This window comes from Colossoma macropomum, unplaced genomic scaffold (genome assembly GCF_904425465.1).
Source record: "Colossoma macropomum unplaced genomic scaffold, Colossoma_macropomum, whole genome shotgun sequence".
Lineage (NCBI taxonomy): Eukaryota > Metazoa > Chordata > Actinopteri > Characiformes > Serrasalmidae > Colossoma > Colossoma macropomum.
Window position 1 is genome coordinate 21,420,111 of NW_023494794.1, and position 121,896 is coordinate 21,542,006.

General features: G+C 38.9%; 4 protein-coding genes across 8 annotated transcripts; all 4 read left to right on the forward strand.

Moving 5' to 3' along the window:
* Window positions 1-37,276: 37,276 nt before the first annotated feature.
* LOC118815101 lies at window positions 37,277-45,846 on the forward strand. Its single transcript, XM_036581033.1, has 6 exons — window positions 37,277-37,427; window positions 40,224-40,592; window positions 40,756-40,878; window positions 40,973-41,017; window positions 41,471-41,512; window positions 45,737-45,846. The coding sequence occupies exons 1-6, from the start codon at window positions 37,352-37,354 to the stop codon at window positions 45,844-45,846; spliced, it is 765 nt and encodes a 254-aa protein (XP_036436926.1). The 5' UTR covers window positions 37,277-37,351.
* Window positions 45,847-48,556: 2,710 nt separating this feature from the next.
* Window positions 48,557-76,483, forward strand: LOC118814792 (smoothelin-like). 3 transcript variants are annotated; one of them, XM_036580568.1, is made up of 22 exons: window positions 48,557-48,586; window positions 50,037-50,696; window positions 58,443-58,551; window positions 58,657-58,773; window positions 58,871-59,143; window positions 59,864-60,049; window positions 60,161-60,406; window positions 61,222-61,452; window positions 61,572-61,892; window positions 61,974-62,165; window positions 63,452-63,736; window positions 63,820-63,948; window positions 65,654-65,833; window positions 66,376-66,483; window positions 66,576-66,848; window positions 69,217-69,468; window positions 69,551-69,613; window positions 69,702-69,762; window positions 70,475-70,600; window positions 72,038-72,158; window positions 72,317-72,468; window positions 74,382-76,483. In XM_036580568.1, exons 1-22 carry the CDS (start codon window positions 48,572-48,574, stop codon window positions 74,506-74,508), a joined length of 4,227 nt encoding a protein of 1,408 aa, XP_036436461.1. In that variant the 5' UTR covers window positions 48,557-48,571; the 3' UTR covers window positions 74,509-76,483. The 3 variants fall into 3 exon arrangements, with proteins under 3 accessions (XP_036436461.1, XP_036436462.1, XP_036436463.1); XM_036580569.1 differs by having other exon boundaries at window positions 58,663-58,773; XM_036580570.1 differs by lacking the exons at window positions 58,657-58,773; window positions 58,871-59,143; window positions 59,864-60,049; ... (1 more) ...; window positions 61,222-61,452; window positions 61,572-61,892.
* A 3,696-nt stretch (window positions 76,484-80,179) lies between these two features.
* sebox (SEBOX homeobox) lies at window positions 80,180-84,126 on the forward strand. The gene is made up of 3 exons (XM_036581034.1): window positions 80,180-80,283; window positions 80,996-81,198; window positions 83,458-84,126. The coding sequence occupies exons 1-3, from the start codon at window positions 80,190-80,192 to the stop codon at window positions 84,124-84,126; spliced, it is 966 nt and encodes a 321-aa protein (XP_036436927.1). The 5' UTR covers window positions 80,180-80,189.
* Window positions 84,127-91,522: 7,396 nt separating this feature from the next.
* LOC118814793 (polymerase delta-interacting protein 2-like) lies at window positions 91,523-121,571 on the forward strand. Of its 3 annotated transcripts, none has more exons than XM_036580572.1 (11): window positions 91,523-91,712; window positions 96,136-96,211; window positions 97,535-97,632; window positions 99,853-99,952; window positions 100,518-100,593; window positions 100,816-100,923; window positions 101,049-101,185; window positions 102,282-102,308; window positions 102,726-102,851; window positions 104,862-104,941; window positions 120,480-121,571. In XM_036580572.1, exons 1-11 carry the CDS (start codon window positions 91,534-91,536, stop codon window positions 120,592-120,594), a joined length of 1,122 nt encoding a protein of 373 aa, XP_036436465.1. In that variant the 5' UTR covers window positions 91,523-91,533; the 3' UTR covers window positions 120,595-121,571. The 3 variants fall into 3 exon arrangements, with proteins under 3 accessions (XP_036436465.1, XP_036436466.1, XP_036436464.1); XM_036580573.1 differs by lacking the exon at window positions 120,480-121,571 and adding an exon at window positions 115,481-117,909; XM_036580571.1 differs by lacking the exon at window positions 120,480-121,571 and adding an exon at window positions 108,389-112,306.
* Window positions 121,572-121,896: the final 325 nt, after the last annotated feature.

The following is a 121,896-nucleotide window of genomic DNA, read 5'->3' on the forward strand; positions in this document are numbered from 1 at the left end:
GAGCCAATGTAGTTGAATCTCCTTAATTAAAATGTGTCAACCTGTTGACATATATTTCTGAAGTTTGAGTAAATGAATTAAAAAACGAAGTAAAAAAAACAGGCAAGTTAAACTAATTTGAATCTATTGTTTAAAAATGACCCTTTTTGTTTATCTGACAGAATAGAATTCAGAGTTCGAGTTCATTTTATGTGGTAATGCATTAACATGAATAAGTCATGTTGGTAGTACATAAATGAATCAAGTAATCACAATTTATTATTATTAACATAAGTAGAATACTCAATTTAATTATATGGAACCTGTCCAGATGATTAAATTAAGTAAGTACAAAGATTCATTTTTTGAGTGTGTAGGATCTGTATGTGAAGATTCTAAAACCTTTACAAAGTTCTTCACTCACACATCACTTTTACAAGCATGGTTCTTTAGGAAACCAAGTGTTTTTTTATGACATTTCTCAAAGAACGCTTTGAGGCACATTTATTTGTAAGCGTATGCAGAAAGCCACAGGAAGTAAAAAAAACTGCATGTGGTTGCTGAGACTTTTTAAGGGTCACTGGCTTCCGTAGACAGAAACAGATACATGATGGGATTGAAAGACTTCATGTTCTTAACTATGTGGATGCTCCTACTTTTACCCTATTTCAGCAGTAAGTGACTCTTCTCTATTTTCATCTATAAAAACTTTGAGTTCTTAATTCTTTTTAAACTGTAAAGGCCTGTTTGTGGGTTCTCACTTCAGTTTCCCAAATACAGTCCTGTGTAATAGTTTAAACTCCCCTTGTTAAATTACATGTTTTGTTGATTTTCTAAGTGAAAATAAGTTAACACATCCTCTAGATTTCTCTGCAAATTTTAGTGCACAATTTCAATTTACTTGCTAAGTTTAACATACTGGAAAAAATGAAACATAAAATATAAACTGTGCCATAAATATTGCACAGGCCACATTTGTTTTTGTTTTTTTCCCCCACTATGTTGAATTCAACAAATAAGCAATAATTGTTCATTAAAATGTGCAGGATTGTGTTCCCTGTAGAGGACGTGCTCATTTATTTTCACTTACTAAATCAACAAACTTTTTCATACAAACGTATTAGTATGTGCAATTACTAGGCTACCTCTAGTCTGAGATCCACTTCTGAATTATAACTAGCTAAGTATGATTAAGTGATTAGTGGACGCAGTGACCTCTTTAAGCTCAATTATAGTCAATGCTAAAGTTAGTTATTGATTAAATGATAATCCTGCGAGAACAGGTTTAAGACTGTTATGCCTTAATCAGCTACGGCAGAGCGTGATAACACAAGAAAGTGAAGGTGCTTCAGCATTCCCTTCCATCCCAAAAGTCAGCTCTAGTCTAATACAAACCTTTTTTATTGTAAAAAAAAGTTTGTGTCACCAGTCCCAATTTAGTCTGTTAAACCCCAGCCTTATTATTTTATATAGTTATATATTATTATTCATAACCAGGGGTGTAAAGAGTACTGAAAATTCCTACTTAAGTACAAGTACTGTTACTGTAGTGATAATTTACTCAATACAAGTAAAAGTATTAGCAAATAAAATTACTCAAGTAAGAGTAAATAAGTATTTTTTTTTGAAAAACTACTTAAGTTACTTTTTCGTATTTCTGCAGTCACAACCTGAAAATATTTCTGAGCTGACTCAAGGACATTATTAGAAATAATCTGTATAGAAAAACACTAAAGAAAAACATGATATTATATGGGAAAAAAGTTTGATTTACACTATAATGTATTTAACTAAAAATCTTTCTGATCACTTCATACAGAATCAGACATTATTACTGCATTTGACAGTAATAACAGTCAACAGCTACACAGCCTCTCACAGTTAAAGACCAAGGCAGAGAGAGAGAGAGAGACAGAGAGAGGCTAATGCTGCCTCAGGCTGAAGTAGAGTTGTGAAAGCAGATCTCAGCAGGTTTTCTTTAGTTCATGTTAAATGAATACAGATGACCATTTGGACGCGGTCTGTTCCTCGTATGTGCTGGTTCAGTTCTCCTCTATCCTTCTCCACTAAACGGGACTTCTCTGTAGTGTTTTTCCTGCCGGAGCTGCTGTTTTAAAATATAACCGCGCTTTGTTATTATTGGTTTATGAGCTGATAAGCTCATAATTTATTTTTACTCCAATGTTATTAAAAATAAAGTAGTGAAGTGAAAGTATTTCACTAAAAATGAACTCAAGTACTATGATTTAATTCTACTCAAAAAAAGTACCGTTACAGGGAAAACTGTACTCAAGTACAGTAACGAGAGTAAATGTAATTCGTTACTTACACCTCTGTTCATAACTTTTACTCTTCAATTGCAGGGGGACACAAATGCAAGAATAAACTTATCAGCAGCATCAATGTAACCACTGAGCTGCAGTCTGATGTTCTTCTGCCATGCTACTTTAAAGCGACCCTCCTCGGGTCAGACAAGACTGCAGATATAGCAGCAGTGTGGAGTCAGAGGAATATAACAGCAGATAATCTGGTGGAGATCAGTCTGCAGGGTGAAGTAGGGTTCTGGAATAACAGAGGTGGACGTATTAAGACGTTCTCCAAACTCTCAGAATCTGGAAACTTCTCCATCCTCCTCCGTAATGTACAGCAGTCTGATCTGGGTCTCTACCTCTGTGAGCTTCATGAGGGAATCAACTGCATGATTGCCTATCAGGAAATTACCTTACACAGTGAAGTATTGATATTTAATTCACTGAACATCCTGTTCTGGGTATAATGAAATAATTTCTGCATTTCTGAAACATATTCTATAGCTATGTTAAATAATATAAAATGTAATGTCATACAGTTACTGCAGAGCTTATTGCTGATGGTTCTCCAACCTGGCTCATCACAGCTGAAGTATTAGGAGGAGGAATTGTGCTTCTTTCTCTACTCATTGCCAGCGTTTGCTACAAACATGCAAAACGTGAGTCTGTTATTTTTCTCTATAAGCATCTCTCTGCAATCTTTTTTAAGATTTTAAGGAGTGGCCTAAATGATCTAAAAACACGAAGGGCTTTTTCACCAAGCTTAGGTCTCATTGAGTTTTTTGATAGGCTGTAACTCAATTTATTTAAATCATGTATTAATTAGTCATTTGTCCATGGTTCATAGAAACATCTGTCAAAAAAACAATGGTTAAACCAATTGCTAAAGGATAACTCCAGTATATATCACTGTGTTTATTAGAGATATTGAGTTATAATCACAAAATAACCAATGTAAAAAATATAAATTGAGAAAAAACTTTGTATGTATGCAATATTTTTATTCTAGGACATGCACTTGATGACTCAGTGTACACCACTGTCAGCTACACAGCACTGGATGACCATTGCAGAAACAGTAAATATCAGTTTTCTGTTCACTAATGATCAAACAAGATTGTAAATCTCCATTGCCAGCTGTGTATTATGAATGTGAATTATTAACAAAATGTTAATAATCAAAATGTCCATCATATAATGCAAATACAAATAATGACAGTAAAATGAAACTTAATTTTCCAAAAATAGAATGTGGCGTGCGCCCATCCACCTGACCCGAACCGGCAGGATGGCAAGGCCGAGCTCCGAGTGGGCATGAAGCCTAACGAGAACGGCTGGGAGAGGAACGCCGCCAGTCGGGGGGTAGCGGCACGCAAGCCCTGAGCCCCGCCTCCTCGGCTCCACCTCCGGTCCACCTCCGTTAATTGGCCTCACGTTCGATCCGGGTGGACGAGCTGCTGGGTGATGAGGAGGCGGAGCACTGAGCTCTCGTTCCCTCACGGCTCGGATGCTCAGCGTGAGTGCCTTTTAAAAAGAGCAGAGAGGGAACATAGAGAGAGAGAGGGATGAGCAGCAGCAGCAGCCCAAGAGACTGAGTGAAGAGCTGAAAAGCTCTTCTCAGAAAATTACTGAAAAGTCTGTAGCTTAAAGCAACTGAAAAGTGGCCAGCATGTGTTTTGTTTTAGTTTGTTTGCTTTGTGTTATTTGTTGTAAAAATAAACTTGAAATGACTACTGCAACCCTGAACCCTGCCTCCATTGTCCTCCTTGAGCCCTGGCTAGTGCATGGCATGCTACATATAACTACTCATTTTATGAAATCTTATGAAAGATTTGATATTTAAACATCAAAATACGCTTATGAGTACATACTTTTTGTTTATAGCTGTAAGTACAAAATGAAAGTCATTATTTATTTACCTGCAGTGGTCAAAGGCAGAGTGGTTGGGAGAGTAGGGAGAATTCTCTGTGGAGTTTTGCGTCAGTTACTGTTAGCTAATGTATAAACGCATACAGGCACACAAACTCTCACATGAACAATGAATGCTGCATCAAAGTGTACATCAGGGCTTAAACCAACAGCCCCACCTCAACTGAGACGGCCCTGGTTTGCAGATTGAGATTAGACGAAGCTGAAGTTAGCTTCTCGTTCTCATTGACCATTTCACCTTAAATGATTTTGTTTAAATTGTGTCTGTGTTGAGTGGACGCTTGCCTTGCAGTGAGGAATACTCCAGTGTTGGTTGTGTTTAAATTAATTCCACTTTCCGGTCGCTGATTGCTGTTGTCTTGTATTAGGGCAGCAGTGTTGGAAAATGTAGGTTGATGACTGCACTGCTGTCAGGAATAGCCTAGAGCCTGATGTAATGCCAATGCTAGACATTTGAGACATTTTGAAATTGTATCTATGAAGTTTGTGTGTGTGTAGAGTTTGGGGTGAGCTGGACTGCAACCTATATCTCTGGTCTGAAAACATATCCCACATCGGCCCTGGCAGTGGATGTACATTAAATACCAAAGTGTCTTAATACTTGTTCACCCTCATTGTACTGAACATTGTATAATCATTAAGTTTAACTGTTTATTACTCTTATTCTGCAGGTAGAAAGAACATGTGTGTATCAAACCTTGGCTGCACTTTTTTGATATGTGATATTCAATACACTGTTATTACATTTGCTTGTTCAGGTGGAATTCTTGGTCTTTTGGCTTTTGGTCACAAGAGGGCAGTAACACTGTTCTGTTCACTCTGCAGAGAATGACTTACAGTGAGTGTAATAGAAGAAGCAGTGAGTATTCTGTCTTATTTGGTGATGTTGATACATAACAGCTTCAGGACAAATGACTCCACTCAGATTTAATTTGTAGTCTTCTTTAGTTGCACTATGGCTTAAATTATGTCACATTACATTACAGTATTTCTAAGTGTATTGTGGTTATGGTCAGAACTTAAAGAACACTTACCAACTGCATAATTCATTATAAACAGAGCATAATTAGGCCTATTTATCTGGTTTTAGTGCAGTGCAGTGTGTGATAACCTAAATCACTGTATTCAATATATTCATTGTCTTTGATGGTGTACTTTAAATATGGCCCTGCTGGTTAATTTCTACTATTCCAGTTTATGGAGCTTGTTAAGCCACATAAAAACTAAACATTGTGATGCATATTGTGTATATGTTTGACATATCACCCACCACTAATATGAAATTTACATATAAGCTTGTTAAGGCATTGTTATAAAAGAATTACCTTTGGACCCTAAGTAACACTTACAATACATCAGCAGCTCTCAGTAAGGGCAGCACAAGCACCTGATGCTAGTTTGGCATTGTTAGTGTGGGCTTATGTCGCTTCCCACAGCTCTTGTCAGTGTGTTGGGCTCAGATGCTCCCAAGAGCCTGTGTGCATGGCCACGCCTCACACGCAAGCCAGTAGCTGGATGCTACAATATATACCTCTTTTTCTCTGTCATTCTCTGCACAGCATTGCACCTTTAATGTGCTTTCGCTCTGCCAGAATCTGGTTCTGTGTTTAAAGTTTGTTACCTTGCGTTCTTTTGTTTACATGGCTTTGGCTTTGTTAGCCTAGTTCAGGGGTTGGCAACATGCGGACAAATTTTTGGATAAAAATACAATAATCTTCATTTTCAGTAAAATAAAGCTCTGCTGATTACAGTTTTAACAATAAATGGCCTTACACACTGGAGTTAATGTAGCCTATATCTGCTAAATCACCAACCTTTAACCCTGAAGGTTGGCGCACAGACTGCTGGTCACCATAGCAACGCAGACAACATTCTCGCCTAGCTTGCAGATAACAAAAAGCAAAAAGAGAAAGATTTAAGATGAACATCGATAATTTGGAGACTAACAGACTCATTTGCCTTTATAAAACCTGATATGTTTAATCTGCAATGAGAAACTAACACTAAACACTAAAAAGTCACGGGGCTGAAGTCAGCTTCTCGTTTTAATTTTCCTGTCCCACCTTAAATGGGGCAGCAGGTACATTCTGGCACCTCAGGCACCATTTAGGGTGGAACAGGAAAATTAGAACATGAAGCTGGAGAATGAGAAGAGACATTTTACAGGAAACTATTCTACCTTTAAGGAAAAGATGCAAGAAAAGTGACTACAGCTGAACTTACGCTTAAAGCAGAGCAAAGTAAGTCTGCGTTATCATCTATGTTGTAATTTTTAGCCTATACTAGTATATTAGCCCTTACTGAGACATATTTAGAGCCAAGATGGTAAAATGGACATAAAGTGTTATGGCTACCATAACACTTTTTTTTTTTAACTTTCTTTGAATCGCACTTCTTAACATTTGGGTTTCCGACCTCTTAGCCTTAACGTCACAGTGAATTGTTTTTGCAATCAGAAAAGGTTTGATTTTGCTCTGTAGGGATGGTTAATAAGCTAGGTGATAGAATTTCATGGTCTTAGTGACAAACATTATATTTTCTCAGTTAAGTCCAATTAAATTCAGTATTAACTGAAAGCTTAAACAACTCTCCCTCGCTTTCTTCTTCATCACTAACCTCCATCAGATCTGCTCCCTCAGTCTTATCAATATACTTCCGCTTCTTTCTCTCTCTCTCTTCCTGTGTTTAGCAAAACATTATTTTATTAAACTCAGATTTGTAATACGCCAATATTACCTAAATAGTAGAAATATTCACCCTGAGCTGCTGAGTGTTTATATTGGCTGAACTGCAGCTGAATCGCGGCTGTGTTTAGTGATATAACCAGTGTGGTAGAATTAAGGTGTAACTCACAGGTAGCTGTCCCATAGACAGTTGTTAGGGGAGGGTGCTGCAGTGCATGCTGGGGATGGTAGTGCAGGGTCTGTGATATTTGATGATGTTCAGAAATTATACATATGTCTGTTTAATTATATTTTTATGTCTTTAATTAATTTTAATTAATTATATGTCTGTTTCAGGACAAATAATTCTAAATGATTCTACTAAACACCTCCAGTCAAATGACATGTTTAGTTAATTTTCTAAGTGAAAATAAGTTAAAATATCCTCTACAGAGAATTCAGCAAATAAACAGTAATACATACATACATATAAAACATAAAAAGTGGCCTGTGCCAAAGTGATGGCACATTTTATATTTTATGTTTTACTTTTTCAGTATGTTAAACTCCACAAATAAATAGAAATTGTGCACTAAAATTAGCAGAAAATTGTCACATTTCAGTGTGTTCACTGTAGAGGATGTATTCACTTATTTTCACTTAGAGAATCAACAAAACATGTCACTTCACCAGAGGTGTTCAAATGTTGGCATACAACAGCACTTTCCAAAAAATCAGTGACAAAGAGGGTTCTTTTGAGCAATGCCATAGTAAAACCAGTTTTGTTTCTCTAAAGAACCCTTCAATGGATGGTTCTTTAAATGCTGCAACATACATGGTGTGAGTCTGAACAGTCCAAAAGACAATACCTGCTAATAAATACGGTTCTTTTCAGTTACTCCTCATTAAAACCTCTTCCTGTTTAGTGTTCATGTCAGATACAGAGGTGTGAAATGAAGAGGGGTGTGAAGTGTAGCATGAGTAGCCTTCTACACTCTTAAAAATGCTGGAAGGCACAGTTCTAGTAAAAAGCTTTAATTGGTACAGAACAAGGGTTTCAAATCACCAGCCTGTGGGCCACATCCCACCAGAGGTAGCTGGTTACCCAACATAAGATATGCAAAATCAGATTAGGCTGATAATAACAATGTTTAAAGTAAAAATCGAGTGCTGCATGCAAGAGGAACAAAACGAAAACCTGATGCAGCATGAACGCTGCACACTTAGCAGGCATGACTATAGTGTAGCTCTAACTCACTTAGCAGAGTGTGTCCTGTGTGTTATATAGTTAAAATTCATTTTTTACTTTAAAAAACAGATGACCTTTTTTCTGTATTTCAGTTTTGGTGTGCATTAGATGAAACGATCTTGGTAGTTAAAATTTGCACTTAAAATAAATATGGGACACCTTTTTACCCCTGTATTTTCTTTCAACTGGCCCCCCCTTGGTGAAGACCACCTTTCTAGTGTACCTTTCTATCTCTTTTTACAGCACTTAAGTGAGCACTGAGTTAAGTATTTATTGTAATGTAATGTATTGTACTGTACTGCACTCATTAAAATGTATTACAATGTGCTGTGTTTAATTCTGTTCATTTTTGTCTAGGTATCAACATGAGCATTTGCTTCTAGCAGTATCTGAGCACACCCCTACAAATGAACCAGACCTCTTTCCCCATCCCTGTACCCCTACCAATAAACCAGCCCTGTCTCCCCATCCCTATACCCCTACCAATGAGCCAGCCCTGTCTCCCCATCCCTATACCCCTACCAACGGACCAGCCCTGTCTCCCCATACCCACACCAGCCCTGTCTCCCCATCCTCGTGCCCCTACCAATAAACCTGTCTCCCCATACCCACACCAGCCCTGTCTCCCCATCCTCGTGCCCCTACCAATAAACCTGTCTCCCCATACCCACACCAGCCCTGTCTCCCCATCCTCGTGCCCCTACCAATAAACCAGCCCTGTCTCCCCATCCTCATACCCCTACCAATGAACCAGCCCTGTCTCCCCATCCCCACACCCCTACCAATGAACCAGCCCTGTCTCCCCATCCCCACACCCCTACCAATGAACCAGCCCTGTCTCCCCATGCTCATGCCCCTACCAATGAACAAGCCCTGTCTCCCCATCCCCCTACCAATGAACCAGCCGTGTTTCCCCATACCCACACCCCTACCAATGAACCAGCCCTGTCTCCCCATCCCCACACCCCTACCAATGAACCAGCCCTGTCTCCCCATCCCCACACCCCTACCAATGAACCAGCACTGTCTCTTCATTCAGTACCTTGAGGGATTAAGATGCTAACGTTAGCTAATTTTGCAGAATAAGGCTATAGTTTAAAATAGCCAACTGGCTGTCAAGTGCTAAATTTTTAGACTGCTGTTGCCACTGTGGTGGTGGGGCCCAATATTATATATCTTCATGGGGCCCAAAATCCCTGGCAGCACCCCTGAGTGTTGTTAATAGGAAAGGTGATGTAACATAGTGGTAAACGTGCTCCTGTCCCAACTTTTTTGGAACGTGTTGTAGGTATCAAATTTTGAATGAGCGTGTAATCATGGGCGACCAGGCAACCAGGGTCCTTTCTGTGTGGAGTTTGCATGTTCTCCCTGTGTCTGCGTGGGTTTCCTCCGGGTACTCCAGTCTCCTCCCACGGTCCAAAGACATGCAGTCAGGCCAATTGGACATGCTAAATTGCCCCTAGGTGTGAATGTGTGTGTGATTGTGTATGTCTGTCTGTCTGCCCTGCGATGGACTGGCGACCTGTCCAGGGTCTATCCTGCCTTCCGCCCAATGACAGCTGGGATAGGCTCCAGCACCCCACCGCGACCCAGAAGGATTAGGTGATGTATGTATGTATGTGTAAACATGTAGACCAAACGATTGTTGTCGGCCCCATCGACAGCACTGAGCTATTTACATTCCATATCCAAAGGATGCAGCTTTGTCACTAGAGTTCATTAAGAGGTCAGTGTCCTACATAGGCTGTTTAAACAAGAGTTGGATTGACCTTTTTCAGTTGGATTAGACATAAACTTGAGAAATCAAAATTGTAAATTGTCCATAAGCTTGAAAAAAATTAGAGCACTACTTTTTTGTTTGCAGTCTCCTGGGAAACAAGGGACCAAACGGCAGAAGGATGAAAGCATCATGAGATACATGCAAAGTTGCTGAAGTTCCACAATGAACTAACTGTCAAAATCAATAGGCAATTTTGTTGAGCACTGATCAGTAAAGTAAGCAAACCTCATGTGAGCACTAACCTGTAACCTTTGTCTAGGTATTTATTCTGGTGGTATGTTTCTGTTTCCTTTAGAATGACAGCAATGAAACCACAAGAGAGAGCATCCTGAAAGTGCTTTGCACATACATGAATGAAGACCACAGCAAACTCATCAAAAAGAACGTGGTTTGTACACCTGATCTTTTTAGAGGATTTCATCAATGTTTAACTGTTTCATTTTGCACTGCTTACAAATAATGTTTAGCATTTAAGTGGAGATTTTCATTTTTTGCCAGTACACAGTGTACAAATGAAATTGTGTCCACACTCATTATTTTTTATGTTATTAAACATGTCATGTCAAAGTCAGTGACACTGACTTGGTAGTGTGTGTGGTGCTGGTGCAAATGTATGATGGGTTTTTACAAACGTCAGTGTCACTGCTAGGTTGAGAGTGGGCCACCACCCAAAAATATCCAGCTAAGAGCAGCTCTGTGGCCAGAACCTGACCATTGAAGAAAGGCTAGAGGTGGTCCTGGTAATCTACCGCCCTGGAGATTAGGGTTTCAACACACTTTGCTCTAATATTCAGATGTCCCTGGAAGCATTCATTGCCTAGGTCAGGTGTGTTAGACTAGGGTGGGAGCTAAACTTCATAAGAAGTTGGATCACCAGGACAAGGGTTGGGCATCCCTGCTCTAAACCTTTATCAATAGTTAGAATAGGTAGAATGACCACAGGACTAGGATGATGAATACAAATCTTGCATGGGGAAAATAAAGATGAGCAGTAATCTATATGTGCACACCACAGTAGAATACACATAATTTAATTATGCAGAACCTATTGACATGATTAAATTAAGTATGTACAAAGATTCATTTTTTGAGTGTGTAGGACCTTTATGTGAAGGTTCTAAAAACCTTTAGAAGGTTCTTCTCATTCACACATCTCATTTACATACACATGTCCTCAGTTACCAACCTATCTTAAGAAGGAACTTCTTCCACTTAGGCAGTTTTCACAAAGATTGTGACAATGTGTTCTTATTTGAGATTTGTTCTTAGGTAAAAACAGAATCTACACACACTTGGGAGCACAAAGGTCTGAAGAGTTCTGCGGCTTAAGAACACATCATGAATCTGACCTAGACTTTTTCTTAGGATCTCTCTCAAGAACAAATGTAAGAAAAAACATAGGAAGATATTGATGAATGAGGTCCATGGTTCTTTAGGAAACCATAAGTGTTTTTTTTATGACATTGCTCAAAGAACGCTTTCAGGCACATTTATTTGTAAGCGTATGCAGAAAGCCACAGGAAGTACTGCATGTGGTTGCTGTGACTTTTTAGGGTCACTGGCTTCCGTAGACAGAAACAGATACATGATGGGCTTGTTCTTAACTATGTGGATGCTCCTACTTTTACCCTATTTCAGCAGTAAGTGACTCTTCTCTATATTCACCTATAAATGCTTTGTGTTCTTAATTCTTGTAGACGCCTGTTTGTGGGTCCTCACTTCAGTTTCTCACATATGGTCTTAGGCAATAGTTTGAACTCCCCTAGTTAAATTATGTTTTGTTGATTTTCTCGGTGAAAATAAGTTAACACATCCCCTACAGGGAAAAAACTTAAACATGGCATTTATCTGAAAATTTTAGTGCACAATTTTGATTTATTTGCTAAGTTTAATATACTGGAAAATTGAACCAATAAACATTCATTGAAATGTGCAGGATTGTGTTCCCTGTAGAGGATGTGTTAACTTATTTTCACTTAGAAAATCAACAAAAGATACCACTTGGGGTACCAAAACTTTTGTATACAAATCTATTAGTATGTGCAATTGGTAGGCTACCTCTAGACTGAGATGTACTACTTAAACATAACTAGCTAAAAATGATTAAGTGATTAGTGGAGACGGGGCCCTCTTTCTGCCATAATAGAATCATTTACAGTGGTTTCTTAATCAATAGAACATGAGAGGGAACGTGTTATCGGGAGATAACATCACGCAAGCTGATTGATTGACAAGCATTCTACTCGTGCTGTTATTTTGCCATAACATCATGTTTTTTTCACAAACAGTGTATCACTCTGCTGAGACGGCGTTGCTAAGCAACGACTTTGACAGCTGTAGGAGACGCTAAAGCCATTTGAATGTTTTTACTTCTTACTTTGCCACAAACAGAAAAAGGATACTTGTAAGATCACATTTGACCGACAACCGATTTGGTCAGACTCTGAAGATGAGACTACACTAAATCCCCAAACTGTCGGTTGGTCTGTGTGGAGCTGGAGAACGAACTGCCGGCTGAGCGGTGTTCGTTACTCTGACGTAGCAACAAGCTGCTTGTTAAGGAACTATAACTTGGCAGAAGGAACTGCTAACATTAAAACATATTAAATGCCACATTCATTGCCCAATTTATTAATTTCTTAATGTATTTATTTAACTGTTGTATAAAAGCAATAGAACACTCGAGGTTGTGTGTTATCGCGAATAACATCACGGCTGTGATGATCTACAGAACTCGCCTTCGGCTCGACCGATCACAGCCGTGAAGTTAACAGTGACACCAGTCACTGTTAAATAATGACTGTGAAATTACATTTTATTACAAGCTACAATTTCATTACTTTCACCATAATTTACTGAACCATATTACAGTAAATAACAGTAAAATAGAAACTGTATACTGTGGAGTCACTGCAGGAGTACTGTGATGTAACTGTATTTTGTTGTACACTTACAGTTATAAGCTGCAATTCAAATACAGTAATCTCCTTCGTTTTAAGATGAGTTTATTTCACAATAAAATGATGACTACAGTATTTTACTGTTAAAAATTTGTGTTAAGTATTGTGAAGTCCTGGCAATAATTGAATGTGACATGTTATTCTACACACAGTACTGTGTAAAAGCTGTAGGCACCTAAAAATATATTTTAAAATATATTTATAATCGAAAAGCTACTTATGAGATTTGTTTGTTTCACTATTTTCAAACTTCCTTCCACAGCAGCCCAATATTATTTGTAGTTATCATCTAATACTAGGTTTATATAATCAGTCCTTTATTAAATTAAATCAGGCATGCTGGATTTGAACAAATCTGTGATTTTTTCAAGGAGAACTACCAGAGCAGCATTAATATTGGCTGATCCTGTAAGTTTCAGTATCGGTATTCGCATCAGAAAAGAAAAAGTGATATTGTGAAAAATGAAACCATTAAAGTGCCACCAGTCTCAATTTAATCTGTTAAACCCCAGGCTTATTATTCTATTATTGTTCATAACTTTTACTCTTCAATTGCAGTGGGAAGTAAATGCAAGAATGAACTTATCAGCAGCATCAACATAACCACTGAGCTGCAGTCTGATGTTCTGCTGCCATGTAACTTTGAAGCGACCCTCCTTGGATCAAACAAGACTGCAGATATAGCAGCAGTGTGGAGTCAGAGGACTATAACAACAGATAATCTAGTGGAGATCAGTCTGCAGGGTGAAGTAGGGTTCTGGAATAACAGAGGTGGACGTATTAAGCCGTTCCCCAAACTCTCAGAATCTGGAAACTTCTCCATCCTCCTCCGTAATGTACAGCAGTCTGATCTGGGTCTCTACCTCTGTGAGCTTCATGAGGGAATCAACTGCAGGATCGCCTATCAGGAAATTACCTTACGCAGTGAAGTATTTGATATTTTATTAACTGAACATCATGTTCTGGGTATAATGACTATGCAGTTCTGCAATTTTGAAACATATTCTACAGCTATGTTAAATAATCTAAAATGTAATGTCATACAGTTACTGCAGAGCTTATTGCTGATGGTTCTCCAACCTGGCTCATCACAGCTGGAGCAATAGGAGGAGGAATTGTGCTTCTTTCTCTACTCATTGCCAGCGTTTGCTACGTACATGCAAAGCGTGAGTCTGTTTTTTTTCTCTACAAGCATATCCATGCAATTTTTGTTAAGATTTTAAGGAGTGGCCTTCACCAGATATAAAACACCAAGCACTTTGTCACCAAGCTTAGTTCACATTGAGTTATTTCATAAGCTGTAACTTATTTAATTTATATTGTGTACCAATAAGTACTTCGTCCATGATTCATAAATGCATTTGTCAAAAACCGTGGTTAAACCAATTGCTGAAAGATTAGTTCAACATTTAACACTCTGGTTTTATTAGTTTGTTGGGGTTGTTAAAATAAGCCTAACTCAAGCCAATCAGAAACATTTGTAAAGGAAATGTGATAGAAAGTTATTATATACTGGCATATCAAAATTGGCTACACTGGCAGTCATAATAAGTTGCTCAAAAACACATAATGTCCGGTAACAGAGGTTTTTCAGTTTTTGACATAATTTGAAAATGTCTGTTGGCCTTTACACTGTGTGAATGTCATGATGAATGGACCAAAAGAAACTGCCCAAAATTACTTGAAAAAAAGTCTGGTCCCATTGACTTACATTATAGAAGAGGTAGTACAATACAGGTGAACACAGATGAGCAATCAAATATCTGCCACAGTTCTAAGAAAATAATGTCATACATTAAACCACTATGTACTGTATCATGTCTTGTAAATTTAACAATTCTTAAAGCGTACCTGTGTTCACTGGTATGTGGGCATGGACTGATTACACCAGAAAGCATTTTGACGCAATTGCTTTAACTGTCTAAACAACATACACAGAACTTCCAATTGCAGACAGAATGAGTAGAATAACAATTACCTGAGTAAAGAAACAGTTAGACAGGTGTTTACCAAAAAAGTCATACTCGATTATATGTATACACTCATTGGTCACTTCATTATGTACAGCTACCCTGTATCAATGCTCATTTTTCATTTAATCAGGTCCATTTATTGTACTTTACAGTTCTGCAAATGCACTCTCTGTTGCTGTGTTGAGGACCCCCCGCCCACCCTTAAAAAACTCATCAAATCAGCACGATTCGTGTGAATGGCCTTTCATATTCAAAGTGGTGAATTTTGCCGAAAGTTGACAAATTTTCATGTATGATATAAATATACACACCCAGGAGAAAACATTTAAAAAAGTTACAAAACTGTTCTTTCCCGTTGGTTACTACAGTCAGTCAATAATCAATCACGAGGGAGGGAAACAAATACATACTCCTGGTGACGTTTTGTTAAAGTTTGAAATGCTGACGTCAATCAAAGACAGACATATTCATTTCAGGCAATTACGATCACACTGGTAGAAAAAAAAAAATTACAAAAACAAACTAACATGCTGCAGAAAGAAATGTAAATAAAGCTGTTTCCATACCTGAGAAATGCTGGTGATAGATGTGGGACACGTGGAGATCATTACAAGAAGAGTAGACATTTGGTTAAGCCTTAAAGCGGCGACATGAACAGAAGAGAGAACAAAGATTTCACAAATATTAGTCTGATACAGGATTTTAAGTCACTCATTATCTAGCTACCAAATCATAGCTCAGATAAAATAATAACTTACTGTAATTCCAGCACCAGTCAATCCCTCCTTTTTGTTTTTATTCTCTAAACTCATGTGAGCGAAGCATCAAACCTGCTATGTGGTGTGTGAAGCCATTATCCTGCTAGCCTGCAAGCTAACAACCCCACACATCAGTCTCTTCCTCAGATTTGAGCCTTTACTCGTCGCTGGTCTTCCAGCAGAGCTATTAACCTAGCCTGCTAACGTTAGCTAAGCTCGCACAAACAGACCAGTTAGCCAGTTAGCTGGCTAGCTAGTTAGCTACCAACTCTAATAAGTGTACATGCCAGCTTATTAGAAATGGTATATAAATTCGACCTCGTTCCAAATTCAAAATGGTACGAAAAAATTATTATTTCGTGAAAGCAAACATTCACCTAAAAAAGGTAACGTAAGAGCACTGTATTCCGTACAGTATTTCGGCACTTTTCGCGTTTTAGTAGTTATTGCGGAAATACCCGAAGTCATACACGATTTAATGATTGGTTGGACTCTGCAAAATCTGCCTAGCAACTAATATGCATTTTGATTGGTCACATTTGGACCAATACTTTTAAAGAAATAAGAAAAAAACGTCATCTGTGTCAACGGTTTGTACCGTCAGTATTCCGTACACCAGCTTCCACAGAGGGAGCGGTTTTCCGTTCAGTGTTTTCCCTGCATTTTATTTGAAGTTTTATGAAATCTAATTGCATAAAAATAGACATTAACTGATTATACTGATTATAAAAGTGAATTATTATGAACAATATGTGCAGTGAATGAGGCTACCATGGAAAAAAGCCCAGTAAAATGAGTCAGTGCTGTGAAGCTGCGCAGCTGAAAGGAGTCTGCTATGGTAAATTAGCTGACGGTGTAAACTTAGATTAACAGCTCAGTACTAAACATTCTGTGTTTCATGGTGAATATCCATGGTTTAATGTTCGTTTTAGTGTTAAATACGATGTTTAAACGTGCTAAAAATGCATTTTAACTGGCCGTGAAAGTTTCCCCACCCCACTCATATTCGCATCCCTGGGTTTCCCCACCCGCCATGTTCGTGTGGCGCTGGGGGGTCGGTCACTATTTGCATAGATTTGATGTCCAAACCCAGCTTAGATGGTCTTGCCAACCGATTTGATGGAAAAAAGGATATATGATAATGTCTCAGATGTATCTTTCACAAATGTCAAGAAAGTATTTCTTATTACACAGACAGAAATATTTGCAAGTGTACGGAACACTTTAGTGTACGGAATACCGTGCTCTTACGTTAACCTAGCTGACTCGCTAGCCTAGCTTGCTACCACAGCAGATAATGGAGAGCTGACTGACTGTTAGCAAGTGATGCTCTTTTTATTTTAACATATGAAGAGTTTAACTCTAAAAATCATAGGATTAGGTTTGAGTAAATGTCTGACTGAATAACTGTTGGTACGTCAAATAAACCACGCATTTACTTACCAGACGCGTTTTGAAGCCTTTGGAAGTTTCCAGAAGCTGCTCTAAGCACGCGCTTCCCGCCTCTGCGGTAGAGCGTTGGTGACCTCAATACGGGTAGAATCTGCCTTAGTAAGAGCGGAATCTGCCTCAAAACGGATGGAATCTTCCTCAGTACAGGTGGAATCTAGAGGTGGCACGACTAGTCATTTTTACTAGTGGGAAACTAATGACAGAAAAACAAAAGTAAACGAAAAAATGTCCAGTGTATCTATCTTATTTCCAACCAAAACCACCTGAACACAAATCAAGTCGTGCTTAATACTTACTAAGTCGTAAGTAGAAACTTCCGTGGAGGACTTGAAGGCAGCATTAGCCGAGTCTGCCGCACAGCAGCCGAGCTCGGGCCGACTCTTCATGTTAGCTGGGTTATTAGCCCGTTAGCATGTTAGCTAACACCCAGTCTAGTATAGGAAAATATACTAAGTTCAGCTACAGAGAGTGTACAATATAAACCCAACAGAGTCTGCTAATGGCTGTTTTTGTTAATTTTTGCAGCAAAGAATATTTCTATGTAATTTTGCACGCTGGGTTTGAAATACTCAGTTACGTAGCTCCGTGTTTATAGAGAATTAGCTGGACGCTACTGGGTCAGTTCAGACCCGCCCAGGTACTAGAACTCATATAAAGACGTTACATCAACTTAAAATTGTCAGTTGTTGCAGCCTGTCTGCTATGAGACAGCCATGAACTCAGCACAAGTTGCTGAGCCAGTTAAATCATCCAAAAATACAGTGAGCTGGATTTTTTACGCTGATAAACACACGTGTATATATATATATATATATATATATATATATATATATATATATATATATATATATATATAGTTTTTTTATGTGTATGTTATTGTACATGAATTGTTTGTAGCAGGAGGGAACTTAATAACTTAATTTCTACATTCCCAGTGGATTTGTTCGATAACTCCATTCCTTCCTTAGTTCTGTATCTACAGGCATGAATGAATCCACACTGGCAGATTTAACTAACCAAATTCGAATAAATTACAGTCATGTCCACTCAGTGTGCTGCGTTCATGCTGCACCAGGTTTTTACTGGAATGGTTACTCTTGCATGCAGTGTTCTGTATTTGCCTTTAACACTGCAAGTATCAGCCTTATCTGATTTCGTGTTGGTTTTGTTGGTTAACCTAGTGTCGAACTGTGAGTCAACATGACACTTAAGTCCTTATCTCTGGTGTAAATAAGCCTCTTTCCTCTGTGAAAAAAATGATTAAAATGTAATTATTAAGAAAGCACAAATGATTAACATTATTGAAAACTCTCCATATAATTTCACAGGGATTCATGTCAGTAGATTGGTTAGGCCATGGGGTCATCTTACGTTGAATTGTAAATGAATCTTGTCCCCTTTCTAGGCCCATAAGATAAAATGTGCTAGTGCATCAATCCATTCTTGTTTCTTATATCAAATTTCTGACTTATTATCTCATAATTATGAAACTTTCCCATAATTCTGACTTAGTATCTCATAATAATTACTTGCTATCTCATAATAATGAGAAAACATTCTCATAACTATGTGAAATGATTTACTAAACCATAATTATGAGAAACTTCTCTTTATTGTGAGACACTAAGTCATCATTATGAGATACTATGAGATAGTAAGTTGTAGTTATGACTAAGTAAGTTATTGTTATGAGATAGTAGACTATTATTATGAGATATTAAGTCAAAATTATAGGAAACACTGTTTGAAGCTTTTCAGAGGTGTTAAACAGCACACAGTCAATATTCAGGATCAGCTTTGGTAAATCAGAATAAGTGCTTCATTATAATAAACTCCTTACAGTCTTATATGCTTTGAGATGGAGACTCCTACAAAAGGGACTGTGGGTAATGGTGGGCCTGACTATCCAGGGCTGTGCCTGGATGGGGGCCCCTCGCAAATAAATTGATTTTGGTTTTTAATTTTGCTACTTTGATACTTTCTGGTATTATTGAAATAAATACTAACTCCCATCACATGTTCTGCTTATCTACGTGTTGTGTTTCTTATCTGCTTATCCACCTGCTTCCTGCCACTTTTCACTACCTCAAAAGCAAACACACTGTTAGTTCCAGACTCAGTTTATTACACACTGTTATTACACACTGTTAGTTCCAGAAGTCACTGAGGGAGAAAAAGGTGGCACCTTTTTCTGGTGCAAATGGTTGATTGGATGTCGGAACACCTAAGAGCTAAATGCTTTGGTGAGCTCACCTTGTCTGATTCATAAAGCATGAAGCAAAGTGTTTAGCTATTAGATGTTCCAATCAACCATTGTTGGGCAGTTTCAGTGAAAATGACAGTAAATACACTTAAATATTTTTTGTTTTGTTTTTCTCTTTTGAATTTCCCTGTAATTGAACAGAGACCATGTTGAAGTGTAATAATTTTTGAAGTACAGCGAGACTGATGATTCAACACTGCATAAAAATGGTAACTTGGCAAGTTAAATTAAATCTACATCTAGTTAACATATACAATATTTCTCATTTTGAGATTGTAATCTTATTTTAAGATCATTTTTACATTTTAGTAAATTATCTCACTATGCTGGCATTTTATTTTACTCGACAAAATTATGTAAAGCAAGTAAAAATGCCTACAAATAAGTGAAAATCTTAAAATAAGCTTGCAACAATCTGAACTATTAGATATATTAGATATAACTATAATTTCACTTGCCTAGATACCATTTTTTGCAGGGAAAGCACAACTTAACTTATTGATTATTAGTTATTTACCCTTAAATGCATCCCATCCAGACTCATAAAGATATACAACATAATAAACACATTTTTCTTCTTTTCTTGATTTTTTTGGGAGGAGGCCTGGGCACACTGCTGTGCCAGAGGCCCAAAATTTGGTGCTACAGTCCTGCCTATAAATGCATATACAATGACACAAAAGCAGAAAAGAGCAGTGACAACCACTTTCATCTTATTATAAGTGCTAAAGTGCCATTGCACCTGTTTAATAAATCACAACAGACTTTTTTTTACATGAAAATGGAGTTTGCAATTGTGCAAAATGTTAGTAAATCTGCCTATATGTATGTACATTTGAAGTGGATTTATGCTCTGGAAGTGTATTCAATAACAAAAACGAACATGTCTGAATACTCGTGTTCCCTCAGTGTATTTAGTGAGTTTAAATGTAAGTTTAAAATGTAAACATTTACACCATAATAAAGTCTGCAAGTCTGAACATGCAGGTTCTTTTTAATGCAGATTAATCAGTAGGCAGATGACCTTAGTCTAGGCCACTAAGTAATGCTGACTCTCCTTTCTCCTCCATCCAGGATATAAAGTTGATAACCCAGCAGATGACGCTATCAGTCAACCAAAACCAAGCGACTGTGTGAGAGAAGAGGAAACTCAGAGTAAGTATGAAATGAACTGAAGATGATAAGCATGCTGTATGAGCTTGTGGAAGTATCGGTTAGAATGACAGTGTTTGTCCTGATATTCCAGTATACGCTACTGTCAAGAAAGGAAGGAGAGTTTAACACCGAGGGACTTGACATGTTCTACATTGTGGGGATGGTATTTTTGCTTGCATATGCTCCAAAATGAAAGATTTTGAAGTCTGCTGTACTTTGCTAACTGTTAACTGCTAACATTGTGCTAGCTTTAAAACATTTGTAACATATTTAATGTGTTCTAAATTTTTAGTAGACATAAATGAACTTTATTCACACCTTTGCTCCTTCATTCGTGTACACTTTGGCTGAGATTGTAATGTTTTCACTGATTATTAGCCACTTATAACTCTATTCCTACTTTGCAGATGGCAAAACTCAACTCTACAATAGTGAATTACACAACAAACCACTCTTGATAACTTTGTTGACAGTGTCATGGACAGAGGCAAAGGTAGAATAATGTTTACATAAAGAATTTCACAGATTTTTCAAAAAACAAAATTAGTTGTTGAAATGTATACAAAGTCATTCAGAGTGGTTCGATGTGAAATAGTTAATTTTAGACAAACTTACTGACCTTTACAGTGATGGTCATAGGAACGAGGAGTCACAATGTCCTCAACACAAATATAGCCATTTTATTTACTATCCAAAATGACCAGTGAAATCAGGGCAAATCAGAAAGATTTCTTGAAAGTCACTTGAAAGACACTACTGTAGAGCTGTGTTGGTGTGAGAGCTTCGCTACCGGTGTATGGTTTATTGGTGTTTTGCTGTTTGTCATTGAGATTTTTGTAAATCTAGCTCAAGCCGTTACTCTTTCATTGAAGTATACTGTAAACACTCAGCTACCGTGGCTGCCCAGACAATAGCTCTTGTACATAAACTCTCATTGGGGAAGAGGGGGTTATTTTTTTTCTTGTGTTTTTCTCTTGGTTTGCTTTAGTTAGGAAGTTAGGTTAGAAATTGTATTTGATTTTCTTTTCTTTGTTTGGTAAGTTATATTTTTCTAAACTTAAGTTAGCTGTGTTTTTGTTTGTTATTTTACCCTTCTCTCCCCTACCATTTCATAAATGTCTAAAGCCTTGAACTCTTGAAAATAAAGCCAAATTGTTATTGTCGCAAACATTGGTTGTCTGTGTGACTTGGGGAACCGGGAGGTCTCTTTATTTTAATGTTGCGGCCCGACCTAGACCGGGTCGTAACATAAACTGGGGGCTCGTCCTGCTCGTCCTTTCGTTTTGGCTGCTCCTGTGGCCGGTTTTCTTTTGTGTGTGGGGGTATGTTGTGGTGATGGCTTTTGAACTTGAAAAGTTTGTTTTGGCTCCTTCTGTGCGCGCTTTTGACCTGTGCCGTAAGGATGACTTACTGCAATTGGCTGGATTTTATAATGTTACTGTACCACGTTCGGCCCGTAAAGGTGTGATAAGGGAAGCGGTGTATCAGAAGCTGGTTGATGAGGGGGTTCTGCCTGCGTTACCGGAGTCAGTTGAACCAGGTGTTGCCTCTGTAGAGGAGGATGTGTTGGTGGAAGTGAGAACGACTTCTCCAACATCTCCATCTGCTTCTGGCATAGATCCTAGCGGTATGGCTCGTACTGCTTTACGGTCTACTTCTACTGCTTTTACTCCCGCTCGCGACGTTGATCCTAACTCGGATCCTGTCGAGAAGCTTCGGCTGACTATACGTCTGGAGGAGTTGAAGTTAGCTGTTAAGCGTCAAGAGCATGAGACGGAATTGCTCCGTTGCCTTCAACCACGCCTGCTTCTGCCCCTAGTATTGCTCCCGGTGTGGAGGACACCTCTGTTCCCGCCCCCGCTGTCACCCCTGGGTTCGACGTGAGTAAGTACATTAGTCTTGTTCCTCCATTTAGAGAAACGGAAGTTGACTCGTACTTCGCAGCCTTTGAGTGGCCGAAAGAGGTCTGGGCTTTACTTTTACAGTGTAAGCTGGTAGGTCGGGAAACGGATCATTTAATTGCTACATGCCCCGCGTTAGAAGCAAAGCCTCCCCACTCTCAGTCGAAGTCCTCTGTAAAAGCGCCTAAAACTGTTGGTTTTATTGGTGCTTCAAAGTCAAATGTCCTGTCGACCGACGAGAGTGCACCAGACTCAGTTTACGAACCTTTTATTCTAGATGGTTTGGTCTCGCTTATGGGTGAGGAAAAAGATCAGATTCCACTTAAAATACTAAGGGATACGGGAGCTGCCCAGTCTTTTATTTTAGAATCTGTTTTACCATTTTCTGTCGCAACTGCATGTGGATCTGATGTGCTAATTCAAGGGATTGAGTTAGGCGTGTGTAGAGTTCCGCTGCACTCAGTTCATCCTCAGTCTAGTTTGGTGTCAGGTATTGTGAGAGTTGGAATTCGGTCCCAGTTTCCAATGACAGGGATTCACTTCATCTTAGGGAATGATTTAGCCGGTGGAAAAGTTGTTCCTTTACCTGAGGTTGTAGATGAACCTGAAGTTTCTCCTTTAACTGATGAGGTTAAAATCTTTCATTTTTGAGTTCTTTTAAAGCTGAATCAGGGGTGCCAACTGCATGTGAGATTCTACCGTCTGAGGTTTTGTCTGAAGGTGATAGTGAGTCAGTGTCCACATTAAAATTTGGAAAGGACATTTTAATAGAGACGCAGAGTAACGATTCTTCTCTCTCTAACTGTAGAGCTACAGCAGTGACTGAACAGGAAATGTCTGAGCATGAAGTAACATACTTTTACCGGAATGGTGTACTGATGCGAAAATGGACTCCTAAGCATTTAAAGCAACTTGAGTGGAGTGCGACCTATCAACTCGTTGTTCCTACCCCCTATAGAAAACAAATCCTTAGTCTTGCCCATGATCACGTATCTTCTGGCCATTTGGGTGTGCGGAAAACGTATAATCGGATTATGCGTCATTTCTTTTGGCCAGGCCTAAAAGCTGATGTGGTTCAGTACTGTCGTTCTTGTCACGTGTGTCAGGTAACTGGTAAACCTAACCAGGTTATTCCATCTGCCCCACTCCACCCAATTCCAGTATTAGGAGCTCCCTTTGAACATCTCATCATTGACTGCGTAGGACCATTGCCCAAGACCAAGTCAGGAAACATGTATCTGCTCACATTAATGTGTACCGCTACTCGCTATCCTGAAGCCATTCCGCTGCGCAATTTAAAGGCTAAAGGCATAGTGAAAGCACTGATTAAATTCTTCTCTACTTTTGGGTTACCCAAACACATTCAGACAGATCAGGGATCAAATTTTACATCATGTTTGTTTACTCAAGTCATGAAATCGCTAGCAGTAAAACACCATATGTCCAGTGCTTATCACCCCGAATCTCAGGGTGCACTAGAAAGGTTCCATCAAACACTTAAATCTATGCTTCGTACCTACTGTCTGGATTCAGGAAAAGAATGGGATGAGGGAATTCCTTTCTTGTTATTTGCGATTAGAGAAACAGTGCAAGAATCTCTTGGTTTCAGTCCTTCACAGTTAATATTTGGTCATACTGTGCGTGGCCCATTAAAATTGCTTCAAGAGAAATTGATTTCAGATGACAGTGGGAGCACCAACGTGTTAGATTATGTTAGTAATTTCCGTGAACGCTTGTTCCAAGCATGTGAAGTGGCAAAAGCCACACTAGCCTCTGCTCAGTCCCAAATGAAAAAACGCTATGACAAAAAGTCAGTGCAGCGCGAATTCAAAAGCGGTGATCAGGTATTGGTGCTGTTGCCTATTCCTGGTTCAGCTCTGTGTGCTAAATTCTCAGGTCCATATTTCGTGGAACACAAGTTGAGTGAAACTGATTATGTAATTCGTACTCCAGATCGCCAGAGAAAAAGTCGTTACCCCTCTTTGTTTTCTGATGTCCCTACTCAGACTGATGTACTGTCATGACCTTGACGTTCAGGGGCATTCCCCTATTAAACAACATGCATATCGGGTTAACCCTATGAAACGTCAACTCATGAAAAAGGAGAATGGTTTGGCGACACCGAGTGGCAGCCCTTGGAGTTCTCCTTGCTTACTGGTACCCAAACCTGATGGTACCAGTAGGTTTTGTACAGACTATAGGAAAGTTAATTCCATTACTAAACCTGACTCGTTTCCCTTGCCTAGAATGGAGGACTGTATTGATAGAGTTGGTGCTGCCAAGTTTGTAACAAAATTAGATTTACTCAAGGGATATTGGCAAGTTCCTTTAACCCCTTCTGCTGCTGAAATCTCTGCTTTTGTTACCCCAGATCACTTTCCACAATACTCAGTAATGCCATTCGGGTTACGAAACGCACCGGCCACCTTCCAGAGACTTATGTGGAAAGTCTTAGCTAACGTGAACAATTGTGAAGCCTATCTGGATGATGTAGTAGTCTATTCACAGACCTGGGATGAGCACATGACTACTCAGAAACGTCTTTGATCGTTTTAAGAATGCCTCACTTACCCTCAACCTTGCTAAGTGTGAGTTTGGAAAAGCTCAAGTGTCTTATTTAGGGAAACACGTTGGCCAAGGGGAAGTGCACCCTCTAGAGGCTAAGATTCAAACCATAATGGATTTTCCTGTGCCTGCCACCAAACGTGAGCTCAGACGTTTTTTAGGAATGGCTGGTTATTATCGTGGGTTTTGTAAAAACTTTGCTAGTGTTGTTGCACCCTTGACAAATCTGCTTAAAAAGGACAGGATGATGAGGTGGACTGAGGAATATAACCATGGTTTTAACTCTGTAAAAGCTCTTTTGTGTAGCACTCCTGTTTTAGTGGCTCCTGACTTCTCCAAGCCTTTCAAGCTGAAAGTTGATGCCAGTTCTTCTGGAGCTGGGGCTGTACTCCTACAAGAAGACTCTGGAGGGGTGGAGCATCCTGTTTGTTATTTTTCCATGAAGTTCAACAAACATCAGGTTGCATACAGTACCATAGAGAAAGAAGCATTAGCTCTCCTGTTGGCCTGGCAGCATTTTGAAGTGTATTTGGGGTCTAGCAATTTGCCTGTGGTGGTCTATACTGACCATAACCCTTTGGTTTTTTTTATATCGAATGCGTAATGCCAACCAGAGGTTAATGAGATGGTTTTTAATGATTCAAGATTTTAATCTTGAGATCCAGCATAAGAAAGGCGGGGGGGGGTGGGGTGTTTTTGCTTCTGGCGTGGCTTCTGTTGCGTTCCCGGTTCCCTGCAGTCACTTGAACAACACTACTGTAGAGCTGTGTTGGTGTGAGAGCTTCGCTACCGGTGTATGGTTTATTGGTGTTTTGCTGTTTGTCGTTGAGATTTTTGTAAATCTAGCTCAAGCCGTTACTCTTTCATTGAAGTATACTGTAAACACTCAGCTACCGTGGCTGCCCAGACAATAGCTCTTGTACATAAACTCTCATTGGGGAAGAGGGGGTTATTTTTTTTCTTGTGTTTTTCTCTTGGTTTGCTTTAGTTAGGAAGTTAGGTTAGAAATTGTATTTGATTTTCTTTTGTTTGTTAGGTAGGTTATATTTTTACTTAAGTTAGCTGTGTTTTTGTTTGTTATTTTACCCTTCTCTCCCCTACCATTTCATAAATGTCTAAAGCCTTGAACTCTTGAAAATAAAGCCAAATTGTTATTGTCGCAAACACTGGTTGTCTGTGTGACTTGGGGAACCGGGAGGGCACGGAGGTCTCTTTATTTTTATGTTGCGGCCCGACCTCGACCGGGTCGTAACATGGAGACTAATTTGCTTTCTTGTATCTCTCTGGCATGAATTTTAGGCCAACACTATCATAAAACATTGCATCAAAAACAATGTATTGTAGTGACCCGCTACTGGCTAGTGTTGGCTTCAAGAGGCTCGGGAGGCATGGCCATGCAAGCGTCCACACACAGAGGCTCATTGTAGGCCTGCACCGTCCTAAAAAGAGACTTTAATATTGTTTACATGTTGTTGTTTGCTAGTGTAAAGATGTGTTATCTGTGGTTATGATTGTGTTGGGGGGTGCGGGTTTGTTTTGGGGGTTGGTCACTGTGAGGGTGAAGCCTGTGGCTGGTGGTGTCCTCCCTGTGGGTTTGTACTTCTGTATGTGCCTTTCTGCCCTGGTGCTTAACTCTTACAGGTCAACAATGTTGTATACAACATCAAAGGATGTCATACATAAAAGTATAAATCTTGGGAAAGCTGCATGCTGGAGACTCTTTTTGTATCCCTTTTAGAAGCTTTGTAATCCAGCCTTGAACTGCGCTGTCTTTTTGGAGACTTTGTAAAATAAATCCATAAAGATAAATCCAACACTGAATGTCTTCTGTGATTATATATCCATTTCTTCAGGTTGAAAAGAGTTATTATTGTTATTAGCATGGCTGTTAGTTGTCTACTGATGCCTTGGGTGGAGTCTGCTGACCAATCAGAGGCTGTGTTGCTGACTTGTCGACCAATCAGAGTTAGTATCCCTGACGTCTATTGATGTTGCATATGACATTGTTGACCTGTAAACATTAATAAAGAGCACTTCTCATGATGGAATCATTGCCTCCTCCATGTCTTACTCTACACTGGCGCCACCATACTCATAACCATTTAGTGTACTAACATTCTGTGATGTAGGCATTAAACTCTTCAGACGCCTGGTTCCTATCACCACCACTGTGAACAATTCTGACTTGGTAAGTTTAACTCTAAAACTGTGAATTGCATATTAAATCACTCTGAATGACTTTGTTTACTTCTTAACCATTTAATTCTGCAGAAATGTTGAAAAATCAGTGGAATTCCCCTTTAAGTGAAAGCTTATGAGCACTGTTTTAGTTTTATTTTGCAGGTGGACAGAAAGTCACCCGTGGGCATACCTGTGGTTTGTAGCACTTTTATGATTTGTGATGTGTGGGACACTTATTACGTTTGCTTGTTGAGACTTTTTCTTGGTTCTTTGTCTTTTGGTCACAAGAGGGCAGTAACACTGTTCTGTTCACTCTGCAGAGACGGATGTAAATAAAAGTACAGTGAGTGTGATTGAGGAAGCAGAGAGTAGCCTGGTGTGTCTTTTGATGTTGACACATTACAGTTTAAGGACAAATGATTAAATTCCTGTATGATTCTGTAATTATCTACCATTAATCATAGTATTAAACAGACATAATTACTGCTAAACAGTGTATATCTGTTACATTGCACGTATACTTTATGGAACTTTACTGTACAGTGCTGTGTGGAAGCAGTTGATTTCCTCTATGTTTGCAGGTTTGTCACACTAAATGGTTTCAGATCCCCATACAAAATGTTCCATAAGAGAAGGAGAACATAGGTAAACACAAAACACAGTTTTTTAATGATCATGTCATTTATTGAAGGAAAAAATCCTATATCACCCATTTGAAAAAGTAAGTGCCCCCCACTTCGACTTAATAACTGGTTGTACCACTTTTAGCAACAGCAACTGCAACCCAACACTTTCACTGGTGATCAGTCTTACACATTGCTGTGGAGGAATTGTGGCCGAGCTTTCTTTGCACATTTGCTTTAGGTCAGTTACTTTTAAGGGGCTTTTATATATGTGTGTGTGTGTGTATATATATATATATATATGTATATATATATATACACAACCCCATTTCCAAAAAAGTTGGGACAGGGGCAGCAAAAGGCTGAGAAATGTTATAACATTTCTCAATGTATAACAGCAAAGAACTTTTGCTTTTCATCATCTACAGTACATAATAACATTAAAAGATTCAGAGAATCTGGAGAAATCTCTGTATGCAAGGGACAAGGCCAAAACCAGTTTTTACTGGTAATGATCTTTGGGCCCTCAGGCAGCAGTGCATTAAAAATAGACATGATTCTGTAGAGGAAATCACTGCATGGGCTCAGAAACACTTCTGAAAAACACTGTCTGTAAACACAGTTCGTAGCTGCATCCACAAATGCAAGTTAAAACTCTAAAACGCAAAAAAGAAACCAAATATAAACAGGATCCAGAAATGTTGCTGCCTTCTCTGGGCCTGGGCTCATTTACAATGGACTGAGGTGAAGTGGAAAAGTGTACAGTGCAGTGCAGGAGGTAGTGGAAGTGGAGACAGGAATATGAGTGATATGATAACGACATTAGATCTCACCAAACCTTGTTATACAGTATCACATTACAAATCCAAAGTTATGTAGCAGTGTACGATCATTGTGGTCTGCAACTACATATCCAAAGGAACATTTCAGAGCCACATTTCAGAGCACGGAAACACACTTTCCAGGCATCCTGAATAACACGCCTTGTAATAATACAGAATGACTCAGCAGTGACGGCCACTGCCGGAAAAGAAAATCATCTAGGCAAACTTGTCAAAAACTTTTCTCTCAAAGTCCACCAATCCATGAATGAATCCAAGTGATAGCATAACAAGAGCAGGCATGGAAAGCAGAAGAGTGTTTTTTAGCTACACTCACAGTTAGCCATGTTTTCTCTTCAACCTCTCTGGATTGAAGGAGCAGTTTTTGTCCTTTTCAGACTGAATGATGTTGAAATCCTCTGGCTGGTGTGTCCCAAATGTTTAATCTCTAATTTCTGCTCTAATGGCTGGTACCAAATCTAACCTTTATTACATTTTCGACTTGACCCATTATATTGCCTTGCTATTATGAGTGGCTACAACAACTGATGAGGAACAATGGCTAACTGCGTAGCAACGTCCATAACATAAACAACATTTACTAAATGCCTGGACGTATGTACATTTATTATGTTTTATTGGCTGCTCTCAGCATGGGGCCAGCGTGATCGGGCCCCACAGCTGGTTATTGAAAGCGTGTTGAACATGCGAAGAGTGTTTTTATCTGCTCACTTGGTTAGACGAACGCTGACAGCCGGCCCCACGCTCACCAAACAAGGACTGATAGGAGAAGTTGGCTACTGGTATTTCCACAACAGATACAGGAAGATCATTGGAATGTATCGGACAGCCCTACCACTGTCATATGTAATAAACGCGCAACAATGTTTGTCACGAAGAATATATATATATGTCGTGCACTGCTCCACAGCGACATCTGTTCCAACAGGAATATCTTTCTCATCTCTTCTGGAATTTCTTTTGATGTCAGCATAGATCAAAGCACTTCACCTTGCTATTAAGGTTTTATTTAAGTGATGTTTAGATTTAACAGAGCTGGGAGTAATCAAGCCTCTGTGTGTCTATTATAATTGATCCAAGTTATCAACTAAATTTGGTTAATTGGTTGGGGGGAAATTACTTTTTGACAGATGGTGGTAGAAAACCTTTTCCTTCTGTAAATGAATTGAATATTTGAAAACTATGTTTATGCCTCATGTTAAATTTTGTTTAAAGTCGTAAAGTGTTATAAACATGTGGAAACAATAAAAAAATCACTGAACCCAACAAATAAATAAAAATTGTGCTTTAAAATTTGTAGATAAATGCCATAGTTTGTTCCCAGTAGAAGATGTGTTACTTATTTTCACCTTGATAATCAACAAAATGTGTAATTTGTCCTGGGGTGCTCAAGCTTTTGCATACGACTGTACAGGCTAGCAGTTGCATAGGCATTAGCATGTCAAAATTAACCAAAACAAGTTCAAAATGTACTGATGTGTGTAGAGGTGCACAATATATTGTCAACATTATTTGCCAATAAATAGAAAACCTTTTATTATCAATCTGATACTAGAATTACAGCCCATAAATACAATCAGTATATTATGTTAATTCTTGCTCGCTCACATTGAAGCATGTTTAGTCATTAGTGCTGGGCATTTGCGTTTACAAGCATTTTGCTTGTAAACTCATACAAATGTACAGCATAGTGGATAACATTACAGCATTAAACATGGGGTAAGTTTTCAAACCCCGCCTTGAGCACGACTATACTATAATGAGAACAACACAACAAGAGTCTTTGGGCAAGACTCCCAATGTTCCATTCACCCACTCTTTTGAATGGCTCTAGATAATTCATTTTTGGTTAATGTATCAGCCGTTATAAGCAATCAAGAAATGGGCCTCTTAAATACTTCTCTTAAACGCCCTTGCAGTACATGTCCATTTTAAATTGTGTACCTAAAAACACACACAAATGGTCCAAACAATGAGCAATTTCCAAGTATGACCATAGCATAAATATAAACCTTATGCATAAACACAGGAAAAGATTTTGATTCCCAACTAATGACTGTAGCGCTATCATTCCTGTTGAAACAATACATAGTATCTCCACAATGGTAACTTGCATTACTTTCATAACTTTAAATGGAAGCTAATGTAACAAGATTTTATTGCAAGCAATTTGGGACCATTTCTGTTGGTCTGTCCATCATGAAATTTTGATATTAGGTGAAGAACAGCTGGCATTCTCAAATCCATCAAAAATGGAGATACATGGTTTTGTTCCAACATATTTATTTTACTGCATTCATTACTAAGTGGAAACTGGTTTCCAACCTCCACTTGGGAAAAATCATTTAGAAGATACTGAAATGTGGAAAGTCAGAGTTTCTTTAGAGTTCCAGCTTCTCAGAGTTGATGTTCTGAGATGTCATTTCAACATGGCGGCACCCAGAGAACAAGAGATAACAGCATGTTTTAAGTTGTTTAAACTGACTTTTAAGTGTCTATTTGTGTATAAGATGATATTTGTTTATGATATCGCTAAACATTGCTTGGATACATGGATAATTGTAATGTTAAGCCGTTCTGTGCAACAACTACATGCTTTCATGAGTTTTTTTTTGGAGCTATTTTAGTGATGAATGCAGTTGTGTGCAAAGGTTTGGGCACCCCTTACCAAATTACATATTCTGTTCATTTTAAAGGGAAAAAAGGTAAACACAACTTCTGCAGCAAACTATTTCAAAAAATAACATTTTTCTACAAATATTAATGAAGAGTAACTTTATATTTGATGAGCATAAAAACAGAAAAAAATATATTTTATTGTGGTATGTGCAAAAGTTTGGTTACCCTCACTTAACTCATTAGGCCTTAATTGACTCATTAGGACCAGTTAGGCAGGTCAAGATTTGTTATTAAGTATGGTCAGCTGATGACAATGCCAGAGCATATTCTCAGAGAGTACTCCTCATATGCTGGCCAGAAAACCAGATCAAAGCCCTCAAAATCCCAGGAAGGTTTGGAGAACGAAAGGAGCAGCATTTGATGAAAAGAACACCTTGCCAAGTGTTAAGCATGGAGGTGGATATATTATGCTTTGGTGTTGTGTGGCAGCCACTGGCACAGGAAACATTGCATAGGAGGATGATAGAATGGATTCCACTAAATATCAGCAAATTCTGGAAGCAAAAGTCAGTCAAGAAACTGAAACTGAAAAGAGTCTGGCTTCTACAACAGGACAATGATCCAAAACATACCTCAAAATCCACCATTACTTCAAGAAATTCAAGAAGCGAGAATACAAGGCAGACTGAAAATTCATACGTCCATCCATCCATCCATCCATCCATCCATCATCTAAACCACTTATCCTTCTGGGTCGCGGTGGGGTGCTGGAGCCTATCCCAGCTGTCATTGGGCGGAAAGCAGGATACATCCTGGACAGGTCGCCAGTCCATCACAGGGCAGACAGACAGACATACACATTCACACCTAGGGGCAATTTAGCGAGTCCAGTTAGCTTAACTGCATGTTTTTGGACTGTGGGAGGAAACCCACACAGACACGGGGAGAACATGCAAACTCCACACAGAAATGACCCTGGTCGTCTGTCCAGGAATCGAACCCAGGCCGTTTTCGCTGTGAGGCAACAGCGCTACCCACTGCGCTACCGTGATGCCCACTGAAGATTCCTAAAACAATAATAAAATAGACTCCTAGCTGGCTACCAAAACCATTTACAAGCTGTGATATCTGCCCAAAGGGGTGTCACTAAGTAGTGTTTCCAAGCATTTTCATATGCCACATTACTATTTAATTTTTTTCTTTTTTTAATAGTTAAGTTAATTGAAGACAAAGAAAATGTATGAACATTTGCAGAAAATCTTGTTTTTTCAAAATAGCGTGCTGCAGAGATTGTGTTTACTTCTTTTCATTTTAAAAATCAACAAAATATTGTAGCATTCACCACTATTAGAAGTGAAACAGCTTTCAAACAAGTTGTGGTGCTTTATTCTCCAGCTGATGTTGGCCACAGCCATGCTGTACATAAGCATTTTCTTTTTATTAACAGTTCACTTTTCTGCTCACACACACAAATCTCCCTGGGGCAGACCTAGCCCCCCCCTCCAGAATAAGAGTCCTTGGCAGAATAACCTTGTGAATATATGCTGAAGAACAAAAAACCAAAACCCATCATGCAACAGCATTTCTTGAACACGTTACACTATGTAATTTGGTCAGGGGTGCCAAAACGTTTGCATACGGTATGCCACAGCCTACATCCACTTTTAAAATAAATGAAGCACTAACTAAACAACTCTTTAATTCTATTGTAAATGCTTTTCAAGAGGTTTTATTCACACACAGCAGCAAAATAAGTGCTAGATTACTATTTTTTTCCAAACTTGAACAGCTGAAGTTGTGAGATTCCGAGTTGAAAAAATTTCCAGTTCCTAGTTAACATGAATGCATTATGCATTGGATTTTTTTTTTTGGTCAAATTTACAAAGACTGCATTCAAGGGCCCATATTACAGAAAACCGAATTTTCCTTTTTTCCTTTCTTAAATAAATGTCTTTGATGTACTACGTAAACACTGTTAAAGTTTGTTCACTGCTTAGTCCATACATTCTATAATTCATGGAAACTAGGCTGCATAACTAGCCCGTTTCAACTGCACTGTTTCTGTGATGTCACAAATACCAATACCTTTAACATATATGTGCATATTCAGCCGACAGCAATTTAGCTCCACCCATTTGCCCTGAAGTTATAAGGAGTGTGAAGCTCTGAATGCTTTTTAAATGAGACACAATACAGGGCAGCCAATCAGAACAGAGCTCATTCACATAAATCAGTTCCGAAGACACAATTCTAGAATTCTGTTTAACTCTAGAGGAAAAGCAGAGGTTGGACAATGGTCATGAAAAAAGAATTATGAACCACATAAAAACACTTAAGCATGATAAATGGACCCTGAGGGTCAACACTAGAATAATAAAAGCAGGCTCTAGGCCCTTTAAATATTACCTTGCCATGTAAGAAGATTACAGAACAACATTAAAAGTTCTGAACTGAAATGAAAGTAAGAAGTAAATATTTGTAATGAGTTTCTAAATGAACCCCTTATATACTTTCCTGTGGGGGCATCGCTAGGCCAGTTTTGGGGGGCTTTAGTTAGCCATAAGCCACATCAGACCTGGGGGAGGGGCTCTGGTTTTACTCGCTCTGCAAAGTAACATCAGTCAGCAACCACTGAAGCTGAACACAGGATTTTGGCTAAAAGCTCACTAAAATGACTTCCTTGTTTCTATATTTCTCTTCAGTATTTGGAAACAATTAGTTTTTGTCATATATAGTTGTTTACAGTAAGTTAGTGTCAGTGAAAAGGTAATATTATGCTGATCATAATTCCATTTTACAACCCCATTTCCCAAAAAGTTGGGACGCTGTGAAAAATGTAAATAAAAACAAAATGCAATAATGTGCAAATCATTTAAACCCTGTATTTCATTGAAAATGCTTCAAAGACAATATAGCAATTGTTGAAACTGAGAAATTTTATTGTTTTTTAAAAATATATGCCCATTTTGAATTTGATGGCAATAACACGTTCCAAAAAAGTTGGAAAAACCACCTGGTGGTCTCAGAGAGGCTTTCAGAAGTAAAGAAGGTTCATCACTCTGTGAAAGACTGTTCAATCAAATAGTGCAGCAATTCAAGAATAATGTTTCTCAACATAAAATAGCTTTTCATCATCTACAGTACATAATATCATTAAAAGATTCAGAGAATCTGGAGAAATCTCTGTATGCAAGGGACAAGGCCAAAAAACAGTATTTGCTGGCTGTGATCTTCGGGCCCTCAGATGGCACTGCATTAAAAACAGACATGATTCTGTAGTGGAAATAACTGCATGGACTTCTGAAAAACACTGTCTGTGAAAACAGTTTGTCGCTGCATCCACAAATGCAAGTTAATACTCTTAAATGCAAAGAAGAAAAGATATATAAGCAGGATCCAGAAATGCTGCCACCTTCTCTGGGCCTGAGCTCATTTAAAATAGACTGCAGGGAAGTGGAGATGTGTCCTGTGGTCCGATGAATCAAAATTTTAATTTGTTTTTGGAATTCATGGACACTGTGTCTTCTGGACTAAAGACCACTCAGCTTGTTATCAGTACATGTGTCACAGTTTCCTCCTTGCTCCAGAGTGTGTCTGTTTTTTTCCCCTCTGTTGTAGCCATGTACCTTTTTTCTTGTGCCATGTGTCTTTTTCTTGTGCCATGTACTTTTGTTGTTTTGTTCTGTATCTCCTCCCTGGTCCTGCCCCCTTGGTATCTGCTCCACCTGCCTGTAGCTCCACCCCCTCATTAGCCCCAGCTGTTTCTTGTTTCCCCTCAGAGTATTTATACCCCTTTGTTTGTTCAGTCTCTTTGTCTTGCATTGTGGATGTTACTCTGTTGTTTGTTTTCTTTTATCTTGTTGGCAGGTTTTGTTTCATTATGGACTTGTCTTTTCCTGCACCCTAGCACGTCTGTGTGGCCCAGCCTGCACCCAAGGACGTTGCCACTGGGTTCTCTGACCTACCTGTAGCCTCCATATTTCCAGACCTGCCTGTGGCCTCTGTGCCTCCTGATCTGTGTACCCATGTGTGTCAGGTTCCTGCTCCATGCCATGTTTCAGTGTCAGCTTCCAGAGTTCCTGTGCTCCGGGCGCCCCCTGTTGCTGCTCCTGTGCTCTGGGTGCCTTCTGTTTTTGTTTCTGTACCCTGGCCGCTCTTTCAGTTCCCTGCCTGGCCACCCTTGCAGTTTCCTGCCCAGCCTGAGAACTTGCAGTCTGTTTTCCCCTGTGTCTGTCCAGTTATTTACCCCAGGTTTTGTTTCAGTTCCTGTTTCTGTTAGAGTACCTGTGTCTGTTGGTGTTTGTTTTTGTGCCCATTTCTGTATTTGTGCCTGTCCCTGTTCCTGTTAATATCCTTGTCCCAGTCCCTGTTACTGTTGTGGTCTCTGTCCCTGTTTGTAGTTCAATCTCTTGTCCAGTCCCCTGCACAGTTTATATGGTCCCGGACTGTCCTGTCCCTTGTCTAGTTTCCTGTTTATGTTCCTACATGTTTTCCCGGTCCGTCCTCCTACCTGGCTCCCACATTGGATGGCTTTTGTTATTTATGCTTCGAGAGCTGCGCGTTAGGAGGGGGGGTTCTGTAACAGTTTTATTCTGTATCTCCTCCCTGGTCCTGCTCCACCTGCCTGTAGCTCCACCCCCTCATTAGTCCCAGGTGTTTCTTGTTTCCTCTCAGAATATTTATACCCCTGTGTTTGTTCAGTCTCCTTGTCTTGCATTGTGGATGTTACTGTTTTCTTTTATCTTGTTGGTCAGTTTTGTTTCATTATGGACTTTCTGGATTCTGGAATAAAAGCAACCCACACTTGCATCCCACCTCCTCACCTCCATCATTACAGCACAGTTCAAAAGCCAGTATTCATGATGGTATGGTATTAATGCACATGGTATGGGTGACTGGCACATCTGTGAAGGCATTACTTAATGCTAAATGATATACATGTTTTGGAAACATATGCTGCCATGCAGACAACGTCTTTTTCAGGGAAGGCCTTGATTATTTCAGCAAGACAATGTCAAACCACATTCTGCACGTATTACAGCAGCATTGCTCCGTATTAAAAGAGTGCGGATGCTAAACTGGCCTGCCTGCAGTCCAGACCTGTCACCCACTGAAACATTTGGAGGATTATAAAATGAAAAATACGATAAAGGAGACCCCAAATTGTTTAGCAGATGAAATCGTCTATCAAACACACACAGTCATCTAAACCGAAATTAAGAGGTGGCAGCTACCTCAAAGGCCAGTCCGATGATTTAAACCAGTTAAAAAATTAAAATGATTGATCTCTCATTATTTTCATGAGTTCTTATAAATCTGAATTTAATAAATTGTGTAATAAATGATAAAGAAGAAAGCGTGGAAGAGCTTTCAGTTACAATTAATACTGAATAATATATTTTGGACTTTGCAGCTTATCTAGAGAGAGGAGAGAGCATTGCTTGACTTCAGTACAGTGCTTGATCTGTGCTGGCTGTAAGTGTATGAATGTAGTGTTTAAGCCATATTAGCTCTGTGATTAATGTAAGCTACAAAAAGACATCTACTGTGTGCTAATTGGACCAAATAGCACTACATTTTCTGGCTGTTACTACTCTAAACGTTCATAATGAACAGACATTTTGAGGCCATTAAAAAATTCTCCTGGGGGACCATGCCCCCAGACCCCCCTAGTATATACCTGGCCCCCCTATCCATAAGACTGTAGTGACACCCCTGCTTTCCTTTACTGCATCTTCTTTCTTTTCTTCTTTGTAAGCACATGACCACATTATGCCAACTTTCCACTTGGTGTTAGTCATATATTCCCCACCCACAACAAATCTAAATATGATGAGGGCGTCCAGCTCTCGCTCCGCACAGACAATAAATAAAATGCATTTTAAACAGCAAAGGTTCATTCATGTACTTTATTATTGTGCAGTTCAGTAAACTCGAAAGACACAAGACTCTGCAAAGTTGAGTGTGCAAAACGAGAAAAACACACGTTCACATGCACATCATTAGAAAAGCACACATGCAGATAAAACTTTCAGGAAGTGGTTCGTGTAGTTGTGGTTTCATTTGGTGGTGGTAAAGACCTGCGCTCAGGTCCACCTGAGCGTTCTGTGAACTGCACAGTGAACGATCTTTAATTTCACAGTCTGAAACATGAAGAAAATGATATTTTACAGCATTGAGTGTTGGACTTTGTGGCTCTCTGTGTGGCAAGTTTTATGCATAAGTGGTAAGTTGTTGTTTTAATTTCGATTGATGTGTTTTGGAAGTGTTATTTTTTAATTCATTGATAAATTACAGTTGATAATGTAACAAATGTAAGTTATTTTATTCTACACACTTCAAAAAGATGGTTCCAAAAGCAATGGTTGTATTTAAAACCAACAGTTCTATATTGAACTGTTTGCATGCCTAAAAGATTCTTTGCGAAGTGAAATCGTTCGTCAGACTGATGGAGAATGTGTTTTATATGGTTCTATATGGAACCTTTTTTTTTTTTTAACAAATGGTTCTGTATAGCACCAAAAAGCATTGACAAGCTTGACATCATAACAATAGCAAAACCCTTTTTGCTGCTATATAGACCTATTTTCAAAAAGGTTCTATATAGAACCATATACAACACATTCTTCATCAGTCTGAAGAACCATTTTACCATGCCAAGAACCATTTAAGCATGCAAATGATTCTATAGAACGCAAGGTTCACATTGCCTTTACTAAAGAACCTGAGAACCATCTTTTTTTTTAAGTGTATAGAAGCTAGAAATTCTATCTAAATTCATTTCTTGGTAGTTATTGTAGCATTTTGATCTCAGATCTGAGTAAAAACTCCAGATTGTACATTTGCCATCCTCACATGGTCGCATAACTGTTAGAATAATGTTTGTTTAACTTTAGCTGACCAAACTCAATCTCGCTAACTTTGGGTTTATATGAAGCAAAAAAAAGGGGTTAGGCTAAAACTAGCATTAGCTTGCTAGGTGAAGAGCCAAATAGTTCAAGAATTTGAAGAAGCTTCATTTTATAGTGAGAGTGTGACAGTGTGAACAAGCAAGAGTGATAGAAATAACATTACTGACAACTCTTTATATTCTTTGTTTTTTTATTTCCCTTTTTGCAGTAGTTTTACTGCAGTGAAAATAAAAGGTCTTGGTTTGGTTTCAGTACAGATAAAGTTAAAAGCTTAATAATACTAATTATAATAACTTTTTTACTGAGCACGGTTCATACAAGTAGCAGCTCAACAAGCTTTACAGTGAAATAGTAAGTTTAAAAGTTAGTCAGATAACCAAAGATTGAAATGAGTGAAACTTTTTTTGTTAGGATCAGTGCTGCTGTATTCTGTAGTCGTAGGTGATGTATTGTTCCCTTTGGCCCACTAAAGGAGGCAGAACAGCACAGCTTTACAGTAACTACATGTGCATGAAGCACACAGCATACTCATGAACAGTACTGTATCACTGCAAGTGCATAATCATAATTCATAATTCATTAATAAGTAAAGAGTGTGTAATGTAATGAACTGATGCTTCATATATACTCATATATATACATGCATACATTTCATATATATATATATATATATATATATATATATATATATGTACATACATATACATGTTTACTTTCAATTTGTAGTTTTTTGTATGTGATGATAGCAGATTCTGGAACTAACAGGGTTTTTCATGAGCTCGATATGTGAGTCATTAAGAAACTAAAATGTTTAACAAATGTATTCTGAACTATACAATGCTCTGACTTCATATTGACTATTTTCAAATTTGACAATTCAACAGATTTATTTTCATGATTTTACAAAGAAATAAGCGAATAATAAAGAAATAATACATGATCACTTTATGCAATATTTAAATGTTTATTTTATTATGACAAAACTGAAAACTGACATAATGATTCTTGGTACTGAATGGCAGCAATTTTAAAACATATATATATATATATATATATATATATATATATATATATATATATATATATATATATATATATATATATTATACATGGCTAATTTAAACATATACATTTTTTTATTAGCCTTGTCTTGACATTCAGAGGAAATGGAAATGTATAACTGTGTATCATCAGCTAAAAAAATAGTGGTGCTAAAGTGGAACCTTGTCAATATAGTGGTTCGTTTCATTTATGTTATTGTTCAGCATGTTCTGAATCTTGTGCCCAGGTTCATGTGATGTGTAGGAATATATGACGTGATTACTCTTGTTTTGAATGCCTTTTGAACAAAGCTTTAATGAACACATTGTATTTTTTCCCTAAAAAGAACGAATGATAATTTTTGTTTACACTAAGCATCACTGGGTTTTTAATCCATTACATCATAAACTCATTACTCATTAATCAGTGCATGTATTCAGTGTTTGAAAATGAATAGGTAACTGTAATGCAGTGTTACTGTATTGTTCATAAATATGCAACGAATATGTGACACTTCATCTACATATGATTCCTGTAAAGCATTACTCATTGCTCTGGGATGCAAAAAGGCCTAGCCATATTTCTCAGTAGAATGATAGAATGTAGCCTTAGCAACATTATTTAAATGAAGGCTAAAATAGAGATCACAGTCTAAAATTACACAAGTAATTTTGTGTTTTAAAAAGGCCTGATTTCTCACAAATCAGTTTTGCTAGCATTTAGTACCAAGTATCAGTATCTTGGATTTGTGTCATAATTTATTAGCTTTGACTTATCTTGGGTTTCAGAGGGAATTGAAATGTATGATGATTGTAGAAAAGTAGTGGCCCTAAAATGGCACCATGTGGAACTCCAAAGGAAACGCTAGCATTTTTAGATGAATAGTTCCCCAATGCATGAAAAACTGCTTGTTTTTCAAATATGATAAATATGTGCCAGAGAGATCTACCCAGTTTTAAGTAAATTGATCAGTATAGTGTGATTTACTGTATTGAATGCTGCACTTAAATCCAGTTGTCTATCACATTCCATTGACTGAAAACACTTCTTTGATTACTGTTCCACCACAGGCGAAAGTAAATGCAAAAACAAAATTTTAAGCAGCATCAGCGTAACCACTGAGCTGCAGTCTGATGTTCTGCTGCCGTGTAACTTTGAAGCGACCCTACTCGGATCAAACAAGACTGCAGATATAGCAGCAGTGTGGAGTCAGAGGAATATAACAGCAGATAATCTAGTGGAGATCAGTCTGCAGGGTGAAGTACAGTTCTGGAATAACAGAGGTGGACGTATTAAACCGTTCCCCAAACTCTCAGAATCTGGAAACTTCTCCATCCTCCTCCGTAATGTACAGCAGTCTGATCTGGGTCTCTACCGCTGTGAGCTGCATGAGGGAATCAACTGCATGATCGCTTATCAGGAAATTGTCTTGCACACAGGTGAATGAAATATTTGTGCATATTTCATCAGTTTTCTAGGAACATTATGTTCTGCATATAGTGAGTGTAACTTGATGTATAAAGTGTGTATACATTTCTGCATGATTTGCATTCCTTTTCTTCTAACTGTCATTTGTCCATTATTTGTCACGGTTTTTTTCAGTACAAGAGTCACATGACAACAGCGCTTGGCCGCAGAACTGGCCCTTCATAGCAGGAGGAGGAGGAGCTGTCATTCTCATTCTGCTTGTGGTTTCTCTGTATTGCACACAGCGGACATGCAAAAGTGAGTGATACCTTAGGTGTGAGACAACAGTATGTGATTCATTTTAAAATGAAGAAGCTTGCTTTACCATATGCCACGTTTTTCTCTTTTACAGACAGATCAAATGAGTCAATATATGCAAACACCGGGTATAAACAGAGTAAGAGTTTTATTTAATATTTTTTTATCCATTCTCACCAGCAGCAAAACATTTTAATCATTTGACCATTTAGATAAAAGCAGCAATAAAAATCAAACAATTAATAGTAGCTGTCGATCTGTATCTGTTGATCTGTTGTGAAAAACCTGAAAGTGAATTTTTAGGCCTAAATTTTCCACATCAACACTGAAGTCAACTTCAACATCAAAAATGTTTGCTTTCCTGTAATCTTCCATCAAAATAGCATTACTTTTCCTTACTTCTAAAACATCTTCTGAGTTTTGATTGCATCGCAGTGTACCAGCAGGCCTTATGATTTCTGATTGGCATTGACTCTAACAGCCATAACAGAAAACAATATTCAAAATATTCAGCATTTAAGGTTTTCACTGTTTATGGCTGCCACATTCTTGTGCTTGGTTACAGAAGTAATGACCTATTTTCCTTGCACAGGGAAAGCCATAGAGCTCAATGAAGGCCAAAGCAGCAGAAAGCGTGAGTATCGTTACTAGAAAGGTTTTATTATTCATTATTATTCATTAATAAGTAATGAGTGTGTAATTGCTCCATGTGTACTTTAAATGTATGAAATAATATTTATTCAAAAAATAAACAATATTTGTTTACAATACTAAACACAAAGCACACTCATTTAAGAAAGTAACGTATGTTAATGCTTAATATACACGAATCAGCCCTAACATTAACACTCCGTCCGTTTTTTTCAGCTCCACTTACTATATAGGTGCACTTTGTAGTTCTACAGTTACAGACTGTAGTCCATCTGTTTCTCTGCATACTTTATTAGCCCCCTTTTACCCTGTTCTTCAATGGTCAGGACCCCCATGGACCCTCACAGAGCAGGTACTATTTGGGTGGTGGATCACTGACGTGGTGGTGGTGTGTTATTGTGTGTTGCACTGGTCTGAGTGGATCAGACACAGCAGTGCTGCTGGAGTTTCTAAACAACTCAGTGTCACAGCTGGACTGAGAATAGTCCACCAACCAAAACTATCCAGCCAAGAGTATCCTGTGGGCAGTGTTCTGTCACCACTGATGAAGGACTAGAGGATGACCAACACAAACTGTGCAGCAACAGATGAGCTACGGTCTCTTTTACGGACTCTTTTTCTAGTTTACAGCTATAAGGTGAACCAACAAGGAGTGGACAGTGAGTGGACACAGTGTTTTAAAAATTCAGCACCACCACCACGTCACTGTCATTGCTGTGCTGAGAATGATCCACCACCCAAATAAAACCTGCTCTGTGGTAGTCCTGTGAAGGTCCTGACCACTGAAGAACAGGGTAAAAGGGGGCTAACAAAGTATGCAGAGAAACAGATGGACTACAGTCTGTAATTGTAGAACTACATAGTGCTCCTATAGAGTAAGTGGAGCTGATAAAATGGACAATGAGCGTAGAAACAAGGAGGCGGTTTTAATGTTATGGCTGATCAGCATGTTGTTAGCAGACATTGCTATAGCATAGAGTCTGCTTGTGCTTAAAATGTAACATTAAAATGGCTGTGATTTCCATATGACAAATTATTTTTTTGTATGTGATATGAAATTCTGGAGGTAACAGGGTTTTTTAAGCTCCTGTTTAGTTTAGTTAGCGCAATGTATTAAGACAGCTTAAACTAAACAGAATGTTTAACGATCGTATTGTGAACTATGGCCATGATGTCACATTGCCTACATTAGTTCATGACAATTTGATGGATTTATTTTGATGATTTTACCAAAAAGAAGACCTAATAAGTGTATTTTTTTATTATTAATAGTGATGATCTTATATGAGCTACATACACCAAATCTGTACATAAAGCTTTATCATTTTAAAAACCTTTTTCGGCAAATAGTGTCCCTGTAAGAGCTCGATGAATGTTCTCTTATAGTATTATAAGAGAACTAGGACTGTTTGAATAGCGAATATAATTGTTTCTATTTCTCATATGCATAATGCACCTTACATATCCAAAATGATCATCTCATGCAATATTGATTAACATTTTATGACACTTATACACAGCTTCATGTGATACTAGTATGAAATGTTATTAATTTGCACTGTTTTTGTATCATGAATGCATCATATTTTTTCCCTGAAAAGGAGGAAAGCACATTTTAATGAATTTATGATCATTAAATTAATTTAGTCATAAACATATAAAGTTTAACTTATGCTCCACTGAGTGAGGTTTTAATTAATGGGAGGTTGTCAGGTTAAAGCCTGAAACTGAAATGTTAGGCCTGAATCTTTTATGAAATCAACATTTTTGTCCTTTAAGAAATTTATGACAAAATGCTTATTTTCCCATAATCTTGCATCAGAATGGAATGATTTGTCTTCACCTATAAAACATCTTCTATGATTTTTAATTCACATTGGCTTTCAAAGCCACAATGGAAAACAATTAAAAAAAATATTCAATATTTAAAGTTTTCATTGTTTATGGCTGCCACATGCTCATGTTTTGTACCAACAGAGGAATAATGTTCTGTTTTCCTTGCACAGGGAATGTCATAGAGCTCAATGAAAGGAAAAGCAGCAGAAAACATGAGTACCATTACTGACAAGGTTCAATTATTCTTAATAATAACATTAATAAGAGAAATCTTTATTGATAACATTTTTCATATTAGTTACACAATCTCAAAGTCCTTTACACTGGACTATAAGTAAACATTGGAACGATAAAATACCATAGTCTGAATGAAATAATACTACAATTGTAAACAAAGAAGAAAATGTACCCAGATTTACCCCCAGTGTAGACGAACAGCCAACACATATTTGTAGTCCTTTGCTTCTTTAGTTTAGAACTGGAGCTATGAGGCTCACATTACTAACAAATACTAGAAGTCAATAGTCACCCAAATAGACCCAAGAGTTTTTTGTAAAAATGCATGACTGAAACACCACTTTCAATCTGCTCAAACCACATGTAGGTCTTCATTAAGGTCACACAGACTTGCTGATGTGGTTTAGAGCACATCATGATGATCAAAACTTCGGCAGTACAAGCAGCCATTTCAGACAACACTAGTGCTGGTTTTCTAGCTCACAGCAAAACATACTGTGTCCTAAACAACATTGATAAGTATGCATGACCTTAATGAAGACCTGGATGTGGTTTGAGCGGATTGAGAGTCATGTTTTGGTGATGTCTGTTTACAGAAATTATTTGGGCTATTTGGGTGACTACTGAGTTCCAGTGTCTGTTAGCCTTTCTGCGACCAGGTCTTAACTAAAAAAGCAAAATTTAGCCTCCAAACAAATTTCAACCAATCAACTATGTCTAAGAGGAAAATTGTGCTAAATTGATTTTTTTGCCAAAGCATTTCTTTAATCTGGATTTAAAAACACCTATTGAGCTTACGTTCCTAATGGTCTCTGGAAACCTGTTCCAAAGATTAGGAACAAGATGTAAGAGAAATGATCTTCCACCAACTGAGCTGTAAGTGATCCCAGGAATTTGCAGCAAGCCTGCCTGAGCTGAGTGAAATTGTCTGGATGGGCTAGAATACTTCTACAGATTAATAAGATATGCTGGAGCTAGGCTATCATATTAAAGGCTATAAATATTGTAAAGAAGAGCTTGTAGTCAGTGCAGTACTTAAAAGAAAGTCAATTATAGACTAAATTAGACTGGAATAATGTAGTCAAACATTCTTTTACTGGTGAACACTTTGGCTGCTGCATTCTGAACTAGTTGGAGCCTGTTTAGAAAGACAGCAATGGCAACCAGTCAGTGACATGTTACAGTAAACCAATCTAGAGGTTTAATTTCTCAGCATCTTACAGTGTTAGCATGTGTCTAGTTGTGAATATGTTTCTCAAGTGATAAAAAGTGATCTACAGTTGTAGAGATGTTACCTATATGAGTAATACCAAGGTCTTTGACTTTGGTTACACTGAAAAAAGTGATCACAAATGATGTGTCCTAGGGCACTAAAACAGAGCCTTGTGGGACACCATATGTTCGTAACTGCTGTCTTCTATGTTCAGAAACTCTGTATTTTCACTATGAAATTGGAAGCAGTCTGCCAAAGAAGACCTAAAGTAGGCGAGACCTGTCAAAACCAAACATGTTTGTGTATATGCGTTAAAAATATTAGGGATGATTGTATGTAAAATTGCATTCAAATCCAGCAGAGCTAGAAAAGACATATTTCCGCAATCATATAGCATGCTCAGGAAATTGCACAGCTGTTGGTTGTAAGCACTGGGCTATGGAGCAGTGACTCTACAGGCATAGAGAACCATGGAATACCTTTTGGATGAGTTGAAAATGTAGCTCCCCTTAAATTGAACTGGAGAAAAAAACATGAAATCTTACTAGTGAGAACAGAAGTCTTGCCTGGTAAAATATACTTTCTACTAGTCAAAGCTAGATGTTGGAATTACATTTTTCACATGTCACATTTCAGGTTTTGCTCTTATTTATGCTATTTGTACGTGTTAAAATTGAATTTATTATATAAAAATATAATATATATTAAATATATTAATATATTAAAAGATAAAATGGCTTTCCACAATTAATCGCTGATGAAAATTATACCATGGTGTGCCTGTTTATATAACATGACAGTGCTATCCTCTAGTGGCCATCCAAAACTCCTTGATATGCTGTTACATTAGTTCTCTCAACAAATAACTCTCAACCATTTTATTTTAAAATGTTATGTGTATTTTCTTTCTCTTCATCGCAGCACCTGCATCTAAAACCAAGGCTAATGTGAAGAATCCTGAGAATCGCAGTAACCTCTATGCCAACCGTTGTATGGGAGCTGGTGATATTTACGTTAATGAACTGTGCTGACTGCTGACTTGTAGATTGTTCATAGTTGTAGATATATTCACAGTTTAATATATAGTACTCTGAATTTCCTTGCACTGATCCTGATGCATTAGATGCCACTATGTAGGTTATTTTGTCATTTGTAGATGAGAATATTTTTGTACTTTTTCAATAAAAAAAAAATGTGTTCTGTTTTTCAGTCTACATAAATGCTCCAGTCTCATTCAATCACCAGCCATTATTACAAAGTTATTAAGGGTATTTATAAAGAAGGATTTTCAAACCAGATAATGTCTCTAAACTGCCAGTCTCAATGGTAATGGTTTTATCTTTAAAGTACTCCCTCACTCACTCAATCATGTTTAGCAGGCTGAAACTTTCCTACAGGGGGCGCAATTAGCAGTCAAATAACTTCTGAAGTAATTTATTATCACCTCTTCTAGGTTTCTTAAGCAATAGAGCTCAAGAAGGAGTGTGTTATCGCAAATAACATCACGGTTGTGATTTGGTTGCAGGCATGAGCTGAAGGTAAGTACCATCACAGCCATGATGGTTTTATACCACAGTTTTGAAAATAAATAAAAAAGGTAAAGCAATAAATCTCTGAACACTGTACCAAATATACTTTAACACTTGCAGTTCCTTTCACCAAAAAAAGTAATACCCCCTTGCATTACAGATAGAGCCAAAATCTGTCACACTATCAGGTTCAGCTCAGCTTTTTCAATATTTATCAGATTAATCTGAATCCTGTTTTATTCCAGTCTCTGTAAAGTATTTCATAGCCCATCTTGTTTGCTGAATTGTATTCTGTTAGTTTCTTGTTTATTCCAGTGTGTTTAGTTTTTCCACCATCACAGGTACTGACCAAAAAGTAATTACAGGTAAAAATTGCTTTTAGAAATTCTAAATTAAAAATATCCTCCAACATGTGTGGTGGTATTTACACCTTTACAGAACACATGTAATCTTTGAACTCACCTGGAACGTTTTACTGCTGTACACTTGTTTAAATGTTATGGTAGCATTTCTTTATATGCTTTCCACATTCCAGCTAGTACAACAAAAATACTGTCTATTAAGCAAAGAGTTAATTTGAATAAAAAGATAACCCCATTACTAATCCAGGTTTATTTCATACAAAGTCTTATTATTTAGTAACTACAGCTACTTCAATGCAAACTAATGGAGATATTCTTAGGTAATAGAAGTGTGTAATAAAACTTGGCTTGTTAACAGGTTAACCTAATCCCAATTTTATCCATCCATCCATCCATCATCTAAACCGCTTATCCTTCTGGGTCGCGGTGGGGTGCTGGAGCCTATCCCAGCTGTCGTTGGGCGGAAGGCAGGATACACCCTGGACAGGTCGCCAGTCCATCGCAGGGCAGACAGACATACACATTCACACCTAGGGGCAAATTTAGCATGTCCAATTGGCCTGACTGCATGTTTTTGGACTGTGGGAGGAAACCGGAGTACCCGGAGGAAACCCACGCAGACACGGGGAGAACATGCAAACTCCACACAGAAATGACCCTGGTCACCCGGCCGGGAATCGAACCCAGGCCCTTCTTGCTGTGAGGCGACAGCGCTACCCACTGCGCCACCGTGCCGCCCATCCCAATTTCATGCTAAAATAAATTAGTGAATGGAGTAAAAGGCTCGTTCTCATTTGAGACTTTAACCCAACCATTTAGGGTGTACCAGATCTTTAGCTAATGCTTAATGCTGGCTAAAACTTAAAATGAAGTCCTATTAAGCACAGTTGGGGATTTTCTGATTTAAGCACACCTGATTCAACTTTTCATTTTATCCCCAGATTTGATTGGTGTGCTAGAGCAGGAAATCACCAAATTGTGCTGTCCCCACCCCGATCTTAGCGTAGGCTCTTCAAATCAAGTCAAGAGGCTTTTATTGTCATTCCATCTATGTACAAGTAGACAGTGGAGTGAAATTACGCTCCTCCAAGGAACAACGTGCAACATGAAACAAAATAGACAGTACAAAGTGCAACGTGCAGACGTAAGTGTGCAAAAAAAAATAGACTAGAAATACAATAAATGTAAAAATAAAACAGACATTAGACACAGTAAACAGACAGGACAGTACAGCACCGACACAGCACTCATTTCTGAGCAAGAGGTAGGGTTGTGGAATAGGATGCAAAGATTATTTAACATGCTGTGATCTGTGAGTAAACGCAGTCAGATAACATACGTGAGCACAGCAGTTACTGAGGTAGGATATACCTCGCACACTCAGTGCGTAGGATGGCCCTTTATCACTCAGTGCAATGAAAGATGGATTTCTGTTAACTGATGTAACAGAATGGACCAGCTAAACCAACATCTGACCAGTACTAAACCAGCATAAACCAGTTTTTCAGCAGGGCAGTGTTTTGAGCTGTACAATGACGCTGCATTCGCAGAACTATTAAAAGATGCAATGGTGGTCAACATGTCTCAGAGGAAGCATGTGCTGGCCTTTGAACATGATGAAATTGAGGAGAAAATTGGGCAAAAAAGCACCAGTCTTATGGCCACCTAGCTGTAGAGTAAGAGACTTCATTCTTCTGGTATGTACAGTATGTTAGCCATCCTCTAGCCCTGCAGAAACCCCAGCAATGCCAGTGAGCATGATACGCTTGTACCAGCACCAAACACATTACCCGGCCACTACCTTGTCAGTGTCACTGCTGTGCTGAGAAGCAGTCCTGTGATCAGAAACTGACCAATGACAACAAATGAGCTACTCTAAGGTAGGTGGAGCTCATAAAATGGCCAGTGAGTGGAAGACAGGTGCATCTAATAAAGTGGAAAGTTAGAGTTTAATACTATGTTTAGTTGATGTTGTCTGACAGCGTAGTTGCATAAGAGCTTTGATTTCCCTTTCTGTCTCTCTTCCTCATACTAGTAAGTCTCATGCATGCTTACAAAAAATTTAAGATATGTATATTGATATATTGACGATATATATATATATTCTGTTTTTAAAATATATATATATCACTGTTGTTGGAACAAAACCTCTCCAAATTGGTAACTTTACAGGAGAAGGAAAAAACCTTCTTTACTTTCAATGTAAGTCAATGGAACCAGACTTTTTTCGAAGTCATTTTGGGTCATTTCTTTTGGTCCATTCATCATGAAATACACAAACAATGTAAAGGGCAACAGGCATTTTCAAATTATGTCAAAAACTGAAAAACGACAAAAATGGAAACAAGAGGTTTTCGCCCGACAGCAGAGATATTTACATATACATAAGTAGATACCTTAATATTATTCTTGCATAAGGAAGGTCAAAAGGAAATAAATGAAAGACTTTCCAAGACTGGAGTTCATGAAAACTATCACAAGATTCAAAGAAAATGGGACTCTTTACAGCGGTGCTAGACCAGGTAGACCACTAAAACTGTCCCCATCAGATAAACAGCACCTAAAGCTTTCGTAGAGGAGAAAATCAAGCTCCACTCTTCCTTCAGATGTGGAGTAAAGTTTTGGAATAATGAGTCCAAATTCCTATTTGGGATTACGTAAAATGGAAAGCAACTTCTAAGAAGAAAAAACATCCCTGCAGATTCTTTGAAAAACTGAAAGCAAATCTCCTGAAAAGAAGCTGTAATAAAGGCAAAGAGTGGACATAGCAAATAAACACAGTGACCCAGTGGAAAATTTACATTGTAGTTAGCTGTTGAGGAGTATTGTGTAATTTTCTGTTGATGCTTTTTCTCTCCGATGCTGAAAAATGTCTTGTAGTTAACGGCTGTTTCTCCTGAAAATGGAAAATTAAAGGGTGGTTGTGGAAGGGTGGTCTTTGACTTTTTCCCTTCATAGTAATCACTGATAGGTCTGAATTTCATGTGCACCTGTTCTGAGTTGTCCATCATAAACGGTGTCTGGAACGTTCAGTCCATTGAAAAGAACATCCCTAACGCTTGACCTATTCACTCTGATCTCACACTGTGCTTAGTTTCTTGACATAATGAGATTTTAATCTGTCTCTCAGTGCCCTTCTAATGTCTATCCCCCCAAAGGAGCGTTAAGACTAGCAGCAGCCTGCCAGACAGCACATACACTCTAAAATTAGCCCACTTGCAGGGAACCAAGTCATCTTCTCCCTGTTTACCCTTCCATCTCTCACACTCTCCCTCTTCCCCCTCCTTCCCCTGTCACCTGACATGGTCACATTGCCCTGTGGGTCTGGAGGGGGTCGAGGAGGCAAAGGAAGAGCCTGGTCTGAGTATTCAGAGCTCATTTACCCGCTGGCGGGACAACAAACAACACAACAAGCCCCACACCTACACTTCCCACCTGGGCTTGGGCGTGATGGAGCTGGGCCCAGCAACAGCAGCAGGAGGATCGGGTGAGGATGGCCACGCCCTCCTGGCTCGCTTCGAGCGAGCGCTGCGGCTGGTCGTACGTGATCTCCACGTTGATGTTGCTGCTTTCAAGCGGGTCGTTGAGCAGCGTCTGGACGAAGCCTGCAAAGATGCGGAACCCCTGGCCAACACGGTTGCCAAGCTCCAGGAAGAGAACCAGCAGCTGAAGGAGAGGCTAGAGGCTCTTGCACGACTGGTGGAAACCCTGCCTGGCACACAGATCCCAGCAAGTTTCCAAAAGAGCCTTGATGATCTCCAGCCTCTCCAAACCAGCCAAGTCCAAGCCCAAGCCCAAGGCCAAACCCAGAGCCAGGGGGGTCAAAGCTGCTTCCCAGGAACAGCATCCCCCATAGAAGAAGGTGCGATGGATGACCAGAACAGCACCTACTCGGCCTCTGGATCTGTGTGTGTGGATTCGGTATCTACCTCCTCCAGGAGCTCCACTTCTGCATCCACTGTTATCATGGATACCAGTTATCAGGCCAGTGTAAGTTGTTCTTCGTTCGTGCAGTATGTGCTATAATAGATCAGTGTTGATCAGTCAGGCCCATTTGCAGTACAGAACTTTGAAATGATGTTTGAAATGATATGGAAAAAATTTTCTGTTCTGAAAAATGTTACGGAGAACATCCTTAAAGTCACCAACAGCACAACCGTGATCATTTATCAGGCTTCATTCAGAGCTGTGTTACCATTATAGGTGGCATATAGATCTATAGATCTACCACTGTCCTCTGCATGCAAACATCATGCGGTCAGGAGTGTGGCCACGGATAGGCCTGGGCCTTCCCAGATTGTTCCCAGGCATACCTAATCAAATGGGGAAATAATATTGATTCGGCTGCGTTTTTTAAAACAATGAAATTTGCTTTCAGTGAGTGCTTAGCTACCCACCATTGCCTCAAGTCTTTTTATCAGCACAGCAGTGTTTGTATTTGATTTGTCAGTTATGGTCAAAAGATGTACCTGGACATCTATAGAAGTGAGGTCCCATCTCCGATAGAGTCAAGCACGACATTTTCTATGCATTTTTAAGCCTAGAACAAAATTAAAAGCATCTTTGTCGTAAATGGTCAGCGGCTTTGGTACTTTAATGCTCTTTTACTACAAAAGCTAAAACGGGCTGTCAAAATGTTAATATTAATATCTATATACATATATGCATTGAGTCATAAAAAGATAAAGGTTTTAAGTTTGTGTGTTGTTTTTTCTTGACATGTCCACTGTCTGATCTTAATGCTGTTATGTTTACATCAAGCGTATATGTGCTTTATAGTCAAGGGTGCTGCACTGTTCCTTGTGAATCCAGTATTTTGGTAGATGGATACACAGTCTTGCTATTTTTTTGTATCTGCATAGTGTGTAAGCATTGAAAGAGGTAGGTAGGATGATGACTGCACTGCTGTTTACAATACGCTGTAGCCTGATGTTGACATTATGGGACATGGCGCACTTGGAAGCATCTACCAAGTTGGCCTTCATACTTTTCCACAGGCCTACCTAAAAATGTATTCCTGCATTCGCCACTGCATATTCTGAGTAGTTTCACAGGCCTGCTATCTACAGCTTGCAAACACACAGGGATAATATATATCTTGCACAAATCTCAGTATATAACTGTATCTACAGTGTCAGTGTATTCTGCTGTGGAGAAGTTCCTCATTTGCTTTATGACAGGTAACTGTGCAGATGATCCTATTGGTCCTTGTGGTGTTTTATTCTGGACTAACAGAGCATTTACATCATCATTTACCAGGTCCTGAGCTTTTTAATCCCACTGTCTGCTCACTCGTAAATGTTTGGAACCCTGGTCAAATTACATATAATAGAAGTCCTCTACAGAGTGCACTTCTGCACAGTTACTGTTCATTTACTGAATTTAACATATTGGGAAAAATAAAGAATAACATGTGGCCTGTGCAAAAGCTATGGCACATATTTAAATTTGCTCCATGTAGAGGATGTGTTAACTTATTTTTACATGACAATGCCCTCGTTCACAAGGTATGAGGGGTAACTGAGTGGTTTGATGAGTATGAAAATGAGGTAAATCATATGTAATGAGCTTTGCAGTAAGCAGATCTCAACCCAGTTGAACGCCTATAGGAGAATTAGGACTGATGCGCTCTCCACCCCCATCATCAAAACAATCAAGGGAATATCTTATAATAATAATGGTCTTCCATCCCTGCAGTACAGTTCTGAGTTCTATAAAATCAAAATCTAATCATTCCTATATGACCATTTTCAAACCTCTCTTTACCACTTACAATTAAACTGGCTATTTTTGTTGCTGTGACTTTAAGACTGATATATATATATAAATGAGCTCTGTTCTGATTGGCTGATCTGTGTTGTGCATCACCAAAATCAGTCCAGGCTGAAACACTTTTCATAACTTCAGCATTAATGGGCGGTGCTTTTTATAGAGACCTCTAGGGGGCACTAGAAGCTTCGTTCTTCCCTCTGCTGCTGAACCACAAGACTTCGTTAGCTTGTGCTTTAAATGCTAAACTAATGAAAATGTATGTGATTTCAATGGGCCTATGTAGCTTAGGTTTACTTAGAAAACTAAAAGTTAAAAGAGCAGAATGAACCAGCATAAACCGTCATGTAATTCATGCTAATCTGTGCTGTTTTTCCACTTTTGGCATTAATTTAAATAAAATGTGCCCAACTTGGTTCCCAGCATCCTGACAGGGTTTTAAGGGTTAACTCATCTTTAACATGGTGTGGCTTCACAGTGGAATGTGCTGTGAAACATACACTCGTGCTCCTCTCACTCGCCAGATGTCATGTAGTGATCAGTCTTACAGATCTTGCTCTCTCTTTCTTTAGCTGCCCCTAAAATGCCTCATGTATTTTTAGAAGGGCTGATTGATGTCCTGTTCCTCCAAGATTTAGCTCTGGATGGTGTCCTTCTCCTTTCATGCTCCTAAGAGTGGGCGACATGGTAAAAATATCACACAGTACTATCACAGACGGAAATTATGGAAAGTCTGTTATACTCTATATGGCCAAAAGTATGAGAACACCTGACCATCACACATAATGAGATTGTTGGACATCCCTTTCCAAAACCATGGAGTTGGTTCCCTTCTGCACTACAACGGTCTCTGCTCTTCTGTGATGACTTTCCGAAAGATTATGAAGTGTTTCTGTGGGAATTTGTGCCAATTCAGTTAATTGTGAGGTCACGCTCCGATGCTGGATGAAAAGGCCTGGCTCCCAATCGATATTCCAGTTCATCTTAAAGGTGTTCAGTGGGGTTGGGGTCAGAGCTCTGTGCAGGCCACTGGAGTTCCTCCACACCAAACTCATCAAACCATGTCGTGATTGACCTCACTTTGTGCAGGGGCCAGAGTAATGCTAGAACAGGAAAGGACCTTCTCCGAACTGTTGCAACAAAGTTGGAAGCGAAATTACCTAAAATGTCTTTGTGTGCTGTAGCATTAACATTACCCTTTCCTGGAAGTAAGGTGCCCAAATCCTGAAAAATGGCCCCAGCCCATTTTCCCCCCTCCACCAAACTCTACTGTCGGCACTACGCATTCTGGCAGGCAGCATTCTCCTGAGATTCACCAAGCCCAGGTCCATCAGTCAGACTGCTAGGTAGTAAAGGGTGATTCATCACTCCAGAGAACACATTTCCACTGCTCCAGAGTCCAGTAGAGGCATAAGTTACACCACTCTAGCCAACAGTAATCTTGACTTGTGTGCAGCTGTTCAGCCATGGAAACCCATTTTATTAAGCTCCTTAAGAACAGTTCTTGTGCTGATGTTGCTTCCAAAGGCAGTTTATAAGTCTGTGCTTCAGCACTGGATGGCCCCACTCCATGAATTTGTGTGGTCTACCATTTCATGGCTGGGTTGTTGCGGCTGGGTGCTTCCATTTATTAGCACTTACAGTTGACTGGGGCAGATCTAGCAGGGCAGAAATTTCAGGAACTGACTTGTGGCAGAGGTGGCATCCTATTACAGTACGATGTTTAGTCACTAAGCTCTTCAGTATGGCTCATTCTACTGCCACTGTTTGTCTATAGAGATTGCACGACTAAGTGCTTGATTTTATACATCTGTTAGCAAAAGGTGTGGCTGAAACACCTGAACTCAATAATTAAGAGGGCTGTCCACATACTTTTGGCCATATAGTGTATACCAACACCACCTACTCAAACTCAGACTAGTACTGCCAAGGCAACTTTTTTTTTTACAAAGCTTGCTAGTAGGTTGCCAGTCTTTTTATGTTAATTCATTGAACAGCGGTGTCAGCTGTTTAGCAATAGGCATATTTTGGCTTCTTAAAAGCCTCATAATTCAGACGATCTGGTGTAATTTGGTGAAAGAATATCCATAGAGCGAAATGTACTATTTTTTAGTTTACCACAGGAAGCAGAGTTTTCTAATATGGGCATGACAACAACTGCAGAACTACACAATAACACTTAAAATAGATTTAAGTATGCTTTTTCCAAAAAGGATATACATAATTTTTGGAAATACATATATATAATGTTTACACTAAACATACCTTCATGCATATTAAATGACAACATGAGTGTATTTAAATGGTAATCAAGCTATGGATGAATATATATTCAATGCATTTTGTTGTCACTTTGTGTATTTTCTTTAGTTTAAGTATGTAATTTGTAGACGTAACTGTTATTATACTTGGAATATATTGTAAATATACTGCTGGATGTACTGATAAACTTCAGTGATACTTATTGAGTTATACTATGACAAAAAATGCACTTAAATGCATTTTAAATTATATTTTAATATCAATAAACAAATAAGTTCAACAAATAAAACATGTACTTGAGTGTATTTAAGTATAGACTTAAATATGTTATGTTGGAATAACTAAAAATAAACTTATATGTACTTTAATTATAGGTAGGTAACTTTTAAATACAATCTACAAGTGCTCTTCTGTTCTAAATCAGAACAACTTATGTTGCAATAAAGTTAACTTAAGAAATAGTTAAGACTCAAATTGAATTGAACTACACTTGAAAAATATTTGAAAGTTATATTCATAATTGAATGCTGGTTATTTTGGGTAATCTTGCAACTAAAATGCAACCAAAATGTACTTAAGCATAATTTAAATGTCAGCACCTTGTAATACAGTTCATAAATACACTTAAGCTGAAGATTAAAATAAATATGCTGATATTTAATTATGATTTATGAATAGTTGTATTTCCTTACAGCATACTAAAGTACAATTTGAAGTGTATAATTTATTTATTTGTTTTTAATTTTAAAAATTACTTTTGAAAAATACAGGACATATACATATTTCCATAAAAAACATTAAATAAAAATGTACTAGTATTCTCTATGTACTTCAAGTATAATTTTGATTTATTGAAGTTTGCTGCTTTTGGGTAAAGGGGAAAACTGAGCAGTTAGCAATCAACCTACAGACACCAGCACACACACTTAGTGTCACTCCAGGCTGGGACTTAAGACGACGTAGAGGGGTTTCAGTGGCTTTCTTTAGAACTTATGAGGGGGAGTTCCTTTGAGCGTCTCACACTCACACAAGTTTCCGTTTGGGTTGCTGTATTCTATCTCTCTTTCCTCATCGGGGGCGCCACCAGCTGTTCCCGGCTCTACACACCCACACACACATGCACACACACACACACACACACACACACACACACACACACACAGAACAAGACTCAAGAGTTCTGATATGAGCCCACAAGTTTCCAGAAGAATGTATGTATATAAAAAAATAACATAATGGGTACAAATAATATTTCTAAAACAGCCTTGGTCGTTATAGGTCAAAATATAACAGAGCCAGAAAACATCTCATGATTCTATAAATATCAAGAATATAAAATTACATGACATTCATATAAATAGGCATGTACATATATTTACACTTGACAGCAAAATCCTATTAAGAGAATGTTACCGAAATGTACATGGTCGAAAATAGACCTACTCCAATGGAGCCAATGGAAATCTGATGTTTAAAACGCCCATTTCATGGAAACTGAATGTTGCTTATTTGATTGAACTAAAAGAATTTGATGTAGCATTTAAACAATACTAGTTTCAAAAATGTGTCATTCAATCTTTGGTCCTTAGAGTCCATATATGGAAACTAAGCAGCCAGTTTTTAATTCATTGTTTCTGTGATGTTACAAAAAACAGCATATTTCTATATATACACCTGTTCAGCCTACAGCCAGGCCTGGATCACCCAAGGGGCCCGAGCCACTAGGGGGCCCCCCAAGCAATTATGAGAAAATCCAAATAGCTGTTTTGACTTGCGGTGGGTACTTTACTAGCGGCACAATGTAAAAAAAAGGAACTAATGTGTCATTGTGATATGGCCAGTCATGATCCTGACACTCTCCACGCTTGCCTCAATGTTCATTTCATTTTCTCCTCCAATCACTGCTTAGCAACCGTTCAGCTATCCACCAAAACTTCAGTCAAATTTTCAGGTTTTTTTTAGCAGTGAGCTAGCATTAGTTGAATGTATTTTGAATCTGAAGCTCCATAAATTTCATAAAATGTGCCTGGGGGGATCTGTGAAAGTGAGACCTGATACTTTGGCAGAGTAGAGGATGACCATTTCCACAGACAACTATAAAATGTCAACCTCATAAGCTAAAGAGAAAAGTTGCATCATCTTTGTCACCAGTGAACTGTGATTAGAGGTAAGATATAAGAGGAAAAAGGAATTTCCTGCTCACTTTTGGCAGTATGCTTTAGCCAGGATGCTGGTTTTGTTTTTTTAAGTTTACTGGTTGATTTCAATTTGTCATCTTCTTTGGAGTAAATGCCGTGCTTGTCAAGAGCAGATTCTTTTTAGTAAAGTATTGCATTGGTTGTTAGGTTTATGTTGAGCTGTGCTCTCGTTATGTGTGCACAACCTGTTGTTATTGCTATTGTTTTGTCTCTTTACTTTATTGTGGTCACATGCTCAACACCATGCTTAGTGTGTTGCCATCATGGTGTTGCATAGGCCTTGTGTATCCTGCTGTGATCATAAAAATATCACTGATCACCCAAAAAAGTAGCCAAGTAGGGGCCCAACAAATTTTAGTGCCCAGGGGCCTTTAACTTGATGATCCGGGTCTGCCTACAGCAGTTTAGCTCTGTCCATTCACACTGATGTTATGAGATAGATCACGCCACTGACAGTAATGCTTTCTGTTTAGCTCATTCTCTCTTCTCTTTTCTCTTGTGTAGCGTGGTCAGATATTTGAATTTGGGTGTAGCATAGAGAAAATGTGTGCAAAAACCATAACCAAATGTTATGCGAAAACTGTTGTTTAAGTTTAAGCTAGTGACCTGCTGCCATCAAGACTGTTTCTGTTCCATGGCTGGAATAGCCACTAGGGGGAGAAAGAGGAGAAAGAGGAGTGAAATGATATGCCCAGGTATGACCTTTTACAAGTTTAAAGAGCTTCAAATATAATATTAAATATTATAAAATATAAAAAATTTTTTTCCTGGAACCATACGTCCAAGCTAAGAACCATTTAGCTACCAATCTGGGAGGGTGAACTGCCAATAATGCAACAAAATTGGAGCTGAACCTGGAGAAAAATGCCAACTCTCAGTTCTGTTCTTAGTATGCTGCCATCGTGGTGTTGCATTGGTCTTGTTTAACCTGATATCATAAAACAGCCACTGACCACCCAAAAAAGGTAGCCAGGTAGGGGCCACCAAGCATTCGTGCCCAGTGGCCTTTAATTTGATCATCCCACCCACGTACACTCCTGGCCATGGATGGCTGTAGCATCACTGGGGACTAAATTTATGACAAGGCCAACACTTAGATGGTCGCGCCACTTAGGATCCCAAGAACCATTTCATTTTAAGTGTAGTTATGTTATAACTTAAGTTTGGGGGGCGGAGCATGCCTGAAACCCCTCCTTGTTCCAGTCTTACATCCTACGAATTCACATCCTCACCTTACGTTCCACTGACAAAGGGTTCGCAATCCCCACCACCACCCCATCTCCTCCTAGTTCCTCAGTCTGTATTAGTCCTACTTTAGCTATGAGGGGGGTCTGGCCTTCTAGCTACAGACAGAAGCTGCCCAGAACTCCAGCCTAAGTTCTCAGAGTTCTCTCTCCTCCCTCAGTCAGTCTTCCCTCATGCTACCACCATGTGTGCATCCAGACCTGCAGTCTCTCCTTAGAGCAGATGCATGAAAGCCAACATAATCTCTTTCTGTTTCCTATAGCTGATAAGCAGAAAGGAAGAGGAGCAGGAGGAGGTGGAGGTGGAAGAAGAAGAGAAGCAAGACCCTTTAACTTCAGCTGGGCTGGAGAATAAACCTGAAAAAGAGCAAGGTGACTGTGTGTGTTTGTGCAGTTTGAGTCAGAGTTAGCTCCACTTCATAAAGCATAGCTTAAAATGACTGTAATGTTCTTTTGTCCAATTAAATTCCTTTCAAGAATCAGAGGAAGTGGTGCCACTGGTCAGGAGCGAGCTTGCAGACTCTCTAACCATGACACCCCCTCAACAACTACCTCTTAACACAGTGCCTAGACCTGAGTCACCTGTAGGAAGCGGTGGGCGAAACTCTCTCTTTCAATTTAACCTCATTCTCTCTCTTAGCCTTTTACACTATTCAGCTGCTGACTCTGTATTTTCCTGACCTCTCTGAAGAATATTCAGGATACTCTGGATATTCTGGATACTCTTCAGTGTCAACATCGGTAGGCATGACTCCCAGACAGCGCCCTGTGACTGCAATGAGCAGAGCGAGAGATCTAGCTGTTCATATGAGATCCAAATCACACACGACTACCAGTGATAATCGTGCCCAGACTACTCTGACCAGCCAAAGCCTTGCACAGTCTTCCACAACGCTGATGTTCAACCAGTCAGCTTCAGATATGCCTACAAGGAATACAGTCATAGAATCTGCCCTGGCAACTGGTGAGTTACCTTCAGATGTCCATTGCTGCCATGTAAGTACTGGACAGTGATATATACTATGTGTCCAGAAGGTTGTAGATATCTGTTTATCCAACATTTCTCCTGAAATCAGGGGTATTAATAGAAAGTTTGTCCTCCTTTGCTGCAGTACCGCCCTCTACTTTTCTGGGAAAGCTTTGCATTAGATGTTAAAGCATTGCTGTGAGGATTTGATTGCATTCGGCCACAATAGCATTAGTGAGGTCAGGTACTGATGTTGGATGGTTAGTTGTGGATCACTCCAACTCATTCCAGAGGTACTGAACGGAGCTCCATCACTCCAGAGTTTTACTGCCCAATGCTTTGGGAGCTTTATACTGCTTAAGGTCACGCTTGGCATTGAGCATGGTGACCTCAGGCTTCTTTTGGCAACTCCTTTATATGAAGATTGTACAAGATGTTTTTGCAACTGAACACATGTCTCAGCAAAGGGGGCATCTGATTATGTTTGGAGATGTAGGGTTGGTTTAAACCTAGTCCTGGACTGCACATCATTCTGAACGGAGATTCTGCAAGAAACAAACCAAATGGAAAATCTAGTCCAGGACTAAGTTTAATCTCTGTCCAGGAAACAGACTCAAAGTGTACAGGCTAATTCCTGAATGTCGAACAACAGGCATAACATACTGCTGAAGTGCCTCAGCTCTAAAAACCTGTTATCTGCTTCTCCTTCATCTTTAGAGAGCCAGGAAATGAAGTCATCAACCAGCAGCCAAACTATGTCCACTGTTTCAGTAGCAGGGCCCCAAACATCTCAAGGTCCATTAAGCCCCAGGTCTCTGAAGACTTGGAGGACACAAACCAACCTGAGCTCTACTCTTAACAAGACCATACCACCACCAGTTCAGTTTAGCCAATCAGCTACAGGTATCTCTTCACCAGAGCTAACCACCAAATCCCATCTTGTAACTGAGTGAAGTGAATTTGGAGATTCTGGAGATTCTGTAGATCTTATGTTGTTTCTCTCTTTTAAACCAGAGAAGTCTTTGGAAGGGCTGGAAGTAAAGTCAGAGAAAAACAGCCAGCAGACACCAGATGCTACCTTGGCAACAACAGTGCAACCGTTTGGTGATATGACTGATCCCATAGGCCAAAGGTACTCAAGAACATCAATGAACCTGAGCTCTACAACGAACATGATGCAACAGCAAACAGAGATTGATCAATCAACATCTGAGAACCTCACACCAAAGGCAGTTACAGGAATGTCTACCTTTGTTAATGGTAAGTGTAGCAGGTACCCCCCCCCCCTTCTCCTTTTTCTACACATCCAATCATATTGACATTCACAACTTAAATATCCAGTTCCCACACTTTACTAAGTTGTGGCCACAAGTTAATTATCTCTTTTCCAAACTTTATCAAATTGTGGCCATGACTTAATTATCGTGTTCCCACAACTTGCTGGGTTGTAGCCACACATTAATTATCTTTTTTTCCTTTGTACTACTATGTCACATACATAACTTAAAGAAAGGAAAGAAGACAATTAAGTTGTTTCCACAACTTATCAAGGTGTGGGAAAGAGATAATTAAGTTGTGGTAACAACTTAATTAGCTTGTTTCCACAACTTACTAAGTTGTAGCTGCACATTATCTCATTCCCTTGCCCTGCTAAGTTATGATCATGACATAATATGCCATTATTGGTAAGAAACAAGAAAATACGTTGTGGCCACAAATTAATTATCTCATTTCTTTATTTCTTCTTTCAACTTTATTAAGTTGTGGCCATGACTTAATTATCTTGTTCCCACACTTTACTAATTTTTGGCCACAAATTAATTGTCTTGTTCCCATGCCTTTCTAAGATGTGGCTATGGCTTAACTATCTTGTTCCCACACCTACTAAGTTGTGGCCACAACTTAATTATTTCCTTCCCATGTCTTACTAAGTTGTGGCCAGGCATTGGGATCATTTTCTCACACCAAGTAAGTAAATGCCACACATTTTTTTATATGTCCTCTTCATCTTTCATCTCTTCTTTTTCCCAAATGCTATCCTTTCATCTCATCCTGCTAACCTTGCTTCAAATCAGAAAACACCCTGGAGTCCCACGAAAAAAAGTCTAAGGTCAGCTTTCTGGAAAATGGCCCTGCAATGAGTCTTAAATCTGCACAAGCAACCAATCAAAGCGCTCTGAAACAGTCAGTATCATTCAGCGAGGCACCATCAGATACATCTGCAAGTGATCATCATGTCACCCCTTTCACTATTAAACAGCCTGACAGTGCCACAACCAAATTATCAGATTCTTCCTTTAAAACCGGTGAGTGCTTTTCCTTTTTTCCCTTTTCTCTTTCTGGTGAAGATTAAAGTTCTCTGTCTGTTAATGTTCAAGAGATTCTGAAACCTCTGCTACATTTGTCCCTCCTCTGTTTCTCCCAGAACGCGTACTGTCATCACAAGTAATCAGGCCGACAGTCAACGTTCAGTCAGACTTGATAACCATGACAATACCACAGCAACCGGTCAGCACTATGACTGTACCAATGAGCCCCAAATCTCTGAGATCCACCAACCAAAGCCCTACTCCATTTAAATCAACATCTAGAGTCTCACCTGTGGTTATGAGACAGCCAACAACTTTTGGCCAAACAGCTTCTGAATCCAGTGGATCTGTAAGCAGCCACCATGTTGCTCCCTTCTCTGTGACTTCTCAGGTGGCTGCCTCTTCTACAAGAACTTTTGGGCCCTCCTTTAGAGATGGTGAATAAAAAACCTTTCTTTGTTTTTCCTTTATCAACACTCATTTGTCATTTGTTGCTGAAATATTTCTGTATCTTCTAGATCATTCTCGAGCAGCCAGATCAATCGCTCAACAGGAAGATTCAGTTGCTGTAACTCCACCACAACAACAACCTCTAAGCACTATGACTGTTCCTATGAGCCCCAATTCGCTGAGATCAACCAACCAAAGCCCGACTCCATTCAAATCAGCATCAACACCAAGACCAGCTGTCGGGTCACAACTTAGATCTGGTAAGTGATGTAAAAGAGTTACTCCTGGCTTGGTTGTTTAAATGTATTTCATACTAATGCAGCTGTATCTCTTCAGTCCAAATGGTGGACGCCCACCATTATGAACTGGCAGGTTCTCAAGTTAATGACTCATCTTCAAATCTGCCTCCATCAAATTTAAATGTTAACATGAGCGCAAATTCTCAGACTAAACCAACCAGTGTCATCCCAGCTTAGCTTCTGTCCACCAACCTGAAGCCCACACTATCTATTACTTCTAATTTCAACCCCGCTCAGCCTGGTTCCACCTGCCTGAATCCTACCAAATCCCCTACAACCACAAAGAAAGTACTGTTTAGCCAATTAGCTGCACCTTCACCAACGCCTGTCACTCCTAAGCCTGGTGAGTTGACATAACATGTTCTCCCTAGGAACTAATCCTACAATGCTCATCATCATCATCTTAGCCGCTGTGTCGGTGCTGGAGCCTATCCCAGCGCTCACTGGGTGAAAGGCAGGAAACCCTGGACAGGTCATCAGTCCGTTACAAATTCACACTTACACCCAGGGACCGTTCAGCATCTCTAATTAGCCTGACTGCATGTCTTTGGACACAGACACAAGGAGAACATACAAACTCCACACAGAAAGGACCCTGGTCACCCAGCCGGGGAATCGAACCCAGGCCCTTCTTGCTGTGAGGCGACCACACCGCCCAACTTTAAAACTGCATTATACAAATACTATCAGTAACTGATTACATATCTTACTTATAACCAGTTATTTGTTCTTGCATGGGGTAACACCTTTGAAACCATGAGAAAACAATGTCTTCTATAGGCTAACAGATGCATAAATCAGATGATGATTATGCATATTCAATAGATTTTACATTAGCTGTAACTGAGAAATAACTGTTTTATTTACCTTTTTATCCTGAATCCAATATGCAGCCTAACTCACATACTAGTGTACGACATAGTAGGTTTAAAATAGTAAAGGCACTACTGGTGGTTTGCTAATTTCACATGCTAGTTAGTAAAGTATATGAGACGCAGCCAGAGAATGACATGCCCCCACAAGCCCCCCAATCAACCCAACACGCTGCCTACGCATGTGCGAGTAGGGTGACCATATATTGGTTTTCAGAATGAGGACACTGAGGGCAGGAGATGTATGTTAGACATTTTAGGTTATTTAACATTCCCAGCCAGTTGCTTTTTTGCCAAAGAGAGTGAGAGAGAGAAGGAGGTGTCTACAAATTCCCACCCCTAATGTAATGTCTTTCTTGTATGTTGTTCCACCAGATAACTCTTCAGGTTCTGATAAATCCACCTTCAGTAACGTGTATCAAGAGTCTCCCACCACGGCTACTCCTCAGTCTCCTGTGTCCTCCATGACGCGAATAAGCCCTCAGATACCCAGAAGACTGATGACTTACCACCCTACCCAGAACTCAGCTACCACTTTCAGTCGTGCCCAATCTGTTATTCAGCTCTCAGCAGCCGAACTAAACAGTGCACAGTCTTCGAATATAACCTCACAGCTCAGCCGAGCTCAGTACTCAGCTTTACCACCAACCACAACCCAATGTGAGCATATGTTTTTTTTTTTTTTTACCTTCCTTTGCTCTTGACTGTGCATTAAACAGAAATCGGTTTTTGTGTTCAACCAGATGCTTCTCCAGCTCAACAGGAAGCGAAGTCAAGTGTGGGCAACCCACCTGCAGTCTCTCGTACTTTCTCACAGCCTCAGCTGTCCATTGGTTCCCTAAGCAGACGTGCAGAGTCTCCATCTGGAAGTGGTAAATCAAATGCATGACTTTTACTCTGATGGGAATTTCAGACATTTTTCAACATTTCTGTATAATTAAAGCTGCGCTATGTAAGTTTTTGGGGATTTGGAGACCTCTCTGGTTGAAATGTGTAATTGCACGCAACATGTGGAAGAACATTTTGTAAAGTGGGTTGTGCTTCGGGTCCCTTTCCTGAGTGGATGAATCAGATGATTGCGAGTGTGTTGAAAGAGGACGGATGTGAGAGAATTATCTACTATTGTCATTATATCTTCATCGGTATAATGTTGATTTTGTTTTAGAGATTTAAACATCAATTTGGACCTTCTTTTTGAACCTGTCTGAGTGGCGTTAATGCGTAATGACATCCCAGCTAGAACCTTTTAGTCCTAAAAATGTTCTGAGAATATTACACGCATGTTCTATTAATGTTTTCAGTGTGTTTTTTTTTTTATTCCCTGACAATGTTTTCAAAACATCCTCTGAATGTTGCGGTTAAAACATTACGTCTTAGTTAACATGTAATCTCATAGGAATATAAATGTTAAACATCTTTGAAACGTTCTTTGAACATTAGATGAAAAGGTTTTCTTTAAACATTATTGGAACTTGTAGGTAATGTTAGCTTAAGTTTTGGGAATGTTTCCTGCTAGCTGGGTTATGATGTGGTCTAGAAAACTACCAAGCCAACATCTCTGACTTTTGAACCATTATTTCAGGCCTTACAGGGCACTCACAGCAGTGCACATATACCATATTTTAACCTCGTGACTCAGTGCTGCTACTTTTTTCCATTTTAACTAAAAGTGTTACCTAATGCATCTTTAAATAATGAAGATGTAAACAGTCATGTAGATTGGTTTCATATAAAAATCATCCTAAGAAAACTTTATCAGAATTGTCAGAATACTCAGAATTGACTCAGAGTCAGAATCGTTCACAGTGGTGGTGATAGGAACCAGACGTCGGAGGAGTTTAGTGCATCTAAAAGCTACCTCGCAGAAAATGGTTACATGAAACTGTAACAAATACGTTGCGCATTGGCTGAGACGGCTTTGGCCTACAACGTATTTTTAAAATCCATTAAGGATGAAGTACATGCAGTGTGTTGTAAGTTAAATTAGTACCCAAAGAAAACATTTTGTAGAGTTTACTGCTAAGACACACTGCTTATGGACAAATTGTTGTGCTATATTAAAGGCTTTAGTTAGCCATATGCCATACAGTAAGTAAGGCTGTAGGCTAACAGCTCGCTCTACACTAAGCTCATGTCTGCACTCGCTTCAGGCTCCGACTGACCAGTTCTTCCTGTTGTAATGCATAAACAAAGCGAAGGATGGCTAGCCCCTCCTTCATAATAAGAGTCTTTGTCACAAATATGAAGAAAAATATGCCAGAACTAACATGCAGAACCTTTCTCAAAGGCGTAACAACATTTACCACTATTTTACCATCTTCACAACTTGTGTAGACACATGTAGGCTCACTGGTCATTTTGCTTATCAAATAAAATGGCTATATTTACTTCGTAGACATCTTGACCTTTGGTTCCTATCACCACCACTATGAAGAAATCAGCACATTTCTCTACAGCAAACACTGGACAAAGAAAGTTTGAATAATTGGTGGAATTCCCTTTTCAGTTACACCCTTTATTTACAGTACACATTGCTTTGGATTTCACTGGAATAATATATATTTTTTCTTCACTCAGAATACTCTGGCTACTCTTCAGTGTATTCCTCCATGTCTCAGGAAGTGAGGCCATCAGTAAACAGTCAGCATGTGACTTCTGGCCAGCCTTCTGCAGCTGCTATAACTCGCATGAGCCCCAGAACTCACAGGAGGCCAGCCAAACCTGACAAAGCACTGTCTTCTTCATCATCACAGATGGGTACTGCTCAGCTAGACATCAACACCTACTGCATCACAATGTGGGCTTGTAATGTATACGTGTACATGACTGGTACTTTCCTTACATGTTAATTCATTATAGCCTCTTTCTGCAGCCCTTCTGGCCATTGTGCCAGCAGAGTAGCGACACTTATCCTGTTAATAAATGCAGTCAAAAAATTGTTTTACCCTGAGTCTGTTATGAGATTAACTACGACACTGTTGGCTCTCTGTGTATGAATTGTTGGGACTCAGTGTTGAGCTGCTAGAAAGCAATGAGGAGTGAAAGAGGAGGTGTACAACTGCCATGTTGACACACAACACACAGTTGTTGACTTACTCGCTCCCCTTCAAAGACAAAAATACAATATGCTACGGGTTTTGTACATCATACACATTTCCATTGACATATTTTCGACCAACATTGAAGGGCGTTGGGTTCTACCGAGGGGCCTCCAAAACCTGGGGAAAATGTATTTTATGGGTTCTGTGATGGCTGTCAATAAGCAGGACTCATCATATCCCTCCCTTTTATCCAATCAGATGTCTCTCCAGCATCACAGGACGTGGGGTCACTGGGGATGCCTCGCGTCTTCTCACAGCCTCAGCTGAATTCTCGTGCTAGACGCGCAGAATCGCCTTCTGGAAGTGGTGAGTTTTATCGCATTACTTCTACTTGTACAGAATGAAACATCTCCGTTAGTTATAACTGACCTTCCATGTGTCTCCTCTCGTCTGGGTAGAATACTCGGGATACTCCTCGGTTTACTCCACACTGTCACAGGAAGTGGGTTCAGTTGTAGATGGTCAACGTAACTGTGTGTCCGTAACCACAGCAACACCCCAAGCTCCTGTCACTTCTATGACCCGCATGAGCCCTAAGCCTTTCAGGAGACCAGCCGTTCCCAGCCCCGCTCTGCCTAACCCCTCCCCTCCACTAAAGTCGAAGGTTTTTGGCCAATCAACACCAAGCACTAACTCACATCCACCGATCACTGAACTTCCAACTAAGTCTGGTGAGTCTCTCCATCTGCATATGCATAATTATCTAATGTTAGCAAAGCTCTTCCACACTGCAATGTAAAAGCATGGTTTCCTAAGCATTTACTAATGAAGATTCACTACTCAGATGAGGAAGTTTTAGTATTTGCCTTTTAAATGATATAGAATATCATCGGGAGATTGCAAAACCACAGCCATCCATGGCCAAGAGTCCAGGAGCACATTATTGGCCTCTCGCTCTCTCTGGAGGCATGGAGTGCAGGTGCTATCCAACCCAGACGTCTGTTAGCTGACATAACAGATTTGACAGTGAATATTCTCCTCCAAGTGTGTGAAGCTGTCCAATGACTTAGTGGAGCTACAAAGATCTCAAGGAAGGAACAAGCTAGCTTTACCCTCCCAGCCTGGTAGCATCATGGGTTAGGGGGCTATCTAGCCATCTGTGAGCACAGAGTACTTGGTTCTTGTTACCAAAGCAACATCGCAGCCTCAATCTTCTACCACCAGCTTCAGCTCTAACCAACAATTGTAAACCTCAGACCTCACCAGCTTGCACCTTAGCTTTCCTACTGCTGTGCTACTGACACTTTGCATAAACCAGATAATCACCAATTATTTTCACATATATGGACACACACATATATGGCTGATATTTTATTTAATATTTAATTTTTGATTGTGCATTGTAAAGCAATGACAAACAGATGAAAGCAATGCACAACACTATTGGTGTTTGATTTATATTCTTCTGCTGTTTTTTCTTATTATTATTATTTTTCTGACAGATTTTTGTCCACCAACTCATACCTCAATTTTCAAGATATCAACACCATTCAAAACTAGAATGTTCGGTCTGATTGGGAACGGTGTGCTTGTGTATAGCTTTTTGATAAAATGTATGGTTTTCATACAATGTCTATATGATTTTTTTCCCATAGGAATGAAGGGGGTGAAAAATTGCATGCCCATCTACTGTACTTCTGCTTGACCAAAAGACACTGTTTCGCATACTATCTCAGCGCAGACCCCGATCAGTTCTTGTTCCTCCCATAGACTCCTATTCATTTTGAACAATACCTAGGGAGCACCTCACAACCCCTTAAAAAACACTCAGTAAACACTGTACATCATAGCAACTGCCAAGCAACTCCTTAGCAACTGCCGGGGATACCACAGCAAGCACTTAGCAAGACCTTAGCAATCACCTGAGATACCAAAGAAATCGGCCAGCAACACCTTAGCACCCATCTGGGATGCCATAGCAACCACCTAGCAACACCCAAGCAACCACCTCAGATACCATGGCAAGCGCCTAGCAACACCTTAGCAACCACCTGTGATACCATAGTAACCACCTAGTAACACCTTAGGAACCATCTGTGATACCATAGGAACCACTTAGCAACACTAAACAACCACCTGCGATACTGTACTACCCACTTAGCAACAACTTAGCAACCACCTCTGATACCATAGCAACCACCTAGCAACTTCTTAGCAACCATCTGTGATACCATAGCAACCACCTAGCAATACCTTAGCAACCACCTACCAACACCTTAGCAACCACTTAGCAACACATTAGCAAACACCTGAGATACCATAGCAACCTCCTTGGAACATGCTAGCAACTACGCGGAATATCATAGCAACCACCTAGCCAACCCCTTCAATACCATCGCAACTTCCTTGCAACACCCTAGCAACTACCTGGAATACCACAGTAACCAGCTAGCAACAACCATGCTACCATGTAAAATATCATAGTAACTGTCTGGCAGCACCCTTTCCTCGAAATATTTAAGCTGCACAATCACTGCATTTTTTTCAGGAAATGAACTATTCTGGTTACAGTGTGTTATTGCATTTTGCTATAAATTCAGTCTACTTCAGTGGTTATCAGCCTGTGGGCTATGCATCCCCCCCAGTGGGCTGTGCTGGTACTGCTAGGGGGCATTTGTTTTTTAGTTTTTTTAACTGTAAAATAGACAATGAAAACATTAAACCAAATGCAATTTTAAATATGACAAATACACCGACGGGCCACTTTATTAAGTACACCTTCTTGGAACTACACTCATTGTCCATTTTATCAGCTCGACTGACCGTATAGGAGCACTTTCTAGTTCTACAATTACAGACTGTAGTCCATCTGTTTCTCTGCATACTTTGTTAGCCCCTTTCACCCTGTTCTTAAATGGTCAGGATCCCCACAGGACCACCACAGAGCAGGTACTATTTGGGTGGTGGATCATTCTCAGCACTGCAGAGACACTGACGTGGTGGTGGCGTGTTAGTGTGTGTTGCGCTGGTACGAGTGGATCAGACACAGCAGTGCTACTCTTCTAGTGTTCACTTGTTTTTGTGTCCCTGTCCGAGCAGGCAGCTCCATTATGTCACGGGAAGTGAAGTCATTAATCAACAGCCAGTATACATCCATGTCAACACCTCAGCTGACCGGCACACATATCTCCCAAGACAACCAAGTCCCACGAGGCCCCAAGTCCTTCAGTAGGCCAACCAACCTTACTCAAGCTCAACTTGGTTCCACACCTCATTTCAACCCTTTGCTTTTCAGTCAGTTGGCGTCAGACGCAGCTCCTAAACCAAGCACAGAGTCTCCCAGCAGACCTGGTGAGTTCAATACATCTCCACCCCAATATCTTATACCCCTTTCCTTCTGCTGACCTGCTCTGACTTTGTTTCTCAATTCTAGTGTCTGCGGTGAAGCCATGGACCTCTAGCCAGAAGATAAATACAAGTTTATCCCGCCCTTCTGGTAGGATCCAACTCACTGATGCTACATAGCTTCCTCTCAGACACCTAAATGTATTTTAATGCTTTTTTATTCTCTTTTATTTTTTCAGACAAGACTTTAACCTTTTCCAAGTCAGCTTCTTTCTCTGATTCAAAAGAAGTCAGTGAAAAGTAAGGACTATTACTGGACTTTATGCATTATTTTTAAAATAAGTAGCATACATTATACGGCCAAAAGTAAGTGAATACCTGTCCATCACAGCTAAATGTGCTTGCTGGACATCTCATTTCAAAACCATGGGCATTAATATAGAGTTGCAGCTCTAACAGCCTTCTGGGAAGACTTTCTACAAGAGGCTATATGTGGGGATTTGTGCCCATTTAGTCAAAAGAGCATTGGTGAGGTCAGGAACTAATGTGGGATGAGAAGGCCTGGCTCACTGATGACGTACCTATTCACATGCACTACGCACAAAGGCTCTGTGAGTTTGCGTGGCCTAGTGCTTTGTGGATGAGCTGTTGTTGATCACAGTTACTTCCATTTTGCAATAATAGCACTTACAGTTGTCCAGGGCAGATCTAGCAGGACAGAAATTTCACTAACTGACTTGTGGCAGAGGTGGCATCCTATGACAGTGCCTGAGCTCTTCAGTGTGACCAATACTAATGTCAGTGTTTGTCTATGGAGATTGCATGGTTATGTGCTTGATTTTGTACACCTGTTAGCAATGGGCATGGCTGAAACACCTGAACTCAATAATTAGGAGAAGCACAATAATTGTCTACATACTTTTGGCCACATAGTGTATCTCCAAATGGAAGAAAAAACAGAATATGTAAAGATATGTAAACCTTCACATCACCTGTTTTGGTTTTGTTGTAGCTTCATGAAGAAGACCATCAGTGTGACTGCAGGGAGGAGTTTGGCGAAGTCACAGACGCTGCCAAGGAACATGGGTGTCCTGGGAAAGCAGGCCTTGTTTGAAAGAATGGATTCTGAGCTTAGCAGGTGTCTAGATCTGGCGATATTGTTTTTAGAATTGTGCAGCTTGTAAAGTAATACTTCGACTGTCTGAGGTTTGCTTTTTTATGGAGTTAATTTTCTGCCAAAAGTTTAAATAAAATAATAAAAAGCACAAGCAAATGTGCTGCTCCAAATCACTGACTTCACATTAATACAGTGAACTAACCTTAGAAATTTCAGCAGTTTAGTTCCATTGCCAGTGTGCCTAGCCTAGTTATCCCTAGAGGACACTGCACTGTAAAAAGTGGCTCATCAGATCTACTTAAAAATGACTTCATGCTGTAACAAGTAAGTTAACTAGTTTTATTCAACCTAAATAAATACTTTGAATGAACGATTCTTTTAATCAAAGTAATTTTTTGAGTTGAATAAAACTAGTTCAATTTCTTGTTACAACATGAAGTCATTTTTTAAAGTAGATCTGATGAGCCACTTTTTACAGTGTGCTAGGCAAGCTAGCGCTAGCATCTACAAACTCGAAAGGTGGTACAGCTTCGTTCACTCGTAAGTTTATGGTCATCAATGCCCAAAATAACAATTCTATTCTTTTATACATGTTGACACAGGAGCCATAAACGTGTTACATTTACAATTTTAAAAGAATATGACACAAATTGCTCATAACATCAGATATTCCAGCACAACACTGACTGACAAGGCAGCAGTCAGAACGACGGGTTCCACCATACTGGGGGCAGTTTATGCTGAGCGGCTCTGTGTTTTAAAGACCTGTCACTCCAAATCAGGTGACCCCCCTCTTCCAAGACCCGCCCTCTGTTAAAAAGTGCCAAAAATCAGAAGCAAAAGAAAAAGTTCAGAAGCAAAAGGGTGATTTTGAAAGCAAAAAACAGATCAGCAACATCAGCAAATAGAAAAACTGAAGCAAAAACGGGTAAAATGAGTAATAAATTTGAATCGGAATGAGTGGAAATGAGTAATAATCTTTTTAAAAAAAAATAAGTTTAACTCTCATTATTTGTATTTGCAACATACCTTGGACATTTTGATACTTAATATTTTGCTTGTGGATTTTAGTATTTTATTTGAAACTTTTGGCACAAAATGAACTCCATACTTTTCTAGTGTCATAGAATCAAACTTCAGACAATAAAGACAATAAACATATCTTGGCCAGTCAGCTACAAATGGGGAAAATTGTACATTTAATACACACTGTAAAAAGTGGCTCATCAGATCTACTTCATGTGGTAACAAGCAATTGAACTAGTTTTATTCCGCTTAAAATGAATGAAAGAAACGTTCATTCAAGGTATTTATTTAGCTTGAATAAAACTAGTTAATTTACTTGTTACCACATGAAGTAATTTTTTTAGGTAGATCTGACGAGCCTGTTTTTTACAGTGCAGACACAAGGCATATGGTCATAATGAAGGACTGTATTTGAAATGGACTCTCTTTCAGGACTAAGACTGCTGAATCAAAGCCTAAACTGAAACGATCTCAAAGCTGTGACACATCCAGCGCCAACAGCATCAAGCAGCTTCTGTTGGAGTGGTGCCGTTCCAAAACCATTGGCTACCAGGTAACACCTGCCACATTTGTATACAGTGATGAATGTCTTTGATTTAGAAATAGTGTGCTGAGTACTGACAGAAAAGGGCTGGGTATGGGGCACTTTTGTGTTTGAATGCATAGAAACTCTGGCAATCCATGTATTTTTCTCTCCTCCCTCTCTCTCAGCACATAAACATTAATAACTTCTCCTCCAGCTGGATTGATGGAATGGCCTTCTGTGCTCTGGTCCACTCTTTCTTCCCCAATGAGTTTGACTACAGTGAACTGAACCCTGCTCACCATAAACACAACCTCGATCTAGCCTTCACCACTGCTGAGTAAGTGTGTGTATGACTGCATGTTTGTTTCTGTACATTTTCAGGATATAGAAATGTCCTGATTATGTACAACCCCATTTCCAAAAAAGTTGAGATGCTATGCAGAATGTAAAAAAAAATAGAATGCAATGATGTGCAAATCATGTAAACCATATTTTTAAAGGAAAATACTATAATGACAACATTTCAAATGTTGAAAGTGAGAAATTTTATTGTTTTTTAAAAAAAAATATATGCCCATTTTGAATTTGATGGCAACAATATGTTCCAACGAGGGCATGTTTACCACTGTGTTTCATCACCTCTTCTTTTAACAACACTCTGTAAGCATTTGGGAACTGAGGAGACACTGCTGTAGTGTTGAAAGTGAAATATTTTCCCTTTGTCCCTTTGTCTCCTTTGTCGTCTTTTTCATTTCATAATGCACCAAATATTTTTCAGTGGTGACAGGTCTGGACTGCAGGCAGGCAGGACTCTTTTAATACAGATCCATGCTGCTGTAATGTAACAGGACACTTTTCCACTTCCCCTCAGTCCATTTTAAATGAGCTCAGGCCCAGAGAAGGTGGCGGTGTTTCTGGATCCTGTTTACATATGGTTTCTTCTTTGCGTTTTAGAGTTTTAACTTGCATTTGTGGATGCAGCGACAAACTGTTTTCACAGACAATGGTTTTCAGACGTGTTTCTGAGCCCATGCAGTGATTTCCACCACAGAATCATGTCTGTTTTTAATGCAGTGCTGCCTGTATTTTATGTAGAGAAATGTTATTCTTGAATTGTTGCACTCTGTGCCCACACAGTCTTTCACAAAGTGGTGAACCCCTCCCCATCTTTACTTCTGAAAGACTCAGGGATACATTTTTTAATACCCAATCATGTTACTGACCTGTTGCCAATCAACCACCAGGCATTTTTTTAGCATTAATAATTTGCACAGCATTGCATTTTGTTTTTAATTTGCATTTTGCACAGTGTCCCAACTTTTTTGGAAATGGGGTTGTGTTAAAAGCAGCAGCAGCATCAAAATAGTCCTAGCAAAGAAAGTGTTTTTTACAGAAGCTGCATGTTTTATTTTCTAAAGTCAACCTGAAATCAACCTGTCACTGGTCATATTAAATAACCACTGCTATGGAATCCCAGGGAGCTGCTAACATGTTGCTAGGTTGTTGCTATGACATCCCAAATGGTTGCTAAGATGTTGCTATGTTATCCCAGGTGGTTCCTAAGGTGTTGCTTGATCATGGTATGTTATCCCTACACAATATATGTATGGGCTGTGTGAGAGATGTCATTTCTGACATATGTGGCAGTTAGATTGAATTTTTTTCAATATTCTGTCATTCATTTTCTATGGGAGAAAAGTGTTTGAACAAACGCTGTACACAAATCATACTTGTGTACAAAAACTGTAACCCATGAAACTGGTACAAGAAACATAGAATAGGGCTTTGTGAAACCAGCTTCATGGCAAGTGGTTCTGAATTTTTGAACACTAGTGTATTTAATATGAAATATATATTTCAAATACACATTTACATACATCACTGTAGGAACAAAAACTCATATCTCCAAAATGGTAACTTTACAGAAGAAGGAAAGAACATTCTTGAGATGTAATGAAATGAAATTGTAATGAAATTTAATGTTTTCAAGCCATTTTTGTCCACTTCTGTTGGGCCGTTCATCATGAAATTTCAACACAATACAAAGAGTAACTGGAGTCGTTAAACTATGCAAAAAGAATAAATAAATAAAAATGGAGATTCACGGTTTTTGCACAGCAGTGACAATATATAAAAAAAAGTCTCTTACATTTCTCTCTCCCACTCTCTCTCTCACTCTCTCTCTCACTCTCTCTCTCTCACTCTCTCTCTCTCACTCTCTCTCGCTCTCTGTCTCTCTATCTCTCTCAGGGAGAAGGCAGATTGCATTCGCCTGATTGAAGTGGACGACATGATGGCCATGGGACAGAACCCTGACCCCATGTGTGTGTTTACGTATGTGCAGTCCCTGTACAACCACCTCAAGAGATTTGAGTGACCGTCGACAGGACTGGGGCTTTTAGACTGAAAACCAGCATTTTTATATGATTTCTTTTATTTGATCTCTTCTTTCTGCCTTTTTTGTGAACTGCTCAGTTGAAAATGAAGTTGTTGCAGTTGCTGAATTAGCTTTAGGTCACTGTCCATCAACTTGAGTATGGAAACTGAATTAATATTATATGTCATGTTATTTGCACATCGACTGTAGCTCTACTGCTCAGCCTCTTGTAATCTTTTGTATTGTTGCAGCATGAAACCGAGTGGTGCAGCATAGATGATGTTAAAGATTAGTGTAGTAAAGGGGAAGCCCTCTGATTTTTCAAAATTTCTGCATAGTTTACTGGTTGAAATGTGAACAAAGGCATTCAAAGTGGTTTGACATGAAGTGGTTTGTTTGTCGAGAAACGTACCAACTCTGATTTCTTTACAGTGGTGCTGATAGGAACCAGAGGTCACAGTGTCTACTGCACAAATTATTTACTATCCAAAACTGACCAGTGAACCCACACATGCTTTCCAGTTTTTATATGTAACATTTATAATTGTAAAATGGTGGTAAATCGTCAAAAAATATATTTTCTAAAATATTTCTTTCGGGGGTATTTTGCCTTACCCCTCCACCATGATTTTTTAAAAGTTTTAAGCCAAAACATTATCTCAAAACTGTATAAGAATAATATCTAATGGATCAGACAGTGTAACCATTTCATGTAATAGCTTTCTATGAGGTAGTTTTGAGAGGCATAAAAGGCTTCGGACGTCTGGTTCCTATCACCACCACTGTGAACAATTCTGACTCTGCAAGTTTCTCCAGACTTTCACACTAACATTTCACATCAAACCATTCTGAATGCCTTTGTTGACATCTTAACCATTTATTTGTGCTTTCTGAAAAATTGGCAGAATTCCCCTTTAACCTATTAAAATCCCAGGTTTATTACATACTAAGGCTCATTATGCAATAACTACAGGGACTTCAGTGCAAACTGGCTGAGCTATTCTTAGGTTATAGAAGTGTGTAATGAAACTTTGGTGGCCATTTAAGGGGTTGATGCCCAAAGCAGGAGAAATACATACATGTTTTCACATGATTCTCACATTAGTGTGTGCTGTCAGATGCATATTAGGGAAGAACAGACTCTTGAGCAACACAAAAGGCCTATAAGCCATGGGAGAGGCATATACTGTAGCCATGGCAACAGCTGTGTTTGGAATAAAACATTAGTTTAACCCAAAAGATGCTCTGTAAAAATGTCCACTGATCCCAGTGCATAGCATTACAATAGCAGAGCTGACTGAGAGACAGGTAGATACGTGCGCTGCTTGGTTTTACAGGTCTTTCACATTAAGGCTTATAAGGTTTTACACTGAGTACTACAGTACAGTATAATGAGATTGTGAGCAGGACTGTTTATCAGAAAGGTGAAGAAAAGGTCAGCGTGTGTCCCTCAGATGAAAAAGGGACGTGTGTGTGTATTGAAAGGGAGTTGTTGTCGGGAAGGGGGGGGATTATCAGCAGCTTCATGGGGTTTTGGAAGAAATTGTGTGGGGCAGGTTGTGTATTAAGTGTGGACCTGAAGATGTAGCTGCAAATTCCTTTTGTCTCCGTTGTGAAGGGCGACGCTGGGGCAGACTGGATGATTGCTCATGGCTAATCGTTTTAGTAGAATTCAGCAGTGAAAATGAGACAGTTATAGCTGAGCTTAACTTAAAGGTAGTAACCTGGCTGCTTTAAAGTTTTGAGGATGTATTTAAGGGCTGGGAGAGTGAGCAGTCTTAGTAAATGCACGAAACTGAGAAATATTGGGATGGTCATTGTCCTACAAGAGTTAAAACATTGTTATTTTACTGCAACGAAAGTGCACAAGGCTGAATATTGGTGGAGAACAAAGCTGATCATTTCTGTTTCTGAACATTCTTTGAAATGTTGATAAAATAATCGCATAAATAAAGTGAATAAATGAATGAATGAATGTGGTATGAGTTGTTTGCTTTGTCTGTTAATAAGAGTACGGCTCAAACGTGATCACATGGTTTCAGAGCTTTTCACATACGCGCTTATTTAACCCTCATTTGACAACTATACATGATTTAGATCTATTTATTCAGTCAATGTTTATTTAATAGAAGACGATTGAAAGGTTGGAACATTTATAATGATACACTAATTTATGGAAAGAAAATGTGTTATGATTTCTTATTTATTTTGACTTTAGCGAAACTATTTATTTTCAGTTACTAAGGTTAAGATTAGGAATAGATGTAGTATTAGGCTTAGAAAATTCTTATTAGATGTAGGTACTATTACATATAAGTACTTACATACATATAATACATATGGCAAATAGTATATATACTCAAACATTTATATATATATATAGATATATGGAACACATTTGTTAACATTACATATAACATATAAATACTACATAAGGGACATATTGTTATTACATATAAATAATTACATGATACATCTCAGGTACTTTTATTACATAAAATTTACATAAAAGTACTTGAATACCTGCAATACATATGGCAAATATTATATATACTTACACATTTGTAATGCACATGGGCAATGTTGTTTTAAGATGTAGGTACATATGTATATATATATATATATATATATATATATATATATATATATATATAAATATATATATATATATATATATATATTTGGGAAACAATACATATGACATTCATTTATTCACTTTATTTATTCGATTATTTTAGCAACATTTCAAAGAATGATCAGAATAATACATATGAGAGATGTTATTATTACATATAGATACTTATATATATTATACAATGTTTGATCATCACATGTGGGTCATTGCGTATATATAATACATATGGAACACATTATTATTACATATATTTAATTACATATACTCCATACGGTGCATGTTGTTATTACATATAGTAATTACTTATATGACATGAGTATATACTTATATAACACATATGGGAAAATCATTATTACACGTGACACTTACGGGACATGCAAATTTCGCACACAGTAAGTCGTGTTTATTAGGCTGTGCTGTAGTTGGTCAGTTGAGCTCTGATCTCTTTTGAGGTCAGATGTTTGTGTGATGGTCTCTAATGACTCCACTAATGGGCCGTTCATATCAAACACTGAGGACTCGCCGCCTGTGTGTATTCCAGCCGCAGGTTTGAGGCCGAATTATGCTAATGAGGCAGAAGAGAGAGGAACACGAAGATCCGCCACCTCCAGCACTCCAGCCACCTTCGCCACTCCAGCCACCTCCAGCACTCCGGCCACCTTCAGCACTCCAGCCTTTAAGTTTTAAGTTGAGAGGATGTTAAATGTGGCGCTTCTGCTTTTCCTTTCAACAAAACAGGCATCAGACGGGATTTCACTGAGATCGCTATGCAGAAAGCACGCTTCTATATAGAACCATCCCCTTTACTAAAGAACCCTTGAAGAACCATCTTTTTTTAATTGTTTTGTGGTAAAAGTGGGCTGCAGGTCTCGCTCTGCTCAGTGAAGTTCTGAACAGCAGATTATGGCGGTAATCTGTGGCTCAGATTACTGCTGTGCTGTGAGCGCCGGTGTTCGCTGCTCCTAATCCGCCTCACATCATCATTCAGCCCCGCAGAGGACGGTCACATATCCGCTGAGGAGGAGGAGGAGGAGGAGGAGGAGCGGATCTGACCAGCAGGTCCAAAGACATCGATTCACCTCATAATGGCGTGTGTGGGTTATGTTTTACATATTTACTGTAAACAACCGATTAAACTGGTCATTATAATTTCCCCACTCTGTCAACATTAAACCTGCCTGCATTACATTCAGAACACACACTGAAAACATCACACTTCACATTTACACGACTCAAACTCCAACAGCCAGAACACAACCAGGTTATTATTATTATTATTATTATTATTATTATTAATTCTACAGAAGCCTTTAAGGTTTTTTTACTCCATTTTTCCGTGATAACGAGTTTTGTTCCCTTGTTTTCTCGAGTTCTCACCACATAACGGACATTGCTTTATCAAAATAGAATTCGTTATGTCGTGATAATGACATACATAACTGGAAATCTCAATAAAGCAACATTCGTTGTGTCCTGGTAATGATATAAATAGTTGGAAATCTCGAGAAGACAAACGAAAATAACTCGTTATCGCCGAGATACAAATAAAACGCGAATTCACGGCCATTTAGGGCTTCTGAACGGATCAGATGGTTGCACGTCAATACATCACAGATAATATCCTCCGGTTTATTTATTTATGTATTATTTGTTTGTTTATTTGTTAAATTTGGCAGGAATTGCGTTGGTGTACTATATTTTGTGCTCGTGCAGCCGACTGACTTAGTATATAAGTATGTAATCATAAAGTCACCATTTTTGACCTACATAGAATCCTCGGTTTGAAATTTGACCGCCGCAGCGCGCGAGGCTTTGATAAGCTCGGGGTGAAAAGCGGCGGTGATTTGCGTGAGAAAAGGCGCGTGTCCGTCAGACACATCCGCGACCCATCGCTGCTTTCCTGTGCGGAGCGGCGCTCCGAGCTGCTAGACGCGCTGGTGTTGGGGTGGCTGGGGCTTCAAAGGCAAGACCCCACCAACCTGTGCGCGTGGGGGGGTCATTTCCCGCCTATATTCCGGCAAATCCCGCCTCCTGCCCCACACCGCAAACAAAGAAAAATAACTAAATATATAAATAAATACAGAATCGACAAACACGGCAAATAAATGAACAACATAAGAAAGTAAAAAATAAATAAAACTGTACTATATATATATATATATATATATATATATATATATATATATGTGTGTGTATGTATATATATATATATATATATATATATATATATATATACATATATATAAAATACAATTTTATTTATATTTTACTAGCATTAAATAAAAAAATGCACTTTTATATAAATTTACTAAAATTGTAAATTATTGTGCTTAAATTCATACAAATAACTGTAAAAAGGGAAATTTTCACAGTGCTTCTTCAAAATTTGATTTCTATGAATTTTCCCCCTTTTACAGTTATTTGTATGAATTTAAACACAGTCATTTACAATTTTAGTAAATTTTTATAAAAATGCATTTTTTTTTATTTAATGTTAGTAACCAGATTTTAAACTTGAGTTCATTGAACTTCTTATAGTAAAGTTAACGGAGTAAAAAATGATCTTCTTATTTGAAGATCACTTAAAAACTTGGCATAATTTACATAATATTTGACAGATTTGACATGACAGTAAATCTAAGCAGCAGCTAAATAATGTTGTTTCTTCTTCTTCTTTATTTACACTTGTAGTTTATTACTGATATTATGTGATTAGTTTACTGCACGTTCTTACTGTCCTTTGTTGTAGTTTAATTTCGTACTAATAATAAAGACGAATACACCAATTTTATTTTGTGTGTTTGTGACACTGCAGGTCTGGCTGTGGGTCAGTGGATTGTGGACTGCAGTGGACTGTGAGTGTGAACCCCCGGCCAATCCCAGCTCTATACGGAATACGGGTGGGGGAAGAAAAGCCCATCCAGCGCCCCCAGGGACAGATAGCCCGACACCTCTGCGGGCGGGTGTGAAGGGTGGGGGTGGGGGGTATAAAGCGGGTGGGTGTGGGACGCTGAGCTGCACTTGAGGAGAGTCCGGGTCTGGAGGGATGGCTCTGTTTGTGGATCCGGGCTTTGATTTCGGACAGAGGAGCAGCGAGGATGGAGAAACGGAGCTGCTCCTCAACATGAGGGACTTCACAGGTGAGCGGAGAGCAGAGCTGCATCACATTGCACACCTCACTGCACACCCCACTGCACACCTCACTGCACTCTCTCTAAACCAGCTCACTCCACTGAACACTGAATTTACACATTTGATAACTAAATTATTTCACGGGTTCTGTATTGAAGGCAGTGGAACCACGAACACGCACAGAACCATCTGAAAGCATCTTTGTCTGGTCAAATCGTTCTTCTCTATGATAGAAAACCAGATATATGTCTTTAAAGAACCACTACGGAGAACTCTTTATTTCAGTAGAACTTCATTCAGTGTTTCAGTTCCATCATTAATCTCATTCTTAACCGCTGCAGATTTTATTGAACTGTAACTGTAAAAAGAACAGAGCTTTAAAATCGATTTCTTTAATATTTTCATACTGAATCAAATTCACAGTTTTTTCCAGCTGAACTGCGTCACTCTGAGGGAGAAAACATAAATGATTATTATAACAAAAAACATGTCTCTTTTAAAGTTTTCTGTAAAATGTTCAAATTCGTTTATTTAATTTTTTCATATTTCGTACAGCGCTTTCAGTGCACGAGTTTACATGTGAGGGAAATGCAGCACAATCATTGCCAAAATACAAGCGATCGTGTTGCTGTTACATTTTTTATTTATTGTAACTGACTGACCTGACAAATCTATAATTATGTCGTCTGTGTGTGTGTGTGTGTGTGTGTTGTGATGTAGACCCCGTGGCAGAGCGCGCTCTCTCCTCTCCTGAGACGGACAGGACTGCCCACCCGGAGGGTCAGCGCAAGAGGAAGAGGACCATCTTCAGCCGCGCGCAACTGTCCGAGCTGGAGCGCGCCTTCGTTCTGACCCCGTACCCGGACATCACGCTGCGCGAGCGTTTGGCTGCCGTCACCCTGCTGCCCGAGAGCAAGATCCAGGTAAGAAAGACAATAAATAAATAAATAAATAAATAAATAATGGATATATATATATATATTTGTGTGTGTGTGTGTGTGTTTGTGTGTGTGTGTGTATATATATATATATATGTGTATATATATATATATATATACACACACACAGGCAAAATACAGACCTTAGATATTGACCCAAAAGACAGTGATTGAATTTATTTTATTCTAAAATGAACATGAACAAATATGTATAAGTTCTATATCAATTAAATGTATATCAACACAATTTTGTCTTTCTCTTTGCTCACTTTTGGCAATAGTTGTGTTGATGTAATACAATTTATTTACATGTAAATTCTGTGAATCTTTGAATAAAACAATAGATTTTAGACAATAGATAAAAAAATAATTAGAAATATTATATGAATTATGTGTAGTATATTAATGGCCATTAAGTGCAAGTTCTTCATTTTTCAGGAGATATTTCTGAGGACATTAGGTATGGATAATCCGCTTGGATGAGGAGGAAAAAGTCAAAGGGAAATACTTGAAAAATGATGAAAATATATAGAGGAAATGGGACTCCTACACTCTCAGAAACAAAGGCACTAAACTGTCACTGGGGCAGTACCCATCTTGTCACTGGGGTGGGACCCTCAAGGGTACATCTTACTACCTTTAGTGAGGGAACATAATTGTACCATAATCCATTGCAGTTATATTTTCTAAGCTGTACTGACTCCACACAGCCTGTCTCGTCTCCAGGCTTTTTATTTTATGGTTCTGTTTTAAAACATTTGGTTATGAAGAGGTACAAATCTGTACTTTTCACCTGGAAAAATCTTATTTAAGGTTCACAATCGGACCTTAAAACTACCGTAGTACCGTTGAGGGAATATTTACATTGTTTGTACCTGGATGGATGAAAAATGTACCTGAACAGAGCCTTTATAATAACAGTGTAATAACCACCTGGAATAACTAGTAGAAAACCAAAACTGTCCCCATCTGATAAACAACACTTAAAGCTTTAATCTTTGAGAGAGAGGAGAAAATCAAGCTGCTTCAGATCTGAAAACATCCAGAGGTGTTTCTGTCTATCCTTCCACTGTGAGAAGACAACTCAGCGCTGTGGGTCTGAATGGATGTGTAGCTGTAAAGAAGCCTCACTGAGAAAAGAAAGAAAAAGAAGCCCAGAGCAGTGAACTGACCACCATGTCTTCATTATTTGTCATCAGTTGTTTTCTTGAGATAACTTAACAGCTTGATAATCTTGAGATCACAAGACAATTAAGTCATGATCTCAAGATAACAGTCCAGAAAATGATAACTACCTCGTGGCCTCTCCGGACGATCTCTGGGGTGGTCAGTCCACTGTTCTGAGCTGCTTTTTCTTCCATTTCTCAGTGAGGCTTCTTTACAGCTACACGTCCTTATAGAACCATAGCGCTGAGTCGTCTTCTCACAGTGGAAGGATGGACTGAAACACTTGTGGATGTTTTCAGATCTGAAGCAAGAGTGGAGCTTGATTTTCTCATGGCCTCTCTGGACTCCCGTAGAGTTCAGTCCTCAGCGTCACTGAATGTGTTTGGGATTCTTTGGATCATGAGAAGCGGGAAATGTTAAACCAACTTCTAAGACTGAACTTTGTGGAAAAACATTAAAGATTGGAAGCTGTAAAAAAGCAAATGGTGGACACAATAAATACTGACGTATTAGGTATTATATTTGATTGTTGAGGCTTCTGTGCAGGTTTTCTGATAAATATATGTTTTAAGTTTTTTTCTTGATGCTGAAATATGAATATCTTTTACTTAATGGCTGTTTTGACTGGAAAGTGAAATAAATGAAGACTCAGACTTTTGGACAGTACTGTATTGTGCTATTTATGTACTGTCAGTGAAGGTTTTCATTCTAGTTAGGGTGACTAACTACAAGTCCAGTTGCCAGATTACTAAGAGAATGATTGACAAACAGCCCTTAAAAGAATGGTTTACCAAAAATAAACACCTACCCACAAATGTAGTTGCTCGGCCAAGACATGTTTGAAGTTTCAGGTCTGCTTTTTTAGTTTGTACTGGGGCTATAAGGCTAAAAAAGCAAACCTCAGATGTATATAGCTACCTAACAAGCACACTATGTCACCCAACCTCTTCCTATGACATTAGCCTCGTAGCTTCAGTGCGAAACTGAAAAAAGAAATGTGTCTTGGCTGATGGACTACAAGGGACAAGGGGAAAGCATTCAAAGCTGTGTAGTTAACTAGTCTTTGCTCTTTGGCAGGTGTGGTTTCAGAACAGACGTGCTCGCAGCATCAAAAGTGGCAGACTGACCAGACCTGTGAAGAGAAGCCCAGGTCCAGCGGTCAGCTCTAGCTCTAACCCGGTGGTCAGTTTCCCTCAGCCTGGACCTGCTGTTCCACCCTCGAGCAGGCCCGAAAGGTACCAGGCATCTAACAGGAGCAGCCAGCAGCCACAGCAGCAGAGGTCAAGCCTGGACTGGGTCAAACAAGCCTTGGGCCCCTGGCCTCAGAATCTGCCTCATCCTACACCTCCTGCGCCACCCATCTCTCCTGACCTCCCGGGGGCTCTGCCTTGGGGGGCGGGGCCTGCGAATCAGCCAGGAACCCACTCTTTTTCCATCGGTCAGACCACAAGGCCCGTCCTGTCTGCATGCCAGCAGCAGTGGAGTGAGTTTGGGCAGGTCAGCACTGGTACAGCCCTGTCCGGAGGGCTTTCAGGGCATCTTGGAAAACCTCCGTGCAGCCTCAACCCCAGACATCAGTGTGTGTCAGTTGAGCAGGCGGTCACTTCTGGTCAAGGTTACTGGGAAGGAGCCATGCACAGACAGGGGCAGTGCACTCCTCTCATGCATTACCCCCAGACTTCCCTAGGAGACATCTCTGACCTCATATACAGCGCCGCTGTCGTCACCAACCTGGCCGATTTCTGACCAGCAGCGGAGGACAGTCATATGAATTAAAAAACGCTGGTCGACCTCTTGTGCTGCTTTCTGTGGAAGCCTGTGTTCAACACTGAAAAAAACGAATAGCTGCTTAGTAAGTCGTAATAATGAGAAAAAGTTTCCCATAATTATGACTTAGTATCTCATAATTATGACATAGCATCTCATAATTATGACTTTCAAAACAGGATACTACTATCTCTTATGTATGACAGTATCCTATAATTATGACTTAGTATCTCATAAATATGGCTTACTATGTCATAAATATGACTTACTTCGTCATAAATATGATTTACTATCTCTTATTTATAACTTAGTATCCTATAATTGTAACTTAGTATCTCATAAATATGACTTGCTATGTCATAAATATGACTTACTTTGTCATAAATGTGACTTACTATCTCTTATTTATAACTTGGTATCCTATAATTATGACTTAGTATCTCATAAATATGACTGCCATAAACATGACTTACTTTGTCATAAATGTAACTTGCTATGTCATAAATATGACTTAATATCTCTCATTCATGACCTAGTATCCTATAATTATGACGTAGTATCCTCTAATTATGACTTAGTATCTCATAAATATAACTTAATATATCATAAATATGAATTATTATCTCTTATTTATAACTTGGTATCCAATAATTATGGCTTAGCATCGCATACTTAGGATTTACATTTTCATAATTATGACTTACTTTTTCATGAATATGACATAGCATCCCAGAATAATGATTTATCTCTTAATCTTATCATTATTAGAAGATAGTAAGTTAATTTTATGAGATCTTAGGTAATAATTGTAAGGTCATAGGTCATAATTATGAGACATTTTCTTATTATTGTGAGATAGTAAGTTGCCTTTATGTGACATTAAGTCATTATGGGATTCTAAGATAATAAGTCATAATTATGAGATACAAAGTCGGGGTTATGAAAAAGTAAGTTACTGTGAGATAATAAGGCACTATATAGCCTACTATATTTTTAATTATTTTGTGTCACAAACAGACTTCCATAGCTTTCAAGCGCAAATCAAACGTGTAGAAACACGTTCACCTGACTTGGTCACCTTCACGTGGTGGAGAAATCTCTGAAAGAACACTGAGGTTGTGAAACTGTTATTGTACTATATTAGCTCTTGACCAGCTAGCATCTCTTGTTTTAGGCCTCTTTTATTAAAATGTGGATTCATTGTGAATTTTAAAGACGTTTTTATTATGTATTTACTATTTGTACAGTTATTTCTGTTGATTCATTGATGTAAATAGCTTTGAAGTCACCAATTAAAGAATGTCGATGTACCTGACTTCATCATACGACTTTGGAGGGGGGTCAAGTGTCTTCAGCTGGGAAATGTATTTCCCAGAAGTCCTGATGTAGCTCCGCCCACAAATCTCTTCCTTTGTACTAGAGATTGTTGCAACAGTTGGCAAAAATCCATCCATTCCATTCAACCTAATGAATGTAGAGTAGCTACATAAGAGTTTTCTGTTTAAAATCCAAACATTTGTACATTTGTCATCATGCTAACGTTAGCAACACAAATATGTTAGCAACACCAATTTCAAATTAATAGCGTACTGAATAGTGTAACAGAATTTTTCATTACGTTGAATGGAATTTTTAGTGTTCTATAAAACTTGTCCAACTTAGCAACGGTTGCTATGAGAGAATACATTTGTGTCAGTCGGATGCACATAAATAAAAAATGGCCAAAGAAATAAATTAAAAGACAGCAGGTGTGTTAATATGTTTTTATCCATGTGCAACTCCTTTTCAGTGCGGTGCCCTTCTGCAGAGATCTGTCTTTCATGTCATTCCAGTAGTGTTAAATCTAAATTTTGGAGCTGAATCCACATCATTTGGAAGCATTTCAGGCAGTAATATCATTAAGAAGGCTTCGGAAGTATCTGCTTGGTTGGTTGTGTATATAAGTTTCTCATTCTGTTATCGCTTTCATACAGACCCATTTGCAGTGTGCTATAGTCCAGTATCCCATCTTCTGTTAAACTGTGTATACAGCATCTTTTGTGCTTTGAATATGTGTGATTTAATATTTATGTCAAATGTTATGTGAGAATTTCTATATTATTAAGCAATAAAAACATACTAAACAGGTTCACGTATCATTCTGTTTTTATAGATTCCTGCATATTCCTTACTTTCTATGAAATATTACATGAAAGCACTTCAATAAATAAGTATGAAAGGAATGCAATTAAAAAATACATTCTTTTCAGCCCAATGTAGCTGATCATGAAGACATATGTAATGTCTAAACTTTTATTTTTTAGTTTTGCACTGGAGCTACGAGCTAATGTAACAAGAAATGGAGGCCTACATGAAAATCATGTGCTTAGTGGCAACACCTTTGGCAGATATCACAACTTGCAAACACTTTTGTAGCAGCTACAAGTCTTTCTATTCTTGTTTTAGAAATTTTACCCACTCTTGCAGAACACTTCTAGATCTGATTCTATTTGTGGGTTGTCTTGCATGCACAGCATGTTTTGGATCTATTCACAGTTTCTTGACTGACTGTGACACGTTTGCTATCAGAATTTGCTGATATTTAAAAGAATCCATTCTTCCATCTACCTGTGCAATGTTTCCTGTGCCTCTAGCTGTCACACAACCCCAAAGCATAATAGATCCGCTCCCATGCCCCCATGCCCCCATGCCCAACACCTGGCAAGGTGTTCTTTTCATTAAATGCTGCTCCTTTTTTTCTCCAAATATACTTCTGGTGAATGCAGCCAAAGAGTTGAATTTTTACACCATCAGTCCACACACTTGTTTCCAGAATACCTCTGGCTTATCTAGATGTTGTTTTCATACTTCAAACATTGACATTTGTGGTGATGTCACAGTTAAGGCCTCTTCCATGCAGATTGTGTGTAAGCAATGCTGTACAGTAGAACAGACACCTCCTGTGTCAGCGAAACATTCCTAAACTACTAAACATATAATTTTCATTTTTTCTATTTTCTCAGTTAACCAAATATGAAGTGACTGTGCATAAACATTTGCAGAACAATGTCATTGTTTAAAACAGTTTGCTGCAGAGATTGTGTCGAATAAAATGCAACTTGGCCAGGGGTGCCCAAACTTCTGCACACAACTGTAGGTCTCCTGTGAACACTGTCTAGTGTAGTTTGCTAAAGGTGCTGAAGGTATTGATTTAATAACTAATGTCATGGGTTCTATCAATCAGCATGTGAGCAGCTGGACTTCAGGCTGGAACTATAGATGCATTTGAGATTTGATTCATGACATTTCTGCCCTGCTAGATCTGCCCCAGTCAACAGTGAGTGCTACTACTGTGAAATGGAGGTGTCCTGGAGCAACAACAGCTCAGCCACAAAGTGGTAGACCACGCAAACTCATAGAGCGAGGCCTGCTCTCTGTTGCATCACTCACTACTGAGTTACAAACTGCCTCTCGAAGTGGAATTGAATGGGATTCCATGGCTGAGCAGCTGCACACAAGCCTAAGATTATGCGCAATGCCAGGCGTCAGCTGGAGTGGTGTAAAGCACGCTGGACTCTGCCGTGGAAATATATTCTCTGGAGTGATGAATCACACACTGTCTGGCATTTTGATGGATGAATCTGGGTTTGGCAGCTGCCAGGAGAACGCTACCTCGGAGTGTGTTGTGCTAGCAGTAAAGTTTGGTGGAGGAGGGATAATGGTCTGGGGCTATTTGTCAGGGTTTCGGCTACAGCATTAAAATTTTAGACAATCACATGCTTCTCTGGATTGATGAATCATGCCTCACTCTCTGGCAGTCCAGGCCTTCTCATCCAATATCAGTGCCTGACCTCAGCCCCACTGAGCACCTCTGGGATGAATAGGAATGTCATCTGTGAGCCTGGCCTTTTTGTCCAACATCAGTGCCTGACCTCAGAAATGCTCTTTTGACTGAATGGGCACAAATCCCCACAAACACACTTCAAAATCAGAAGAGTGGAGGCTGTTATATCTGCAAAGGGGGGCCCAGCTCCACCTTCAAGCTCATGGAAACTGGAGACAACAAAGAAAATGAAATATGGCCATAAATTAGACCTTGCATGCTTGCTGTTAAAATAAAGTCACCGGCTGTGTCACAAACTTTGTGTTTGCCTTGATTTTACCCTCTTTATTAAATGCCACTATTCAGACTAGTTATTTTTGACTTGCATTTTCTGTCAGCACATCTCTGGATTCAGCGCCGTTTACATTCTTCTAAAAGCAAAAGTATTTGTCCCCAGTATTGTTGGTCTCAAACCATGATAACAGCCACGGGTTATTGAATAGCGAAAATATTTTCCACCTTGAAAACGCAGTAAACAGATAGGTTGCAAATACACAATAAGTAAACAAGGAATAAGTAAAATACATAAAAAATAAATACATTTCTGAGCTGAAGTCATATCAGCTTACGGGCGGCTTAAATTGCATGTGGATTTGAGGATCTGGACGGTGTATTACAGTTGTGGTTATTATTACAAGAGGGAACATGACTACAGACCTCACAGTTCGCCCGACCTCCTGGACACTGATCTCCGCATATCATAATAATCTCCACGGCGAATAATCTTCAAATAAAATAAAATAAAATCCCCGTAATCCGGGGTGTCAAATCTACAGTCTTATTCAGATATACTTTGTGTGAGTTGGACCACGCAAGCATGTGTGTGTGTGTGTGTGTGTGTGTGTGTGTGTTCCAGATGAAACTACATCCTTTAATCTTTGGGCAGATATTGAAGGGATATGTGCTTATTTAGTTACATGCAGAGCAGAACAATAATACTCACGGCCAGGTTGACCAGCACACGGTGTTAGCTGATATTGAGTGACCCCCCACAAATCCATCGTCTACTTCATAATATTCTGTTTATTTATTTATTTATCTATCTATCTATCTGTCTGTCTGTCTGTCTATCTATCTATCTATCTATCTATCTTCCTTCCTTCCAAGGACTGTATTTAGGAATCAGTGTGAATGCATTGTTTCATTTTTTTATGCGTTTATTCACTTAACTTTTAATTTTTTTAACCTTTTAGCCCCTAAAATCACATCTTAAGTTATTACTAACTAGTTACTAATCATTCTTTAATCACATTGAATTCAATTCAGTTTAAAGGGACAGTCTGACCAAGGTGAAAAATGTAGCCATCTCCACATCTGCTGTAAACATGCCTACTCTCCTCTTACAGTGGGGCTGCAATAGTCTCCAGAGTGAGATTTTCCTGTTTAAAGTCTAGCAAAACTCCCTTCTGATGATGTATCTTGAAGGTAGGAAGAACTTTTGAAAAACTACATGCACTTTCGGGCAGATTTATGAGTGCAGACTGTTTGTGATCATTATTATTATTTATTTTTACCGGCTGGCTAATGTAGAAGGAAACTAGACAACTAACAGCTCTGCCACAAAGTCAAATAACACATCTGTATTTATGAGCCTTTGCATTTCTTCATCGCTGTGAGGTGGATGCCCAGCTGTTGTTTGATGTATTTGCTCAGTGCATGCTGGGTATTGTAGTGATAGAACACTGATGAATAAAACACAAAAAGAATACAAAACTGGAAATGTATACGTAATCAACAAAGCTGTGAGATGCAATGTTGTACAACAGAATACAGCACAACTCAATAAATAACATAACAAATGCTAGTTTTAAGTTATTGAAGTGGGTAATAAATGTTTGGACCTGTCTGTCCACTTTTAATTGAACCTATTCATTTATATATTAATGAATAAAGCAAAAAAGCAACACAAGACAAACAAAAGGCAGACAAACAAAGACCCCCAAATGTTCTGAATACAGGTGAGTTTGGCTGAAGGGGTGAAAAAGGAGCAGTTTCTGTATAGAATAGTTTGCCTTGACTAACTGCAGCTTAGCACTGTGTTTTTTGGAAAAGATGTGGGCTGTCTAACCACATAAGTAAGCATTTTGTAAGTATTTTGTTAACAGTCATCTGCTTCAGGGCATCCCCCTCACTAGTACTGATAATGGTTTTATGGACTTGGAGGAACTATAATAGGTATAATAACAACAATAATAGACATCACATGCTGTTTTTGTTATAACTTTGAAGAATCTTTCATCCACTTATTTTGGAAACGCAGGAGCTGTTGGATTTTGGATCAACTTTAATAATTAAAATAAATAAATTAACAAATATGACATTGCTAGTAGCCTAAAAGTTGAACAAAAACTCTTTAGAAGAGTCTATAAGTGTAAGTTAGCTCTAATAAAACTTCAACCTGTCAACCTTATCTCTCCTTCCTTCTGGTGACATCCTGTAAAAGTAAAAATAATGCATATTAACGCATGGTAACGAGGTCCTAATGCATGGCCACGACTTTGTAAAGTGTGGGAACAAGATAATTAAATCATGCTACGACTTAGTAAGGCATGGGAACGAGATCATGCCTTATTAACAGGTGGTCAAGGCTTAATCATCTCATTCCTATGCCTTACTAACATGTGGTCAAGGCTTAATCATCTCATTCCTATGTCCTGGCCAAGCATTAGGATCTTGTTCCTACGCCTTGTTAAGTCATGGCCACGGATTAATTATCTTGTTCCCGCGCATTATTTTTATTTATATGGAATGTCAACAACATTCCTATATCTCGATATTTCATGTCCCCCTACGGAGCCCCGCTGGTGACATCCTGTATAAATAAAAATAATGCGTGGCCACGACTTAGTAAGGCGTGTAAATGAGATAATTAAGTCGTGGCCACGACTTAACAAAGCATGGGAACGAGATCCTAATGCGTGGCCACCGCGTAGTAAGGCGTGGGAACGAGATCCTAAAGCATGGCCACGACTTAGTAAGCCGTGATCTCGTTCCCACGCATTACTAAGTCATGGCCACGACTTAATCATCTCATTCCCATGCCTTACTAAGTCGTGGGCACGCATTAGGATCTTATTCCCACGCGTTAATAAGGCGTGGCCACGCATTATTTTTATTTCTACATGATGTTATCATCAGGGCTCCGCACATATCTATTCAAGCAAGTTAGAGAGTAATCTTTACTGTATTTACGGAACATCGGCACTAGGTGGCGGTATAGACTACTAGCGCGCTTCTGAAGAGGAGCCCGGGGCCCTTTCGGGCTGATCTGAAGTCAGTTTTCCACTTTCTTTCACAGAACAAGAGGCGTTGATGTGCGCAGTACCATCTGTTCTCTGATCAGCTTTGGTCCTGTATTCAGCTGCGGCCCCTTAAAGCTGACCCGAGATCAGTTTATCCGCTGCTCTTACCGCGCTGGCGGCTTTAATCACTGCAGTGAGACCTGATTCGGGATCAGCGCGCACCACCGCCAGGCCTCTTCGCCACGTGAACGCGCAGCCGTAACCCAACCGACCTAAACAAAGATGGCGGCCTGTGTTATACGCAGGGGGCTCCTGTCTGCCGTTAGTAAGTATAGTAAAAGCCACACGCTGCGGGCGCTCAGTGTGGACCTGAACAGCAGACACGAAGTAAGCAGGCGCTGTTTACAGTGCTCCTCGTGTGGCCTTCTGAATGTACAGCAGAAACGGTTCATGTCTTCACGGTAAGAAGCGGTGCTCTTCCAGCTCATCTGTGTCGCGCTAACACGGCTAAAGCTAACTGGCTAACCGGTCTGCGGTGGCCGGAGGCGCCGTTAATGCGCAGTGAATACTTTGTTGACACACGGAGCGTTGATTTCGCTCTGTATCCGTCTAAACTGACTGCAGACTATCATGTTATTATTATTTAGCTAGGCTAGCGCAGAGTAAGTTAAAGCCATTAGCTGACAGGCTAACTGACTGCCGGCCAAGGCTCTTGCATGGCAGGCAGACAGGCTGTTGTGTAACAGCTGAAGTTGCGCAGCTCTCTGGATGCTTCAGCTATGCAAGGTCAGCTTCTCTTTCTTTAGCCGCTTTTAGGCTTCTGGCACGTTATTTGGCTGCACTCTTAAAAAAATCTGGTTCTTCTGGTTTTCTTTGCTAAAGACAGTTATTCTGTATAGAACCACAAACACTCGGAGGATGTGTGGGAATAAGGAGGCCAATCATACACATATTTTTTGGAAATGCAATATACTGTACTCTTTTTGGGAAAATGTATACAATGTGGTTAAAGACATATTGGGTTATTCAGTCCCTAAAGAATTCAGAGTTATGTATCTTGGATATATAGATAATCATGTTATGGATAATGATAAATATTTTACAAGAATACTTCTGACAGCCAGCAAAAAAGCAATAACACGAAATTGGTATAAAATTGAACCCCCCCCAACAGAACAGTGGGTGGTAATTGTAAGACAAATCTATATACTAGAAAAAATCACTTACTAATTTCGATTGAGGGAAAACGTATTTGCAAACAAGTGGCGTAAATAGACAACATATGACACCATAAGGGATAAATAGACGTGAATGCAAGAATATAGTATTTTTAAACATGATTGATAAGAGTTTTGTAACCATAGACAGCCCCTTTCTCTCACCCCTTTGTTCCCCTTCTTTTTTCCTGGTGTTGTTCTGTCTGTAATGTTTCTTCATTGTATACATCTTACATCTATGTCCACTTGTGTAAAAAAAAATAAAAACTCAATAAACACTTAAGTGTAAAAAAAAAAAAAGAACCACACACACTCCATGCTTACATGGCTCTGTGCATGGTGAAATGGTTATTCAGAGTTCGTAGAGAATGTGTTATATATGGTTCTATATAGAACCTTTTTGAAAATGGTTCTGCTGTTGTCACGATGTGAAGATTGTAGCTTTTGAAGAACTGCCATCTTTGTTTTTGGCGCTATAACTTATAGAACCATTTTCAAAGACGTTCTATGTGGACCCATATGCAGCACACTCTACAACAATCTGAAGAACCAGTTCTCCATGCAAAGAAGCGTTCATTGTTCTGTATAGAACCATTGTCTTTACTGAACAACCCTTGACGAGCCAACTTCTTTAAGTGTGTAACAAAAGAAGAATCCTTTTTGGTGCTATATAGTTAGAACCATTTTCAGAAAGGTTCTATATAAAACAATATCAATTACAACACATTCTCCATCAATTGGAAGAACCATTTCATCATGTGAAGAGCCATTTAAGCATGCACATGTTTTTTTGACTGGGCATGGTTCTATGTACAACCATTGTCTTTACTAAACAACCCTTGGAGAATCACCTTTTAGGTGAGGAACAGCAGAAGATCCTTTTTGGTGCTATTTAGAATAATTTTCAAAAAGGTTCCAGGTAGAACCGTATACAGCTCATTCTCCATCAGTCTGAAGAACCATTTCAATATGCAAAGAACCAAGCATGAAATGGTTCTAAATAGAACTCTTGGTCATAAATAGAACCATTCTCTTTACTGAAGAACCCTTGAAGAACCACCTTTTTAAAAAGTGTGTTTCTAAGCGTTCTTTGTCGTGATTGGTCAGTCTTGCACTATTTGAGTTCTTGTCTGGCTTGTAACTTGTTTGCAGGAGAACCAGCTTTTGTTCATCGACACATTTTATTTTATAAAATAAATTCAGTTTCACCAAGTAAAGATGTTACTGGGTCAGTAATGTGACACGTAAATTTTTTTTCCAGTTTATAAAAGGTTTAAAAGATGCCATATAGATGTCGTACCTCTCCACATATCTACTCACTTTAACTTTACAAAAACATTAGTTAATTAAGTTAATTGTAATTTTTTCTTTTACTTAAAGGGTCAAAATATCATCTGGTGCGACCATCTGGCAATGTCTGCTGGTTTGAAAACGTCTTTGAAATTCCTCTAAATCTATTCATTTTTATTTTTTGTCCCATTTGGCATGATTTCCAAAGTGTTTTGTAGTCCTGGACAAAATTGCTGCTTAAAATACGCATTTTGACAAAAATTGAATTCTCACATGACAAAATTTGCCTTATTAGAAGTAGTGATATGGCACAAGTATCACATCACGATGCTTAGACGTTTTCATGATACACAATATGATTCATGATATTTTAATATCACAGTCCACTTGTAGGTCCACATTTAAAAACTACCATCACCAACTTATCAGGTACAGTGATTTATATTCAGCATTTTGCATACTGTGCTGCACTAAATCCTATTAAACTTGACTATTTATGCTCTCTTTGTAGTGAAACATGAGGTTATGAGTGTTTTTCAAGTACCAGAAATATTAATAAAATGCTTAGTTTATCACAATAACAGAAAACAATGATAAAGATTTGTCGTATTGCTCATCTCTAACTAGAAGGAATAATAATGTAGCACGAAAGTTTTAGTAGGAAATTCATGGCTATCGAAGGGAAAATTTGTAGCATGAATTAACTTTGAACATGTGCTAATTCAGTTTTCAATGTAAAAAAGTGGTTTTTGTGTGTAAAAGTGAAATCTTTATGTTGAAGCCTTAAATGGCAATTTTACCCAGTCAAAATTTCTCTAATATCAAGAAAGTGAAAGTTAAAACTGATTGCCATATGACACCGTTTCAGTGGCAGCAGGCAGTAAGCTGGGTACTCATTGCGAAATATGTTGCATTATCAGAGACTGGTATGGAATGGGACACACATTTATGTTAAAACAAACAGTGGTCTTAGTTGCATAGGCTGTTTAACAGGTTCCTAAGTTCTGAAAAGAGTTCAGATAGGGTGTTTCTATCTGGCATGGCACTAAGCAAAAGTGGACCCCCCCCCCCAACATCACACATGGTCTGTATGCAGCTTAGCCAGCATTACCGGTGAGAACAAATGTCTGGCTGGTAACTTGAATGTTTATGTAACCAGACAGTAGCAGATCACTAAGATCAGGTTTTATGTTTTGACTGATATATGATTGTTAGAGAGGGTTACTGTCCCACTTGTGGCTGGCAACGAACTAAATTCATGTTAACTAAACATGAATTTAGTTAACAGTAAAAGCAGTTAAACAGCCAAAATCATTTACTCTTCCATTTGTGGTCAGCCATCCCATAGAGTTTCTAATGTACTCATCATGTACTGTCTGTTTAAGCGCGTGTATGTGAATAAGCAGTAGTTAGTGTAGACAGTGTTCTGCAGATGTGGAAAACATGGACATTTGAAAAACGCACATGTCCAAACCCAGAAGTATTCAGAACATGCTGGCATGAAGTCAGGATGTAGAGATTTTAAATATTTTAAGACAAAGAAAAAAAAAAGCTGTAAATGCTCTCGTATTCACTGCTTTGCCTTTATGCAATTAGTAATAGCAAAAATGTAGAACTGTGATTGTAGAATTTCTCTATGAGAAAAGAGCAGTAACCCTAAAGAAGTGGCCTCAGGGAAGAGAAAACACAAGTGTCTTAATCTGGACCCTTCCCCCTTCACTCATCGCCCACAAGACCATATTTAGGACAAAACATTGAGAATATGGACTAAACCAGCCCAACTGATGTTTGTAAAATTCTTGGAAAATGATATTAGAATTTGATCGTCACGTGACGAATGTGAATCCTTCGGATTAGGAGCTTAAACATCATAATAAATCATGATCAGAGTTCTTAGAAACCAAAACAGGGTCCAGTTTAAGCTCATAAGACATGATAACGGTAAATAACGTGTCTGAAGATTAAACATATACTTATCTTTAATCTGCAGACATGTTTAATAAAAGGTATTGACTTAATGTTTGACTTGTAAGAAACAAGTTTAGCGTTTTGTTTTGTTGATGTTGCCACTGGGATGTTATGGTTATGATTATTATGATTATGCGGACAGTTCAACATGTTTTCTAATAATCCCGGGGTTTGTTTTGTTTTCATGTTGTCTTCTTGTCCTCGTGTTTTGTTTGTATGTCTGTTCTTTCTTCTGCGTGTGTCCGTCCAATCGGCTGTGTGTGCAAATTATTTTTTATGTCTGCCTGTGTGTTTAACGCTCTTGTATATTAATTTATATGCTTGTCACTCTTTGTGCTCTCTGTGTGGGTCTGGGTCTCTGCCTGTATGTGTGTTTGTCCTGTGTGTGTCCTGTTTTGGTCAGTAACAGGCCAGAAGGAAAGGTGCTGGAGACGGTGGGAGTATTTGAAGCCCCCAAGCAACATGGCAAATATGAGACAGGACAGGTAAGGATTTACCAGTATTGGGCAAGTTAAACTAATAGTTATCTCAGCCACATGAAAGCCACCCTTCAGAGAAATGCAGCTAGCTACACTATTAGGTGCATAACAAAATTAGCCACACTGAAGCTGCTGATGTTGATGTTGTCTCTGAGGCTAATTAATATTCAGGGTGTCTAGTAATTACATTTTATATTCACATTCTAATGCATTTTTTATAATTTGTTTTAAGGCCTTAATTAGTATTAAATTGCCTTAAGTTAGTAAAATTGCCTGAATAATTTCAGTACTTAAGTATGCGCTTATAATGTTGGTATTTGTTTATCTGTTTAGTATTTAGTGTTTGCATCCTTTTTAAGCCACGAAATTTGTAGCCTAAATTACAATATAGTTCATAAGCAAAGGCCTTTAGATAGAATAGCTACATGCCTTACACTGTCGCTGATTTCAGTTAATTTGATACACAATTAATACTGTGTAAACTTTGTAACAAACATACACAGAATTATGCTTAATTATGAAATGGAAATATCATCATTTTGAGAATAAATCTTCAGGGATTTGCTTGCAAATACCAACAAGTATTTGTAAAATACTAGTCGGGCCAGTGTTATACGTTTGAAATAAGTTATTTTAAGGTACAGACAGGTGTTGTTTGACTAGTATCTATCTAGCTATCTATCTAGCTATTTATTCGTTGTGTTATATTATCACTGCACCTTTTTTTAGGCCTGTCACAATTATTATAATTGCCTGAGTGCAGGTCTTTGAGATGGTCACATGTTTTTAAGCTGACCGCAAATCAAGCTCAAGCTGTTTTTGTTGTCAGTTGGGAGCAAGATAGAAAAATGCTAGAAAGCAACGTGGCTAATCAGATAGTTCGACAACTTGGCTTGTACTTTGATAGAATACATGCAAAAAGATTAAATTATTAGTTGTAATTATTTATTTATCAATTAATTGTCAGCTAAAATTTATGATTGTGACAGGCCTACAGTTTTAAAATTAGCTTTGAAGTGGCATTAAAAAAGTTTTGAAAGACATTTTGAAAAGTTCTGAATCTGTAGTAAACGTGCCTACGTCTGTCAAACTGGTGAGACTGAGGGATATAATGCTGCACTACACAGTACCACATAACAAATAGCATATCAAATGCTAGTTTTAGACCAGAATGCCCCTTAGAGCATCAACAAAATCTTAATATAATGTGGAAAGTAGCTTATGATAGTTGTAAATCATTTGAAACCCAACTTGTACAAAAACATGTAAGGAGAGAGAGGCTTTTTCAGTACATGGTGAGATGACATCATTTGTATGTGTTTGTCAAAGTTGTTCCTGCATAGCGTGTTTGGCTACAGAGGCATCGTGCTGTTCCCCTGGCATGCCCGCCTCTACGACCGTGACGTCACTCCTCCAACAACCGACAGGTGAATGAACACCGTCTGCATGTCTGTTCCCACTAAAGCATATCACTCAGTTTCTTTATTTGTGCTGTCTTTGTCCCAGAAGCCAAACATGCAAAATTTAAGTTTTTAAAAATGTGTTTGTAGAGAACTAAGGCTTATTTGTGAAACACGTTTGGGTTTTATACATTATTGAAGGGATTTTTCAATGTAGGAAAGGTTATGTAGGGCCAGAAAGCTGTGGAAAACCTGACCAACAACCTTATGTGACAGGACAGATGAATTGGGAGGCCATTGTGAGCTTGTTTCTGTTTCTGTCTTGGTTAAGTTCTGTAGCAACTAGCAATATGTCAACAGTAGGGACTCGTTCACTAAGCCAAAGTCTTAATTTGGTAGAATCACCTTTATGATCAGTCTTGGTTTAAAAACAAATATTGAAGCTTTTCAAATGTTCATTATCAATCACAGGTACCAGTCCTGTGATTTATATATGCACTTTAGTATTTTAAACTGGGTGTATAGAATCCTTTGAAAGTAGCTTATTGCCAAAATACCTATAAGGTATTTTATAAGGGATTTAGTATTGCAACTGTGATGTCTGATATCTTGAACAGTTTTTTGAGTGTCCCCAGACCTTCCTTTTAAATTACTGTGATTACATGCACACCAGTTGGTTGATATTAATGAGTCTCAAGTCTGATGAAGACTTAAGAGTGATCAAATTGGGGAAATATCTTACTGTGAATTTTCTTACCAGTGTTGCGGTTGAGTTAAAAAGGGCAGTTATAAATTAAGTTCCAGGCCTTTTTTGAGGCTTGAATGCTGAGTACAGTGTACCAGACTACTAGTTTATGAGCTCTGCATCAAAAGGTTAAGTTTAAATATGTGTAAAATTACAGCTATTTTGATTTTAAAATTGCACTCTTTCAAATAGGAATTGCGATATAAATACAATTAATTAGCTGCATCTAAATTCAGGGGCTGCGTCCTTTGGAAGCTGCATTTGAAGGCCGATTGCGTCTCAGCGGCGCGACTAGGCTGTCCCTTTTCAAAGGCTCCTTCATATGTGGCCGAGAAATGTGTCGTCCTTTTACATGGCAGCGATCCTTCGCCAGCCAGCATATCCCGAGGTTCATTGGGTGCCAGCGAGGAATTGAGAACATGGCGTAATCAGCAGAGGAGCGAACGGCGACTGAAGAGTGCACTTTTAAATATAAGTATTGGGTTTAAACAGAGACGAGTAGCTAACGGTAGTAATGCTTTAAAAAGAAATATCCAATCTCATCAGCAGCCGGCGGTGAAGCATCTCCAGCTCCAAAAAAACGAAAAATTAAAACAAAAATCAAAATTTCTGGTTCCATCTTTAAAGAACTTTAAAAGAACTTGACAGGAGTGCCGCTTCGCAACGCAGCGGTAAGGGCAGGAACAGCGGTGCTGTGATGCAAACAGAAAATCCACCGTAGGGCAGACCTTCTCATTTCGGTTCAGCCTTCACAGCTCTAAGAAAGCCTTCGAAGGACATGCCTTCACAGACCGCGTCCTTTGAAGGATGCAGCCCCTGAATTAGGACACACTGATTGTTTTGCCTTTCTGAGACTGCTAGTCTAACTAAGACGGGTGCCCAATCCTGGTCCTGTAGATCTACCACCTTGGAGTGAACACCTGCAGCTAGTTTTCTGATGTTCTTAAAGGCCTTCCTTACATAAATCAGGTGTGTCAGATTAAAGTTGGAAAAATCTGGGGGTGGTAGATCTCCAGGACCAGGATTTGGCACCCTAGACATAAGCCTGATTTGCCTGATTAAAACATGCAGAAATGGCAGAAATCATTGAGGTTTGGACATGTGAAAGCTTAGATCTCTCCACTGACCCACAGACAGAGCTTTGTAACGTTTCGAAGCACTTTTTTTCGCTTACGACAGCATCACATGGTTTTAACAACAAAATGAACATGAGTCACAAAAGGGCTGCACTTTTGCAGAGACTCATTCCTCTTGTTAGACGTTTTGTAAAATAGACATTGTTTGATATGTAAATTGAGGGAGTACTGATGTGTGTCCAGTACATTTTAGATTTTTTACCAGATTTTGACACTGACATGGTCTTGGCATGTTAGAGTGTGTTGTGCTGGCATGAGTGGTTCAGACACAGCAGTGTTCCTGCTATGTTTAAATATTTGATTTATGCCTTTTATTGTTATACCCAATCTGACCATTGTTTATCACTATGTTGTTCACTCCTACAGTAAGCCTGAGCCTCCAGGAGCACATGGGTCAAAGGAGGTGAAGGGCAAAACACACACATATTACCAAGTCCTCATCGACACCAGAGACTGCCCTCACATAGTGAGTACACACATGCATGCGCAGAATATACTGCACTAGTGTTAGCTGTTGTTAATTGCTAACTTGGTCTGTTGGTTGTTTTATTGTAGATATTCAGTGAAGCATTTAGATTAGTGTTATTCTGTTCATATATATATATATATATATATATATATATATATATATATATATATATATACACATATATGGTCTGACATCACAAAAATGAATTTAACTTTCAATTTTATTATAGTATTCTACCCCAGCCTATGTAAATCAGCTCAACAACACTTTGGGCCCTTGATAATCACTTAAGATCCTCAGTTTACTTCATCTTTAAGCTTATCAGTTATCTTTAACTACACTGACTGTAATGCAGACTTGTGTAGTTATTCCTAAGCTATTATAGTGTAATTAAGGTTTGGACCTGCCAGAAGATCCTGGCCTACATTAGCCCCATAACTCCAGTACAAAATTAAAGAAGCCAGCTTTGAACACCAAACATGTCTTGGCTGTGAAAAAAATGTATACATTTGATTTTAAGTTTATTGCCAGTTATTGAAATGTGCTCCTTTTCAACTGACAGTCTCAGAGATCACAAACAGAGGCTGTCACATTTCTGGCCAATCACGACGACAGCAGGGCCCTGTATGCCATTCCAGGTGAGCCCAAGTGCACATAACTTACTGTAATCTTTCTTAGGACAGCATGTCAGCATGTTCCTGCCAGAGTCTAATAAAGTAAAGGTTGTCCTTGATAATGAGTAGCTTTTGGTGAAAACATGTATCGCTAATTGAATACTACACGCTAATGTGTAACGTGCAGGAAATAACTATCTTTTGTTTACTGCCTGGTCTCAGTGTTTTTCACCCTGTTTTTCTTAGGGCTAGATTATGTGAGTCATGAGGATATTCTGCCATATAATTCTACGGATCAGGTGCCCATTCAGCATGAGCTGTTTGAGAGATTCCTCATGTTTAACCCTTCTAAAGGTATTCCAAGTCTCTTATAATTTCCAGCCTCTTTAAGATTGTTTGAACCCAGCTCTTTGTCTCACAAGATATCACATATATGTTGTCTAATAACCCTCCCTCTTTGTGTGTGCGGCTCCTCCCAGTGCCCCCTTTTGTACCAAGAGATACATTGCGCGCATGGCAGGAGAAAAACCATCCCTGGCTAGAGTTGTCTGATGTCCACCGTGAGACTACAGAGAATATTCGAGTGACTGTCATCCCTTTTTACATGGGCATGAGGGTAAGCCTGCAGTAGAGATGGGAAATATATGGTATAACCCTCCATTCACACAGGCAGTGACACAACGCTGATTCATTCATTTTCAAAGTTGAGCGAGGTTTAGCTTTATGCAAATCAGGAGTCAGGTGATGTTGCAGTTACCAATAGAAGTTTATCAGGGTGGTGCATGCTTTATCTCTGCCACGGTGACACGGTATTCCCCTTTTTCGGTTCCTATTTTTTGGTCCTGCTAGAGATGGAGGAATAGTGGTGCTGCTTTTGCTACAAATAGATGGTCGCGTTCACAAAGACCAAACACTGTTTTCTTCACATACTGACTGCACAGACAGTGATGTACTACGTGGGGACTGAATTTAGAGACAGTCGATTTCTTTCCAGGGTTTTTTATTTTTAGTGGATATACCAATCCCTATTCTTCCTTCAGTGTGAGTTTTGTCATAACCGTTATACAGGCGTGCCACAAATATGCATAGATAAAGCCACGCTAACGTTAACCATTTTAGCTGGGTGGTTGAGTCATTGTTGTTTTGGTCACACGTCAAACGAATATGAAAAAGCAACAGCCCCTCAGTCACCTCCCACTGTGTAGTCTGTTGCGTCTGAGGTAGTCGACATAGCTTTTGAGGTAGTGGACTTTTGATCAGTCTTTTGGGGTGAGCCTTAGCCTCACATTGCCACACTCGGTCAGCTGCATCAGATGGCGCTGCGGTCTCTGGGCCTTGTGTGCAATAAAAGCTGTGAAGCAGCTGGTAGTTTTAGTTGTATAATTGTAATAGTTCCAGCACTGTCTGACAGTTGGAGGCATGAGACAATAGGACTGTATACTTATCAGCTATAAGGTAAAGAAGAAACTCGTCATTTATTTAGAATATACAGTGTGAGGGGTACACAGGAGTGAGATTGAGAAGGCTGGTTTTAGTTCATCATAGAAGAAAAGCTTTCAGTGCCTGTTTACCTTGAGCCTCAAATCACACATTAAATACATATGTTCTGCTACTACATCTGTCTTTTTCTGGATTTATTGTAAAAAATTTATAGTGAAGAGTTGAAAAAATGACAAATGTCTAATTGTATCTTAATTTTTGAAATCCCACAGGAAGCACAGAATTCCCATGTTTACTGGGTAAGTAAAAAGCAGAAAAGCTATACATTTAAAGATGTGGTCATCATTTTTTTTTGTAGTATTTGGTGAAATTTTTATCACATTCCAGTAGCTGTCGATAAAATGTACTCAGAGGTGAAAATGTAGTCTTTCTGGCTGCCCCAGGCTCTGCAAACAAGAAAAAACTAATTAAGCATTCAGGCATTCCAGCACATGTGTGTTTTGGAGCAGGACTATAGAGAGACCATTGAAGAGGCTACATCTGTTTGGCTGTTAAGTTTCTAAACAGCTAGCTTCAGCTAACGTCTGTGAAAATCGATGACCCCACCATTAAATGGGAGCCCGTTCATCACATTATGAAAGTTTTCACAGACTCCATATTAAGAATTCTTTCTGGTCCCAGCCTAATATTTATGCATATGTGTTTGTGTGCCTCAGTGGCGCTACTGCATCCGTTTGGAGAACATGGGGAACGAGGTTGTGCAGCTGAGAGAGAGACACTGGAGGATCTTCAGCTTATCAGGAACCTTGGAGACTGTCAGAGGCCGAGGGGTGGTAGGCAGGGTGAGTAACCAGGACCATTAGCAGAACGTCCTTCCTTACGATTCTGAAAAACGCTGAAACACCTACAGTTTGCTTTGGAACAAAGTGTAAAATATAAAAATTATTTGTTTGAAACTAAACTTGAAAACCCATCTCTGTGATAATGCTAATTACTGTTAACACATGTATGAGGTTTCTGGTAGTATGTTGCCATTAAGCTGAAGCTCATGAAAACATGAAAACATTTTGACCGTCCCAGATTTAACATTGACATTTGAAGCTTGTAACAGACATGAACATGTATTTTACCTTGTAGTAGTTTTACAGTGACCTCAAACATAGAGCTGCTGCTGTTTTCCAATCCTACACAAAACTGAGAACTGTCTGGGCATGGTCTAATATTCTTACAAATGGTAGCAAGCCATAAATATTAGTTTGCCCACTTTTACAATAGTGTTAATGCAGCATAATGCAGCATAGAGCTGCTGTTGCTGTTTCAGTGGACAGAGACCAGTTAGAGTACCATCTCATCTGTAACCAGTGGTGTAAGTTAAGTTACCCTTATCAGTCCCACAACGGGGAAATTTCACCTCTGCATTTTAACCCATCCATGCAGTGAAACATCCACACACACTCTAGTGAATGCACACACACTAGGGGGCAGTGAGCACACTTGCCTGGAGCGGTGGGCAGCACATCCACAGCACCTGGGCAGCAGTTGGGGGTTAGGTGCCCTGCTCAAGGGCACTTCAGTCACGTACTATCGGCTCAGGGGATCGAACTGGCTCAGGCGCTCAGGGGATCGAATTGGACACAGTCCAGGCTGGTTCCCTAACCTCCAGCCCATGACTGCCCCCAATTTCTAGAACTTCCAAAAGGCTTAGAGCAGAGATCATCAAATCTGGGCACTGAGTCCAGTTTCTAGTCCTAGATTTTGTAATCACAGATATTTAAGTGAACTGTTGATGCAAATGATTGGCCACCTGGTGTCACGCCTACCAATGATTACAAAATCCTATATTTAGAAACTGGATCCAAGGTCCAGATTTGAAGACCTCTGGCCTAGAGTGACATTTTTCCCACAAAATTGGCCCCACTCATGATTGGTTCATTCCACTGTCAGTTCATAATTATATTGGCAGTTAATCTAATATGTAAGGCCTTCTGTCCAGCACCTGAAGCTTTAACAAATAGGAGAGCTGGCTTGGCTGTATCTATCTAGACACCACAGAGAAAAACATCCTGATTGGATAATTTTGTTTCCAACCGAAACTTAACAAAATAAGAGTCTTGTTACAATACTTGCAGAGTTCATGATGATTATACTGAATAAACATAAATTTAAAAAGTACAGATGATCCTAGAAATCATTAAGCCTTTCCTGAGCTTTACTCAAGCTTTGTACTGACCACTTTGCACCCAGACAGGAGAAACTCACAAATTTTGAAAAAAAAATCACAAATTTTGATTTCTTGGGGCTTCAAAGCGAAAACTATACTTCTGTCATGAATTAAAGATTTTTGACATTTGAAATTAAACTAAGTGAGAGAATAAATTAATTAGGATTATCAAATAGGATTAACAAGAACATTTGAGGCTGGTCAGCATGCCAGCATCCCTTCAGTGGTTCATTAACTCGCATATTTGCTTGTTGAGACACCGTAGTGCTGCATGGCATGGAATTAATTTTGCTGTGTGAGTATTGTTCTTGTTACCTTTTACCCAGTAACTTTTTCCCTAGAGCACAAGCATGTAGAGCACAGCTATGCTCTCTCAGAGCTACCTTTCCCCGTCATCATATAACACACACACACAGAACTGTGCTCTCAGTGTGCCCCACCTTAAGAAATAAACAGTGTAATGTTAAGAAAGCAAAAGTATTTAACGAGATAATTAAAACATGCATGCATTTGTTTCTCTAATACACTGAATTCTTCATGAAAACTTTGAATTCAGATTGCACATACATTTTGATTTGCTGCAAGTAATGTAAATAAGTCTAAGTCATAAATTCTTCTGTGTGTCGGACAGGAGCCAGTTTTGTCCAAAGAGCAGCCAGCGTTCCAGTACAGCAGTCACGTATCCCTGCAGGCCCCCAGCGGACACATGTGGTGAGTGTCACATGCAAGCGTTCACACACCTGTTAGTGTTGATACCTGTGTCTCAGGTTGAACAAACATAGGCTGTAAAGAATGTGATGATAAAACACAAAATAACTGTCCTTATGGTACTATTTTCATTTGTATTTCAGTCATCTATACAGTCGTGTGCAAAGTTTAAAACCTCAGTCAAATTACATGTTTTGTTGATTTTCTGAAGCTGAAGTTACAATATAAGACTTACCTGGATTTTAGCCCCATTCTCAGTCTGGCTAAGTCTACGCTGGTTGGTTCTAGTCTGCAGGTTTGGGTCGGTTGAAGTCGGTAGATCGGAGCGTGATCCAGTTGTGTATACTGGTCAGCAACTCAGTCTGAACGAATTCCTCCGACAGCCAGTGAAAACTGAAAGTGTGAAAGAAAACATACAGCGAGTGAAAAAACTGGTTGAAAAGACGTGTGTAGTGCTTTTTAATGACCCAAGTTCAAGGCTGGTGCACAATTGAGTACTTGTACATCTAAAACCCTGAAAACCGCACTACGCCACACTAATCACATCTATGCATCATTGAGCCTTACTTAAATATCTTTACTTGTTGTTTCTTTACTGTGTCAACAAAAACAGAAGCAGCAGCAGCTTCACTTTTGTTTACTTGCATCTAATAGTAATGGTGGAACACGCGTGTTCATGCAAGTTAAGTGAGTTCGGTTTGGTTCAGCAAGAACTTAAAAGTTGTGTAATCTTGGTGATCTTGGGATCACACATTTCAGTCGTCCCAAAACCCTGCAGAAACCAGTCGGATAGTGTGAGATACCCAGTCTTTTTTTATAATCCACTAGGAGGAGTCGTGTACTGTATCCAAGGCTTGTGAAAAGTTAAAACATCACTTAAACAAACTTAAAAATGGCATTTTTCTGCAAATATTTGTGCACCCTTTCCATTAGTTTATGCAGGTGAACATATAGGACAGAAAATGAAACATAAAATGAGCCATAACTTTTGCCAAGACCGCATTTTATGTTTTTTTCCTTTTCCCTTATTCCAGTATGTTAAATTTAGTAAATGAACAGTAACTGTGCATTAAAATGTGCAGAGATGTGTTCTCTGTAGAGGATGTGTTCACTCAGACAATCAACAAAAACATGTCATTTGACCAGGGGCGCCAAAACATTTGCATGCTACTGTATATGTGTTAATTCTCAAGTCTCGGGTCGGTCAAAGAAAGTTTAAAACTGTCGCACACAGTAGATATGCAGCGTGTCTTTACTCATAAAAACTCTATATAACTCTAGAATAAATACACATAAACATTAATCAATCAATAATCCAGTTGGTTATGTACATCATCACTGTCAGAACAAAACATCTAATCTCCAAAAGCTTAGCTTTACAGTTGAAGGGGAAAAAATTACAAAATTTTACATCATTTTGACCCATTTCTGTTGGTCTTTTTGTCATGAAATTATGACACAGTTTGTACAGCAGCTGGTATTTTTAAAATATGTATAAAAAGAGAACCATAAAAATGGAAATACGAGGTTTTCTTCAGGGAGAAGATGCTGTAAAAAATGTCAGCAGTATGCTGCGTGTTTGTTGCGGCAGTATGGTGGCGATGACGGACATAACATCCATCAAGAGTGTCAATTTTGACTGTATATCATTCATTTGAGGTGACTGCCTGCCGTTGTCTGTTGCTAAACTGGGTCGTCAACATGGTTGCCATGGCAAAGTCATGCCTCTGACACTGTACTCAGTTTATCATAGCCTTTTCTTAAAGTGGCACTGCTGTTTTGCTGGTGCATGTTCCAAATACCGTGATACAAACTTTGTATTGTGAAAATGTCTTGAGGTATTTAGGTCAGGCATGTCAAACTGGGCACTTTCTGGGCCAAAGTGCTGCAAAGATTAGCGTTTACCCTCATCTAACACTATGAATTCAGTTCTCGAAGGCCTCAGCTAATTAGCTGATGAGCTGAATCAGGCGTGTGTAATGAGGCACCATGCTGAAGGCTGCAGAGTTTTGGCAAGGATTTGAGTTTGACACGTGATCTTAGTGAGTCTGCGTTACTTTCAATGTGAAAAGGTGTTCAAAGCTTTCTTTGCTCTTTATGAAAGGTAAAGTAAACATCAGCACATGTTCAAGCACCATTTTTTCCATGCTGAAAATACCCCATCTGCTTTTATCAGTAGATGACGTTTGAAATTTACATTTGAAAACTTGACTGCTGAGCTATTCAGTAATCTTGCTCTGGGTAGTGATGAGCTGGAATACTAATAGGGTGAGAAGCATTCTATGGATCGGTTTCCCAGACAGGGATTGCGGTTCGTTCTGGGCTGCATTTTTCTTTCAGTGGAGGATCACCGTTCAGAACAGTGTGTCCAGGAGAACAACCCCATATGTTTAGGTTCTTTGGCATTGAGTACTGACTCTAGCTAGAATATAATCCACCTGTCATTTTCACACAATCGCAGAATATGTGGATTGAGCAAAGGGCAGTTTTGTGCCTGGCTTTTGGAGTCACTGAGTGGCTTAGGGGTCACCAGGCCATCCAGGAATTCTTTGTGCATTACATAGTGTGCATCTCTGTGTGTAGCATTCATGAGATTACTGCACACAATACATGTATGGTTCTGTTGTCAGTAGCTGTGTCTTTGTTGCGTACATGCAACATTTGCAGTAGTATATAATGGTTGGTAGGGGTCTTTGTTGTTATACTGTGTGTGTTTTGGCAGTTTTAAATCTGATGTGTGTATTTTTTGAATGAATACATTTCTGCATTTCTATATGGGGGGTGAGGTGGTTAATGACTGTGTGATTCCATATTACATTTCATTGTTCAGAAGTTTGGTACCACGTTACATTAATTTTTTTTAGATTGATAGTTCCACAAATATATAATTAACACAAATATATGAAATATATTATATATAGTAATAGATAAAGACATGTTTAGATGTTTTATTCAGTATATTTGATATATAAATATATATTATTCAGTTTCCTAGTTATTAAATAATATTTAATATAGTATTTTTATAATAATTAAGTTATCCGCCTCAAAAATTGATCACCATTTTTTAAATATGAGACATTCTGGATATTACTTTTATTATAACTTCATTCTCAGTGGTATTAAGCTTTCTCAGTTAATTTAGAAGCATCTCTGTTCATCATTCTGGACACATCTCAAATTTGTTGCGCAGCTTCGTAGTTATTATGTGAAACCTGTGAAGTTGCACAGGACTAACTATATACAGTAGTATTATACAATAGTATAACATATTACAATAGTAGTATTTATGTATCGTCAAGGTCTTTAATTTTATTATCAACATTGATTTCAAACTTTTTAACAGTGATTCCAAACTTTTGAACTGTTGTGTGAGTAGCGGGGGGCTGGTGGGGGCCGGGACGCTGGGTCTCTGACGGTGCGTCTCCTTGTGTCTCTGACCCCATGCAGGGGCTCCTACAGGCTCGAGAGGCCCAGCGGCACATTCTTCGACGTGCGCATCCCTCCCTTCTCTCTCGAGAGCAAGAAGGACGATACTCCCAACGGCTTCCTGCCTGGCCCCTTCACCTCACTGGCCTAAGAGCCCTGAGCCCAGAGCCCTGAGCCCCAGTCTGCCCCCTGCCATGCCATGCCATCCCCAGCCTTGCCCCAGCATGCATCTACTCTCAAGCTACCTCAGAGTCATTGATCTTTCTCACTTTTCCTGCAACTAAGTTCTAGGGCTGCACAGTATGGACAAGAACCCAGTCCTCAGGGCCCATCAGACAGTTCCACATTTTTGCTCTTATCGTCTATGTTGGGCTCTGGAATAGAGCAAAAGTGTGGAACCGTCAGGTGGGCCCTAAGGACTTGGTCGAAACACTGCAAAAAAGCTTTTAGTGACTAGTTAGAGACTCATTTGCATTTAGCAAGCTTTGGCAATATCAACATTGCGAAAGCTCATATCATGATAAAATATTGTGATAAAATTTAGTGGTAAATGTGATGTATTGTGCAGCCCTGTCAAGTACTTTTGTGTCTCTATTGTCACTGCTGTCCCAAAACCCCCACTCTCTCTACTATCACCTTTACCTTGCTTAGCACTTATTTTTCTCTGTTTATCCTACATTTCATTCTGTTTGTTTTAACCTACAAGCCCTAAAGCAACCTTGAGGCACCACCCAGATCAGTTTTATTTCTTTCTACCAGTGATGCAACGAAATTCTTGACTAAAATTGAAATTCGGGACGCACTCGGCCAAAAAAACGAAAACTGAAAGAAATAATTATTTTGTGTATAATTGTTAAATAGAATATTTATGTTTTTGAATTAACATAATGCTTCAAATGCAAGAATGGCGCTGTCGATAAAGAGAACTGGAAGAATGAGAGTAGTTAAGTTTTCAACAGCTTGCTAAGTAATATTAGATATAAAAAATTGTAAAATGATGAATGTAATACTTGACTGAGTACCAGAGCACTTCCGCTATGATGACAGAAACACCTCGTTTTTAATATGTAAAGAATTCCTGCCTGGCATTCTAACGTTTCTCCAGCAGGAGGTGCTATAAATACACACAATTCACATGTGTGTGTAGTAGTTTATAGAAGAAACAGCCATAAACCTCAGCAGAATCTGACAAACACTTGTGCTTGCAGTAACAACTGTAAAAACAAGGTAAGAAGTAAATTACCAAAATCATCATTAATTTTTTTTTATCAAATTAGCTAATGCTAAAAAGCATGTAAGCTGAAGTCTATATTTTGAATGTGTTAAGTGTTTGATTTTGACACTTTATTGTAGACCTATTTAATTTTTTTGGTTTTTCTTTCTTTTGACCGTTTTTGGCCGAGAATTGTCAGTGACTGAAATGTCTGTGCGTCCCTAAGTTCTACACCTTTCTTTCCTCCAAATCCAGGCAGCTAATACATTTCATTCTGAGCCCTCATTTCATAATATTATCCAAAGCAAACTAGCCAAGCACTTACATGTCCTGTTATTCTCTCTGTTGTGTATAAATACTTTTCTGACCCGCTGACTCACCAAATAATGCTGTCTTTTATTACCCCCAACCTACCTCACTTGTCAAACCTTAAACTACCCAGATAGACCAGGGGTTACAGACTTGGGTGAAGTTTAGTTCTGAACAAGTCATATATTTTCAATACAAAAGCTACATTAGCTGCATAAGCTGTATACATCAGACCTCTTAAAGCAGTGAGTGCTGCTCTATGGTCAGTTTTCTCAGCCTAATTTTTAATGTAATTATTTATGAAGATCTTATAGATGTTAGAAATGCACCATTACTCTAATGCCGTTTATCTACCGGGAAGTATAGTCAGGCACAGTACGGGCACGCATTTGAACTCAGAACTGTCTGTACCCTTCTGTTTCCCATTGCATAACAAACCTGAAAACTGTCTTTTTAGCTTATGTGGTCACACGATTTCTCACGAAATCAAATGTTAGCAGTAAATGTAGACAAGTTCTGATTTAGCATTTGAGCAGCATTTTTTTTTTGGGAGTCACAGACAGCTATTCTGGCAAGCTAGGTTTTTGTTGTTGTTGTTGTGGTTGTTGTTGTTTTCCACCTAATGGGGTCATCTGACTGAAGTGACACCTTGTGACGATTAACTGACAATTGCATTTGACTAATCAGTGGTTTGCACCATTACTAACTCCACCTGTACAGTCCTGCTTGGCACTTTTGGTACCCTTGCTAGAAGGGTAACCCATATCAGCACAGGTGCTCAGACACGATACGGCTCACTTGGCAGTAGACATGGCAGTAAAATGCGTGATTGTGGATTTGTAACCATGTCATACCCCACTGCCCGGCGGCAAAACATTATAAGAAATCATAAGCTTGAAGTACATGGAGGTGCAGCTTCACTAACGTCCATTGATTGTTAACCATGTTAGCATTTTTGGGGTAATGCATTTATAATAGTCCTAAATGTGAATAACAATGTCTGCCTACTCTTACCTGTTTGTCACTGGACTCTGAACACTTACCCGCACTTTGAGTCTAGATCAGGGCACCATAACCTGGACCTGGAGATCTACCACCTGCAGGGTTCAGTTCCAGTGATAATCTAACACACCTGATCACACCTGGTAACGAAGGCCTTCAGAGACATCTGAGTATTAAAGCCAGGTGTGCTGGACCTCAGCTCTTCAGGGTGGTATTTCTCCAGGACCACGATTAGGCACCCCTCTTCTAGATGACCTACCCCAAATTGACACAGTATAAATGAGCTCTTTAGCTAGAGCACACGAGGAATGTAGAACGCCAAGTAAAACAATGTCCAGGAACAATTCAGATACATAAAACTCAAAGAAGAACCTGGAGGAACCTCTTCGGATTAAGAGCTCGAGTCCAGTTTCCGGTCCTGAGTTTTGTAATCAGTAGTAGGCGTGTCGCTGGGTCACCAGTGGTTCATCAACAGTTCAGTTCATCCCTGTGATTATAAAATTCAGTGCCAAAAACTGGGTTTAGGATCCACAATTGTAGACTGCTGTGCTAGATGAAGGTTCTAGCACTTGTGCCCTGTGAGGTTTTGCTAGTGAAACAGAAATTGGAGAATTATGGAATGCAGGATTGTGCTTCTCTCCAGTTTTGACTGGATGACCTGTTTAATGCGAGTTAATGTTTGTAAGCACTTGCCTTGAGGTCTCATACATTAACGGGGGGTAGTTTTTGACAACTGTAACCCCCCTGTTTAATGGCATGGGAGAATGCAAGTCCTTGTTGGCAAGAATATAGTGTGTTTGTGTATATGTGCATGGTTGGAAGTGCTAATTTAGGATTTACTTCCAAATATCGGTGTATGTTTTAGCACCCTCAGAAGTGTATCAGGTTTCATGTGTAAGTCTGTTAGAGCTTCTCTGTGAAAGTAAGAAGATTTAAGCACTAATTACTTGAGTGACTGAAGCCAGGATGGGCAAAATGTGTGCCACGATAGTTCAAGGCTATCACAATATGTGTTCTGAACAGCATAACACTGTGAAACACTGTATGCAGACACTAAATTATTGCTGTGAGTAGATTTGTTGTGAACGCTGATTATGGCTTGCAAAATGAAGTATTTCGCTCATCTGTTATTGTGCAGCAGGGCTGAGTAATACAGTCTTGGCAGTGAACAGTTCTCAGGGCTCAGAATTTAACACAATGTTCTCAATACAAGATAAAATGAATTATTTATTGTGGTAATAATAATTTCTGTACCACAATGTTGTGCTGTTTGCCCCAGCACTACACATTTTTTAATAAATCACTGGGAATTTAAACGCTGTTGTGAACATTAAATGTAATGTAAAGTAGGAATGTGACGATACAGAACTTCTGATAACTGACAGTTGTGGCTGATTACGATATCAGTAAATTTACATTTTGAAATAAGTTCATACTATAGTTCACAACACAACATGGCTAAATCAGACCGTTTTTCAGAATTATTATGAACTTTTACACTATTTAATGTCAATATTTTCCATAATTTACCTAAAGCCATTCACAGCAGTAAGTGAATGTGCCACCAGGAATTATGTTCAAGGACATATTATTACAGTGCCTGCCAGTTACATTTGTTTAACTTACGTTGGCCCACCAGCATGTCATGATGACAGGCCATTCTAATCTTGCTGTCCACAGACTGTGAGATGGATTGATAACGACAGAACTTTGTCCTCATTGGACTAATAGTTGCCCGCTGACAGCCATGACATTTGTTCTTGTTCATTCTAAAATCTTCACCTCATAATCATGTTTAGCTTTTATTCCATGTGTGATGATAATGTCATGCGCCATAATGGCACCATCTCTGCTCATTCGTCTTGTCATGTTTATCAAAATGAAAATGCATGGGAAAATGCAGTTTGTTGGGAATGAATTCATACAGTCATATGCAAAAGGTTGGGCCCCCTCGTCACATTACATCCTCTACAGAGAGCACACTTGTGTACAAGTAATGCTTATTTGTTCAGTTTAACGTGTGTGTTTGGGGGGGAAAAAATGAAAAATGTATCCTGTGCAAAATCATATTTTATATGTTTAATTTTTCCCCTAATATGTTAAACTCAGCAAATACATAGAAATTGTGCGGAAAATGCCAAAGTTAAGGGTCCGTAGAGGATGTGTTAACTTATCACATACGTGAAATTTGACCAGCAGGATTCAAACTTTTGCATTTGACTGTAAGTAGGCCCATCATTACTCAGAGGATGTATTGAAAACAGAACTTAGATTCTTAAATTGTGCAGTGTTTCTGGCAATTATCCTCATATATGTACTTTATAAAAGCCTGGAGAAACATTTTGTCTGTGAATGTTGTAAGATCCACCTTGGATGGGTTGCAACTGGTAACACTGCCCAGCTTGGCAGTTGACTTTTCAACTCCTCACTTCTATACAACTGGCTACTTGCGCCATCCGTTGAAAAAGCCTGCTGTTGTACTTGCCAGGATGGGGAACTGAACCCTAGTGTCACGTATGTGTCTGAAGCTTTATCCACTATGCTGTCCATTTGTCTGACTAAAAAAGAAGGAAAATTCCCACCACTAGTGACCACACATGCATCACGGTGTGTGAAAGTTAGAAATAAGGTGCTAAATTATGGGTTGTAATTATCAGCCCGGTATTATTGTTATTATTATATTATTTCAATATCAGACAATATCAGAATATAAAGAGAAGCAACGAATATAGAAGAAAGGAAGCCAGGTCTGCTTGTTCTCAGAGATTCAGGCTCTTTGAGTTTGTAGGTTGATTATTTGATGTTTCAGTATGTCTTCAAGTCGTGTAACTCAAGTACAGGTACTATACATCACATGCTCCTGTATACCACAGTACTTGTTATAGAATCTGCTGCATATACAACCAGAAACTGTAGTGATTCTGTACTGTTCACTTATTCCATCTAAATTTCTTTGTCACATCACTTTACAGGCAATCAAGATTGTTTAACTATATCAGCCCTTCTCTGGGTTTTTGTCTATAGATTTTGTAATTTATGCCTCTTGCTCTCACATTTCTGCTTGTTCTGTTGGTTTGTGGAAGTTCTTTAGAGCTGTTTAATGGTGTTGAAGTGCTGACTGTAACCGTTTGAGTTATGAAGGGTTTGTATCAGTACAATCATCTGGCAGTTTGGAAATAATAAAATTGGGTATTTTTTTTGAAAAATGTGAGAAGTCTGTTGTATAAATATGCATTCCATTGTACACTTAGACACAAACCTATGCAATTTTACAGATTTGCACAGTACAGTAAAAGTCAGAGACCACCCATCATTTATTTTTCAATTCAAACTTGTCCAAACCATTAAGTACAAATTAGATCATTTTTGAGAAATTAGATATAAAACAATCCACTTGCACAAAGTCAAAGCAAAGCAGATGATAAATGGGATTTAAATGATGGTAGCTATTATAAAATAAAAGTTCATAATTTCATGTTTCCAGTTAGGAAAAGAGCTTTACAGGAGCTAAATACTAAATACTGTCCTAACTTCAGCAACCCCAGTGGTGTCTTGACTTCTGTTTTAAGCTTCTGTATCTGCAGTTAGCTTTTCGAATGATAAGGGAAGGTTAACAAGTTCACTAGTATTAACTACAGATAATAATAATAATAATAATAATAATGTCTATTTATAGCACTTTTTATGCCAGTGGCAGCTCAAAGAGCTTTATAGAAAGGTGATAAAGCTTAACAGTTAATACAGGAACTTAGGAGTACTCATTTAAAGTCATATAGGAAAATGACAGATCAAATTAAAAGATAAATACCGAGAGACAGAGTTTTAATTAAATACTAAGTTTGAGAGAGATGTTTTTAAATGTTTCCTAAAAGTGAGCACTGAGCTTGACCATCTAATAAAAAGGTGAATTGAGTTCCACAGTTTAGAAGCAGAACAACTGAAAGAGTCTCTCCACATTTTCTGTATTTTATGGAAGGTATTTGCAGAAGGTCAGTATCTGCAGATTTAAGATCATGTACTGAGGTTACTAAACCTTGTAGTTCATCTCACAGTTTTAGTCTTTCCTACGTTACTGTGTTCATATGTTAGTTGCTGTAACTATAACTTCCATTTTTGTTTGTTACTTCAATGCATTCACATCTAAGCAATTGTTTAGTAGCAAACCTAATTGATAACTGAACATATAATTCCTAAATTAAGACAAAATGTGCTTCTTAAATACAAACCTGAGAAAAATGTTATCTTGAATTTGTCTTACTGAATATTGGACATTTCTGTAATGTAGCACCAGAATTATTTATACAAACATGACTAGATGAATTATTTATACAGTAAAAACAATGAATTTTATTTTTAAAAATAGCCCAAGGATTTTATTTGGGTCGAAAAATATGCAAATATACTTCTACACTGTTACAATCTATTTTCCTTCCTTGTATCAGTTTATTTTTACATTCCTAATATACACTCTTGACTGCCTCGTGACTGAGGCAGGAGGCAGAGTATGAGCGCTTGCTGGCAATGATCTGCCTTTGTCCCATTTCCCACTGCCTTTGTGGCTGCTGATTGGTTGTTTCCACCTTCCCTAGGGGGACGTTTACCTGCCAGAGGGCCAATGGTGACATGTTCGATGTGGCTATCCCCTCCTTCTCCCTGGACAGCCATGGGCACAGGGACAGCCCTTTCTCCTTCCTCTTCTGAAGCAGCCTAGACCACCTTACACCCTAATGCACACAGCTAAAGTCCATACTCCCTACCCTCTACCCCTACACCCTTCAGTTCTCCCCTGACCACCAACTGTTTTCCTGTTTTAAAGGAGTACTCCAGCTTTTTCCAAACTAATGTCCACCTGCCGCATCTGTACCATAAGCTTCATTACTCGCTTACTCATTCATCATGTAAGCCGCTTCTCCTCCTGGATCACTGGAGCCTGTGTCAGCGCTATAAGCTCCAATGGACAATAATGAATGTTTCCCTGTGTTTAGTAAAAGAATAGAAAACCTGTTGATTTGAAACATACCCATCACAGAAGCCAGTGCAGCCCAATAGAGATAATGTTGAAAAACACAGCATCATTCCTTTCAGCTTCCCAAACGTTCATTTGTTTGCTTACCCCTTAACTACTGCCTTCACTGCCCTTCTTCTGGCTCTTTTCTTAAACTCTACTTGCTGTGTGTCTTTCCCATCACAGCCCACATAAGATCTCCTTCAGTCTTTGTTCCCAGCACATACTCTTGCTCCTTTAGTCTTACACACTTACATGGGATCAGAATATTTTGGTTTGGACTGGGAATAGGAACTTTTACATTTTGAGAGCCTACTAGTAAAACCTACATATAAATAAAGCCAATAACCTATAGAAGTCTACTGGTAGAACTTTTGCTGGTATTTTTTAGGAGCTCATTAGTAGAATGTTCACATTTTGGAAGTCTAAGTCTAACTTTTCATGGTAAAATGTTCTATTTTAGAAGTCTACTAGTGGAACTTTTACTGGTTGAACTTTTCTGTTTTAGAAGTCTACTAGTGGAACTTTTACTGGTTGAACTTTTCTGTTTTAGAAGTCTACTAGTGGAACTTTTACTGGTTGAACTTTTCTGTTTTAGAAGTCTACTAGTGGAACTTTTTAATGGTAGAACTTTTCTATTTTAGAAGTTTACTAGTGGAACTTACTGGTAGAACTTCAGAAATAGAGAAGTCTACCTTTATACTAGTAGAACATTTACACTGCAGATGTCTACTAGTGGAACTTTTACTGCTTGAGCTCCAATATATTAGAAGTGTGCTTGTAGATCTTTTACTGGTTGAGATCTAATATTTTAAGAGTATGGGTAGAACTTCTACTGGTAGAACTTTTACATTTTAGAATTCTACTGGTAGAACTTGTACTTTTTAGTACACTAATTTTAGTTTTCATTGTGAAATATTTGGTGTTCGTTTTAGGGTTTTATGTGCTCAAACTCTGTTAAAAGCAGCACATGCTGTGCCCAGTTTCATTTCTCAATCTGAACTAATTCACATGGTCAGAGCCTTTTTAGTAACATGTTTGGAAGCTGTTTACATTGACTTGGCCTAGAACCTGAGGGCGAACAGTATGTTGTTGAGTTACTTACCAGGACAACGCTGCATTCCTTATCACCATCTCCTGAATTAAGTTCACATTAACTACGTTCTCCTGAACTGACTTAACTGACACTGCTTCTGACCTCTTTATGCAGTATAAATTGTAAATATATTTTGTAATTTTTGCTCTTTTGCTTCATTATAATGTTTTTAGATTTTAGAATTATTCGATTTTTTTCTTCTGTGGTCTAGATGTTCTTATTAAAGGCCACCTCTCTCCAGTATAGCTTTCATTTGCTTTTGGTAGACATCTAACTTTAGAGTCACATGTTTTTGTTTGCTATATTACATTCGACAATCAAGGAGCAGACAGTATTTGCAAAATCTCTGAATATTTTACATAGAAGGGACACAATTCTGACATGTTTACTTGTTTAATTGGTCTTGAGTGTGACTATCATGGAGTATATGTGTAGGAATCAAGGCTAATATTTATATCAAGCACATATTGCAGTATTGTGATTTTGTAATGCAGTGTTGCATTGTTTACAATTTTGCATTTAAACTCACTGGCTATTTTTTTAGAAACACATTTCTAATGCTGGGAATTCTTCATGTCATGGATTCATTAAGGAGCTAAAAACATTCCTTAGATGTTCTGGTCTGTTTTGACCTTATTGCATCAGATCATTGCTGCAGTTTTATCAGGTGCACATTTATGCTGTGAATCTCCTGTTCCAGCACATCTCTAAGGTGCTCTGAACACATCTAAAAGTGCTCCCCAGGTGACTGGGGAGGCCATTTAAGTTTACTGAAATCATTCAGTTTCATGCAACCAGTTTGATTTGACAAAGCACATCATTGTGCCAGAAGTGGCCATTAGAAGAGGGGTCAGCTGTGGCCATAAAAGGATGCATGTAAATTCCTGTTCTTGGCTGACTGTAGTGGAGGCTGATGTGATTTTGCTGCTGTAGCCCATCCACCTCAAGCTTCAACATGTTGAGCTTTTCTGATCACCACTTGTAAAGAGTGGTTATTTGAGTTACTAAATCCTTTCTGTCAGCTGAAACAAGTCAACCCATCCTCCTCTGACCTCTCTCACCAATAAGGTGTTTCTGCCTGCAGAACTGCTGCTCACTGGGTGTGTTTTGTTTTTGCACCATTCTTTGTAAATTTTAGACACTGTTGTGTGTGAAAATGCCAGGAGATCAGCAGTTTCTGAAAAAGTCAAACCTCTCTATCTGGCACATTGTGGTCAACGTCACTTAGACTGCATTTTTCCCATTTAATGTGAACATTAACTGAAGCTCTTGACCCAAATCTGTGTGATTTTATGCATTGCAATGCTGCCACATGACTGGCTGATTGGATAATTGCGTGACAGTGCAGGGGTGCACATGTACCTAATGAAGCAGCCGTGTTGTTGCATGTAGTAATAATATTTATGCATATATTCATCACATCACCTACGCCCATTAAGTTCGAATGGGGAGTTAGAAACTATCATTCTTTTATGATCATAATATTTAGCACGTCCAGTCGGAAGTGTTAGCTGTTACATTGTTTTTTTTTTCTCATTGCATTGTTAATACAGTGAAATAAGGCTTTAATGATGTTTCCTTAAGTTGTGCGAGAATGCACTTGGTGGTGATATTTTCATATAAAAAAATGGAAGCCATACTAATGGCAGATTTATTTCTGAAACTAATAAACATGGATGATTTTAACTTTGAGTGTCTTATTTTTTGTTGTGCAAGGTCATTTTAGCGTCACCTCGTTTTTATATTTCAACACAAACAAAAACAATTTTTACAGAAATCTACTTCACTGATAGAAATAGCAGTCATATGTTTCAGTATTAGAGGCCATGAAACCCTTCAAGTCATGTATGGGAAATTACATTTCCAGTAACACTTTATTTGAACTCTGCTACGTAACATTGATATAAACGTACTATAAACATGTCATGGCAGATGTCATATGCTGAATGGGACTTTTCAGACCTGGAGTTACATGATGCAAGCCAGCCTACCCCAACTTTTTTATTTCTCCTGCTACACAACATTGCCTTTGTGCAAATTAACTCTTTATAAAAAAATGCACATTTTTGTTGTCTTCATTTCATACTCTAATTTACTATGCGTGTAACACTGAGATAACCAAGTTGGCTAGCTAGTGATAAAAAGACTGGTGGCAGCTTTTATCTTCAATGTAAGTCATGAGAGTCAGTATTCTATAATCTAATGCTAGCCAAGTAAGTTAAGGTCAGCATTTCTCCCTGCCTGCTTGCTCGGATATGTCCTCATACTCCTTAAATAGCTTTCTTATTCTTGTCTTCTCGGTGCCTCCTTGTATTTTTTGCAGCTCTTGCCGCTTCTGTCAGTCTTCACATGACTTGCATATGAAAACTGCTACCTCAGCAATAAAAAAGTGATGAACTCTGTAGAGCACTGCCTGTTGTCAATACCAACTATATCTTGACATGTTTATGGCATAGCTACGTCACTGTTATATAGCAGGGTTCAGTTATAGTGTTTATAAATAGGAGTTTAACCTATTTTCTTCCGCTTATCCTATTTACCTTCTATTTCTGAGTCAGACACAGTATTAGGGAGGGGCTTTGAGCAAGCTGAGCATTATTGTTTGATAGTGGGTGGGCAGAGTTAGGAGGGCTGCTTTAAAACTGTATTATGGTATTGATTACTGGTTAAATGTGATCTGTAACCCAATCCAAAGCATTACTGTATTTAAGTATCATAATTGCACCCAACATTCAGAAGAACACTGTAATGTCACCTTTCCTGACTGGATGAATCTGATGATTGCGAGTGCATTGAAAGAGTTGCTGGAGTTTTTAAACACTGTGTCAACTCACTGTCCACTCTATTAGACACTCCTACCTTGTCGGTCCACCTCGTAGATGTAAAGTCAGAGACGATAGCTCATCTGCTGCTGCACAGTTTGTGTTGGTCATCCTCTAGTCCTTCATCAGTGGTCACAGGACACTGTTGGCTGGATATTTTTGGTTAATGGACTATTCTTAGTCCAGTAGTGACACTGAGGTGTTTAAAAACTCCACTCGTACCAGCACAACACACACTAACACACCACCACCACGTCAGTGTTCCTGCAGTGCTGAGAATGATCCACCACCCAAATAGTACCTGCTCTGTGAGGGTCCATGGGGGTCCTGACCACTGAAGAACAGGGTAAAAGGGGGCTAACAAAGTATGCAGAGAAACAGATGGACTACAGTCTGTAATTGTAGAACTACAAAGTGCACCTATACAGTAAGTGGAGCTGATAAAATGGAGAGTGTAGAAACAAGGAGGTAAATGTTGTGCCTGATCGGTGTAAGTGAATTATCTACCGTTGCCGTCTTGTGTGATGTCGTCCAAAAACATCTTGCAAAATCTTACCCAACGTAATCAGCTCCTGCCCATTTAAGGGTTTTATATGTTCATGTGCTTAAGTGTTTAAGTGAAAATGGTGGATGAAGCTCACTGTTTTTAACCTGTTTTTGCGCAGGGGGACGTTCCGGATTGAGAGGACGGATGGGTCACACTTTGACGTGCGCATTCCGCCTTTCTCTCTGGAGAGCAACAAAGATGACAAGTCTCCTCCTGCTGGATACAACTGGTAGAGCAGACCTCCTCAGCAAACTCCAACAGGTGGAAGTTGTCCTGCGTTGAAAACAGACAACCTTCCCCCAGTTCAAATCCCATCCTGAACTGTTATGAAAGAAACACAAACCTGGTCTCAGGTCTTCAAGCAAGGGCTTCATCTTCCAGTAAGAAGCCCCACAAAGAGCCACATCTGACTGAATGCCACATAGGAACCTGTACTTCTCAAGCTGCCCTTCTATACTGTATTGATCAGTCTAATATAGAGGTTTTACTTTGAAGGCAACTGCATCACTGTGTGGGGCAAAAATAATAAATGAAGCACCAACAGCTTTAGAGCAAATACAGCTCTAACCATAGTAAATACAAGATAAATCCTGATTCTAGGTGCTGTTGCCGGCTTTCATATTGACAAATTTAAGGTACTTTATACCTTGCATATGTTTGGCTTGTGTCTATCACATGGCTGGCCATAGGACTAGACAGTGTAATACAATGAAGCTGAGATATGATGAAGCTGCCACTCTCATGGTGCCACAGAAGAGACATTTTTCCAGTTCGCAAACCATTGTCACTGTAATATCCATCATTTTTTCTTAATATTTCAAGCTTGTTATAGAAAAGTGGTCTTCTTTTCCAGCTCACTCTTCAAAGCAGTGGTCAGCAGCCTCTTCTAGCCGATCTACCTTCCTGCAGACTTCAGTTTTTACCCAAACCCATCATAGACACTAGAGGCCTGCACCAATAGGATGCACCAATATTGAATTTCAGACCTGATAACCTATAATTAACACCTTGTTGCAGTTGATATTAATAACAATAATGAATTTTCAATATAGATTTTACATTTTTAAACAATATATGAAGTGCGAGCGTAATGTAAGGTGAAATGCTTAACCTGGATTCCTTTAATTTTATTAAATATGAAATATTTAATTGTTACCTAGTAACAATCAAACATGACAGTTTTTGTAAACATTTAAAGGGCCCAAATCATGAAAAAAAAAAAAACATTTTTTTTAAAACCAAGGAGTTTGAAGTAATATGTAAACATTGTCAAAGTATCAAAACATATTGTTCACTCCTCACTCCATACAACCCATATATAAAACCTAAACTGCAAAACCAGCCTGTTTTGAATTCATTGCTTCTGTGATGTCCCAAAAACTCATTTCCACAAATCCACCTATTCACCCCGCAGCAGTTTTGCTCCGCTCATTCATACTGAAGTTCTATTTTAACATTTTTAACGTTTTCTATTTTAACATATTGCAAAGATAAACAGAATACACTGTATTACATGGTAACACTTAAACCCTGCT

Coding starts and splice junctions, on each gene's coding strand:
- LOC118815101 (XM_036581033.1), top strand. CDS start 37,352: ATGAAGAAAATGATATTTTACAGCATTGAGTGTTGGACTTTGTGGCTC. Junction 40,593..40,755: donor GGAAATTGTCTTGCACACAG/GTGAATGAAATA, acceptor GGTTTTTTTCAG/TACAAGAGTCACATGACAAC. Junction 41,018..41,470: donor AAACACCGGGTATAAACAGA/GTAAGAGTTTTA, acceptor TTCCTTGCACAG/GGAAAGCCATAGAGCTCAAT.
- LOC118814792 (XM_036580568.1), top strand. Junction 50,697..58,442: donor ATACCAGTTATCAGGCCAGT/GTAAGTTGTTCT, acceptor TGTTTCCTATAG/CTGATAAGCAGAAAGGAAGA. Junction 61,893..61,973: donor TGGGCCCTCCTTTAGAGATG/GTGAATAAAAAA, acceptor TGTATCTTCTAG/ATCATTCTCGAGCAGCCAGA.
- sebox (XM_036581034.1), top strand. CDS start 80,190: ATGGCTCTGTTTGTGGATCCGGGCTTTGATTTCGGACAGAGGAGCAGC. Junction 80,284..80,995: donor CAACATGAGGGACTTCACAG/GTGAGCGGAGAG, acceptor GTTGTGATGTAG/ACCCCGTGGCAGAGCGCGCT. Junction 81,199..83,457: donor TGCCCGAGAGCAAGATCCAG/GTAAGAAAGACA, acceptor GCTCTTTGGCAG/GTGTGGTTTCAGAACAGACG.
- LOC118814793 (XM_036580571.1), top strand. CDS start 91,534: ATGGCGGCCTGTGTTATACGCAGGGGGCTCCTGTCTGCCGTTAGTAAG. Junction 99,953..100,517: donor CCAGAGACTGCCCTCACATA/GTGAGTACACAC, acceptor TTCAACTGACAG/TCTCAGAGATCACAAACAGA. Junction 104,942..108,388: donor GCCCCCAGCGGACACATGTG/GTGAGTGTCACA, acceptor GACCCCATGCAG/GGGCTCCTACAGGCTCGAGA.